This window comes from Gossypium arboreum, chromosome 1 (assembly GCF_025698485.1).
Source record: "Gossypium arboreum isolate Shixiya-1 chromosome 1, ASM2569848v2, whole genome shotgun sequence".
In the NCBI taxonomy this organism is placed as follows: domain Eukaryota; kingdom Viridiplantae; phylum Streptophyta; class Magnoliopsida; order Malvales; family Malvaceae; genus Gossypium; species Gossypium arboreum.
This window is the reverse complement of record NC_069070.1, coordinates 782,946-924,041: the sequence shown is the minus strand read 5'-3', so window position 1 is coordinate 924,041 and position 141,096 is coordinate 782,946. Positions and strand designations below refer to the sequence as shown.

General features: G+C 32.4%; 11 protein-coding genes across 14 annotated transcripts; 5 read left to right on the top strand and 6 right to left on the bottom strand.

Moving 5' to 3' along the window:
• Positions 1 to 3,265: 3,265 nt before the first annotated feature.
• LOC108481501 (ankyrin repeat-containing protein BDA1-like) lies at positions 3,266 to 3,994 on the top strand. The gene is made up of 2 exons (XM_053028260.1): positions 3,266 to 3,865; positions 3,989 to 3,994. The coding sequence occupies exons 1-2, from the start codon at positions 3,266 to 3,268 to the stop codon at positions 3,992 to 3,994; spliced, it is 606 nt and encodes a 201-aa protein (XP_052884220.1).
• Positions 3,995 to 11,015: 7,021 nt separating this feature from the next.
• LOC108482791 (expansin-like B1) lies at positions 11,016 to 13,422 on the bottom strand. Its single transcript, XM_017785899.2, has 4 exons — positions 13,198 to 13,422; positions 12,936 to 13,045; positions 11,930 to 12,241; positions 11,016 to 11,441 (listed from the first exon to the last, which is right to left on the bottom strand). The coding sequence occupies exons 1-4, from the start codon at positions 13,328 to 13,330 to the stop codon at positions 11,244 to 11,246; spliced, it is 753 nt and encodes a 250-aa protein (XP_017641388.1). The 5' UTR covers positions 13,331 to 13,422; the 3' UTR covers positions 11,016 to 11,243.
• A 4,721-nt stretch (positions 13,423 to 18,143) lies between these two features.
• Positions 18,144 to 19,595, bottom strand: LOC108481503 (ankyrin repeat-containing protein BDA1-like). Its single transcript, XM_053028250.1, has 2 exons — positions 19,020 to 19,595; positions 18,144 to 18,938 (listed from the first exon to the last, which is right to left on the bottom strand). Exons 1-2 carry the CDS (start codon positions 19,593 to 19,595, stop codon positions 18,144 to 18,146), a joined length of 1,371 nt encoding a protein of 456 aa, XP_052884210.1.
• Positions 19,596 to 20,796: 1,201 nt separating this feature from the next.
• On the bottom strand, positions 20,797 to 24,307 carry LOC108481504 (subtilisin-like protease SBT2.5). The gene is made up of 8 exons (XM_017784629.2): positions 24,024 to 24,307; positions 23,533 to 23,683; positions 23,068 to 23,465; positions 22,816 to 22,981; positions 22,456 to 22,738; positions 22,035 to 22,363; positions 21,684 to 21,951; positions 20,797 to 21,599 (listed from the first exon to the last, which is right to left on the bottom strand). The coding sequence occupies exons 1-8, from the start codon at positions 24,251 to 24,253 to the stop codon at positions 20,917 to 20,919; spliced, it is 2,508 nt and encodes an 835-aa protein (XP_017640118.2). The 5' UTR covers positions 24,254 to 24,307; the 3' UTR covers positions 20,797 to 20,916.
• Positions 24,308 to 33,929: 9,622 nt separating this feature from the next.
• LOC108480306 (calcineurin B-like protein 1) lies at positions 33,930 to 37,541 on the top strand. 4 transcript variants are annotated; one of them, XM_017783256.2, is made up of 9 exons: positions 33,930 to 34,210; positions 34,651 to 34,875; positions 35,065 to 35,147; positions 35,814 to 35,873; positions 36,011 to 36,119; positions 36,208 to 36,260; positions 36,372 to 36,452; positions 37,001 to 37,113; positions 37,204 to 37,541. In XM_017783256.2, exons 2-9 carry the CDS (start codon positions 34,797 to 34,799, stop codon positions 37,265 to 37,267), a joined length of 642 nt encoding a protein of 213 aa, XP_017638745.1. In that variant the 5' UTR covers positions 33,930 to 34,210; positions 34,651 to 34,796; the 3' UTR covers positions 37,268 to 37,541. The 4 variants fall into 4 exon arrangements, with proteins under 4 accessions (XP_017638745.1, XP_052881704.1, XP_052881702.1 ...); XM_053025744.1 differs by having other exon boundaries at positions 33,954 to 34,206; XM_053025742.1 differs by lacking the exon at positions 33,930 to 34,210 and adding an exon at positions 34,318 to 34,424.
• Positions 37,542 to 42,299: 4,758 nt separating this feature from the next.
• Positions 42,300 to 45,711, top strand: LOC108480221 (casein kinase II subunit beta-1-like). The gene is made up of 5 exons (XM_017783133.2): positions 42,300 to 42,923; positions 43,919 to 44,137; positions 44,327 to 44,436; positions 44,543 to 44,708; positions 45,237 to 45,711. Exons 1-5 carry the CDS (start codon positions 42,692 to 42,694, stop codon positions 45,365 to 45,367), a joined length of 858 nt encoding a protein of 285 aa, XP_017638622.1. The 5' UTR covers positions 42,300 to 42,691; the 3' UTR covers positions 45,368 to 45,711.
• A 1,390-nt stretch (positions 45,712 to 47,101) lies between these two features.
• Positions 47,102 to 52,366, top strand: LOC108482658 (novel plant SNARE 11-like). Its single transcript, XM_017785783.2, has 10 exons — positions 47,102 to 47,572; positions 47,713 to 47,805; positions 48,043 to 48,136; positions 48,256 to 48,293; positions 48,984 to 49,075; positions 50,223 to 50,302; positions 51,018 to 51,074; positions 51,218 to 51,310; positions 51,407 to 51,481; positions 52,277 to 52,366. The coding sequence occupies exons 1-10, from the start codon at positions 47,496 to 47,498 to the stop codon at positions 52,364 to 52,366; spliced, it is 789 nt and encodes a 262-aa protein (XP_017641272.1). The 5' UTR covers positions 47,102 to 47,495.
• Positions 52,367 to 55,426: 3,060 nt separating this feature from the next.
• LOC108480236 (uncharacterized) lies at positions 55,427 to 57,497 on the top strand. Its single transcript, XM_017783148.2, has one exon. The coding sequence runs from the start codon at positions 55,524 to 55,526 to the stop codon at positions 57,420 to 57,422; it is 1,899 nt and encodes a 632-aa protein (XP_017638637.1). The 5' UTR covers positions 55,427 to 55,523; the 3' UTR covers positions 57,423 to 57,497.
• A 642-nt stretch (positions 57,498 to 58,139) lies between these two features.
• On the bottom strand, positions 58,140 to 99,077 carry LOC108482794 (uncharacterized). The gene is made up of 64 exons (XM_053025730.1): positions 98,710 to 99,077; positions 97,999 to 98,102; positions 97,365 to 97,499; positions 97,214 to 97,264; positions 96,637 to 96,731; positions 96,433 to 96,550; positions 95,729 to 95,830; positions 95,442 to 95,630; positions 95,196 to 95,356; positions 94,661 to 94,831; positions 94,031 to 94,123; positions 93,626 to 93,950; positions 93,351 to 93,455; positions 93,176 to 93,271; positions 92,659 to 92,726; positions 91,917 to 92,037; positions 91,635 to 91,841; positions 91,352 to 91,555; positions 91,125 to 91,234; positions 86,406 to 86,505; positions 86,178 to 86,276; positions 85,594 to 85,749; positions 85,440 to 85,514; positions 84,871 to 85,359; positions 84,445 to 84,792; positions 84,158 to 84,289; positions 83,777 to 83,890; positions 83,515 to 83,699; positions 83,279 to 83,387; positions 82,659 to 82,802; positions 82,263 to 82,553; positions 81,410 to 82,048; positions 81,125 to 81,316; positions 78,355 to 78,458; positions 77,572 to 77,861; positions 77,388 to 77,472; positions 76,974 to 77,303; positions 76,451 to 76,801; positions 75,874 to 76,363; positions 75,304 to 75,467; positions 74,576 to 74,738; positions 73,742 to 74,011; positions 68,311 to 68,505; positions 68,148 to 68,190; positions 67,793 to 67,917; positions 67,141 to 67,656; positions 65,729 to 66,505; positions 65,557 to 65,630; positions 65,110 to 65,458; positions 64,927 to 65,025; positions 64,709 to 64,864; positions 64,248 to 64,429; positions 63,674 to 64,162; positions 63,011 to 63,188; positions 62,778 to 62,914; positions 61,557 to 61,683; positions 61,196 to 61,417; positions 60,764 to 61,123; positions 60,428 to 60,586; positions 60,029 to 60,310; positions 59,747 to 59,962; positions 59,605 to 59,657; positions 58,772 to 58,880; positions 58,140 to 58,653 (listed from the first exon to the last, which is right to left on the bottom strand). Exons 1-64 carry the CDS (start codon positions 98,804 to 98,806, stop codon positions 58,306 to 58,308), a joined length of 13,068 nt encoding a protein of 4,355 aa, XP_052881690.1. The 5' UTR covers positions 98,807 to 99,077; the 3' UTR covers positions 58,140 to 58,305.
• Positions 99,078 to 102,412: 3,335 nt separating this feature from the next.
• Positions 102,413 to 103,745, bottom strand: LOC108481962 (FCS-Like Zinc finger 2-like). Its single transcript, XM_017785066.2, has 2 exons — positions 103,191 to 103,745; positions 102,413 to 102,932 (listed from the first exon to the last, which is right to left on the bottom strand). The coding sequence occupies exons 1-2, from the start codon at positions 103,535 to 103,537 to the stop codon at positions 102,740 to 102,742; spliced, it is 540 nt and encodes a 179-aa protein (XP_017640555.1). The 5' UTR covers positions 103,538 to 103,745; the 3' UTR covers positions 102,413 to 102,739.
• A 29,247-nt stretch (positions 103,746 to 132,992) lies between these two features.
• On the bottom strand, positions 132,993 to 134,930 carry LOC108481980 (E3 ubiquitin-protein ligase BOI-like). Its single transcript, XM_017785085.2, has 3 exons — positions 134,281 to 134,930; positions 133,762 to 134,191; positions 132,993 to 133,674 (listed from the first exon to the last, which is right to left on the bottom strand). Exons 1-3 carry the CDS (start codon positions 134,328 to 134,330, stop codon positions 133,138 to 133,140), a joined length of 1,017 nt encoding a protein of 338 aa, XP_017640574.1. The 5' UTR covers positions 134,331 to 134,930; the 3' UTR covers positions 132,993 to 133,137.
• Positions 134,931 to 141,096: the final 6,166 nt, after the last annotated feature.

Below are 141,096 nucleotides of genomic sequence, written 5' to 3'. Positions count from 1 at the left end.
TGCCTCTACATGTATTCAAACACTTAAATTCGTTTTTGTTTTGTGTTCACTTACATCCATTAAGCTATTTTTAGTTGTAATTAATAAATACATTAAATTTTTATTAGATTAAGCTAAAAATAGTGTAATTATTTAGATTAGAATTAGATTACTCTATCATTTAAAATTTAATTCAAAAGTCAATTGCTTATCCCTATCTCCTACCACTAATATTGTTTGGATAAACTTACGAATGATGATAATTTCCAGTATAATGTTTACCTTTGAATTATGAAGATGCCATGGAGATGTTATTAATAAAATTGGGTTTCAAAGGAGGATTGAGGCACTCAATTTGATTTTACTTTATAGGTTAATTGTCATTTTAGTCTTTAATAGTTTATTGTTGATGTGATCAAGTCCTTGTTTGTAGTTCTATTAGGTCAAATTGACAATATTATTGCTATTTATTTTTTTATTTATTATCGATTGATAATGATGTTTTTGGCGTGATTAATTGATGAATTTATGGTCCTCGTTTGTTCGTAAGTATGGTTATATTTTATTAAATAAGTAATTTTTGTTTGCTAATGAAATCGTAACAACAACCCGATAATCGGTTTAGTATTAATGTATAATTCGCATAGAGCACTTTAAATATTTGTTGTTGCGGGTTTGCTTGAGAACATTCAAGAATATTGTATTGTTACGCTTTGCACATTTAGTGTGTTGATTGATTAAGTCATATTATTCATGTACTGAAATATTATATTATGTTGTATCGTAATACTTTGCACATTTAATATGATGGTTGGTTAAATCATGATATGCTCACACTAGAGTATCATGCCGTAGTGCTTTGCGCTTTGATGTGATGACTTGAATGATTTTTCCCCATTGGGCCTCAAAAAACTAATGACACTAGTTACTCATGAATTTGTAAAGTGAGAGATTAAAGTCAACTGAAAATATTAATATTGCAATTGATGTAAGTGGGTAAACGTTTTTATTTGTTGTTAAATTGATGTATCAGATTGTTAATCGATTATATATTGTTTGTGATATAGGCGGTCAATAGAATGAACATACTATGGTTTAAATTAAGTTAAGCGAAATAGTGTATATTCTTTTTGTGTTTTGATATTGAGCATTTACGTAGTACTTAATAGCATATTTTTAATTTAATTATTTGCATATTGTTTGTTGGAAATTGTTAGATCACCGTTGAGTTGTAAAGTTAAGTGTTTGAGTTTTTAATTTCTATGTAGGTAATGGATAATTTATGAATTTATGATCGAATAGCATCGTCAAAGAATCTCTATAATCCTTATTTCGTAAGTACCTCTTGAAATAGTACCGTTTGATATATATTTAGTATTTGTTATTTAGTCAATTTAGTTTCTTCAATTTTATTTTAGAACTTATTAATTATTTGGTAGAGATTTGTTAAATGATTTACTATGTATATGTTTACTTTTTATTTTTTAATGTGATTAAATGAACAATTGAGAGAATGGATTGTTGTAGCAACTACGGTGACGCTCCAGATCCAAATAGACTTTTGAGCCGGATTTTGGAGAGTTACAATTTGATATTAGAGCTACAAATTTAATTGGTTCTAGGTCTAAACCAAGTTAGTATTGATAGAGAGTGTAGTCTACATGCCAATTAGGAACTTTGAACCATGATTTTCTGAACTGTGCAAGACTCAGATGCTGCTTTTCCTTACTTCCTAATGGATTTGAGATGCCGTCTATTTCTGATTGCGAATGTGGGAAGTTTGATGACTGATTATTTGAAAATTTTAGTATCTTCTTAAAGCTTTTCAAGATATTTTTAATCTCAAATCTTTACGGATATTTTTAACAAATCATTAAATGTTTTAAAAACTTATTTTTATTTTTAGTTTTACTTTTATTAATGGTTTTAGACGTGGATAATTTAGATAATTAAAGTTTAAGAACTAATTTGTAAAAGAGCTAGAATTAGAGGCTTTTATGAAGATGTTTTCCCAAAAGGGTTAATAGTTTGCTTTTGCTTAAGTTTCATGCGTGGAAAAAAGAAAGGTTATTATAAACAAACTATCTACCTAAATCCTAATTTCTTTTTAAAGAAAATAAAAGTCCTTGTACAAGGTCATGTGATTTGGTTTGAATTATAATTTAATAATTAAAATACAAAATATGTAATATGTAATATTATTATAAAAATAATTGTAATATTTAATTAAGAGTAGTTAAAATGTATGAATTAAGTAGGGCCAAATAAATAACTAGATTATGTAAAAATAATAATTAAAGCTTGTTGAGAGAAATCAATTCTTTTCAATAAGTTTTTAAGTGTTATCTGTTGAGTATTAATGAATATTGTTCTTAAGTCAAGCTAAATTTTATCTCTCAACTATATCAAGTTCAAACTTAAAATAGAATTAATAGAATGAGAACACTTCATAAAATTAAGTTGTAAATTATACACGATCAATTACCATGGAACATGCACGTCACTCACTTGATAGCATATAAACCCCAACTTTTAGTATATAGATCATATGTACCACTTGATCTATAGCTAAGATGACATTTATTTATTTATTTATTTATTTCTAGAAAATAAAGGGTTGAGAGGAATGTATAAAATCCTTGCTAGTTCTAATAAAATGGTAAAATTGTTTTAATCGATGGTTAGGTATTCATTTTTAATTTTTTTAAGAAAATGATATATATATATATATATATATATATATATATATGAAAGTCTAAGCTTTGGTTGGATTGTTGACTTTGTTTTCACATATATTAAGTAGAAGTCCAAAATCAGAAGCAAGTGAATGTATTAAATATTTATCTATAATATATTATATAAAAGCAAATCTTATTTTTATTATTAATTTTTGAAATTTTGAGTTACACTTTTTATTAATACAACAGTAAGACTTACCACTATAAAATGTATGTATTGTTAATTAGTAGTTAAAATTCACATAAAAATTCAAATTTCATTATCATTTACACATTCAAATCTCCATCAAGATTTGAAGTTTTTGTTTACATTAAATAAAAATATATTATTTAATAAATTATAAAAATAATTAGGTAAAATCACAAAACTCCAACCCCTAACTTCGTCTTTATTTCGAGAGCCACTTTCCATCTTTCAATTTCACTTAAATTTGTTTATCTATTGGGAGATTTCTTCAACCTTTTCTCTCATTGGTTTTTATTATATATAAAGGATACTAAATCATCATGTGTGATCTTGTGGTTAATCTAGCTATTTTTATTTCAAAATGAATCCTCTTATTCTATTGAAGAATGCTGCTCAAAATGGAGATGTTAACAAGTTATATCAAGCGATAGCTAAAGATTCTAATGTTTTGGAGCATTATGATAAAACACCTTTCGCTGAAACTCCATTACATATAGCTGCAACTCGAGGGCATATCAATTTTGCTTTAGAGATAATGAGGCTTAAACCATCTCTTTCCAAGAAGCTAGATGAACAAGGGTGGAGTCCCATGCACGTTGCGTTGCAACATAACCAGACCGCGATGGTGTATCGGCTCATAGAGACGGAGCCAACCCTTGTTGGTGTCAAAGGAAGGGAGGGTTTCACTCCACTGCACTACGTAGCTCAAAACGACGAAGTTAAACTCTTGCGTGAGTTTCTAGCGGTAAGCCCTCATTCCGTCATGGATACCACGAATAAAGGCGAAACGGCTCTGCATATCGCTGTGGAGAAGGGAAATACCAGAGCTTTAGAGGCTTTGTTGTCGTTTCTTCGAAGGTCATGGTATAGGGAGGCACTATATTGGGAAGAGAAAGTAAACTGGAAGGATGAAAATGGTTTCACTGTACTGCATGTAGCAGTGAAGATGAACGATATCCAGGTGATTTTTGATGAACTCATTTCAGCTATGCATGACAAGATTATATTGCATTGCATTACAATTAGATTATATAACCGGCCAAATTTTATAGGAAGTCCCTATACTTTACATTCTTCTTTGTAGCTTTAGTAAATTTACTACATTTGATCAATTCTAGTTTTGGTTTAGACCGGGTTGTTTTCGGTTTGTGATGATGATTTTGGGTTTTAATTTTAGGTTTAATTAAGTTTTCATTTTTTAAAATAAAAATTTTGTGCCGATGGGGCAAGAAAATTTGCCATGCCTGTCGGGTTAACGATTTGATTTTGAATTTTTCCAGTCAATTTATTATTTGGTATTTAAATTTAGTTTTAATGTTAAATTTGATAATTAAATTTTTTTGTTTCAATTTAGTACTTAAGTTTGATTTCAATTTTTGAAATCAAATGGCATCATGTAACCTAACAAATGTTTGACATGTGCTATTTAATAAAAAAATTATATTTAATTGAAAAAAAAAAAGAAGCTCAAGTACCAAATTAAAAATTGAAGCCAAACTCAAATTTTTAATTTTTTTTACTATTGTCTAAGAACAAAAATCAACAAATTTTAAGTCATTTTTCTGAACTATCCAACTATTTTCTTTTGAGTCAAGTTTAAAATTTTAATAATCAAAATGTCCGATGAAATTAAAATTGATAAAGTTGGAATGCAGGACCAAATCCACTAGAACCACATAGAACATGAACTATTAGGATAATTTAACCATGATAATCCTTTCTTCAATAGTAATAAGTGTTGTTCCAATAGGGTCGGAAGCGTGTAAATTATTGTACTAAAAAATCGCACAAAGTTCAATTCCCAGGGAAGAGAGGTGGATCACAAGGATCTCTTAAATACCAAGTCTTTCCTTAGTCAGAATATTCCTTCTAACGTAATTTAATAGCACAATTAAATACTACTATTATACCCTCAAATATTGAAAGAAAAATAGGACAAAAAGAACACAAGAGTTTTAACGAGGTTCGGTAAATTATACCTACGTCCTCGGGCACTAACACCAGATGATAACTTTACTATCTTCAAAATATTACAAACAAATAGAATTCCTTAAGAATTCTCAAATGGGAGAAGAGAGAAAACTAAGAGAGAAAGATTGGTTGGGATGATGAAATGAGAAATGAGAAGGCCTATTTATAGTTGAGGTTCAAGGACCAAACTATAAATAGCCCATTATCTCAAGGACCAAAAATAATTATCCCATGCCACTTTTCCAAAGTTGGTGGTTGTCATTTTTGATTGTCTCCCATTAATGTTAATGGCAACCATTATTAATTGTCTTCCATTAATGTTAACAATCTCCACCTTGAAGATTTGATTAGGATAATCACATCTTCACACACTTCCTTCAACTCCCCAAATTCGATAAAGCTATCTTTTGTAGTGCCTACAAATGCGCTCTCGGCGCCATACACTGAAGGTGCTCAAATTTCAGGATGTTAATCAAGTTCAAACAATGATTAAACTTGATTGTTGTTACCACCTTGGTCATCATATCTGCAGGATTATCTGCGTCGGAATCTTCAAGTAGAATTTTTCCTTTTCAAAGACTTCCGCACAAAGTGATATCTTACGTCGATATGCTTGGTTCTTGAATGATAGACTTGATTTTTCGCTAAATGAATAGCGCCTCGATTGTCACAATATAGACTAATGTGACTTTGATCAACTCCCAAGTCTTTCAACAATCCATTAAGCCAAATAGCCTCCTTAATGACTTACAGAATCGCCATATATTCGCCTCAGTAGTAGACACGACTCATGAGACGTAAGGTAGACTTCCAACTCACTTTGGGGCTTTCGCAAGAGTAAACAGATACCCGTAGTTGAACGACGTTTATCTAAATCAACAAAGAAAGTCGGAATCAACATATCCAACTACAAACCGACCAAGTGCTTCATCCTGTTCAAAATTAAACCAACATCTACGGTTTTTCAAGATACCGTAGAATCCATTTCTGACTTGCCAATGTCCTTTTCAGATCATGCATATACCTGCTCACAACTCCAACGACTTGTGAAATGTCGGGCCAGTACACACCATCGATACATCAAACTCCCAACTGCATTTGCATATGGGACTTTTGCCATATATTCTCTTTCTTCTTCAGTTTTCGGAGATAATTGAGCACTAAGTTTCAAATGAGAAGCAAGTGGGGTACTTACATGTTTTGTGTTTTCATTTACACCAAAACATTGTAATACCTTTTTCAGATATTGCTTCTGATTCAAGCAAAGCTTGCCTCTCTGTCTATCTCTACTTATCTCCATGCCGAGAATCTTCTTGGCCTCACCTAGATCTTTCATCTCGAACTCTTGATTCAACTGAGCCTTCAGCTTATCTATCTCTTTTTGGCTCTTCGAAGCGATTAACATATCATCAACATACAAGAGTAGATAAATGAAAGATCCGTCATGTAGCTTTTGCAAATACACACAATTGTCATATTTGCTTCTTGTGTACTTCTGCCTTTTCATAAAGCTATCAAATCGCTTGTACCACTGCCTCGGGGATTGCTTCAATCCATATAGCGATTTGTTCAGCTTACAAACCCAATTTCTACCACCAGCATCTTTGTATCCTTCGGGCTGAGTCATATAGATCTCCTCTTCTAACTCACCATGCAAGAAAGCCGTCTTAACATCAAGTTGAGCTAGCTCCAAATTCAACTATGCTACCAAGGCCAACAAAATTCTAATGGAGGAATACTTCACAACAGGGGAAAATACATCATTGTAGTCAATTCCCTCCTTCTGAGCGTAGCCTTTAGCTACCAACCTTGCCTTGTAGCGAACATCTTTCTTGCTAGGAGATCTATCTTTCTTTGCGAATACCCACTTGCATCCGATTGCCCTTTTACCTTTCGGTAATTGCGCCAACTCCCAAGTATTGTTCTTCAGGAGAGATTGCATTTCTTCATCCATGACGCTTTTCCATTTATCACTTTCTAAGCTTTGCATTGCTTCTTGATAAGTGATAGGAATATCATCATCAACAACGGGAAGGGCGTAGGCCACCATATCAGTAAATCGAGTAGGTTTACGAATTTCTCTCCTTGGCCTTGCAACTGCAACTGGTTCTGGTGTACTTAATGGTTCTTAGGTCAGAACCTCTTCAACCTCTAATTCCTCCATTGTGGCTGGAGAATTAGACTTATTAACTGGGAAAATCCCCATCTGCTCAAACTCCACCTGTTTTGGAGTACACTCCACCTGCTGTGGAGTATCGCTCGTCTGAATATCTTTATCTCGCTACCTTTTCAATGTGGCGATTCATCAAAGGTAACATCTCGCTATGATCATTTTCTTTGTATCTAAGCACCAAAGACGAAATCCCTTCACTCCGTAAGTGATTCCCATAAAGAGAGCTTTCTTTGCCCTCGGATCTAACTTTGACTCCTTCACATAGTAATATGCGGTGGACCCAAACACATGTAAGGAATCATAATCAGAGCCGCTTTTCCGCACCATACCTCCATAGGAGTTTTTCTTTCTAATGCAGATGATGGCAAGCGATTAACAAGATGGCGGCAGATGTCACCTCACCAAAATTGCTTGCCCAACCCAAAGATTGGACAACATACATCGAACTTTCTCCAAGAATGTTCGATTCATACGCCTCTGCCACTCCATTCTGCTGCGGTGTATCCCTAATCGTGAAGTGTCGAACAATACCATACTCTTGGCACACATCGAAGAACGGATCACTTCTATATTCGCCTCCATTGTGCATTCTAAGCCGCTTGATTTTCTTGCGGTCGGTTTTCGATCATAGTTTTCCATTTAAGAAAAACTCCAAGCACTTCATCCTTAGTTTTCATGGTATACACCCAAACTCTTCGGAAAAGTCATCAACAAAGGTAACAAAGTAGTGTTTTCCTCCCAACGAAGGTGTTTTGGAAGGCCCCACACATCTGAGTGAATATATTCCAAAATACCTTTTGTATTATGGATAGCGATCTCGAACTTCACTCTCTTTTGCTTTCCCGAACACAATGCTCGCAAAATTTTAATTTGCAAGCCTTTGCACCTTTCAACAATCCTTGCTTTGCCGAATTTGCAAGGATTTTTCACCGGCATGTCCCAACTTCATATGCCACAACCGCATTGAGTCCAAGTCTTTGTTCTTGGAAGTCTGCAATGATCGCTCCAATAACTGTACTACCTTGGTAGTAATACAAGTTATTTTCCCGATGCCCTTCAATATCACAAGTGCGCCAGATGTCACTTTCAAAACCCCATCTCTCATAGTAACAACTAAACCATTGGATTCCAAGGCTCCCAATGAGATGAGATTTTCTTCAAACGGGCACGCATCAACATCGCTTAGAACTCGGTTGATCCATCTTGATTCTTTAATTGGATTGAACCTATCCCAACAGCTTTTGTGCATTGTCATTGCCCATATAAACAACTCCTCCATTTAGTTCTACTAAATCAGAGAACCACTCCCGGTTAGGGGACATATGATAGGTACAACCCAAATCCAATATCCACTCATCTGAATGGAACGACGATGATGATGCAACCAGTGATAGTTCAGAATCACTGGTATCATGCTTTACAACACAAGCATCTACAACAGTTTTTCCCTTATTCTTCAACTTTGGACAATTTTTCTTCCAGTGGCCTTTCTCATGACAAAAGGCACATTCATCTTTCCCGAGTCTGGACTTTGACTTTGATCTCCCCTTTTGAGTTTTCTTCCGACTGTATGAACGACCTCGGACTACTAAAGCTTCTGTATCTCTGATTGAGTTTTTCTATTTGTCCTTCTTTCTCTGTTCATAACTGTATAAGGCCGCACAGACTTCACTCAGAGATATATCACTCCTGCCATGAAGTAGAGTAGTTTCTAGGAACTCAAACTCCTCGTGAAGTGACCCCAACAAAGATCAAAGCCAAATCTTCATCTTTGAATGTCTCATCCATATTCAGCAAATCGGTGACTAACCGATTAAATTTGGTGATATGATCATTCATTGTGGTACTTGGGACGTATGTGAAGCGAAAGCATCTTTTCTTCAAGTGGAGCTTATTTTGACTATTTTTCTTCAAAAATTTTCTTCAAGTGCCACCCACAACTTATTTGCGAAGTCTCCTTTGAAAAAGCATACCTCTGCTCTCGAGAAAGGCATGATCGAATTGTGCCACATGCCAACCGATTGATCGCCTTCCAATCTTTCTCCTGTACATCATCCGGTTTCTCTTCATCAATGGCAATGTCTAGACCTCGCTGAAAAAGGGCATCTAGAACCTCACTTTGCCACATACCAAAATGGCTGTGCCATCAAAGATCTCCACCGCCAATCTTGCATTTGCAATTGTCGGTCTTGTCCATATGGACGATGTTGAAGCTCCTACACCGACCGTTTTCTCCATAATCTTTCAATATACCTAAGGAAATCTTTTCTGATGTGGAAGATCAGTTTAAACTGCAACCACAGAGCATACTACGATTAACCTTCGCTCTTGATACCACTTGTTGTTCCAATAGGGTCGGAAGCGTGTAAATTATTGTACTAAAAATCACACAAAGTTCAATTCCTGTGGAAGAGAGGTGGATCACAAGGATCTCTTAAATACCAAGTCTTTCCTTAGTCAGAATATTCCTTCTAACGTAATTTAATAGCACAATTAAATACTACTATTATACCCTCAAATATTGAAAGAAAAATAGGACAAAAAGAACACAAGAGTTTTAATGAGGTTCGGTAAATTATACCTACGCCCCTGCACTAACACCGATGATAACTTTACTATCTTCAAAATATTACAAACAAATAGAATTCCTTAAGAATTCTCAAATGGGAGAAGAGCGAAAACTAAGAGAGAAAGATTGGTTGGGATGATGAAATGAGAAATGAGAAGGCCTATTTATAGTTGAGGTTCAAGGACCAAACTATAAATAGCCCATTATCTCAAGGACCAAAAAAAATTATCCCATGCCACTTTTCCAAAGTTGGTGGTTGTCATTTTTTATTGTCTCCCATTAATGTTAATGGCAACCATTATTAATTGTTTTCCATTAATGTTAACAATAAGATGATCATTGCAAAATCCTACTATACAGGTTGTGAAATCGTTACTAAAGTTTAAAATCAACGTGAATGCAAAAAGCCTAGAAGATTTAACAGTTCTGGATATTGTTGATCGTGGTAACAATAATCCAGACATGAAAGATGTTTTAATCCAAGCAGGAGCTGAACATAGTCATGTAATGAAGACCAACGACATTAATGTTATTCCTTCCATGAAGCAAGTAAGTTTTGAACCAAAGCCTACACTTCTTGATAATGTCATACGGTTCCTAAAAGGCCAGAAAACAAATATCTCGACCGAAACACGTGATGCTTTACTAGTGGTGGCTGCACTGGTTGCAACAGCCACTTTTCAAGCGGTTCTCAGCCCACCGGGAGGGCTTCGACAGGCTGACAGTAGCGACAGTGATTCACTTCCGTTCAGCAAGGTGGGAAAGGTGGTGATGAAATAATGGTTATACATAACTTTCTTGATTCTTAATAGTATTTCATTTTGGGTGACAATCATAACCATTTATCTTTTACTCCCAAACGGGTTTTATGGTCAGCTATTGACTCTACCCTTAATTCTCTTCTCGATTACCTACTTGTTCTGCTCAACAATCATATCACCAAGCCTCATTTGTGCCATTGTTAATTTCAGCTTTTTCATATTTTGTGTGGTGTTACTAAGTTTAGGTCTTGTGCTTATATCCAATCATTCATCGTTGTCCTACATCAAGAAATTATGGTCCCGTTGCAGATAGGATGGTTTCCTTGCGGATTTGGAGTTTGTTGAATGGAACCTCCTCATCACTTGTTTGTGTTGTGTTACTCTGTTTATGACATAACGTTGAAACTCTATTGCTAATTGTTGAATAATGTGTTATAATTAAAGTTTGTATTCAATCAGCGAGATGGGAATTTACTTAATACCAACTCTAGGTAGCTCTATTATTGGTTAATAAATGAATAGGGGCCAAATTATGAAATTTGCCAACTCATTTACTTGTAACTCTTTAACACATAAAAATATGGCAGATAATGTGTGCTACTATTATTATTAGTTATAAAGAACTATAAGGCAAATATCTCTCAATAGTGTAACTTTATTGGTTGATACACATACATCAAGCAAAAGTACACATACCCAAGTTTTTTGTTTATTAAGCACAAGGCAAAGTTTTGAGCACTTTGCTGACTTATAAACACCTACTTAATAACATAATAATAAAGAAGCAACTATAATTGAGGAAATTAATTATCTTTTAAAAGGTTCCTACTTTCTTTTTTCTCAAGAAGTACAATTGCGATGCATTTCATTCAAGCTCAATATCTGATTCATAAGCAACTCCAGCCTTCCAATCACTAGGAATAACATTTGATGCCTGCACCCAATACACACCCGCGCTACCTTGAACTTGAAATCTCAAAGTGACCGCTCCCGATGGTGGATACGTTGTGTCGAAAACCGCCCCGTATGCCCTCCTCATCCCTATCCATTCCTTACAATCCGCCTGCATAATTCATATCACCAACTTAATTATTGATTACTATGCTTTTAAAATTAAGTTAAATCACTATTTGAGGTTTGAACTTCACAATTATATTCATATAACTGGGATCTAAAATATGGAACGTAAAATTTTTTTATTCTTAGTTTTTGAACTTGACAATTGATCCCACATTGAAAACTTGAACTAGAAAATTATTCTCATATTGGAACATGAACTTTTTTTAGTCTAGGTTAATCTTACAACTTCGCAATTGTTTTTATATTGGGTTCTTAGCTTTAGGGTTTTCAAAATAAAATTAAATTTCAATAATATGAAAACAATCGTCTTTTTTTGTCCTAATGTGAAAAAATTATCAAGTTCAGAAATTAACTTCGAAAAAAAAAATTCAAGCCCCAAAATAAGAACAATTGCTAAGTCTAGATGTAAAAAAAATAATTTAAACCTTTAAAATTCCTTGAGCTCATCAACAATGTAACACTTCAATTTACCTGCCAAATATCTGCAGCTAGAATTTCAGTTTGGCCAGCTTGGTATAATATTACAATGGCCAAGTAATTTGGGTACTTGCTACGTTCATGAACCTTGAATTGCATCTTGTAACCACTGTAGCGGCAGGGGATTCGCTTGTGTTCTACTTCGACTACTCCGTAAGCGAACAGCTCGGCCGCTTTGTCCGATTGTGCCATCCTAGAGTAAGCGCGGGGGCTGAGGATGAAATCAGTGTTGTCACCTTCGCCGTAGTCGGTCACCACTATGTTCACTCCATTATCAGTACAAAGTTGAGGGTTTGTGCACCTAACCTGAGAGTTAAAATTAAAACAAATTCAAGTGTCATTAGTTAGCAATAACATTTAGTGGAGTCGAGTTTGAATAGTGGTAAATTTCAGCTTGAAATGAATTTAAAACTTGAATTCGATCGAGTACCATTCTTAAGTTCAAGATATAATTCAACTTATTTGATTATTTAAGTTTTATATTTGAGTTCGAGCTTGAATTATGTTTTACGCAACAAATCTAAATTTTTATTGTTTTTAGAATAAGACTAGATCAGTTGGAAGGATGGATTAGTTGGACCAAGAATCGATCAAGGTACTAATCCGAAAAAATGTGTTAGATTAGTTGACCTGCAAATCGGTTGAATAAGTTTTTTTACTATTTTTTAATATAATTTTTAATAATTTATTTAATTAGACCTACAAATCAATCAAATTGATTAAATTGGTCGACTGAGAGTCAACCGGTTTGACTATTAATCTAATTTTAAAAACCTTACTAATACAAAAAATGAAGGGATTTAAATATTTACTATATTTAAATATATATATAAAGGGTAAAAAGTAAATAAGATTAGCTTAAGCTGACAATACTTAATATATCTTAAAAATGAAAAATTAGATTAAGCTGACAATACTCAAATTTGACTTTCTTAATAATTCAATATGCTCAAACTCAACTCCATGATTATCAAATAAGATTCGGTTTTGAAGCTTATACCTGATAGCAAGTACCACAGCCAGTTCCATTTTTGTAGAGCCTGTAAGAAGCCCCAGCCACATTCGCATCATTCACAGTCCTTCCAAATTCTCCATATCCACAAGCTCCCCCTAAAATTCATCACATAATTGTTAGCTAAAACATGATAAACATTGAATAACCATACATAATTTCTTCACGTATTCATGTTCGAATATGTGTCAAAGAGCGAAGAGTCCAAGCAATACGATAATGCTAATTAAATAAGGAGCAATGTTCATACTTGGAGTCCCTAAACAATCAGGGCTGCCATAGTAAGTTGCTCTGGACTTCACATAGTCCTGAGCGTAACACAGTGTAGGCAATAACACCATGACAGACATAAGGCAACAATGAAACTTCAATGAGAACCCCATGTTTTCTGCAACAAAAAATTTATAGTAATAATGGAAAAAAATGTAAAAGAGAAATGTAGTTAATGAGATGAGAAGCTAAGAGACCAGAGTTCCCATATTTATAGGAGAAATGAAGAGTTATGCGTATGCAATATCTGCAGGTTGAATTTGAAAAGGTTATGTGTCAACTATTACTATGCTTTTGGGATTAAATTATTAAGTTTATCCTACAATTGGTTTCCAAGCATTAAAGTATAATAGTGGAGACTCTATGTTTTCTCCATTTCTTCTCTTTCTCTATCAATGGATAGATGAAATTAGAGAATCCCACATTTTCGGATTTAGAATTTGTGTTTATTAGACTATCGTGTTGATAATGTGAAACTATTTTTTTTTTTTACAGCTTCAAATATTTAATGCATCTTCAAAATTTTGTTTTTCGACTTTAAAGAGAATCTAGGAATACATGCCGCTGAACAGCAATGCTCATATAGAACAAAAATCCTTTAGGGTGTGTTGATTCTTTAGTGGTATCCAAAAACAGGGACGACACCAAAGGCAGGAGCTTAAGGTATGAAATATCAGTTTAGACCCTCCAAAGTATACATGTTTTCCATTTTAGTATTAACTTTTTTTGTCCCTTGGAATCTAAGCCATTACTCCAGTATAGATTTGAGTGGAAAAAGTAAAAAGAGCTAAAAAGATTAATTGGCAAACCAACCAATAAGAAGATACCACATGAAAGTTCTTTATACATGACAATTAATGACATCACATTCATTAAAAAATTCAAAATACAAATATATGTATATATAATATCTAAAAATATATAAATATATTAAATTTAAAAAATCAATTTATATAAACTATATAAAATAAAAATTATAAAAACATCGTATAAAAATTCCAAATTATATGTATAAATTCAATTTTTACTAAATTTATTAAATTCAAAAATTCAAAAATTATAATATATAATTTTTATATACAAACATCATATAAAATATAAAACAAGTGGGAAATATATATATATATATATAAATTCAAATTTTATTAAATTTAAATTTAAATTTTATAATATACCAATTATATAAAATAAAATAATATATAACATTATATAAAATATAAGCAATTTGAGAAAAGGAAAATAATAATTCTAAAATTTTAAAATCTATATTAAATGGTCAAAAGTCAAACATTAGCGTCAATCAACGATTGGTCAATGCCAGACAACAATATACAGATTTTAGTAAGTGATCAAGATAGGAGCGAAAACAAGAGGTAGGCGTAAGTCCGGCCTCAAATTTTAAAAATGGTAATTATAATCCCTTATAATTGATTAAATTATAAATTAATATAAGAAAAATTTATGCTTTAGCCCTCAAAAAAATAAAAAAATTTATTTAATCCTTTTAAAAATCATAAAATCATATCAAAATTTATAATTTAATTTTGACCTCCTAGAAAAAATTTCTTGATCTATCTATGGTCAACAGCAGGGATCGATACAATGAGGCAAGCAGGGGCCCTAGCACCCAAAATTGAAAAGTTACAATTATAGCCCCCTTATAATTAATCAATTATAAATTAATGTAAGGAAAAATATGCTTTAGCCCCCCTTTAAAAAATGAAAAAAATCTATTTAGTCCTTTCAAAAATCATAAAATCATAAATCAATGTATGATAAAATCTGTATTTGACATATAAAAAATTTATAATTTAATTTTCATCTCAATAAAATAATTTCGAGATTTGTCTATGGTCAACAGGCACATCATTGCCTACTTATCGGTGACAAGGAAAAATAGGTAGACAAATGATGTTCGCACTATTAAGTTTTTGGACCAAAAACTATAAAGGATGAATACTTTAGGTATTACTATGAGAAAAAAAAAATTAGATACCAAAAGAAAAAAACGAGAATAATTTAAATATCAAATCATGACATAAAAGTTCCAACCAACACCAAGTTTGCTCTATTGATGTATATCACTTTTAATAACCTGATAATTATGGTTGACTACTTCAGTAGACATCAAATGAGAAGAGCCAAGTACAATAAAACCCACCAAAAACCTATCACTTTGGTGAGCTTTAACGCACTACCACGACCGTTAAACCAATAACCAAGCAGCTAAATCTCTTAAATTACTGTTAGTCATGGTGGAAAGCACCCTTTTCGTTTTATGTTTTTTTTTGCAGGTTTTATATTACATAAGTGATCTTAAAACCTATATTTTTTTCTAAGTATTGACACGTTTAAATTTATGTCGGCATGTATAGGAACCAAGAATACATTACAAGTTTGAATTTTGTATACGATTTAGGTATATGCATATAGGTCCCTACGGGTACTATTTTATTTGTGAAGTGGGTTGGTGGCTTTTCTTACTGGTATTCCATTTGGCTATCTCAAGGTCGTTAATAACTAGTGAAAAAGAGAAAAAAAAATAGGTATTATAGCTCTAGTTGTACTTGATTAACACCTGGTTAGAAAGATTGAGAAGAGGGTTCTTTTTGAGATAGTGACCAGCACCAATTTATTTTGCTTAAATAATAAAATCACTCTCTCCATTAACAAGTTCTTGCCACTATGAAGAAATAATGGAGTGGACATGGTTGAGAATTGGGACCAATGATACGTCCATGTGTCTATAAAAACACCATCCCCTGGCCATCTCTCGACGCTTGGTAATGTTGGGAGTGAAAGAGAGGAACATAACTACAAAAGGTAGTGTTACGACGGAGCTACACCAGCGATATATATATTTTCCTTATACTCTTCACAAATTTAGAAATTAATCTTTATAGTTTTTAGATTTCAAAATCTAGATCCAATTGTTTGGTAACATTTTGAAAAAAAAAATACATACTTAGTAGCTATGTAAAAAAAAATGACATTGTTATGACTTATATTTTGAAATCTGAAAAGTAGAGAATTAAATTCCTAAAAATAAAGGTATAGGGACTAAATTCCGTATTTATGAAAAGTGCAGGGACTTATAACTTATTTCTTAAATGAAGCACAGCACTACCCAAAATTCATCTTTAGTCTTTCGCAATGCAAAAAGCTTAAAAGAGAAACTAAAAAGGCTAATGCAAGGTGTAAAGTAGATGAACATATAAGTCAAAAGAAGCAACAATGGATGGATGATGGGATTTTCCAAGTGTCCTTTGCTGCAGATTTTGGGGGTGGACAATGGAGAGGAAGAACAATAATGGCATAGCTGATTATAGCAAAAGGTGGTGAAACAATGAAACAAACAAGTGAATGCTTTTTATGTTCCAGAACACACTTGTAGGAGAAATGTATTAGTCAGGACTGTCCGATCGATGATCGACATTTTGTTCGTGCTAAGCTCGAGTTAGAATTGACAGGTCTAGATGTTTTTCATGCCATGGATAAACGAGTGGGTGCAACTAGCAATGAGAGGTGAAGAAGGCAACATTTGACATCTAAACATTTTTTAAGTACACAACTGCAATGTCCAAACTATAGTATATTTTAGATAAATCCTAAATTGATATCAGATTCAGTTAAACTCTAAAACTAAAAACATAAGAACATGTTACATGTACATAGTTTCCTCTTATTTTCATGTTTTAGGACAGGCAACTATCCTATATGGTATTGGTGTTGTTGGCACTGCTGCTGCTAATATCTGGTCAGCTTGCCTGTACCCAACTGGAGGATTGAGGCAAGCCTGGTAGATGGTTGTCTCAATCACGGTAGGCACCACAAGAAACACAGAACGAATATCACTAGGATTATTATGAAAATTGATCAACTTTACAATCTGTCATTATTTTTCTTGGCGCCCTATCTCATCACCTTCACACTATGCAGCAGCAGAGGGCCAGGGTTCCAAAACCCTGGCTGCTAACTTGTTAACAAAAAATGGGCCTAAGGGCCAGAATCAAATTTGGGCTCGAAATATAAATTAGGCTGCTTTAAAAAATAGGTTCAGCATAATCAGATTTTCAAATTTTGGAAAAAAAAGCTGAATCTCATTTTCAATTCAAATTAAAAAGATTTAAAAGTTTGATTTACCTTCACAATTTGAGAAAAATTCAATTTTTTTTTTCTTATTTTAAAACTTTACTTTTTAATCTTAATTCTAAAATCAAATTAAACTTTTAACTCGATTCTAGAATTAATTTAAAAGTCAATTCTATAAAGAAAAGTTCACACAACCTACTAATTCAATAATATCAATGCCCAATAAACTCAAAAATAACTGCTCGGACAAATTTAGGTGTCCACAAACATATGTATATTTTCTTAGAAACATGAATGAATTGAGAGAAATTTCTCAATATTTTCGTAGCCTTTAATTAGTAGTAACAATGTATCACCTTAAGCTTGTGCATACAATTCATTTATTCATCTGTACCTTATACGAATAGCTATTTCTCTTTGTTGAACAAGAAAGTGAATGATGATGGTGATGAATTAATGAACAAACTCGTAGAAATAAAGGGTTGATTGCTTGAAGAGCAAGTAACACATTTTCTTCATTTGCTTGGTTGAAAAGGGAGAGAAATATCAACTTGATGTCGAACCTACATTAACAGCTAAAGTAACTCTTACAGTGTGCTCTTTACCCATTTCCCCAAATGAGTAAGCATTTATTGTCTCAATTGCTTCAAATACAAGCCTTAGGCGCCTTGAACCTCTTTTTTTGATCCTGAATGATTTTGGAAAGATGGTAACATTTATGCCTAAAGGTAATTACCCTGTTTCCTCTGATTTTGGATTAAACCTAAACCAACACCAGATTCAAATACACTCTAAAATCTATAACATAAAAACAAACATAGTTTCCTCATCTCTTCATATTTCTGGAATGGTGCCTACCCTGTTTCCTCTCATTAAGACCACCCGGTTTTTAACCCATTCATGTTTAACAAGCGCTATCACAGGAAATACATATGTCGCTGCTGCGGACACATAAAGTAAGTTTTTGTATGAAGTACTGGCAGCTGTGAAAATCGAAGAGTTTGGGTGTGATGGAAAGATACTAACTAGCGAAGCATAATATGAAAGAAGGAGAAAACATGTACATATGTAAAGGATCATGGAATATGGAAGGCCTGTTATAACAACCAGAATCGTCCAAACTGATAAATAGAAAGCCAAACTATTGAGCGTGAAGAAATAGAATAGATTAAAAGGTTTCATGATTATCTGTCCTGCATAATGTGGCCTTTGATCTTGGCCCAAGCTGGTATTGGTGTTGTTGGCACTGCTACTACCATTATTTGTTGTTGCTGGTTTATAGTTATCTTGCCAGTATCCCCCTGGAGGGTTGAGGCCGGCCTGATAGGTGGCTGTCACAATCAGGATAGCCACCACAAGAACCATAGCACGAATATCACTACGATTATTACGAGAATAAATTCCCAAATATTTGTCTCGTATATCGATCAGAGTTAACTTCCTGCTCAGGTAATCTCTGAGAGTCATGTTTGAGGTAAGATTGGATGCCGTTTTTGCTCTAGCACGACTTAGAATCTTACCGATCTCTAAGTTCTGCATTGTTGCTTGAAGGTGAAATGTGTCCATAGCTGTCATACCATTGGAGTTCTTGACATTCACATTGACATGCTTAACCAACAACTTCACAACCTACATCATCATATACAAAGTTTAAATTAATTAACTATAATTGTGTAGCAAATAATGTTAATGAGCATATTTAAAGCTTGCCTGAGGCTGATTAGTAGATACAGCAATATGCAAGGCTGTGTTACCGTCTTCATCTTTCCAATTCAGAATATCTTCTTTGTTAACTCGATTTAGCCATCCCAGAAGGACTTTGAGAGCTCTAATTGAACGGTTTTTCACGGCTATGTGCACTGCGGTCTCAAACTTAACTGTGGTGTCTTCAATAGATGATGGACAAGCAAATAAAAATTCAGCTAAAACATCAGCATCATCGATCTCAGCTAAATAGTGTAACGGTGTAATCATCCCCTTTCCTTTGACACGGATCAGCTTACTATTGATCGTGATTAGTCCTCTAACCATATGACTGCAGTTATTCAGCAGAGCAAGATGGAGAGGACTAAGTCCCATATGGTTTAGCTTCGAAGAAAGTGATGGCTTCAAATTTGCAACTTCCATTGCAAAATGGGGTTTACCTGACCTGGCAGCCTGGTGCAAGGGTGTATCGGCAATCGGTAGCCGATCAATACGATCCAGGATATATGGATCCTCGGCAACCCTTCTATACAATGCATCAATGTCTCCATTCTGTGCCACGGTCCGCAACTGATCATCCATAATGCTGTGATTTTTGGGGGGGTGATCTTTCACAACAATGAATTTGCTGAGTTTATTTGCAGTGTTGTCTTATAAAGAGGAGGTTGCTTGTAGGCTAATGCATGCAATGTCAGCAGAATTTGAACAGAAGTATATATTTGAACGAATATATAGATGTGCAAAAGAAGTGAGCACACATTGACATAACAGTCTTAATTTGTTAGTATTATCCTTATATTTGACTGAAATTTTTCCAAGGGATATTATTTTTAAAACCCTTGAGTGAAACTGAGAAGGAAGTTTACTGAGGATTAAAAAAATAGGTTAAGAGTCCACAAGAAGATGAACAAACTCAATTAACTTGACAAACTTAGTCCTTAACATTTACATTTTTTAAAAAGATTATAATTTATCATTTTATAAATATTGAGGCTAAATTTATTGAAGTTTTAGAATTTGAACTAGAATAATAAATTTTACAAATATTGAGTGCTAAATTTGTTGAATTTTTATATTTAAGATAAAAGTAATAGAATATGTAAACATTAGAGGACTAAATTTGTTACTAGACTGACATGAGCTTTTTATTAGTTTAATATGCAAACATTAAGGCTAATTATTTTTTACCAACTTTTAATGAATCTAAAACTCCATTTTATTATTTTACCTAGGGCTCCAAAAATATCAAGCTCAATAAATAACTATGGCTAATTCGTTCGTCAAACTATGCATATTTACAATGGAACTGTTAGGAAGATATCTAAGTAATATTCGATAGATAATTGGAAAGCAACAAAAAAAAGTGATGTAATATACGCAACAAAAAAAAGTGATGTAATATACTTACATAATTACATACTTACATTCGAATAGATTACTTGACCAGGAAGTTAACTTTGATTGATCAACGTGACAAATATTTGGGAATTGGTTCTCATAATAATCCTAGTAATATTCCTGTCACGGTTCTTGTGGTGGCTATGCTAATAGAAGCAATCACTTACCAGGCTGGTTCAGGTTTGGGCAAGGATGCAACAGTAACCCCTAAGCCCAGCCCATTGATGCTGCCAGCTCTCCATTACTAGTGGACTCATGATTCTTAACGTAACAGTAATAGTCGTGATGCAATTCCTCCGTCGTGTTACTTTTGCAATAATATTTTTTATGCTGTCAAATATATATACATACATTTATTTGTAGCTGCTAGGAATGGTGATTTCCCTTTGTTGAACAAGAAAGTGATGATTATTTAATGAACAAGCTCTTACAAATAAAGAGGTCGGTTTCTTGAAGAGCAAGTAATACATTTCTCCATTTGCTTGTTTGAGAAGATAGATAAATATCAAGAACTTGAAGTAGAACCTACATAAACAGCTAAAGGAACTCTCACAATGTGTTTCTTACCCTTTAACACCATTTCCCCAAATGTGTAAGCATTTGTTGCCTCAATTGCTTCAAATATGAGCCTTAGGCGCCTTGAACCTCTTCTTTTGATCCTAAATGACTCCGGAATTACGGTAATATTTACGCCTAATGGCTCCTTTATATGTACGATATATTTTTCCTTATGACTCACATTTTTTACATATCGAATCACCTTTCTTTTTCCAACTAAATTTGAGATCGTTACACTTGCTAGATTCAAATCCGAGCACTTGAACTTATTTTTGGTAGGACAAGCAACTCCTACAGCTTTTTTCACGGACTTGACATCGATACCTGGAACAGCACAAAGGAATTGAACATAGTGTTTGAAAGTGACATTGAATATGAGTCCTGGTTTCATGGCTTGAGAGACATTGATGGAACCTGCCCCAAAATCGAATGGAGTAGCATGAATAAGTTCGTTTGATGATTCAGCTAGAATAGGGGCACCTGAATGACCAGTTCTATCGGCAGTTGTCATCATTGCGGATGTGATAGCATCAGGACCCCATTTAGGATGTCTTTGCTTGATCAAAGCAGCAATGCCAGCAATGTGTGGGGTAGCCATGCTTGTACCGGATATAAGTGCAAAACTTTGCCCTGCATCAAAAAATAGATAATCTTCGGTTAAGTTCTATGGAATCACCCCCAACGTATAAATCGAGAGCCATTCATAGTTCATACCTTTGACGTATTTATCTCCTTCACTATCAGGACTCCATGCAGCCCAAATAGAGGTTCCAGGGGCCATGACATTTGGTTTAAGTACATCAACAGTTTGCATAAGTGCGTTTTTCACATCAGGACCTCGAGAAGAGTAGGATGCCACAACCGGAGCCTGCCCCGTATAAATTGCTTGCCTTCCATCTAATATCCTTGCTTTTGCAGCAAATACCACTGCTTGTCCTCTTTTGTCCCTAATAGTATTGGCATTGTAATACTCCCATAAAGCCTAATAGGATGTGAACAAGGAACGATAAATACGTATTAACAATTAAACCCGAAGAAGGTCTATCGGTAGAGAAAGTAACGTACCGATGAAGCTTGCATGTCGTTAAGGACAATGGCAGGGATCTGCAGGGTCAGCATAGTTCCTTTCACTACCTCAGGACCAATATTAGGATCCAATGTGATTATAAAACCAGCTGCCCCTATTTCCATCATAGTGTCCGCAACGGTTGCAATGCTCGCAGCTTCGTACTCATATTCGAATGTGTACGTGCAAATAATAAGCCTTCTATAGACCAAGGGTCGGATGAAAGATTCAGGATTTTGACAACTATCAACTGTGATGATTGTAGCATTCCTCACACATACATCAGCTGCTGCAGCTATATTGTAATCTATTTCAGCATCTGTGGGAGCTGCAATGTTGAAGATCAAGTTGTATGTTAACATCAGAAGATTCAGAACCGCTGAGAAGAATTAGAAATACGGAATTTCGAATATAAATTACGTGAAAGGCCAGTTCCGGTGAAGCTTTGTCCATTTCCGAGCACGATGGTAGTGTTATATTTACGATCGGTAATAGATGCAGCAACACTAGTGATCCAAGGACTAAATGAAATGACTGAACTAGAAGAAGGTCCACCATTTCCAGCAGCTTGAACAACTAAAACACCAGCTTTGGTAGCAAACAAGAGCTGCAATTCGAGCACATCTAGGAAAGCAGAATCCCCGGAAGGAACACTCGATGGACCGGCCGAGAGGCTAAGTATATCAACACCATCTTCAACTGCCTAAATAAATAAGAAAACATGTTAATCACCTTATAGAGATTGTATGGCAATTATCTCATAAAGCAATATTCTCGAACCTGATCAACTGCGGCCACAACATCCGACATATACCCTCCGAAAGTATAAAGAGCTTTATACACAGCAATCCTAGCTCCTGGAGCCATTCCACTCGCAGCACCATAATCGAAACCATCGACGATCACTCGAATATCATGGTTCCCTGCAGCTATAGATGCTGTATGGCTAGAACATGTATATATTGTGTTTGTCAGCTAGAACTAAAATAACAGTTACAGATATAAATTTATCATTGTATGGGCATAACCTGCCTTCCATGTCCATCTGCATCGTAAGGAGACGACACATCACGAGTAGCGTTAAACTCACCGTTAGCTATTGCTCCATGCGCGAAATATTGAGCACCTACTATCTTTCCATTACATGCTGTTGAAGGGAATAGCTCACCAGTGTCGCATTTCCCTTTAAACTTTGTACTATTTAAAAACCCTGATGAAGAATTTATCATAAAACTAGGATGGTTAGGATTTATCCCAGTATCAATGAAACCTATCACAATCCCTTCACCAGCTCCTTCTACACCACCTAATCTTGGCCATACATGTGCTGGTATTCCGAGAAAATCGGGTGTATGCGTAGTAAGTTTCTCGATTTTGACGTCCTCATGGACCGACCGTACCCCGGTCGTGTTTCGAAGGATACTAAGAACCTGCAAAAAAGTTCAAGCACCTCATATACATTTCAAGACCATCAAAAGATCTTATATAATTGTGTACCTCTTTTGAAGTAACATGGATTGCAAAGCCATTGAGCAAATGTGTATAGCTATAAAGTTTTGTATATGATCCTTTTTGTAAATGAGATTCCAAGAAAATAGTGTGGCTGCTACTGATTTGCTCTTTGTAAACAGTATAATCTTTGTCACTCCTACACGTTGAAAGATAGGGAGGTTAATACATACATACATACATACATACATACATATCCATTGCTTCCTTCCCAATCAAAACCTGACATTCAACACAACCAATCCTTTGCACCCATATTTTTTTACTTCTAGTTCATCACATAACCATAGCATTGAATCATGAGCTTTCATATGCATACATGCATACATACATACATACATACCCATTGCTTCCTTCCCAATCAAAACCTGAAACTCAACACAAAACCAATCCTTTGCACCTATATTTTTTTACTTCTCCTAGTGCAATGCTAGCATTGAATCAGGAACTTTCATATACATACATGCATGCATACATACATGTATTTTTGTTTGGTTGTGAGAGAGAAAGTAGGCTTATCCTCCATTAAAACCATGTAGACCTTAGCTTCTGCAAATACAAGGTTAATAACAGTAAAGCATATAAGAAATGTAGAGAACAATGCCATTAATGTAGTGTTTATGCAGAAATTGTACATTTGTTTTGAGACACAATGAATAAATATCCCTTGACTATGTCTATAAGGAAAAGATAGACTATTACAAGACATGTATTTTTCATTTCCAAACTACTTTTTGATCATGCATGTGGACATTCACTTTGAAACCCCATGTCTAAACTGCATCTAGAAATCATGTACCTAAAAGTTGAAGAGAATTGGGGAAGAAAATGACAATGGAGGACCAATAAAAAAAGGTTAAGTTAATGGAGGAAGATATATTGGACCACATTGAAATGAAAAGAAAAATGCCTTCCATGAAAGTGAAGTTGATGCATGCAAATCCAAGTTCATAAAGAACAGAATATTTACCTAAAAAACCATTTTCTTTTTTTAACTTTTATATTCATATGAACTCATTCTTAGCTAACTACTTTTTGACTTCATAAATTGACAACCATTACCAAAAATATGAGCAAATATTGGTGAATATTTTTTTATATAATAATAACAATTATTTTCTTTTTTTCTAACAAGTCGGGCCATAGGCATATATGCGTGTGATAAATGCATGTAATAAAAAATATGTTTTAGAATTATAATAAAAATAATTAAATTATAATTTAAAATCATTAATAATTAAATATATAACAATAATTTCATATTCAAAATTTATTTTTATTTAAAAATATCCAGAGTGAATTATGAAATTACTGAAAATTCTTTTTTATTAAATAACAAGTATTACTATAAGGGTATTTTTGTCATTTTATATTTTATGCAAGATCTAAAAAAATGCATATGATATTATTTAATCTCAAAATTGGGTCTCAACTCAATTGTGAAATTATAAAAATCTATTACTTTTATTAAATAATAAGTATTACTACGAAGGTATTTTTATCCTTTTATATTTTTTTATAATTATAATTTTGTTACATGAATGTTTTCAGCTAGATACGAATATGTTATAATTTCATAGATAATTATCTTACAAAATATTTTTAAGATAGGAATGTTAGTAAATTTAAAGAGGAAAATCTTTAATCAATAAGTGTTGAATATAACAGTAAAACATATTACACTTTTATGGAGAGAACGTAAATTTAAAACTTGAAAATATTATTATTAATAAGGACAACCATAAACTCGAACCGTAAAATGTAGATGAATATTATATGGAATCTTTATATAACTTTTGGTTAGATATTTTGTAATTGTGGAATATGGTTAAAGGGGACCATTAGAAACCCAATTAACCTTTGAATCTCTATTCAAACTTTGGGTCCATATCTCAATCAGTGATGTGAGTTATTCAACAGCTGCATGCAATTAACCCAATTAAGTCTCAAAACATGGCTGTCCCTTTGCCATTGATTTGCCCAAGTAGTTTTCTTTCCTTCTCCAAATTCTATATATATTTTGACTTGCATTCAGAACTTTTCTATCTCCTACCAAATTTTTCAATACCTAAACCTGTGATTAGACTATTATCTAATTTGATATTATGAATCACTCAAATACCAAATCAGTAGGTGAAAACATTAAAATAAAATGTATATTAATAAACATCGATAATAATGGTAGAATGATCGTTTAGGAAAAAAATCACAGGTAGAGGAAGAGAAATTTACTAATGTTGAAAAACGAATGATACAAGAGAAATTTCGACTACATCTATTTAAGGATTGAGAAACTTTGTTCTAGTCAAAGTCAAATAGAAGAAGTATAGTTCTATACAGACTTAACTTGTGCAATACGGCTCTTAGCCTTTCACCCCCACAGATCCCCTTATTTTGTCGCTGTATTTATTTCTTTAACAAATGTCAGGATTCGAGTCACACAATTACTAACAAAAACATTTATGGTTTTTTTAATACCTATATGTTTATTTAACTTTATTTCCTTTCCCCTATAATTAATTTTATTCGGTTAAATTGTGCTACTAGTCTCTCTATTTTTTGAAAATTATGAATTTAATTCTTGTACTTTAATTTGATCATTTTTAGTCTCTATACTTTTTAAATTTTAAAATTTCAGTCCTCAACAAACCATAATTGTTAAATTCATTAAGTTAAGTTCTATTAGTTCTAAAATCAACGCGATAAACATATTATCATATATGTAATACCATGTTAACTTGTTATTTTCATATATTACTCACTAAGAACCCAATTTATGGATTAACGGCTATCATTTCTGTCAAGATTGAAATTTCAAACTTCGAAAAGTATATGGACTTAAAATAATTCAATTGGAAAATATAGACTAAATTTGCAACTGTATGCGTAATATATGACTACTAATTGAATTTAACCTAATAGATTTAACTTCTACTATTTGAGTCGGGATCAAATTTTCAAATTTTAAAAAATACAAGGACTAAAATTAATTAATTCGAAAAGTACATGTACTAAATAGTTTTACATTGGTGTTAATGGATTCCTCTCCTATATGCTATATTTGATTCTCTTAAAGAAATTGGGTTTAACTAATATATTAATGGTTAAAATATGTTATAGGCCTCTATACTATTCACAAATTTAGAATTTAGTCCCTACACTTTTGATATTTCAAAATTAAAGTTCAATTGTTAACACTGTTGAATTTTTTTATTCAATTTGTTGGAATGACATTTTGAAATAAAAATACTCACTTGGTAGTAATTAAAATAAAAAAATGGCATTATAATAAACTTAATTTTAATAAAATAATTTTAATAATATTAATAGTTGAACCTAAATTTTAACATTTAAAAAGTAATGAAATTAAATTACTAAAATAAAAATATAAAAATTAAATTTTAAATTTACGAAGAATACAAATAATTATCGCATATTTTAATCTATATTTATCAATGAAATTATAAACATTATGTGACGCTGCAAGTTAGAAAAATATGGATTTTAAATTATTTATTTTGAAAAAGGGTAACCATTTAACAAATCAACCCATTGCCAACAACAATATTTCAATACAACATTTATTTTTAATTTTTAAATAAAATTCAAAGAAACAAGCTACCCATACCTTTTTCAAAGTCAAAAGTATGGCAAATCTCAAATCTATACAACAAGTTGACTTTAATAACTATAAAAGTAAGTTTAAAGAAAAGAAAAAGAACCTATAAAAAATATGGTTGAAAGGCGTGATCAGGTTTTCTAAATTTCGAAATTGAAAAATTAATTTTTTAAAATAAAATAAATTATTTTTGTTAATTTTAAAATTAAGTAATTAAAGACAATTAATTATTGCGTTAATATCTTCTATCAAGTGTACATAATTTTGATTGAAAGAATAACAAATTCAATCATCGATATTTACATATTTTATTATTTTGACCTTAATTCTAAAAAGTTAAATAAATTCAGTCTCAACATTTACATATTTACACAAATATTGCATGGTAAATTTATTAAATTAAGACTAAATTGACGAGAATATGTAAACTTTAAGCTAAATTTATTATTATACCAATCAAAATCATGTCCAATTGATGAAAAACGTTAATATCATAATCTTTAATTGATCACTTTCAAAATTAATAAAAACTAAATTACTCTAATTTTCTTTAAAAACTAATTTATATATTTTTAAAATTACTATAAAATATATACAACAAGAACCACATCTTTATTAGACAACATAACATGGACCGACATAAGTGTAATAAAAGTAATAGGTTAAATGTCTTATATAACAAAATATAATGAATGTTTTGTCTGTAAATTAACCATCAATGTGTCAACATCTCAGCGTGGGGTGTCTTTTAGTAATTCAACATCTTAATTATTTCAGTATTTCTTTTCATGATGAAGTCAATGGATAACATTTTTAGTTCATGAAAACATGCATACCAAATTAGAATTTGTTTAAAATATTAGGCTTCGTTTTGATTATAGATTTTAATTATGAAATTAATTTGTTGACAACTTTTAAATTTCTTAATTTCTCTTTTTAGATTTCTACTTTGAAGGTGGAATTTGTGAAATTTCTTCATTGTTTAGTTAGATATTAGCATGTATTATATTGGTTAAAATATGGTATAGGTCCTTGTACTATTCATAAATTTGGAAGTTAATCCATTTACTTTTATTTTTAAAATTTATTCTCTCTACTTTTCATATTACAAAATTTAGGTTCAATTGTTAACACTGTTAACTTTTTTGGTTAAATTTTATGGTGTGATATTTTGAAATTAAAAATAATCACTTGGTAGCCATGTAACTGAAAAAATGATGTTGTAATGAACCTAAATTTAACAAAATATTTTTAACAGTATTAATAGTTGGACTTAAGTTTTGAAATCTAAAAAATAGATGAACTAAATTCCTAGAAATAAAGTACATGAACTAAATTCTAAATTTGTGAAGAGTATAAGGACCTATGGCATATTTTAACCTATTATATTTTATTCTTTATGCGGGGTTTTTGCCTTAATTTTAATTATATTAGAGGCATTCATCAGTCAACCCGAGTTAGGTTTCGAATGGGTTTATATATGGTTTCAGTATACTTCATGCTTGCTCAAACTTGAACCAAGTTAGCTCGAACTCATCATAAGACCGACAATATTATTTTTATATTTGTATTTTACAAAAGTTTATGGTATTTTAAATTTTTTATTAAAATTTTAAATGTACATATTATTAATATTTTTAATGTTAAAATTTTAGTATATTATTATAAATTTAATTTTTATGTAATACAAATTACATGATATATATAAATAAAACAATATATTATATAACTAAAAAATAAGCCAACATGATTCAAGCTCGGGCTTTAAATATTGAAGCTCAAACACGTTCCATATTTTAAATGGGCATAATTTTTTTCCTAAATTTAATTTTTAGGCCTAATATTTTTGTTAGGCTCTTCCAGATTTTGGTGTGGGATTTTGAGTTGGAACAAGCAATCACCTTTTAACAAATAAGCTTATATGTAAAAAAAGCTCTTAAGGAAATGCAAAATAATCGATTAAGCTCATGTATTAAATTCGTACCCAATTAAGCTCCCGTTGTTAACTAATAAATTAATTAAGCCCCTTTGTTAGTAGCTTCTATCATTGAGCATGTTAACCATTAAAATAAATTGATAGACCAATTAGATAGTGACACGTGACAACTTTAAGTTTAATCTAATATTTTCTCATAACAATGATTAAAAATTATAGAACAATAAAAAAATTAAATATTAAAAATATTAAAATTGATATAAACTTATTAAAATTATAAAATTAAAAATTATTTAAAAATTGTAAAATTAATAAACTTATTTAAAATAGTTAAAATTTTTAAAAATTCATTAAAATTCTTTTAAAAAATAAAATTTGTAAAAATTATAAAAATATTAAAATTGATATAAACTTAAAATTTATAAAAAAATCATAAAATTTGAAATCAAGTAAAGGTATCAGATGAGAAAAATCATTAGAAAGCTTGACCTAAGAATCAGGCGATTGAATCGATTTTATTTGTAAATTGTAATAATATTATTTCTTTACTATAACTAGTCTATCAAATTTCTGAACTTTGGATTAAAAGAGTCATATAATTGGCATATATCTCCAAGTTTGATATCTACACAACAAATAATATGCTCTTCTAACTTTACAATAAAATCTTTTGGAAAAAACGATAATATTATATAAATTATTAGAATTAGAATCTTGTTTTGAAGTAATACAAAATTATTGATCTTAGTTTCTATCGCCATTCATCATTTCACTAAAAAGGTATGTGTTTAGATGGGTAGAAGTAGTATCCTATGGTTTTTGGTATTTATATTACGAGTTAAATTGTATATTTGTGGTTTTTTATTTTTTAAAAAAATAAGTAAATTAGTTCTTATACATTAAATCAAAGAGCAAACAAATCATTTCTGTTAAAAATTTCCTTCATTTTTATTGTTAAAAACTGCCGTAGATGACAAAATAATCAGACAGTTACACATGACATGTCATGGATACCCCAAGCTGGCATTTAGGGATAAGCTTTTAACAATAGAGACAAAAGAACTAGTTTGCTCTTTGATTTAATGTAAATGGACCAATTTGTCTATTTTTTTAGTAGAAGGGGTAAAATGCAATCCTACTCCTTGTACAATGGCCTTCATGGTTCTTTTACCGTTTAGATGAGAAAATTCAAAATTTTAGAAAATTTTAAAATATAAGTATTTTAAATTACATCATTTCAAATTTTTTTAATCTCATTTTGTGTATGAATCTTTTTTATATTTATCAAAATATAAATATCCTCAAAATAATATTTGTTGCTTTGTAAAAGACACGAGAGCTTCTGATACATTTACAATTAAATTGGAACGATAAATGATATTAACTTAATCAAACTATTAATTATAAAGGTATACTACACCCAATGTCACTAAACCATTAGTAAGTTTATATTTTGGTTTTTCAATTTTAAAAACTTACAAAATAGTCATCAAACCATTCGAAAGTTTTCATTTAAGTCACTGGGTTGTTAAGTTTTTTTTTTTTTAAGTCCAACTAACTAGCTCCAAGTGATAATTCGATGATCAATACGATGGATTAGTATCTATCAGCAAGTAGAATAACATACCTTAGATCCAAGTTGATCTAACGGCCAGCGCTGGATATTGGAGAGGAAAGTTATTTAGATTTTGATTCGTAATTTCGTTACATTAAATTTGTTTCATGAAAAAAACTGAACAGTAGAAGAGATGTTGAATGAAAGCTTTCGTAAGAGTGTGAACAAAGAAAGCCATATAACTGCAGTTTTAACAACTAATGACTTAGGTGGAAACTTTCGAATAATTCAATGACTATTTTGTAACTTTTCGAAATTAAGTGACTAAAACATAAACTTATTGACAGTTTAGTAACCTTAGTTATAAATTATCACGTAATTAGTGGTTGAGATGAAAATCTCTTTTATCTTAACCAATCAAACTAATTGCCTAACTTTGTTGCAATAATTATAAACATGAGGGGACAAAATTGATAAGTGGTCATAAATGCTTGTACTAATTAATATAATTTTACTATTATTGTCGGTTTCTTTTTCATAGAAAAGTTTAAATTTGGAATAAAACTTTTATTTTTCCTATGCCACTTCCATTCCTTCTTTATTACATTTCATAAAAGTTGAACAAAAAAATAAAAGCGAAAGATGCCAACTTCTTGTTGGGTTTATCCTCAATAAGCAATTTTTTTTTAACAATTAACTAACACTTTTTTATTGGGTTATTAGCTTTAACAATTTTTATAGGGTTAATTCACAAACACTCTCAAATCATTGTCTAAATTTTAAATTAGTCCTTAAAATTCAAAATATTATAGTTCAGTTAAAATATCAGTATTGTATCAATTAGAAGTACTAAATGTCGATTTGAATTTGACATTAACATATTTAAAACGTATTAATTAAATGGAGATTTTGAATCTAAAGTATTGAAAAAAAAGGGTAAACTACAAAAATAGTCAATTTTATTTATCTTAAATTACATTTTAGCCACTTATGTTTGAAATATTATTTTGTTACGAAGTAGTCACTATGCCGTTAAGTTCTGTTACCCCCCTAACGACAATCATATGTGGCAGTCGAAATGAGTTTTAAATGCCAACTTGAATGTCCAACTAGGATAAGAAGAATTTTTTCAGTCAAAATGGAAAAGAAAACTAAAAGAAAAAGGAGACGAACGGTTTTCTTCTCCAGCTCAAGATGTAATTAATTTAAATTTTTTAATTAATTAAATTTATTTAATTAAAATTTTTGTCCCAGTTCGACATCCAAGTCAGCATTTAAAACTCATTTTGACTGCCACGTAGGATTGCCGTTAGGGAGGTATCAGAGCTTAAAGGCAGAGTGACCACTTTGTAACAAAACGATAACGTAAATTGCTAAAACGTAATATGAGGCAAATGAAATTGATTATTTTTTAGCATGTTAAATTAAAATTATCTATGCAATAGGTACACAATTATTCATGATTTGATCCACATCATATTGGAGTTGACGTTTCATACCTAAGCTAATTGCTAGGCTGACAGAAAAATCTCATTAATATGATATAATACTTTAAGGACTTGATTAATTTTTTTTTAAAATTCGGAGACCAATATAAGATCCAAGTCATAGTTTGAGTATGTTTAGTATAATTAACTTTGTTTTAATTAGCGTTAATACACTATTTTTTATCCGAATTAATTACTTATGTTTAGTTTCAATGTTTAATTTGGAACTTGAGTTTTCTTGTTCCAACTAAGTACCTATTTTGTTTACTTAAGTTAAGTGTTAAATATTTTTCGGGCCACAAGATGTCATTTGATTTAAGTATCAATTTAAATATTGAAACTAAACTCAAGTACTAAATTAAACAAGTACCAAATAGTAATTTAACCTTTTTAATTATAATAATTAATTTTTGAAGAAATTGACACATACTTGGAAAAAAATTAAAACTGAATTAGCAGAAATGTGTAATAAACTGAAAATTACTGTCCAGAAAAGGTAATTGATTACTTTCTTTGTTTAGACGAAGGGAATAAGGAATATTCCAAAGAATGAATTCAACCACTCGCGTTCAAATGCACGTGCAGTTAAACGCGTCTCAATCCGATTTGTTGGCTTCACCAACTACACAAAGTCCCAAACACACCTAAAGCTAATTCTACGATCCTTTCCGTTAGTTTCTAACTTCACTGGTTTGCTTTTTTTACTTTGGGTTAATTTCACCTAACGTCCCTAAATTATCGTTCAGATCTTGAATTAGACTATAAAGTTTAAAATATTTTAATTGAGTCCTCAAATTATCAATATTGTAAGGTTGTCTCATTAGCTCATACTAATTTTATTTAGGCTAAATTCATGGTTTAGTCCCTGAATTATATCCATTTTTGTACTTTGGTACTTAAACTTTTTTTTTGTCTCAAATTATATTCATAATTTAGGCATACTTTATGTAACAAATTAGGAAGCAATTGATACTTTAGGTGCTAAATTGGGACAACAAAAATTTTAGATACCAAAATGGATAAATTTAGGGGTCAAACCATGAATTAAGCCTTTTATTTAAAACACATGAATCAAATTGTAAACATATATACGCCTATTTGTAAATGGGAGGTCAGCTTCTTTTGGAGAAGTCTTCCATTCGGAGCCAACAGACCTAAGTCAATTTTGAGCTGGAGGCAAGGCTTACAGAACATGATTGCCTTGTCAGATTGGACTGTGTGGACACATGATCACCTACTAAGGGACGTGTGTGTTGTGCACTTGATCGATACCATAGAAGGGGCAAAGGTTCAAAGCTAGTCAAGTTCACGATGTGCAAATCCCATTGGTAAGTGGTCATATGCATCACGCATGGCTTGATCCAATAAGGTGCTCTCACTCTATAAACCCCAACTTCAACTCACGCTCTCAACACGGTCAGGAGACAAACTTTCATCTCAAATTCGAGGACAATATTAACCGTTTAAGGGTTTTTCGATTCCAAACAAATGATACTTTGAAGATTTATCCAAAAAGAGTCAACCTCTTCTCAACATTATCAAATAAACAACATAAATCTAACATATTAAAAAAGACCATTAAAATATAGCAAGTATATATTTATTTATAATTTGATATTTGATTTGGCATTTATCCCCCGTCTATGTTAATAGAAGAACCTGATTGATTTTTTGGACTAAATTAAAACAATTTTAAATATTTAAACTAATATAAAATTTAAGTAATAATTTAAGGATGTCTAGCAGAATCCTTTTATTTTCGACCAACTAAAAAGAAAAACTGAAATTCATTGATTATATAAAAGAACAAAGAACAAAAAAGAAACAGAGAAGCATAAAAATAGGCTTTTTTGCTCTTGTGATCAAATCTCGACCGTCGGATTAAGCCGTCAATAATTTGTTTCTTTTCCTATATAATCCCCCCTCTCACATTCTCTTTCAAATTAGTTCATTTCTCCTGTAAAGTGTTAAGAGATTGTAAAGCTCCGCCTTTTTTTTTTTTTTTCCCTTTTTTTTCTGTCGTTCATTTTAAGCGACGGATTTAAATTTTCCGGCCAAATTTCCGGTCGGTAAGTTTCTCAATTCTTGCTTTTTTTAAAAAAATATATATTTTTGAGTTGTTTTCGTTAATTTTTTAAAGAAAAATTACAAAGATTGAAATGATATATGCGTGGTGGACACTTTGCAGAGATTTAATAATAATAAAAGGTGAATTGTTTTTAATGATGTATGTGTGTGGTGGACACTTCGCAGAAATTTATTTACTTTTTTAAAAAAAAGTGGGTAAGGTTTTCTCTTTTGATCAATTGGATTGGTTCTTAGGTTAAAAAGAAAATTAATTTATTAGTTATCGAATTGGATTTCAATGTAAGAATAAGATTTATGATTCAATTGTATATTTCTTTTTTATTTTTTATTCTTTGCGATGAAATTTTTTGACTGAGATCTGTATTTTTTTTGAAAGCTAATTATTTTGATTTCTAATAAATGTTGTGAATGAAATTTGCAGGTTTAAAATGGTTTTTTCAGGCAGAAGAATATAGTGAAGCCTAGGCGCTTTAAGTCTAGGAACTTCTTCTTCTTCTTTTTTTTTTTTGTTTAAGTTTTCTTTCTTTCCTTAAAAAAGAAAAAAAAAAGAAAAAGGTTTCCCAGTAAATGGGTTGCTTTCATTCTAAAGTAACAAGGCAACATCCTGGGTATGAAGATCCTGTTACTCTTGCTTCACAAACTGCTTGTAAGTTTGTTGACTATTTGAACTTTTCTTTAATTCATTGAATGCACCCAATTGTTTGATTGTTCTTATGGGGGTTGAAACAATGATGTTCCATTGCTTTTGCTTCCAATTATGAAGGGAAATTTGCTTACCTTGTGTTGCTTTTATGCTGCAAAATTGATTACTTGGTTTGTTCTTGTGTATATGCAGTTAGTGTTAGTGAGGTTGAAGCACTTTTTGAGCTATTCAAGAGCATCAGCAGTTCTGTGGTTGATGATGGTTTGATTAGCAAGGTACAGTTCTATGATTCCTTTGTAATACCATGGATCTTTTACTTTTTCTTTAATGTGGTTATAAGGATCATTACATCTTATGCATGTGCCTATCAACTTTCATATGAGCTGTGTACTTGAATTGGTCTTGGATAAAACCATTAGGTCCAATGAGCCGAAGCAAACAAACTTTGTAGCTTATTGTCGGACGTGGCATTTGGTATTAAAGTTGGCTATTAGAAATGTGCCATTGAGGATGTTGGTCCTTGTTAGAGTGGGGGAGGATTCATAGTCCTAGAGAGGGACCGTGAATCTCATATTTCTCGTGTACTAGAGTTGGTTTTGAGATATAAGTGCTCACAATACCTATAACTTTAACTTATGAAGTGCCTTTTGTGGATAAAACTATGTGGCCTAATCGGTAATGCCTTGCAAGGTGGTGTGGATCATGGCAGCCTGTGTGATTTTGAGTTGTTTTGCATTTTCTCATTGACTTTGCTATTTAAAGATCTCTCCATTTTGAAAAGAATTGGAGTTGCATCTCGTTTATATTTCCGTTATTTGTCCTCGTCCCTCCCACTTTCTAACTACGAGGGGATTTGTTTATTTTTTTCTCATTATTCCTTCTCTGTCAAAATGGAACATTTGTGTGTCCAATTTAACGCTCATCTATTGTTGTATATACAGGAAGAATTTCAATTAGCGCTGTTTAAGAATAGGAAGAAGGAAAACATTTTTGCAAATCGGGTAAAGTAGTTTCTTCTTTTTATTGTTATGTAAGAAATTCAATATCACTTAAAGGTTGAAGTTTCACTTGTTTTGTCTAAAATTTCTTTGATGGGAATGTTCCTTTTATATTCATCCATCCTTCTAATACAATGTAGATTTTCGATTTATTTGACGCCAAGAAGAAGGGAATCATTGATTTTGGTGACTTTGTTCGAGCACTCAATGTCTTCCATCCAAATGCCTCACAAGAGGATAAAATAGATTGTAAGTAAACAGTTGATATAATTATCTCGAATTACACAAGTTGTTTAATCTTCCTTCTCTTTTTAAACTTAATGGTTTTAAATTGCAGTTACATTTAAACTTTATGACATGGATGGAACTGGTTTTATAGAGCGTCATGAGGTATGTTGGGATTGATATGTTGGTTGTTTACATATGATGCTATTACATGGATTTACTTTTTCATTCAGTTATATTTTTCATACAAACATGGTTTATGTGATTTTGGCACAGGTCAAGCAAATGCTGATTGCTCTTTTATGCGAATCTGAAATGAAGTTAGCTGATGAAACCATCGAGGCAATACTTGATAAGGTGAGAGCTTGTTGTGTAAAATAAGTGTTTATGAAACTATTGAGAAGAAAATTGATCGTGCCGGCAAATCTTATTGAATTAGTAGTTGGCTAACCTATTGATTGCCCGGAATTATTACACTATCGACAATATCTTTATATGAACACCATCAGTTAGATGGTTTCATGGGATTATTTACATTTTGTGTTACTGAACTTAACACCACTTTCATGTAAACCATAAATATTCCATTTCATTAAATTATATTGTTGAACTTTTACTATTAGCTAATTAGGTTACTTGTGCTCACTACGTAAGGCATGCGTGCGTGACTTATTTTCTAAATAGAATCGATTTTGGGATTTCATAGTGTCATGTGTAATGGGAATAAACTTTTCCATTAGAATTACTTAACGAAGTGCTCGTAAGTGACTTCAGTTCAGTGATGTAGTTTGATGAAATTAAGATTTTATGACAGTTAATGCCACCAAGATTGTAAATTACCTGGTTTCATGTGACTGTTGATTTGAGGCATTGTTTCTTAACTCTTTCTTGGGAATTGTGAACAGACATTCTTGGAAGCCGATATTAATCAGGATGGGAAGATAGACATATCAGAATGGCAAAACTTCGTCTCTCGTAATCCATCCTTGTTGAAAATCATGACCCTCCCATACCTCAGGTACGCGTTACCAGTCTCGTAATCACCTTTACTTGGAAAAAAAAAAAAAAAAAACCTTTACTCACCCATGGTGTAACATCAACTATGCAGGGACATAACAACAACATTCCCAAGCTTTGTTTTCAATTCTGAAGTAGATGAAGTTGCCACTTGATTTGTATGTGGTGGTTCATGCATTTGGTTGAATTTGAAACACACTTTTTTTTTTATTTTGGTGGCATGATTTGTTGAAATTGAGCTGTCATTATGTGAAGATATTGCCTAGTTTTTGGTACAAGGCTTAAAGCTTATAATGTTTGTAAAGGGTAGTAGCTTAAAAAATAGTTGATTGTATAGGCCATTCTCATTTAACCTTTTTTCTTAGTTTAAGGTTTTCTCCATTTTTAATCATATTGATCTGTGGTAATGCAGTGTCAGTTTCAGAATTAGATTTTGTGTTTATTTGGGGGTGGATTGCTAGAATACTAACTAATACTGCTTGTAATTCTAAGAAAGGACTAAATAGCAAATATATTAAAGAAAAAAAACGCCCTTAAACTAGTATATGATCGTTCAATTACGTACTTGTCTTTATATGGTTTTTAATAATGTTTGAACTCCATCGGAGAAGAATAGTGACAACGAACATATACGGATAGATTGAATTGGATTTTTTTTATTCAATCATAAATCCGATTTTGGAAACACTAGATTGATGCATTGTTTTTGTGTATTAAATATAAATCTAAAATAAAAATAAAAAAAATTTTGAAGTTATAAAATAATTGTGTAATTAAAACTGTTCTAAATTTAAGAAAGAAAATGATACTGAACTTCTGTTGACAATTTAATCTCTAAGAGCAATTTTATTTTTAGTTATAACATAAAACTTTAACAAATAAAAATATTGAAGTACTTAAATACAATTTACGTTTTTAATATATTATCCTATCACCGACAAGTTAATACAAAGTTAGACATGTCCCACGATTCTCGCTCATTGACTCCCAAACTCAGCTACGCGAACTGAAATAGTTATGGTCGTGTTTGACTTTGTATGTTCTGTTGTTAAAATAGATTTGACTAAATAAATTAACCTTTTAGCCAATCACTCAAAACCATTCATCTCCAAGTCCAAAGGTTTCTGCCAATGTCTAGCAATGAACTTTTTGAATTGTGCATTAACCTTGGTGGGCAAAGAAGTGTTATATGCAAAATGGACAATCGAATAGAGTAGATATGTTAAAAGGAAGGCACTTGAGAGTGTTATAGTGTGACTTATCACATTTGTTTGTTGTAGGTTACACACAACTAACAGCTAATAGGTAAGGTAGTCTGCAAACCAGAGTTGTAAACAATACTTAAAAGTCCACCTAGTGTTCAACGTAAGTGTGCTCAAGTCTTTTCGTGAGAATCAGGGGATCTCAATCGGGACAAGTTGTAATGAGGTATTGAGATGTATAGCGTGGAGAGACAAATCAAATTATTCAACAGAAAAATTATAAGCTGAGGGAACTATCCAATAGCAAGATCAGTTGGGAATTAGCCGAGGTATTGTGGCAGTTCCGAGATGAGATGGATTGATATTATTTTAAGAAAGCAATGGAAATGTTGCTAGAACAGTTGGGGGAAAATGTCGTAGGCCGAGCACAAAAACTTGTGACCAAGGTGTGAACTAATGGACTAAGTCGCTCTTATGATTTGGGGTCACTTTGACCCATCTTGCTTAGTATTTAGAATTTTCAAAGCTCCTCTATATGAAGTTTGGTGAAAATGTAGATACTCTAGTAAGTTGTTTTTTTATCAGAGTAACTTTATAAGATAAGATTATTGAAAGTTTAAATTTCTTAGTACTCTATCGTGTAAATAACTTGAATGTAATTCACTAATATAATGAATTATTATAGAAAACTATTTAAGAATTATAAGAAATTATATTATAATGGCTACTATTATATATAAGGTAAACTATTAAAATACTCATTTTGTTTCCTTCGGATTAAATTTTAGTCATTTATGTTTGAAATGTTACGTTTTAGTCACTTACGTTAACATGTTTTAACATTTTAGTTATTGAGCCGTTAATTTTCGTTAACGGTGTAATGGTAAAATGACATGGCATGTTAAATCACCATTTCAAACAAAAATTTTAAGTTAAATTATACAATTAGTCCTCATATTTTTTCATTTACCTATAGATAGTAATTTATACCTCTTAATTTATATTTTGTTACACAAATTCCTAATTTAATTAATTTTTCAATATATAAAACAAGAATCGGATACATGCACTGATGGGTGGGTAACACTAAATTGAGTTCAATGCAGAAAAAAAGGATTCAGCGATTGAAACAATGCAGCGTTGTTCGGTTTATGAACATTATTTTCTATTTCTTTAACTTTAGCTATACATTTTCCATTCCAGTGTTCCATACCAGTTCTTCCTCCTTTTGACTTTCACTGTTGTATATAAGTGTCCCTAGCCCCCTGCTCAATTCCCAGAATTCCTTAAAAGCCACAAAGAAAAAGAAAAAAAAAAATGCAGATCCTGATTGATTTGAGGTATGCAATCCCTCCATTGGTGAATGTAATCCGGTTTCTATTGGTAGCATCCGAAAACGACTCTGCATTTGATTTACTTTCTGATTCCCTACCAGTTTCCACCTCTATACTTGTCTTCTTTGCCTTGTTTGTTGCCATTATGTTAATGGGAATCTTCCTCTACTTCTCTGTTGAAATCCCTCTCACTCCCCATCCTATCAGCTTGACAGCTCCAGGGTTTTCCATTGCCTTTTTCATTTCTCTCCTTGCCTCAATCTTTCTTCCCTCTTCACTCTTCTTGGTTACCTATTTATTCATCGTAGTCACAGTTCCTTGGCACAATAAACTATTCCATCAATTTATAGGCTTTCTTCGATTGTTTGCTATAACAATTCAAGCCATTGCGCAGCATAACCATAATATCCCAGCACAAGCTCCTCCTCCTCCTCCTCAGGTCCTTGAGCTTCAAGTTTGAACAGTGGCAAATATTGAAGGAGAATGATAGCCCTTGCGGAGTTCTGAACTGGACTGCATGTAGTTAATAAAAGAACGCATCTATACTAAAGAAAGGAATAACTCTAGTATGACAATACAAGCACAGAGACCCAGGCCTATGGTTTAAAAAACTTGATACAGAAGTCCACGTATCGCAAGAGACCAACAAGCACGACCCAACTTTACTAGAGGTGCTTATGAACTAAGCTAGATAAAGTATTTAGATTAATTTTTTAAGTTTAAGTTCGACTTGAGCTGTAAAATTAGTTTATTTTTTATCCAAGCCCAAACTAATTTAAAAAAGTAAATTTGAACTTGTCCATATTTAATTTTTTAGATTAATTTTATTTAAAAATAAAATTTTAAAAATATAATACACTAAAAAGTATTAAATAAAAGTTTTCTAATACATTAAAATACATTAAAAGTATTTATATAAAAAACACTATTATAAATATAATACATGTTTTATTGTATTAAATATAATTTTAAAATTTTATATTTTGGGTTGGATTATTTAGTAAAATTTTTTTAAAGTTTTGAGTAATGGACTTAATTGTTATTGGGTTAGTAATTTAATATAAGTATAAATATATAAATATATATATAATTATTATTTAACTTATGTAATTATTTTACTTAAACTCATTTTTCAGGCATCGTATTTTTGTCCAAACTCTTCTATTTTTCAAGTGATGACCTGACCCATGAATAAGTATAAATTAAATAAAAAAAACAAAAGTACCTCAACATGAAATGTTATGATTTTGAAGCATTAGAAGCATCTATTGAAGTAGCCAAAATAGAATGCTCAAATTGCAAGGTGAACAAAAGGCTTTTGCATCATGTGGTGTTTTTTCTATGAATACACAAGACAAAGTTTATCTTCAAGACTAGCTTAGCTCACATGGGAGAACTTGAAACTCTTTAGTGGACATTATTGCTTGTGGGTCAATGGATTCAAACATTGGCTTCTAAAAAGGTGGGAACACAAAATGATAAATCTTAGCTTTGGATTTGACACTTCAAATTGAATGAACATGTTCTCTATGAGACAATTTAACTAAATAATGCCAACGCCAATCCTTCTTGCATTTTTTGAAAGATACTAAACCAACACACGAAAGTGAGTTACTCAAACCTTTGTTTGCGTCTTGGGAGAATCATTGATTTCAAGAAACAAGAATCAAAATATGAAAGTAAAGCATTAAGGATTATTGTAGGGTTGAATTCTTCGAGAGAAGCTTTTGGTCAAACTCTAATAATGATTAATATCGTCCTCGGGTCATATTGAGATTTTGTCTTTTGTTTTCGTCGAGACTTAACGAAGAGCGAAAGCACTCACTTCTCTTTGGTGGGTGTTTGTGTGCCCACGAATAATCTATTACCTCGATACGCTTCCCCTTTGTGAACTATACATAGCATGACCCAAGGACAATACCAATCACTATTGGATGTTAGGCCAAATGTTCGGAGAAAGACACTTCAAATACTTCTCTCAAAAGAATCACCCCTTACTTATACTTTTTTTTTTATCTAATTTGGTCATTGAACTTGACAACTAAATTCATTTTTGTCCCTGAACTTAGATTTTATCAAGATTTAATGATCTGACCAGTGCTACTAAAGCAAAACCGAATCGGACAAACCGAGAACTAATAGATATAATGGTCATAATAAAGGGATTGAATTGATTAACTCATAAGCTGCTTAAAATTGATAAAAATAGAAAATTGAGACAAAAATAAAAAATTGAATAGGTTGAATTAGTTTAAAATTTTTTTATTATGATTTTTAATTAATTATTTAATTATTGTTAGTTCGACGGTCAAACTGATTGAACTAGTTAAATTAAGAACCGATTGTCTGACATGTTTAACTATTGCTTAATTATTAAAACATTAAATGTCATACTCACCTATAAATTTATCTAAATTTTTATTTTTAAGTAATAATGTGGCACTATCTCAGAATGAAACATCATCATATTTTTATTTTTTCTAAATTAAGTGATCAAAATAAATCTAATTCTTAAGTTCAAATATCAAAGTTAACCTAATTGCCGGAAAAAAATCAGTAACATGCGAGTTGCTGATCAAGCGCCACGTGTAGATCAGTAATATAAAGAATGTAGGATGAATCATACACAATAAATGCCCCCCGCCCCTTAAATACAAAACCAAAGCTATAACCCGCCGATTTATCGGCCAAATCGCCGGAACCTAAGAATTCTCTACCGAGTTTAACCCTCTATACTCTCTCTAAGAATTCCCCTCCTTTCTCTCTCTATCTCCTCTGTTTCTTCCTCCATAAAAATCCAGCAAAAAAATCAACTGTTCCAATAAAATCCAAATATAAAATAAATAAATATAAATAAATAATAATGGGTTAACTTAAAGCAAATAGCTCCATTAAAATTAAAGCAGAAACAAAAAGAAAGGAAAAAAAAAAGGAGAGAAAACCCTAGATTTAGGGGAGATAGGGTCATTATCGTCATTCCACGCTATGAATCGGCGATAACGGGAGCGGTTCATTTCAACGGAAAAATAAGAGAAGAAAAGATATGTACCGAGGAGAGAGAGCAGCATGTGGTTCCAAAGGGGAGGTAGGTTCGGTGGATCGGAAACGGATCAACGAAGCGCTTGATAAGCAACTGGAACGATCGTCGCCGTCAACATCGAGAGCAATCAACGGAAAGGATAAGTCATCGCAGTCCCTTCAAATGGGGAAGCATCCACCTGATCATTACCGTGACTCTTGTTCTGCTTCTCTACCTAAAGCGAACGCCTCCGGTGGTATAAACTATAAACATAACCACATATCCATGTTTTGATGATTTTAGGATTTTTAGTTTATAAAAATTTTGGATTGTTTTGAAGAACTTACGAGAAATTTAGGGGTTTTTTTTTTGTTATCATTATTTGATTTTATGTCTAGCTTTAGTAAATTTTGAATTTACGTAATTGAAACTGGATATTGATGAAATTATGAAATTTTATTGTTATTAATATGAATTTTGTTAACAAATTATAATGCTTATGTTTTGATGCTTGCATTTGAGAAAAGAGTGAGAAAAATAGATAAGAAAGCTTAAAGATTTATGTTTACATTGCTCACAATAGCAATTAACTTTCAACTAGGTGTTCTTTCCCTATCTGTAATTGAGGGAAAAATAACCGATTGAAGCATAAGTAGAGTGGCAAATGACTTGTACTCGAGTCTTCAGTTAACACCGGTCTGGCTTTTGGGGAGATGTGTTTGTGTGTGGAGGGGTTTGGGGGTAGTTTATAAGGGTATTGGCCAACTACGTTACTGGGACTCGGGTGTGAGTGTCGGATACATAACTGTATCTGACACGGGTATGGTTAATTTTTTTAAGTTTTTCCATGTATTTGAAGGATCTTGGAGTTCATATCCTTACATCTGTTTGTTGGACACATGAAAAATGAAGAGTTTGAGCAACATGATTGGCCAAACCTTGTATTTGTATGAATAAGTTTTGCTCAATGTCTAGGTTTACGGCCTCGAACAATCTGTCAGCTTCGAAACTAAGTTTGTCTTAGCCTTTTGTATTTTCCCACATTTTTCAGTATCAAATGAAGTCAAAAGGCATATATGTTTTGTAAACCTCTATATATTCATCTTTGTACGATTTAAATTCACTATTGTTCGTCCAATGATTACTCGTCTATGAACCATGTTTTCAAAGTGACGGTTGTTACCTTTTGGTGTGTGGTGGTGATGCTTTAGTGACATATGCTGATACGAATTTGGATTTCATTTACTGCAGATGAATCTGAAACTGACAGTGAAGAGTCGGATGTTAGTGGTTCCGACGGGGATGACACATCTTGGATCTCATGGTTTTGCAATCTACGTGGAAATGAATTCTTTTGCGAAGTTGATGATGACTACATACAAGATGATTTTAACCTTTGTGGGCTAAGTAGCCAAGTTCCTTACTATGATTATGCTCTTGATTTGATTTTGGATGTTGAATCTTCTCACGGTAAGCTTATGGTTTGTTTCTTCTCATATCAAGTTCTCCGGATGTGTGAAAATCTGTCCCTTCCTTCTAATACTTGCTTTTGAATCTTGATGATGGCGAACTCATTATTTATGTCATTTAGCAACATGGCTAGTTTCTATCTTTTAGTTTCTTGCAATGAGAAAATTCACGTTAAACTGAAATTGGTAGGAGATATGTTTACGGAGGAGCAAAATGAATTAGTTGAATCTGCGGCAGAGATGCTTTATGGTCTGATTCATTCTCGATACATTTTGACAGGCAAAGGGATTGCCGCTATGGTGAGATACTCGCTGTGAACTATGATTTCATACATTTATACATGTGTGTGTAATTTGAGCAACTGATTACAACAATGTATATATATATGTTTTTTAACTTTTTCAGCTGGACAAGTATAAGAACTACGATTTTGGAAGATGCCCTAGAGTTTACTGCTGCGGACAACCATGTCTTCCAGTCGGTCAATCAGATATTCCTCGATCAAGCACCGTAAAAATATACTGCCCTCGATGCGAAGATATCTTCTACCCTCGCTCCAAGTACCAAGGCAGTATCCTTTTAGCCATTGAACTTATTTGCTATTACTTGTTGCATGCATTTTGTGGGGGAAAACAAATAATATGCAGGCCATGTTATCAATCTATTGTTTTTGTATAATCACATATGTTCTCATATTCTCATCCTTTTTTACAATCTGAGAATATTTCTTTTCGTTCTGGTTGGTATTCAGGCAAAGCCATTTTAATAGTAATGACTCTAGGATTTGAACTCAGTCCAAATGCTTGAGGAAGAAGTCAAGGGGGGACAAATAACAAGCATGCCATGTTATCCAACTATTGTTTATCACAACTTTTCTAATCCGTTTTACAGCTTGAGAACAATTTTGTTCGGGTTGAGTGGTATTTAGGTAAAGCCCTTCTAATTGTAATGACTTTAGGATTTGAACTTAGTCCAAATGCTTAGGGAAAATTCAACTACCACTTACTTCCAACCACGAATTGTTACGAATCGTTTATCCATCTATAGTTTTCAACATTCCTTATAGTTCCTGCATTTTAGTTACCTTAATTCTAACTAGACACTGACGGTGCCTATTTCGGGACAACATTTCCAAACCTGTTCTTGATGACATACCAACATCTGAAGCCACAAAAGGCAACTCAAAGCTACGTACCAAGAGTATTCGGGTTCAAGATCCACAAACCGTGATATAATGTCGGAATTAAAGCTCTCTTTTGGGGCAAAAATAGTTCTTCATCAGTTGTATTGCCATTTGCCCTAATCATCTATTTTGGAAGCAATGCTTTTGAATGAGATCAGGTATAGTTCTGCAGTCTTTCAGGTAATCATATCATGTTTTTAGGTCCTTTTTATTTGATGTTTTTTTTTTTAAACGAATTACTATATATTTCAATTGTTAAATTTTCAATTTCTTCATCAGAATTCTTTCTTGGTAGAGTAACTATCAATTTTCCTTTTGGTTCAGCTCACCGTTGCATTTTTTTATCATGTTCAAATATATTTTAGTCCCTGTACATTTCAGATTTTTGAAATTTAGTTCTGCTTTTATTTCCATTAGTTTTCGGATTTTTTTAAATACATTTCCTCTACTTTTATTTTACAGTAATTTAGTTCATCTACTTGTTTCATTTGAAAATTGAAGTTCAATGGATAACTATGAGGGGATTTCCCTGTACATTTCCTCTACTTGTTTCACATTTTAGATTAAAATATGTTATGAGAATTTAGAATTTAGTCCCAATTTGAGTCTCTTTATTTTTTAGATTTCGAAGATTTCAAAATTTAATTTTAACTGTTAACACTGTCAAATTTAGGTTTATTATAACATTAATTTTTAAGTTGGTGGGTATTTTTTATTTCAAAATGTTACATTAAAAATTTAACAAAAAGAATTAACAGTATTAATAATTTTGAAAATTTCAAAGTAAAGAGATTAATTTTTGGAAATAAAAATATAGGGATTAAATTTTAAATTTGTGAAGTTTAAAGATTCAATTAGAACATGTACCATTAATCTTTAAAAAAAAACAAAATCATAATTCATACTTTTATCCAACGGACAATATTATCCGATCGTATTTTTCAAAATACACCTAACGGATTCAAATGTATCATTTGTTTTAATGCGTTGTTATTTTGATTATAATTTTTTAATTTTTAAGATTATGATTAAATTGATAAAATATGTAAATATTTTATATGTTAAGAGTTAAGTTTATTGAAAAATTTAGAATCTTGATTAAGTTGATGACTAAATTGATAAGGTGTGTAAAATGTTGAATGCTAAATTTATCAATAAAAAGATAAGCACGTTAGTATTTTGTTTAATGATTAAATATATTTTTATGGTAGGTATTTTGTTTAATGATTAGATGTATTTTTATGGTAGAGTGATTATAAGTTGTAATTTGCAAGTGATCTAACGGGAGTGATTAAATCAAAAGAAATAGTAATCAAAATAGTAACATGTTAAAATTTGAGTAATTATTTTTGTAGTTTATTATTCTTTTAAAGAAAGTTAAATTATATCTCTCTATTCAACCATCAAGGATGAAGGAAAAAAATTAGAGATAAAATTAAGTTGTATATTTTTATAATAGTAAAAATGTAATTTTATCATTTTAGAACATGTTTAAATTGGACCGTATCAGCTAATCAAACCATAACTATAGTATTAATATAATAAAAAATATAAAATCAATTGACCCGTAAATTGATAAAATTAACTAAAGTAGACAAATCGACGGAATTAAAAATTGATAATCCGATCTGTCCACCAGTTCCAGAAACATGACTATCCAACGGACAATATTATCGGGTCATACGCTATGACCGTTTAAATAAACAACAATTGCGCGCATTCATGGTGGGCCCCCACTTCAGTGTTCCTTATTTCCGTTTTAAACGTCCCAAATTACCGGGAGGTTTTATACCTTCCCACCCTAAAACCCCTCTCCCCTCCAAAACGACCAACTAAATCCTAAATTTAAAAGAAAAAAAAAAACATAACGTAATTTCAAAAAAAAAAAAATCCAAAATGATCTTTAAATTCTTTTGAAAACTTTAGACGCTCAAGATCAATGTTGTTTGCTTTTCGATCGGTGAATTGAAGCTTCGCCACTAAATGAAGTTTTGTTAGTAGAATTTACGATTCCATTGGCGCTGAAATGAACAGATCTGCTTTAGAAATTTTAATTTATTTCCTGTTTCTGGTTTGGCGCGATCGTGTGTTTTTGAAATCGTCAGCTAAAAAATTATTTAAATTTGTACTCATTTATTTAGACTGAATTGAAGTTGAGAGACAAAAGGTTGAGAGATGGATTCATTATCCGCGGTTAGCGAAGAGCTAGCGGAGATCGACGGACAAATCGCCGATATTTTTCGAGCATTATCGTAAGAATTTAATTTCTGATCTTCTTTTAGTTATGTAATGACAATGTAGGTTCTAATCAGATTGTTCAATGTAAATTTTATCATCATTTACGATTGAATGTTTATAAACTTGCATTTCTGGTTTCTACATTGTTTAACAGGAATGGGTTCCAGAAACTGGATAAGATTAAGGATGTTAATCGACAGAGCAGGCAATTGGAAGAGCTTACCGGCAAGATGCGAGAGTGTAAGAGGTAATTTCAGATCCATACTTCTTTTGAGTATTATCTATTACTTTTGATTCTTTGAAAGTATAATGTACTTTTGTTTAAATAAGCTGCTGGAATTATAATGCTTTGGTTATTCACTTTATAAAGAACAAAAATCTAACTTAAAACCAGCGTTGTATGTCATTAAATTGTTTCCGCAAGAGTAAGTATTCGCATTACCTTTAAATATATTCTGCTGTGGTGATCTACTTATTCTTTCAGGCTAATCAAAGAGTTTGATAGAGAAGTAAAGGCAATGGAGAGAAGAACTAATGCAAACACCCATAGAATGCTGAGCGAAAAGAAGCAATCAATGGTGCTTTATAACTTTTTAAGTTCTATTTATTTTTGTTGTTCTTATATTTAAATCCTACGGTTTATTGGCTGAGTATCTTGTGTTCTAAGTTTTCTCAAACTTACGGGGTTTTTATGCAGGTCAAGGAGTTGAATTCATATGTTGCCCTTAAGAAACGGTAAGTCTGTAATCCGTATCGACAAGATTAATTCATGCATGTTCATGTTCTAACTAGTTATATAATTTATAATATTATGGACAGAGCTATCTATTTTTCAGAGTTAAGAACCCCTCATCCCATCTCCTATTCTCTGTTCGTTTTCCTTTAACCATTTCCTTTGATCAGTCTTGGTAAAAATACTATGGAGGTCTCTGCACTAGGAATCAGATTGCATTTTACCCCTTTACATAAAAAGGGACAAATTAGTTATTGTATGTTAGATTTAAGCCCAAATTGGTGCTTTCTGTTAAAAAATTCATCAATTTCTACAGGTTAAAAAGTGGCATTACTGATAAAATAACCAAATAGTTACACGTGGTATGCCACGTGTACCTCATTTTAGCATACAAAGACTATTTTTTAACAATAGAAATTAATGAAATTTTTAACAGAAAGATCAGTTTACATGTATAGGGACTAATTAGCCTATTTTTTTTAATAGAGAAAACAAAATGCAATTCGACTACTAATAAAAGGGCCCATGATACTTTTACTGATCAAACCTTATGATCAGGCGCCATTGAACTAAATTTTATTGATTGAAAATCTGTAATTTGTAAAGAAAAGACATTTATTATGAAATAATAACTTTGTTGGTATTTGATATATTACTTGACTTTATTTGATGTTGTTGTTCTTGTGTTACAGATATCAAGGCAACCTTGAGAGTAATAAACGAGTTGATCTCTTTGATGGGCCTAATGAAGGCTTTAGTGAAGATAATGACATGCTAGCTTCCAGTAAGTCTATCAGCTTCTTTTAATATTATTATTTCAGCTGATTTTTTGTATTTTTTTTATTTCGAAGCACAAGTTGAAATTTTCTGTTCAAATAGTAATATAGGTAGATGTAGTTCTTTCCTAATCAGTGTTTGCTTGTGGTGTCAACAATCTATGAAGATGCAGAACTCACTTGCACAAAATAGTCTCTTTTGCTTTTTCTTTTGAAGCGTAGACATAACAATTCTCAGTAATTGTTTGTAGTAATTTTGAGGGTAAAAAACATCTCCAGTCCCTCTCAATTTTGAAATTGAGCAAATTGGTCTCTCTAAAAATCAGAGCAATTTAATCCCTATCAATTTTGAAAGTAAACAACTAAGGACAATTAATCATGGTGTTAATGTCTTTTGTCAATTGTACATAATTTTGATTGGTATAACAACAAATTTAGTGCTTAATGTTACATGTTTTTTCAATTTGGTATTGCTTCTAAAAAATTCAACAAATTTAGCCTCAACATTTACACATTTACACAAATATTGCAAGCTAAATTTGTTAAATTGGGACCACATTGATAGAATGTTTAAACTTTGAAAGCTAAATTTGTTATTATACCAATCAAAATTATTTACAATTGACGGAAAACATTAACCTTGAGACTAATTGTCCTTAATTGCTAACTTTTGAAATTAACAGGGATTAAATTGCTTTGATTTTTTTGAGAGGGGCCAATTTGCTCAATATCAAAATTGAGAGGGACTGGAGAGGTTTTTTTTACCTAATTTTATGCTATAGCTAGAATATGAGTTGTCTAACACACTCAATATCACAAGGGATGAAAAGGTTGATAAAAAAAACTCTGATCATTTGGTTCAACATTTTTTTGCACCTTAAAGAAAACGGTCAACCTGTTTATAATTGTACTTTTTATGTTACTTAATGGAAGTGTACACTATGCTATATTTATAACTATAAGAGTGTTGATCAGAGTTTATCTAACTGCTAAAACATGTTTTATAATCTTTGTTTTACTGTTGATGCACTCTCCATATTCGTTCTCACCCCTTTGATATTGATTTTTGGGATGATGATGAAATGTTGACTGGAAATAATGTGTAAGTACTTCAATTTTAAACTGTTAATGAGACAGGGCCTGTATGTTTTGCAGATATGACAAACCAGCAGCTAATGGATAAAGGATACCAAATGATGGATGAGACTGATCAAGCCATTAACAGGGCTAAGAAGGTTAGTATCAGTACTTTCCGTGCATAAGATTTTGTTAACATATACTTCATCTACTTCAAAATAATTGGTTGTCTTTGGATTAGAGTTGTACATGGATAGAAAATTCTAATAATTCTTCATCAACATTTAGATGTTTGTTCATTTAACAAGTTGAATAAACAAATTTTAATAATATTTTAAGATTCATTTATTAAACGAATCCAACATGAAATGAATAGAAAATTTAATTTTAGTTCATCAACCTTTAGGTATTTGTTTGTTTATCAAGTTGAATAAACATATTTGAACAAAATTTTACAATTCATTTATTAAACGAATCTAACATGAACAAAGCTTGTTCAGTACATTTATGTTCACAAAGAAATTTATTTAAAACTCATTTAATAAATCATTTGAAGTTTATTTAAAGTTCATTCATTGTTCAGTTATTATATAATTAATAATATTATTATTGTTTGTGTAAATTTTTTATTTATAACATAATTATCAATATCTATATTTTATTATTTCATATCTAAAAATAAGTTATATGTTCATTTATTAATGTTTATAAACATATTCATTTAACTTAAATAAAAGAATATGAACACATTATTCTAAATAAACGAATACGAATAATATTAAAATAAACAAACAAACATAAATATAAATTAATTCATTTAAGTTTGATTCATTTTCAGTCTTATATTTTTGTTTGACCCGGTTTATAAGATAGGTTGTTCAAGAAACTGTTGATGTTGGAACAGAGACTGGTGCAACTCTCAAGGCTCAGGTAAATTAACTTCAATTCAAAGCATTAAGAATCATCAAAAAAAAGTTCATGGGCATTTTTGGTCTCAGGTTGAATTTATTGTTTTACTCTTTGGTATTACCACAGTGATTACTAATATATATTACCTCTTTCATATTTTTTAGACTGAAGAAATGAGCAGGATAGTTAATGATCTCGATTCTATCCATTTTTCGATCCAAAAAGCATCTAAATTAGTCAAAGAAATTGGTAGGCAGGTCAATCTCTCAAACATTCACTTCCTTTTTTTCATTCATTTAAGCTGTCTCTACCATTAAAATGCATTTTCTAATGTATTTACTTTTTGTATGCAGGTTGCTACTGATAAGTGCATTATGGCACTATTATTTCTCATTGTGACCGGTGTCATAGCCATCATAATTGTCAAGGTACTCTATTTCTCCACCTCAAATTAAAATAATCGATTTAGTTAATCGAAAATTTAAAATATCAAATCAAAATTTTTAAAAATTATTAACCAATCGAAATAATTTTAGTTAGTTGGAATGGTTAATCTAAGTTAACCGAAATTTTTACTAGTTTTTTTTATTTTTATTTTTTGTTTATTTTTAGTTTTATATTTTTAAATAATTTTAGTTTTTATAATCTATACTATTATTTAAGTCCATGAAAATTTTTTAATTTTGTAAGTGGTTAGATTTAAACCTGTGTTGTTTACATCAATAAAATATTAACTTTACAACTAAATCAAAATTTTATTTTAAAATAATATTTACATTTTAATTATATTATTCATAATTTATAAACCTCAACAATTGTGTATATGACTAATTTGGTGTCACAATTTATATTTATGTTCTATATGCATAGTTTTCAAACGCATAAGTATGATGAAATTTTAGCACTTTTTAAGCTCATTAAAAGAATATACATATATAAATTCGTTAATTTTTATATTTTGGGCTTATATAATGTATTGGGCTATGTAATATATTATTAATAATTTCGGTTAATTATTTTATTTCTAATTGAATTAATCAATAATCATAATTAAAAAAAAACCTTTAATCGACGGACTGAATTAGATAAGGTGACGGTCTTGTTAACCAAACTAATTCGATTAAATTATAAAACTAAAAGTACACGCCCCTTCCCCATTGAACCACTGAACTTCGACATGGTTTATATACTTTGTGATCGATTATTGGTGTTCTGTTTCTCAGTTTGTGAATCCAAACAACAAGGAAATCCGGGATATTCCAGGACTAGCACCGCCTGCAATGAACCGTCGATTACTTTGGACTCCTCATTGAAAGAGTTATGAACAAAAGTACCTGATGATATGCTATCAGGATTATTCGCAGCCGAACTGAAACAACGAATTGACCGGCCATTATCCATGGCTGATGCCCCTGTTGAAGAACTGATACATGTGGTTGCGTTTGGTGTGAACCGGCAGTATTTATTATACGTTGAATAGCATTAGCAAATAGCATGGTGAGTTTCGTCGAACCATTTCGCTTCTTAGAGCTAAGAAATTTGACCTGATGGACGAGAGGAATGGCTGCTGCTTGTTAGTTCATTTGCCTTTGTGTAATTTAAAACCTCCTATATTTTCTTTTGCTCTATGCATTGTTATGTTCTTTAGTTCTATTTTGATGCTATTCTTAAGTATAGAAGCATTAGTATCAAGTCACCTAGCAGAGGTCTAATTATGATTTCAGTCCCTATTCTGAACTTTGTTATTATTTTAATTTGAATAAATTGGTGTTATCATTAGTAGGTTTAAATTGATACCATAATTAGTTGATGTTTTTAAAGTAATAATGTGAATTTTATTTTATTGGTATCTGATTATATAGTTAAAGTCGCATGAAAATCCTATCAACCATATTTTGCATGGTAGAGGTACTAAAACCATAATTAAATATTTTTAAAATGAAATGACTTAGATAAAAGATCATCAAAATGCTAAATGAAATTTGTTCGTACAAAGAAGCGGTTTGAGAGGTTGGAGATGATTCACATGATGGATGTGCGAAGTCATAAGGTTAATCGTAAAAAAAGGGATTGAGCTATGCTTATGAAGGGAATTTATAAGTTTTTCATGTGGATCCCATGAAGTCACGTACCTTATTGAGTGACTTGTTGAGTTGTTGGTGAGCCTTTAACATATGCATTTGGAAATTATAGTGAATTTTGTCTTTATAAATTATCTTAAGTGGATATTGATATGATAGGATAAGATCCACGTACAGAATATGTATACAAAGCATTGGTACCAATAACCATGCAATGACAAATACACTTTTTTGATAAAATATTTTCAATAGATAAATTTCTCTGATCAAAGTGGTTGACTTAACGAGATTCTTCAAATAAAATGAAGATATGTAATAATTGTTTCCCAAGGATGGTAATAAAGTGACTTTCCTTGAAACTAAAGTTGGCATGGTTGAGTCTTACAATCATGTATAGCAGTTTGGAAGAATTTCACTTAAAAAATTACAATTTATCTATAGTGTATATTCAAAATTACATAACTTTTAACAAATAAAAACCCACGTGTCACTAGTTTATTGGAAGTTGAAATAACGTATTAGTAATGTGCTGGCCTCCTAAAAATTGATTGAAAGAAATATTTTCATATATTTGAGTTCTCTATAAAAGGTCTAAAGTTTGATGAGAAAATGCAAAAGGAAAGGAAAGTTTCTACCAAGAAAGTTCTTCAGAGAAAAGTAAACTTTAAAGTTTCAACATGGTAAAACGATGCGTTTTATGATAGTCACTTTCAATGCCCCAAATCCTCGGCAAAAAATCAAGGAAGATAGGTGATAATCATCTATTATCAAATGGGATTCACCTTAGATAATGGACGACAAAATCGAAATCCCTTAAAATTTTAAATGTCAATATATCATTTCAAACTTGAATTTACTTTTAATGTTTAATTTAGTACTAATATTTTTTTTATCTCAATTTGGTACTTGAATTTAGCTTTAATGTTCAATTTAGTACCCAGATAAAATGGTATCAGGTGACTTAATGAATATTTGACATGTGTACCATAGTAAAAAAACATAGGTACTTAATTGAGACAAAATAAAAAGCTTAAGTATCAAATTGGACATTAAGCCAAAGTTAAATAATTGATTGCAACAAAAAAAAAAACTCAAGTATCAAATTAAACATTATAATTAAATTTAAGTACCAAATTGAAAAAAACTAAGGTTCAAAATTAAATATTAAAGCCAAACTTAAGTACCAAATAATATATTAACTAAAATGTAATTAGTACAAAAATATTATAATAGTAATTTTAATATAATAAATTTATTATATACTAGATTATAACAACGTAAAAAAGTTACGGAAACAATATACTTATGAAAAAGTATATAAAAATCAAAAAGTTTTAATTGAAATAGTTAAATTGAAACTTTCAACAATACCTTATATTAATATTTGTTACTTCGTAAAAATAATTATTTTTAGTCATTTTCAATTGAGTTAATTTGACTCATGGCGTCAGTTGAGTTAAAAAGTTTAAATAATAATATAGTTATTATAATGTACTTATTTATACTATATTTAAATACTTAATTAAATCTGTGTCCTTTGGTCGATTGAGCACTAATTTAATTAGAAAATAACTAAAATTATTATTTCTACCAAATAAGTTATCTTAATATGAGAGGTCTTTAGTCATTTTATTTATATAAAGTCATTAAAATCTACGTAGTGAGATATTTGAATCTAAGACACTATGATTTTTAACTTTCAACTTTATCATTTTTATTTTTTTACATAATTATAATTTTAAAGAAATATTTTATAATTTCAAAAATAAATAATGAATTTTCTGATATTTTTAAAGATTTTTCATTTCTTTATAATTTTTAATAATTTTTTGGGATTATTGTTAAAATGTTGTAAAAGTACCAAATTGAATGTTTTAAATATAGTTCAAGGATCAAATTGGATATATATCCTTGAAGTAAAATGCCACTTCACTTTTCGGTTAAGATTGTAACGACCATCAACGGATGAATGACCAAAACGTTATAAACGATAACTTTAATGACTAAAATGTAACTTTTTATAGTTCTGTGACAAAAGAAAGAAATTTCACCAAAATTTAGTGATTATTTTTGTAGTTTGCAAACAAATCCTTTAAAGGGCCAATTTATGAAAAAAAATAAAGCCTTTTGAAATTATGTAACGTACATGTAATTATTCCAAAAATAATTTTTTTTCCCTGACAATAAATTAATTTATTGCTTAATTATTAAGATAATACAAAAATAAAATTTCAAAGAAGAGAAATTTCCTATTAGATAAAAGGGTAAAAATAGAAAAATAATCATATTCTTGGGGACCAAGGTAAGGCGTCCGTTATAAATAAACCATATTCAAGCACGTCGCTCTACATTCGAAACAAAATCCCTTCTTCTTTAGCCCTCATCAACAATGTCGCCACCGTCTCTTCTCGGCCCACCGGAGCTCCGCCACCCCACTCCTCCAAAGCCTGAAACCACTGTCGCCACCACCACCACTAAAGTTCCAAGCGATCCATTCATGGATCTAATGTTGGCTAATTTCAATAAAGCCAAAAACACACCTTCGATGGGATTCACCGAAAATAATTCAGCCACTTATTTAGCCACCGGCAATCCTTGCCTTGACTTTTTTTTCCATGTGGTACCTAATTCCCCACCCGATTCCATTAGAGAAATGTTGGGTCGAGCTTGGAATTTTGATCCATTGATGACTCTGAAGCTAATTTGTAACTTACGTGGTGTTCGTGGTACAGGGAAATCCGACAAGGAAGGGTTTTATACGGCGGCGTTTTGGTTACACGATCATCATCCTAAAACCCTTGCTTGTAATTTGGATTCCTTTGTTAATTTTGGGTATTTCAAGGATTTACCCGAAATTCTGTATCGTTTGCTTGAAGGATCTACGGTTAGACAGGTTCAAAAACAAGATTGGTTGATGAGAAAGATGGGGATATTCAGAGAGGGAAGCCGTTGTTATTCAAAGAAGCAAAAAGTGGAAAAATCAAAACCCAAAGGAGCTACAAACCCGAATTTGGAGAAAGCAAAAGCAAGGGATTTAAGAAAGGAAAAGAAGATTTCAATGGCTAAAAAGGTGATCGGGCGATATTCAAGAGACCCAGATTTCAGGTTCCTTTATGAACGTGTCTCTGATCTTTTTGCTGCTTGTCTTAAATCAGATATGGAGTTTTTGAAATCTAATGAAACTAGAAAGATTGGTCTTGCTGCAAAATGGTGTCCTTCAATTGATTCTTCATTTGATAAATCAACATTGTTATGTGAAAGCATTTCCAAGAAAATATTTTCTCGAGAAAATTATCCTGAATATGAAGGAATCGATGAAGAACATTATGCTTACCGTGTTCGTGATCGGCTTAGGAAAGATGTGTTAGTGCCACTGCGTAAAGTTTTAGAATTACCAGAAGTATACATTGGTGCAAATAAATGGGATTCAATCCCTTACAACAGAGTAGCTTCTATAGCAATGAAGTTTTACAAGGAGAAGTTTTTAAAACACGATAAAGATCGGTTTTCGAAGTATTTAGAAGACGTAAAAGCCGGTAAGTCGACTATCGCATCCGGTGCATTACTCCCACACGAAATAATCGCTGAATTAAACAAAGCCGACGACGAACAAGTTGAGCAAGTAGCAGAGCTTCAATGGCAGCGGATGGTGAATGACTTATTACAAAGAGGTAAACTTCGTAATTGTATGGCGGTTTCCGATGTTTCCGGTAGTATGCACGGGACACCAATGGAAGTTTCAGTCGCATTAGGCGTATTGGTATCGGATTTAAGTGAAAAACCATGGAAAGGAAAGCTTATAACTTTTAGTGAAAGCCCTAAACTTAAATTAGTAGAAGGTGGAAACTTGAAGGAAAAAACACAGTTTGTGAGAGATATGGAATGGGGTGGCAACACTGATTTTCAAAAAGTATTTGATCTTATATTGAAAGTTGCTGTTGATGGGAATTTAAAACCAGAACAAATGATTAAAAGGTTGTTTGTGTTTAGTGATATGGAATTTGATCAAGCTTCAATGTCACCATGGGAGACTGATTATGATGTTATTGTAAAGAAATTTACAGAGAAAGGGTATGGAGATGTGATCCCACAAATTGTGTTTTGGAATTTGAGACATTCAAGGGCTACACCATTGCCTGCAACTCAAAAAGGGGTTGCTTTGGTTAGTGGATTTTCGAAGAATTTATTAAAGATGTTTTTGGATGAAGATGGTGATATAAACCCTGTTGCTGTTATGGAAGCTGCTATTTCTGGTGAAGAGTATCAGAAATTGGTTGTACTTGATTGATAGAAGGATGATGTTTCTTTGTCTATTTCAAATTTTTGTTAAAAAGGAATAAAAGTTTTGCTATTTCATTTCTCATTTTGTTTTCGGATCTATGTATATTATTCATTTTGTTGTTAGAGATAATACAATATCTACACTGGACTTAATCATGAAGGAGTACTCGCTCAAAAGTTTGGTAAAATGACTTATTTGGCTCCCAACTTAATAGAAAACGTCATTTTAGCCCCATATTTAATTTTTATCTTTATTGATGTGATATAAATATGGTTAGTATTTAATTAATTTTTAAATTTAAAAATATGATGTGTTATTTATATAACAATTCACATCTATTAAATGGATGACTAAAATAATTTTTTATAAAATTAAAAAGTTTAAAATGTTATTATGGCCCTTGAATTTTGTAAGTTTAGGATTAAAATATTAAACTCAAAATGAATTGTCAAAAGATTAAATTCGTTTAAAATATAGATAATAGCTCAAATCATTTTAAATTCATGATATATTATATTATAAAGTAATATTATATAATTCATTATATATAAAAATAATATATAGTGATATATAGCACTATAACCTAAACTTAGTCATATATAAATGGACAAAATTTTACATGTTAATATTATTCTTAAACTCGTCTTAAATCCAACCTGCCAGTGTACCAACTATTCAAATTTATCTTGACTGCTAATTAGTAAACTAAAAAAACAGTCAAACTTCTGTTGAAATATACTTCTTTACTTTATCAAAAAAATGCTTATTGGGATTCATTTACATCTTTGATTTTTGGTATTAACAATACTTAAAGGTCAAACCAATTTGTACATACATACATACATCTCACATTCAATCTAAAAAAATGGCACAAGAAAAAAAAAAAGATTCAGTGAGCTTCTTCTAATGATTGCTGAGGCTGGAAATGATCAGGAATTTTCCTGGGTTTCCAATCCTTGTATTCTTTACTTTCCCTTAAAGCAACAAAATGAAGAGCTTCACTTTTGACTTGGTAAACATGACAACCCCATGGATATGATTCTGGTGCAGACCATATTTTTTGCTCTTCAAATGTAGTTTCCTCCAATATTACTTCGGCCACACATTGTACTAAATCGGGTTCTGGCTCCTCAAAACCTGGTACAGCAACACAACCGAGACTGATGAATCCTTCGGGAGCTCTTGGATACCAAATAGACACTGGAGTTGTGTAGTCATCCATACAATTCCTCCACACCTGCAAAAAACTCTCAAATATGACGATTTGAATTCATGCAACTAAAACAGGATGTCATTAAGTAGCTCCTAAAAGTCCTCAAGATGGCTATTTGAAAGATCGAATCCGATATTCCTACCAAGTCATAACCCACGGGAAGTGCAAATAGCTTGTCGATGCTTTGATAAACAGCTGCAACATTAGGAGGATGGTTCCCAACACGAGCTATGTCACCGACAGAGACATACCTGAAGGAAATAAAATTATTCTGCTTGATATTTAAAAACAAATAGGGGGGAAAAGAAGCAACAAGTACTAACATGGTTCACTAGATAGCAATGTACATCAAGAAATGACTAAAGTCAGTAAAAGTATCATGGAGGCCTGTACTAGGAATCTGATTGCATTTTTCCCCCTTTACTCAAAATATGGAAAAACTAGTTTTTGTACTTTAGATCAAAGAGCAAACTGATCCTATTAAAAATTACATCCATTTCTGCTGTTAAAAACTAGTCCATGTCGGTCAACTTGAGGTACACATGACACGCCAAGTGTCAATGTTTGGTTATTCCATCAACCATGCCAGTTTTTAACAGTACAAATGGATAATTTTTTTAACAGAAAGGGCCAATTTGGTCTTTGATCTAATGTATAAAGAATAATTTTCCCTTTTTCAGTAGAGGGACAAAACGTAATCTTACTCCTATACAGGGACCTCCATGGTACTTTTACCACTAAATGTAATAGGTGCTACCATTTATCATAAAATAAGTATTTTTCAAGGTTTACAACACTTCCGTAATTTCGGGTCACAAGTGATTAGCACCAGCAGAACATTCTGAACGTAAAGGCTACATATTTCATGTAAACACAGGAAGCTACAGCAATCAGATTCAGAAATAAGACTTTTGAGTAAATACAAACTCTAATCTATATAAGACAAAAAAGTGCTACGAAGAATTTAATAGTTACCCGTCTGGACAAGTGGGCCTCCAAATGCTACACAATCCACCATCATCTGATGCCTGATAGACAAAATAAACTTTTTATGTTGAGAATGTGCCATTAAATTATCTTGACTGCAACAAGTATAGTATGGTAAATCATAAAGCACCTTTTTTCTGCATAACGAACATCGACCTTTCAATTCTCTCTCGCTGCTCCAGATCTTCATAAAGTTTACACTGTGTCTAACAAATTTAGTTTCTTCAAGTGCAGAACTTGATGAAGAGAGCTCTCTTGACTTGATGATGGATTTCTTGAGGGCATGTACTGATTTCCTATCATTCTCACTCCCGGAAAAATATACGTACCTCTGGCTTGAAGGAACCTGCACGTGGAGAATCTTATAAGTATTGTTTATGTAAAAGGATAAAGATGTATGGAAAGTACGAACCTTTAACATAATGCTGTTTACGTCAGCTTGATACATTCTCCACATCTTACGCGCTACTGAACATATCTTAACAGCTTGTGGTTCTATTCCCTCAACCTCTTCAACATTGCACTTTATGACTCTAACAAAAGATTCTGATCTCTTAAAATTCTTAAGATGTAGGAGCAAGTGAGAAGGCAATTGATTGCCTTGGTTTGCCAACTCCAGTGCCAGGAGCTCTTTCCATGGAACATCCCACATGATCTTGCAAGGTTTTTTGTCCATTTTGTCGAGCGATGAACACTGTGGACAATGGAGAAAGAATGCATCAGAAAATCAGCCAAAATTTATTTATATATGCAGTGTCATAGCTCAATTCCCCTAAAGTCCTTGAGCAAAAAAAGGATTCCCTTGAGTCACCTGCAAGAGCATAACTCGCTTATCGGTCACCAAAACTATTTTGTGGTTTGTTAGTAGAAAATGCTCTTCGTAATGATCAGACCAAGCAAATTTTGAGGGCACTTTGAATATTTCTGTACAGCCAAAATGTTGACTTGCTTGTGCCAGATAGAGTACCATCTGGAAACAAAGGACAAACAATCAAATTCACAAATATTTTCCAAACAGATAGATAAAGAATACATATTTCTATTTCTTTCAATGTGTGAACAGATTCATGGGGCTTAATAAGCACACTTTTCCATTGTCAATCTCGTGACAAACAATTTCCATATATCAAAAAGGCCAATTTGGTACCTGACCAGTAGCTTCTTTCTCAGAGTACTCTCTAAGTATACCATCAGCACGAATAGCTCGGGGATTTCTAATTCTCTGAAAGGTGCTTTTGTTATTCAAAACCTCCAAACATTTGGAACAACTAGCACCAATTCCATCAACTGTCAATGAGAAGAAATCTAATACCCCGCTGACAGGTTGAACAAAGATTCCTAGGAAAGCACGTCCTATTCCCTGTGCAAGTCCTAGGAGACCATACTGTCTGGCATTTTCCACCGGTTTTCTCACAACCCCAACCACACCAAAAGCAACACCCTGGGCAAGAGCTTCTGCTCCTTGAATAATTCCGTCACCTACCCCAGTGATTCTCCTTGATGATACCTGATCTTAGGTTAATCTACTTCTCAAATTTTTAAACTGAAGTTATTAACAGAAACAAAAGGAAAAGCTTACCTGCTTTGAGCGCATTTGCAGAAACTGCCCATCAGTTGAAAGCTCTGCAAATCCCTTACTCAGAGAAGCCAAGGTCGAACTAGTCATACCAAGTACATCTACTGAAAATAACAAGTGAAGAGGGTTATGAATCAAATCTTGCCAAATACGGTTTACAACTGCACGAGCTATGGAACTTCTCCGCATGAATCTGTCTTTGCGCATCACCCTTCTAAGATGCACCTATAATTAAAGGCTCAAAAGTCAGTAGCCTTATTCATGTAAAAGAACTCTTCCTATAGAATGTCTGCTGCCTCAATATCCTAAATGCTACTTTATTAGGCAGGAGTGCTGTCATGTTAAGTAAAAAATGTTCCCAGACCTGAATTCTAAATGCGTTTCCAACAGCAGAAAGTATAGGACTCCACACACCCAGAACTCCATGAGGTCTTTGAGCTGGTGCTGTCTCCAATGACACTTTCAACCTTACCTCTGAAATATCTATCAGGCTGAAAAGATCAGAAGAGGGAAACATAATTATTTCCTTTCAGCTTCAAAACCCTAAATGATACTTTCAAATAAGTTAAGTACTGATAATGAAGATGAAACCTCCAGACTTACAACAAAGAAGAAATCAAAGTCATCTTAAAACTTCTCGTTAAGGAAACAATCCAGTAACAATAAAACTAGCATTGAATAAAATAGTCCTTCTAGCACAACCATATTTGTGAATACAATTCTAGTGGATCAAGTTAAACTAAGATGCTCTGACTCTTCAATTTTCTCGAAGTACTGTGTCAAGAATCCATATCTAATATGAGTATGGGGATATGACCCTCCACGGATCCTCCAAATATATGAGAAAGCTAAGAAAAACTAAACATACCTCCATTGGACATATATCTATATCAGACACTCGCATCGTAGTAATATAAAAGTTTAATGGCATTAAATGCTGCTTGGCTTGGATGTCTTATTAGTCAAAATGAATTTGTTTTACACCTTAGTAATGATGAGCGCATTATTATATCTCCAGCTATTTTGTTGATAAAGATGTCAAGGGAATCTTCTCAAAATTCATTTAGAAAATTAAAAGGGAAAGGAGAAACAAAACAACATTCACATAGTGTAGTCAAAGCCACATACTGATCCATAATAGTTTCTTTGGTGCAATGCTAGAGGCTTACACGTGAGAAAAGATCACCAATATATTAAAAAAAAAAAATTTCATTGGATTCTCTTCCAAAACAAAGCATGGACCAAACTGAAAACAAGAAAATATAAACTCTTAAAAATAAACTTAATAGCAAACAAAGTCAACTCATGTTGGATATACATAACTACTTTTATGCTTTAAAGTGGATAGATGCGTAGTAGCATTTATGTGATGTGCAGATGCTTTTGCACTTGGTTGCACAATCCAAGAACACAAAAACAGATTGAAACTGAATCATGAAAATATTAAAAAACTAGAAATAAAATTTTACTATTTTCCTGGTAATGAACAGGGAATACCTATATAAGTAAATTCTACCAAGACATCACCTAGCCAACATCAATATTACAAGTTTCTAGCTGTAAAGAGGTGGAAAACTAGTCTTACTCAACACGTATCTCTGGGTCAACTTGAGTGACATTGGAACTTTGAGGAATTTGCTCTAGATGAAGATTGTTATAGAAATCAACCAATGCCCAAATGATTGGTTCATGAATATTAAGCCTCCAACACTTGTCGGTCACCTATCATGTGAACAGAGATCTTAGAGATCAATTATACTATTGTCTAAAAAAGCACAGTAAAGCCAACTGCTATGCATAAAGTAGACAGAACATTACCCGTATATACACATACGGATACACCTGGATGCCATCAGTGGTAGCATTTTGCATTGTAATGGTCATCTTAAATACAGGATGACGAATATCGCTCATCTTCTCAGGTGCCAATAGCACTGGCATTAGTGTTAGAGGAAGCTGGTTGTCCATCTGCAAATATCCCAGTATGAGCTTGAACCTGGCAGAAACAATAGAATCAGCTTATACATCAGAAAAACCAACAAAGATAAATGATAGAAAATGGATGTTCAATTCCCAAGAACTAGCAGCCATTTGAAAATTATTATTTTGAATGAAGTCGGAAATGGAAAAAGCCAAGTCTAAGGAAGGGGTTTTAGTTCAAGTCATGTCATCTTGTTTGCAGGCCACTACTATTCATAAAACGAAGTAAATGTACATAAATAGACACTTGAAGGAAGAAAACAATGGGTCCAACTAAAATATCAGACAAAAATTAACTTGTGTTATTAGTGTAGAAAAAAGCACAATAAATGTGTTTTACTCAAAACTTTTATCTTCCAATAGGTAGCAGGATATACTGTAAAACATGTGTGTCATCAAGCATTATACAATGGCCAAGAGCAAGAAACTGCTAATCAGCTGAAAACGAGGACATCATGCCAATTCTTTAAAAAGTTATATCTATGAAATAGAAGCTCTTACCTGCTGGTGGTTCCACCATCATAGCCAGTAGAATATGATACAAAAACTCTGTCCAGGTATAGATAAAAGAGTTCTTTTGGCATGTGGTCCACAACAGACACCCCAACAACTCCCAATTCAATGATGATTTCTACAGGCGCGATGTCCATCTGTGGCTTTCCAGCAGCCAATAGAGACATATCTTCATGCGAGCTTTTCCAAGTCCAATCATCAGTGAACCTAACAATTTTGATATTTCCTATTTTGGAAACATGCAAGTGCATTCCAAGTTCTCCTTCGTCTGCAGAAAATTGCCCAGCCCTTTCCAAATTGACTTTCCAAACTCGGTTGTTGCCATCTCCATCAATTTTAGCATCAATGGACTTTTGTCCATAGGGATTTTCCCAAGAAAATATTGTAGTTGAAAGAGCTTCTAAAGTAGTCCATGCATACTCACCAAATCCAGATTGGCGAATGCATATTGTTTTGTCGAAGGTTCTATTCTCAATTCTGTTCATTCATGCTTTGATAGGTCAATCAAAACCATCGTGTCACACACTATTATTTAATATCTAGAAAGCAATGACTAACTTACCTAACTGGACCTTTGGTTGATCCAACGCGGAATACTACTATAAATCGCGATCCTTCTTCATAGCCACGAATTTCTACTTGCAAAAAGGTCCTTAAAGAATCATGCCGCCTCAAAACCAATGAGATGGTATCCTCTTTCACTATTTGAACAGGAAATGACCATTCTGTATCTTCTAGTCGTACCTAGAAATTTCAAATAGATCAACTTAATAAGAGAAGAAATGAATTTGATGCTCATGGCATTTTTTGTATTAAAAATACATAGTTTGCATACAAGAATAGAAGTGCAAAACAGTAGACCTTTTTTGAAAATCAGAATGCAAAACAAAAATACAATTCAATCTAGAAATCCAGTACAAGCAAAGATGAAATGAGAAGGGTATAAGTTATGCCATAATCTCACTGCAAGATTTAAGGATTAGTGTAAAAACAAGGATAAAAGGTTCTATTAAATTGACTGACCTGAAGTTTATCTATCCCATCATTCTCACAATGTAAGAAGGAGATTCTTGAATCAGAAGTACGAAGAACTTTAGGCTCATCTTCACTGCTTAACTTAATGTATATCTCCCGACCGAGTCTGTTTGTAAAGGTCATGTATGGCCGGACGGTAACCACCTACAAAGATTTTAATAAATCAAGTGTTTGCATTACAAACAACATAATCATTTCAACACTACCTTTGTAGGAACAGATTGATAGGGGCAGGGCTTTGCAGAAACAAAAAGGCGGATACATTTGCCATCAGCATTATAAGCATAAGTATCCAAAGATCCATCCTGTTGGCCAGGAAAAAAGAAAGTACTTCACAAACAAAGTTATTGTACGAGATGGCTTCTAATTACAATTGACATTTGATTTACCATGTCACCAAGGGGATAAAGATCTTTAATAGGTCCGAAGTGCTCCTTGATAGACTCAGTAATTGCTACAGAAAGGCCAAGCAAATTAAAGTTCATAGCTGAGGCAATTGTATGACCAGCGTACATTTCCTCATCAGTTATTTCCTCAATGATTTCTTCAGTTTTCTTTTTAGAATAACGAGGAAATCTGATCTTGCTTGTGCGTTTTTTCTCTCCCACATTAACAAGCCTGTACGTAAGTGGTGGACATCTGGAAACTGAAAACCAATAAGGAGCATACACTTTGATTTTTTTTGACGTCATTTTTTGTTCTTTGTCATAATCTTGTTCAATAATGAGTTGAACAATCCTGCAATACCAGAAATATCAAAGGTATCAGAACAGAGAGGACTTTTTAACATATTAAAGAGACTTGAATATTTTAAGGCAATGCAATCTGCAATAAACCTTCCAGAGATTGAACTTCTTAGGCTTATTGTTTTGGATGGAATGCCATGTGGATGTGAGATCAGAACAGCTTCCTGTAAATCAGTGAAAGTAAAAACAAATAGACTATTAAATATGACAGAAAAGACAGATTTGACGTTAAAAAGAAATATAATTTGCCTTAAAATCTCACATGTAATGGCAACCATCCCCTCTGAGGAAGTAGTGAGAAGAATAAACGATTACATATATTGGCATTGTATATATTTACAGTTCTTCCAGGGCGAGATATTCCTCGGGAGCAGGGAATGAAATGACCACTTGCTGGCATCTCAAGGATAGAATATTCAGCTGTAAGAGGAAGATAGTTGGTGATAGATAATGGGGATTTGACCAGAATACTCCAATCCAGGATAGGATCGGAGTGAATGTCTTTTGAAATCTCAGTTGCTTGTATGTCTAAACAAAACCAAATTTTACGTGAAGAATTATTTGAAGATGTCTCACTTAGCAGGGTGCAACAAAGCAATTCCTCAGACTCAGTGAGAGCTGATACATATATCTCAGAAGTTTCAGTAGATTTTCCAGAAACTTCTGGTTGACCAGGCTTTCTAACTACAGAACTCCAGGAATACTTATCAGGACCATCAAAATGTGAAGGTCGCAACTGAAACACAAATGGTGCAGACTGAGTTAAGGCTGATAAGGGAAGGGGCACTGCATCACCAGGTTTCAACTGGCCGACAAATATATCCTTCTTTGCATTAGGTGATGGTTGTTTCATATTCCTAATCCATTTTCTTCGCCTCACAGAATTCGAAGATATTAGGGAATCATCTGACTCAGGCCATTTTAGGCTTTCTACATTCGAAGCATAAACCCATCCACCATTGGTATTAGCAGAAGAAGTATCCAAATGCCAATCATCTACCCACTCCCAACCTGAAGGTAACTCAAGTCCAGAAGTAGCCTGCATTTTTTGGGAGGAATTAAAAACCAATTTAGAGTTTAGACATCCCAACTGAGATTTTAAATCTCTAACAAATATCTGTCCTTTTTATCTTCTCCAACAATACCAAAACCAATTGGTTCCTGATCTTAGAGTATTTCAACTAGGTTTTGAAGTTCCAAAACACATTTTCAAGGTCATAAATGGGATCAGGCTTAAAAACATGTAAATTTGGCAACTTGCAAGCACATTATACAGGATGAATGCACAACCTACATAAGTAGAAGAGGTTCAGAAAGAAAAATGTTTTGCATGTTCAAGGAATTAAAAAGACAACAAAAATAACTAAAACATAGATGGAGAAAAAAAACTCATCATTTCCTGAAAGATGAATGCCTGGAGTGACACAAAGAGACAATGTGTTCCAAGGTATTAGCAGTGTAACTGTGGAAGAAGTTGAGGCAACAGATGAAGAAGACATAATGCCTATTATTCAAAATACTACCATATGATTGGATGTTTCATAAACAAAATCTTCATGTTGGAACAATGAGCACTTTAATGTGCGAATTAGAGAAGGCAGAAGAGAACTAGTTATGCTGCAAAATGTCTTACAGCTACTTAGAGCTAATAAATGGTTTAATATTAATGCTTACCTGCTGGAAGCCTCCAGCATAAGTTTGATCTTGATTCAATTGAGCATTGGAACCAATCCATCCAGTATCTGGATCATATATTTCAGTTTCAAAGAACTCATCTGTCTGAATTCTGTTACCATCATGTTGCATACCTTCAGGCATGCTTAAATCAGTAGGCCTTTCCATCATTTCACTCGAAGCCTTGGATACAAGATATAAATCAAGTACAAAATCTGTGTTGTTATGTACAGAGACGAGAGACCTAATATTTACATATCTGTTGCCATCCTTTACAGTAACTTGACTAGCCACAACATAATTGCCTAAACGCCAACAAGCAGCTGGTGCCGCATAGTTCAGCCGCACTGTAGTCCAAGGGCCCTCCATGCTAGGACTTATCTGAATGAATCTCGATTTTCTACCACCAACAAAGGATTCATTTGTTTCATCAGTATTAGATTTTGGTGACAAAATTACAGCACATTTTAGTTTCCCACTTGACTTCTTCCCCCTCCTATCTGCTTGAGCGGTATTCTGCAAGAAACAATCCGCTTAAGTTCCACAGCTCTGAAGAATGCTTTAAAATAATTCCACTTGAAGCCTTGTATTATGTCCAAACCCTATGAAAAATATCATTTCCATGAGTTATAAATAAAATTATCACATTTACCATAGATGCTGACAAGGATAAGTCCATCCACATTGAGCTATTGGTCTGATTGTACTGAGGGGAATCATCTGGGATGTACATGGCTATATGATTCAAGGGTGCAGAAAAGAATCCGATAGCCTCACCTGTTAAAGATACAGTGGATTCAGTAAAGCAGGCATAAACTAGAAGATCATCTTCTCTCTAGAGTTAATGCCATTGTGAATAGATGTGGTAATTAAGGTATAATAATATCACAGAAATCCTAAATGGCAATGTCAAGGTTCTTGATTAATGAATTGGAATATAATATTTAATATGCATAAGGTACGTTTTTTATTAGCACAACAACTATGCTGGCACGTATATCTATTACCTTTTCCTACATCAGAAACAATTAGCTCCACAATGTAGGTGTCCTGGGAGAATTAAGCATCATAAGAATATTAGGAATATGCCAAAAAAAAAAAAAAAGAAGAGAAAAAAATTATAGAGTAACACAGGGTTCATTGAAGAATACTAATATCATTCTTACGTACTGGAGAGTCAACTTTGAAGAAAAATATTTCACTCCAGTCAACAAATTCAGTATCAGAAGACAAGTAACTTGAGATGTGCCCGCAAGTACGTGCACTTTGTTGACGAATCAGTGATTCACTTGGAAGGCTTTGATCAGGAGAAAGGCGAACAGCCACGGTATAATGATGAGAAGTCAACCCTTCAACTCTGGGTAACTAAATTACAAAAGCATGCCAGACCATGCAAATGAACAAATTATTTGTCACAATATAACTAATAAGAGTAGAAAATTGTAAGATAAATGAGTGAACTTAAAACCGTTTCACACACTAGCTCCATTTCCTTTCCCGCTGTCCTTCCAAAAAAACTAGGACAGACATCAAGTTTGATAACTGATTTCAAAGAGAATTTACACAGCATACATTTTAGCTGTCTGTGTATGTGTGTGCATGTGTGTTTCCAGCATTTCTAAATCAGACAATCCTAAAAGTAAAAAAAAAAATATTGGACCACAAAAAGATGTCAAGAGTTAGAATTAAATGCAAAAAATACACTGATGACCATAACAAAACATTTTCTCACCAAATTTACAGACAGCAATGAAACCCCAAAACCTAGAACTTAAGTAAAACAAATTTAAAAGGGAAAAGTCTTTATCCTGTATAGCTTTAAAATCAGTTCCAAAACAACTATGTCTGTCTATTTTCTTGATGTATTATTTTAATATTGTTTATCTATGTCAAAAGAAGCCGTGAGATTGGAAAAGCTCTCAACAAGGGTAACTACAACAATAGGAAAAGGAAAATTTTGCTTAAAAGACACATTTATCTATGTCTAAACATTTTTCCTTATTTACGACTAAACTCAAAAAGCAATCACAGAGCTTGGAATAAAGGATGAAGAAAGTGATGTTCTCCATCAATAGAGTGAGAGAGAAGATCAAAAGACTGTACCGTTGCATCAGCTATAATGATTGTCACCATTGTTCTAATTTTCCTGCACAGCTTTCCATTCAAGTGAGAGTCCAACATATTTTTGAAACAGGAACTTTTATAGGCTTCATATCCCCAGATGGCATTCTAATAACATCTGCAAGCCGTCTCATCTCAGTGGCTCGAATAAAATGTCCTGCCCAAGTTTGTTTTGTGGGATGATGTAGTAACTTCTCTTGCGGTGGACATCAATGACAGATCTTGTAGCAGAGGTCGGAAAAAATGCTTCCTAAGTAATGTAAAGATGAAGTTCAGATATTTTCAACACTAAATTCAATATGTTAAGCATTGAATCTAAAACCATTTAGCAACAAGTGGAGAGATTCAATTTTGATAATACACCACAAAACCCTATAATTAACAGATGTGTGGTAAGACCATTTAACATTCCCCACCCCCACCCCAACCCCTCATGTGTAGTTCACAACATTTGGACAACCTTTCATGGGGTTAGGCAGGACAAACAACATAACAAAACCTGGGTTCTGATGCCATGTTAAGCATATACCAGAAAATTGTTTGGCACTAAGTGGAGAGCCCCAACTAAGTGGAGAACCCCAACTTTAATATAAGAGCATTAAAAACCCAATACTCAACAAATGTGGCATAATACCACCAATATAATTTTAAAGGAACTTTTTCAAAAAAGAAAAGTGAGGTGAAGTGAAGTGAAGTGAAGTGAAGAAGATGAAAACATAAGAAAAAAGATCGTTCAGATCAAGACCATGAACATATCATTCACTGATAAATAGAGTATTACCAAACTTTATCAAGCAATTGCAAACAATTACCGGTCTTTTATGATATTGATGAATATCACTAAGATTATTCCAGCTTGCATAAGCTTGAATAATCATATTAGCATTAGACACTGAGATATTCAAGTTGAGATCCTTTGTGGAGGTGAAACGTAACTGAGATGCTGCACCAGGGCATTGGGATCATACTGATACCTGAAAGTTACCGTAGATTAGGCCAGAGGAGTTAATGCAAAACACTAAGAAGAGGTTCACAAGAAATAGTAAACAACAGATGAAAGTTAAGATAAAGCCAAAAGAAACTAAGGATCATTTATCAGGTAACTACACAGCTTGATAAAGATATAATTTCCCCAAAAACAAAAAACTTCAACAAGCTCATTTCTATTTTCTAGCAGCTATTAGTTGAATTTCATACGTTCGACCTTCAAACTTAGTTTACTCCAAAATGAGATATCAATTTCCAAGTATTAGTTCTTTTCCATCTACAACATAGAAGTTCTATGCAGTGGAATATATTATCACTAATCAATTAGCATCAAGAAACCAGCATTCAAAACCAAGCTTAAGCAAACATTAAAATGAAAAAATTAATCAAAATAAATTATTTAAGAATCAGTTTTTCTTAACTTGAATCAAAGTAATATTAGTTGTGTGTTATTCACGACTACTCTTTTTTGTCAAATGAATAAACATACAGAACAGAGGAGTCCATCCAAATATTTACATCTAATAGATGGATCAGAAGATAATTACCTTAAAACCGCATCCACCGGCTCAACAATCGGCTCCCAGGATTCATATTTATCATTATATGATCTGGCAGCCAAAGAGAAGTTAACAGTAGAATTTGAATAGTCCCGTCTTCCATGTAAATTGAATGCTATTCCACTCAATGATATATTAAACAATGGAACCATCTGCAACATGGTAAGCATAAAACCATTGAATCAACCAAAAGCATGTTTAGCACAGTATTAGTGTGGTTAGTTGTAAACGTAAGTCTAATTAATCCTGAGATTATTTTTCAAATTGAAAACTGGAACATTAGGCTAGAGTATTTCAGAACTAAAAATAGAAAGAACAACCATAAATCATTGCAATCAATGATAGCTTTTAAATCTTAAAAGCAGAGCATGCAGTTTTATCTTTCAATAATGACCGAACCATAACTGGTAATGGCTAGACAAAAAGACTCTCTGAACTAGACACATTTCTAATCATCCATAATAAGAACACACTGTAATTCTTCATATACTTTCAATAGAAAAATATAACAATGATATGCCCAAGGACCATAAAGGAACTGCAGAATAAAATACACACCAGGCCACCATAGTCATCAAAAAGGGCTACAGAAAAGGTCCCTATTTCTGCATCAATGACAGTATCATCTGAAGCACTGTGTAAATATGGATCTACCAGCTTTAAAGCAAACCTTCTTGGAGGTTTTCTGAACCCACCACGGACGACAAAAGTCCCCAAATCATTAGCAACAACCCAAATGCTAAATGGTTTCTCTACAAATCCATAAATTGTCATGATAACCCAAAATGTAGAGCTTAACCAAAAAAAAAAAAAAACAAGTTTTGTCCTTTATAGCTTTTAAAATCTGTTGGAATTCCTTAACTTAAGCAAATTTTCTACATTAGTGCTAGGAATTTCCTTGTACTATTAGCCATAATCAAATTACTAATTTTTAGGGATAGGCTAATTTCTAGAGATTATTTCCTTTTTATTTTTCCCGCCATTCTTTAAAAGGCGTATTCGATTAGAAGTAATAAGAGAGAATCATTCTTCTTCCTAAAACTTGTTCATGGTATCGAGCATCGAGAATCCATTTGATCCTGCTCTTTCTTCTCTTCTCTTGTTCTGTTTTTCTCGTTAGAAACCCTACTCCCATGGGTGACACGAAAATTTCTCGAGACGAGATCTCACAAATAACTCAAAATCACAGTCAAGGAATCCCACAAGGTGACCTTAACTCTTCTCTTATAATCACAAATCATCGATTAGATGGAAAAATTTCTGCAATGGTCACAATCGTCCTTATGGTTCTTCGTGGCGAGGAAAAATTGGGTACATTAATGGACAAATTCCTCGACCAGCATCAACAGACTCGGTTATGCAACTTGGGAGCTTAACAACTCAATGGTTATGGCTTGGCTTATAAATTCGATGGAAGGTCATATAGTTTAACGTATCTTTTTTCAAAGCGCCAAAGAAATGTGGGATGCAATCAAGGAGAATTACTCGGATCTTGGAAATACTTCCCAAATATTCGAGATCAAATTAAAGTTGAAAGATATTCGACAAGGAACACTTGAAGTCACTCAATATTACAACAACCTAAAGATCTTATGGCGGGAGTTAGACATGTATTATGAAGTTGATTGGGGCGAGGGCTTGGAACACACCAAGTTCATGGATCATCTTAACAAAGAACGTTTCTATGAGTTCCTAGCGGACTAAATCGTGATCTTGATGAGGTCCGAGGACGAATACTAGCGAACCACACGCCAACCATAGGAGAAGCATTTGTCTGAAGTAAGGAGGGAAGAGAAACGCGTCTTATCATGTTGGGAGACGCAAGAGAATTAAAACCATTGACCGTAGCTGGTCATTATCCTTCCGAGAACTCGCTCTTATTTCAAGAGACCCTCAATCTCAAAGGTTCAAAGATGGAGTTGGTTACGGTTCAAAAGGCCATGGTGTAGCCATGAATCGGGTTGGGCATACAAAGGAGAAATGCTTCAAACTCCATGGCTATCCTGAAGAAAAAAACAGAAAGAAAACAAGGCAGCAATGATATCTACTATCAAGAAGATGCTCGAATGTTAGGCTAACCAAAACTCAACTTGAGGCTCTTCATAAACTACTGGACTCCTACACCAGTGGGTCACTAGCTATTCAAGGTACTGCTTTAAATACTACAAACGAACCTATCACAACTTCCGGATACTAGACTCAGGTGCATCCGACCACATGACGTAATCTAAGTTTGTTTCACACTATTTACCTTATCATGATCACTCTCGGATTCGATAGTGATGGATCTTACTCACCGGGATCGGAATGGGGACAGTGAGACTTACTGAAAATTTTTCCTTGATAAAGTTTTACATGTTCCAAATCTTTCCTGTAATTTACTCTCAATTAGCAAGCTTACCAAGGATGAAAAAGTACTTGCTGAATTTTACGCTTTCGGTTGTGTGGTTCAGAACAAGAATCGGGGAAGATGATTGGCACTTGCTAAAGTTAATGATGGCTTATATTTTTGGGACAAAACAGTTCACAAGAAGGGATGGCCTTATCTACATCAAAAGACGATTCTATCATGCTATGGCATCGTAGACTAGGACACCAATTTCATGTACTTGAAGAAACTGTTTCCTCTACTATTTCTAAATAAGAAAATTAGTTCATTGAACGTGAAGTTTGCCAACTGTCTAAACACACTCGTGTTCCTTATCCTTTGAAACCTTATGTTCAATCTCAACCTTTCTCTTTAATCCACTCAACAAGGGTAACTACAACAATAGGAAAAGGAAAATTTTGCTTAAAAGACACATTTATCTATGTCTAAACATTTTTCCTTATTTACGACTAAACTCAAAAAGCAATCACAGAGCTTGGAATAAAGGATGAAGAAAGTGATGTTCTCCATCAATAGAGTGAGAGAGAAGATCAAAAGACTGTACCGTTGCATCAGCTATAATGATTGTCACCATTGTTCTAATTTTCCTGCACAGCTTTCCATTCAAGTGAGAGTCCAACATATTTTTTGAAACAGGAACTTTTATAGGCTTCATATCCCCAGATGGCATTCTAATAACATCTGCAAGCCGTCTCATCTCAGTGGCTCGAATAAAAATGTCCTGCCCAAGTTTGTTTTGTGGGATGATGTAGTAACTTCTCTTGCGGTGGACATCAATGACAGATCTTGTAGCAGAGGTCGGAAAAAATGCTTCCTAAGTAATGTAAAGATGAAGTTCAGATATTTTCAACACTAAATTCAATATGTTAAGCATTGAATCTAAAACCATTTAGCAACAAGTGGAGAGATTCAATTTTGATAATACACCACAAAAACCCTATAATTAACAGATGTGTGGTAAGACCATTTAACATTCCCCACCCCCCACCCCAACCCCTCATGTGTAGTTCACAACATTTGGACAACCTTTCATGGGGTTAGGCAGGACAAACAACATAACAAAACCTGGGTTCTGATGCCATGTTAAGCATATACCAGAAAATTGTTTGGCACTAAGTGGAGAGCCCCAACTAAGTGGAGAACCCCAACTTTAATATAAGAGCATTAAAAACCCAATACTCAACAAATGTGGCATAATACCACCAATATAATTTTAAAGGAACTTTTTCAAAAAAGAAAAGTGAGGTGAAGTGAAGTGAAGTGAAGTGAAGAAGATGAAAACATAAGAAAAAAGATCGTTCAGATCAAGACCATGAACATATCATTCACTGATAAATAGAGTATTACCAAACTTTATCAAGCAATTGCAAACAATTACCGGTCTTTTATGATATTGATGAATATCACTAAGATTATTCCAGCTTGCATAAGCTTGAATAATCATATTAGCATTAGACACTGAGATATTCAAGTTGAGATCCTTTGTGGAGGTGAAACGTAACTGAGATGCTGCACCAGGGGCATTGGGATCATACTGATACCTGAAAGTTACCGTAGATTAGGCCAGAGGAGTTAATGCAAAACACTAAGAAGAGGTTCACAAGAAATAGTAAACAACAGATGAAAGTTAAGATAAAGCCAAAAGAAACTAAGGATCATTTATCAGGTAACTACACAGCTTGATAAAGATATAATTTCCCCAAAAACAAAAAACTTCAACAAGCTCATTTCTATTTTCTAGCAGCTATTAGTTGAATTTCATACGTTCGACCTTCAAACTTAGTTTACTCCAAAATGAGATATCAATTTCCAAGTATTAGTTCTTTTCCATCTACAACATAGAAGTTCTATGCAGTGGAATATATTATCACTAATCAATTAGCATCAAGAAACCAGCATTCAAAACCAAGCTTAAGCAAACATTAAAATGAAAAAAAATTAATCAAAATAAATTATTTAAGAATCAGTTTTTCTTAACTTGAATCAAAGTAATATTAGTTGTGTGTTATTCACGACTACTCTTTTTTTGTCAAATGAATAAACATACAGAACAGAGGGAGTCCATCCAAATATTTACATCTAATAGATGGATCAGAAGATAATTACCTTAAAACCGCATCCACCGGCTCAACAATCGGCTCCCAGGATTCATATTTATCATTATATGATCTGGCAGCCAAAGAGAAGTTAACAGTAGAATTTGAATAGTCCCGTCTTCCATGTAAATTGAATGCTATTCCACTCAATGATATATTAAACAATGGAACCATCTGCAACATGGTAAGCATAAAACCATTGAATCAACCAAAAGCATGTTTAGCACAGTATTAGTGTGGTTAGTTGTAAACGTAAGTCTAATTAATCCTGAGATTATTTTTCAAATTGAAAACTGGAACATTAGGCTAGAGTATTTCAGAACTAAAAATAGAAAGAACAACCATAAATCATTGCAATCAATGATAGCTTTTAAATCTTAAAAGCAGAGCATGCAGTTTTATCTTTCAATAATGACCGAACCATAACTGGTAATGGCTAGACAAAAAGACTCTCTGAACTAGACACATTTCTAATCATCCATAATAAGAACACACTGTAATTCTTCATATACTTTCAATAGAAAAATATAACAATGATATGCCCAAGGACCATAAAGGAACTGCAGAATAAAATACACACCAGGCCACCATAGTCATCAAAAAGGGCTACAGAAAAGGTCCCTATTTCTGCATCAATGACAGTATCATCTGAAGCACTGTGTAAATATGGATCTACCAGCTTTAAAGCAAACCTTCTTGGAGGTTTTCTGAACCCACCACGGACGACAAAAGTCCCCAAATCATTAGCAACAACCCAAATGCTAAATGGTTCTGTACAAAACTTCGCATCTGATGTGTCCCAAACACTTTCTTCCAAAAACTGATCTCCACTTACCATATCACTCCGCATGCATCTTAATCTGCAAAAATCTTGTTGCTTTGGTGGGCCCTTACATGCAATACAACCCACAGAAACATAACCTGGAGGAGCTTGAGGCAACCAAAAAGAAATATTCTCCATTCCTCTCTGTTTCTTAATCTGTCCAACACGCTGGAATCCTACAGGAGCTTTGAAAAGCTCATCATCTCCAGTATCATGAAGAACAGTGCATGTATTTGGAGGCTCATACCTGACACTCAGAAAATTAACAATATCAACTTTTACTGAATTAAATCAAGATATATCAAAAAGAAATCCATTCTTAAGTGTCACGTACCCTTGAACAGCAATATCACCAAAATACACCATTCCTAGGGGGACCACTGGACGCCATATGGATAGTTGCTTCCTAGGGCTCGAACCTCTGTTCCACCAAACCAACCTAAAACTAGCAACAGCTTCAAAACGCCGACCAGAATTTACAACCGTCGAACTTTCTGACTGTTGATTGTTGACACGACCATTTGGAAAAGTTTGGGTGTCTGAAACTCTAGATGTTTTTGGATAGACTTCAGGAGACCTAATAATTACATGACGTAATTCGTATGCCGTCGCTAACAACCTCAGAGTGGTTGGTTCTGCTGGCAAGAAGGTCCCAAGAGAATTATCCACACGCCAAAATGCTAGACTAGATGGATATCCGCAATTTGCACAGAGTATTTAAGAAATAAAGAATGTCATTAGAAAACTTAGTTACCACAAAAGCATTAACAATCCATGAAGCAAACAGAATATGTGCCAACAAATATACACAGACAACTGAAATCACAATAAAGATGGAGCATTATAATTAAACATACTGATTGGTGTCACTGATGGTAATGCAGTCCCTGAGTGAACAAGGAGAAACAAAAGAAGCCAAGATGCAGAAAGTAGAAGATAATGATGGTTGCAATTTCCCAGGGGATACCACACAACCTAATGCGACGTAGCCTTCAGGAGCTTCAGGGAACCAAACAGAACAGCTAGTTTCTTCCTCGTCTTTTGACAATGTATTGGATGTAATTTCACCTTCATTGGAGATGCCTCCAGAATCTAAAGGTGGCCAAATTCGTTTAAAAGATACAGGTCTCTTGACTCGCAAATAGTTGATGTTCACAGCAAGAACACCTTTTGTAGGTGGTTTGTCCCTGCCAAGTGAAGACCACCAACATCAAAGTACAGAAAGAAGTAGAATAACTTTCAAACAAAGACAAAGGAAAGAGTCCACTGACAATGGTGTCAGATAGTCACCAAGAACTGCAAAACCCACCGGAGCACGAGCTCTCCAAAAGGCATATATCTGGTCAGTCTTGGGATCTGTCAAGCATGCTAAGGCTATAAGTAAACCATGTAAAACTTCTAACAAATCAATTTCCTCCAACACTGGATTAAAAGAGAAAAAGAGTTAAAGCATACATTTAATTGTTCCAACTTTGTCAAACTGAGAACAATGAACTGTCATTTCCTTTGATGTTGTACTTAGAAAGGCCAAAATATCTTCTTCAACTGCTAAAAACAGTCTCAGGATGCTAAATGAAAAATTCATGAATATGTTTGAAACCGATAAATGCATATTTTTCTTTCCAGAAGCATTCGAATACTTAATGGAGGTGTCAAAAGGCTCCAAAATTCTGATCCCATTACTCTCCATTGTCAAGCCAAGGGCATTTGCAGTCATCTCCATGGTATCACCTTTCATAACTAGCCTGCAGAAACATGCCAGTATCAGAACATCAATTGTCATATTGTCAAGTGTTCATTTAACACATTGCCTCCTTCCTGTACAAAGGTTGCATGGCTGTTTATGGCTCCAGCTTTACTTTCTGATATTCAAGGAAACAACAAATTCTAAGTATAAATCTGACGACTTAAAAGTGCTTAGAGGCTAACAATAATGATTTTGCTCATGAAAGTATATAACCAAATACAGAATATATGATGTTATTAGTTTGGATTATCTTCTGAGAATCAAGGTGTTCAATATAACTTAGTTGAAAATGGTATTTAACATGAACCACTTGAAAGCAGTGTCAAATAAGAACACTGGATATACATGGAATTTCATAAGTATAAACAAATCTATGAATAGTATGGAAAAATAGCCCCTACTGAGAAGAAAGAAATGCAACCAAGATGATATCATATCCGGAATTGTAATTGATGGAAATAAAAAAAAAAAAAACTAAAAAAGGAACCAACCTTCCAAATGCATCCAATTGACCATGCAAAAGTTTGTTCGATAAGACTGGAGATTCCCCTACATCTTTTGATGCATTATAAAAGGTCAGTTCAGGACCAATTGCCTGCAAAAAGACAATGGAAATGCCAACACAAGTAACGGATATAGGACATTGTTTAAATCAATGACTGCAGATAATATTTACACCATATTTAAAAGACATGTCAATGCAAGTACAATGCCATAGTATCACTTCAATGGAAGTCTTGACATCACTACCTAGAGAATACAGACATCAAATTTACATCTGGTGCACTACAAAGATTCATACCAATAACATAATCAGTCAGAATAAAATAAGCATGAAGAAAGTACATTATCAAAGGTACATACATATGTATAGGTGCACTACAAAGATTCATACCAATAACATAATCAGTCAGAATAAAATAAGCATGAAGAAAGTACATTATCAAAGGTACATACATATGTATAGGTTTTCTCCATTCCATTTTTCAATTTCAGAAACTCAAAAGAAAAAGAGTTAATGAGGAAAAAAATAGTAAGTTGATGTGCATCAACAACTTTAAATTCTAAAATAAAAAGATTACCTTAGACATTGACTTAGGATTATAATAGGCTGAAATTTAGGAGATTAAAAGATTACCTTTCCTTTTTATGTATAGTTTCACTTGTATATATTTTCTTAAGAGGTTTGAGGGTAATGTATGCAATACATTCTGATATTCTTTCTTTTCTCTCCTCTTTTCCTCTCTTTCTCTATCACGGAAGCAGCCACTGTTTTTCTTCTCTTTCTTTCTTCTCAAAATTAACATTGTATTAGAGCCATTTAATTCTCACCACCCACACCACTAAAATACCCAGCCTAAGTCGATCCTCCAACCAAGACCCTGCCACTGGAAACCGCACATGTGAGCCACACGCGCTGCTGTGCAATTTCTACAACTCTCCCACAAGCTAGCACGTAAGAACACATGGGGACTCCTCTGATCTCCGTTTTCTGCCGTGAATCTTCATAGAGTGTCACCCAACCTCGCTGACACCAGTAGTGCTGTCATTGTCCATCTTCGTTACTGTTTGATTTTTCTCTCTTCTTTTTTCTTCTATAGATCCTTCAGGTTCTACGAAATCCATTTTTCTTCAATTTCTAGTTATCCAGCCATTACTACTGTCAAACTTCAAGGCAGTGATAATTATATTTCTTGGTCTGCATCGGTTGAACTATGGCTGTATAAAGACCATCTAGAGACTAAACTTCTTCAAGTCTACTCTCAACGCTCTGCTAATAATCATTCTTCTACATTACCGCCTTCTAATACGGGTCAGGTAGATGCTCCAAGTGACTCATCTTCTACACTACCGTCTTCTCCATCTCCAATCACGTCACCAGAACTCACTCCACCTATAGCTCTTCGAAAAGGTACTCATTCTTCTGGTAATCCTCATCCTATTTACAATTTTTTGAGTTATCACCTTCCTATTATGCCTTCACCTCGTCATTATCCAATGTATCTATTCCTAATACTGTTAGTGCAGCAAAGGCTGATAGAAGATCTAGCTCAAGATACTGTGTTTTCTTCGGAGGGAATCTAATATCATGGAAAAGTAAAAAACAGGAAGTTGTAGCAAGGCCAGGTGCAGAAGCAGAGTATCAAGCCATGGCCTTAGTCAGTTGCGAACTTATCTGGTTAAAACAACTTCTTCAGGAATTAAGGTGTGAGATTGACAGTCCAATGCGGCTGATATGTGATAATCAAGCCTTACATATTGCAACAAATTTGGTGTTCCATGAGAGGACGAAACACATAGAGATTGATTGTCACTTTGTTAGACAGAAGATTGAGGCGAAGTGTATTGCAACTAGATTCGTTAATTTCTAACGATCAGCTAGCAGATATCCTCACTAAAGCTCTTAGGAAACCTCGGATTGGATATATATGTAACAAGCTAGGAGCATATGATTTATACGCTCCAGCTTGAGGGAGAATGTTAAGATTTGTATAAACCTTAGACGTTGATTTAGGATTATAATAGGCTAAAATTTAGGTAATTAGAAGATTACCTTTCCTTTTTATGTATAGTCTCACTTGTATATATTTCCTTGAGGTTTGAGGGCAATGTATGCAATCCATTCTGATATTCATTCTCTTCTCTCCTCCTTTTCTTCCTCTCTTTCTCTCCACGGCAGCAGCCACTCTTTCTCTTCTCTTTCTTTCTTCTCAAAATTAACAATTAGTGTAGCAAATTATACTGTACCAAATACATATTACTTACCAATTTTATAATAATAAAAAAGTTATACTGAACCATTACTAATCTACACATATTTAAAGCACAAGGGCTCAAGCAAGAAAACTTGTAGTTTTGGCACATTTTGAAACTTTGGAAGACAAACATCCAGATTTATATCAAGACTTGTATCTCATATTATATCTACCCCCCACATCTTTTTGGTAAAAAGGGAGAACATTTTCGCTCAAACCTAGGATCTCTATCCAAACCCCAATCGATCCTTGCTCCTTGAGAAAAACACAAGTGGCTTTTTTACCACCCGACCTTTCTATCTGGAATGTCCTTTATATTGCTGTCCTACTTGTAATAATCCTTTCTAGTACATATCTTCTCAGTTTCCCAGCAAACTACTGACTAGTGCATGCCTCAAAAACTTAATAACTTATAGGACAAACAATAATAAACCCTGAGGAGAGTAGAAAAAAGTATATAAATATATGGATAAATTAGAAAATAAAAACAAAGAAACCAACAAACCTGAAACTCGACGATAAACTCTGCAGATCTATCAACCATAGCATTTTGAGGTGCCATATCATCAGCAATTTCCCTTGAAGCATCCGCTTGCTGACTTTCCCGTCCCCCCTCCAAGTAGACCAGATCATCCTTTGAAGCAGAGTAGCAACTGTTGGTTCCCAGTGAAATACATGAATCTATATATTGCCCATTCTGCACCAAAATAATAGCAGCTATGAATGGTGCCCATTCTTGGTAAAGATGTTGGTTTATTAGATCAAGAAAAAATTTGGGTAAAAATCATACCTTTATAATAACATTCTTGAACTGCAACTTTTTCCCATTCCCAACATATATCATAGCCTCGTTACTAGGTGCAGAAAGATCAAATCCTTCTCTATCTTTCAAATGCAATATTCCACCATTACCATCATAAATAAAATTATCATACTTTTCATCGTCAGCAATTAAAGGTTTCAGAGGTGACAGTGAGAACTGAGCAGATGGTTGAGTGAATGTTGACTTATCCAGAATAATTGCATCTACCATATGTAAGGACTTCTTATCTTCTTCATTTGACAGCATACTGCCAACTGTGGGAACAAAGAACTCAACAACTGCCAGCAAAAAATCAAGTGCTACAAGCAATTGTGGCCTCTGGACACAAACAGATAAGGATGTTGAGAATTGACCAAATTTTGCATCAAGAAGAAGCATCGTTGGAAATGGTTTGATATTATTCTCTTTCGTAACATTTGCATTAGATATGACCTGGCCCATGGTATCATCAACAAAAACCAGAGGATTCTTTGGCATCCCTATTGCCAACCTGAACTCTTCTTCAGTTCCAATGCGATCATCAATCACAGAAAATCTCTTAAGACTTGCTGAGAGAAAACCTTCACCTAATGTATTAGACTTGTAAAGAAGCCATGCACCACTTGCCTGCATAGCAAAGATCAAAAACTAAATATAGACATGGACAAGGACATGGACATGCAAACAATTTATTATACCATCAACAATTAACTTAAAAAGCATGCAGTATGGGTTCCTTTTTGAAGGATGCAATATGCTACCTCAAACCAATCAGAAACAACAAATTGATAGAATAGAACTACACACTCTAACTAACTTAAAGTGCAAAATGGAAATATACCTGCACAGTGGCCAGAGGTGAACCCCATTCTTCCCCAGCATATAAGCCCAATTCAACGAGATTGATGATGACAGAAACTTTCAAAACAGTCCAAGTTTCACCATTTGAAGTTCTAGGCCCAATGCTAATTGTATTTTGAGGACTAACATGTTCTACAACATCTACAGATGAGGACAAAAAATCACTGTTTAATGGCGGAACATTGTGTGGGGTCTCAGATATATTAGAAAGTGCACATTCAGTCACAATCTGGTAATCCCTGTTTGACAAGTCTGCTTTCAATTCCTCTATCTGCAGAAACATTCAAAGACAAGTATACCTCAACATTCCTCTTCTTAAAAAGAGCAAGAAGACTTCTTGTTTGATGTACCCCTATCAATAAATACACAGCAATACCTTGATTACAGCTTCAATACTTGGTACTTGATGCGTTAAGTCTCGAAGGGACCTCTGGATGACAATAGAAACCCCCTTGACATCCTTAATAATGCTTTCGCTTAATTTTGATTTAGTACCAACATTTAAATTGATGTCCTGAACCTGCATCCCATTAGAGAAAAGAGGGAAGAAAATCCATGCAAGAGATTACGTTAGCCAGATTAACAATTGAAATATGCCATTCATCACACGATTTTTTCCTACTATTTATCCAACCCATGTGGTAATAATTTATTGGTCCAACTAAAAACATTTCTATGAATTTATTAACCCATCAATACCCACCTTGAATTTCTTTGATAAAATTATTTCCATGTTACGATGAAATACTAGGACAAAAAATGGTGGTTTGTGATAAAAACTACTCTAGGTTCCAAGAAAATGTTGAACACTGTTGGTATAAGAAAGTCAAAATAAAATTCCAACAAAAACCTCAAAACAGATGAAACTTAATGGAGAGTTCATTATATCTACGTTATAACAGGGAAAGACCATCAATGAGTTCCTGCCATTTCTATTCCAATTTCTTAGAATTTACTTAGCAGGCCTAGCAAGAGACAATCTAGTTAGATCCTCACCAGAATTGTCATTATTTCAAGGTGGACAGCATTCAAGTCACTTTTACAGCCAGAGAACCATTGGAAGGTATTTTTCACCGTAATATGAACAACATCAAGCTTCAGATAACTGTCACAGAAATTTTAAAAACAGTTACTGTAACAAGTCAAGATCACTGATGACATAAAATAGCTACATAGGCAGAAAATAATGAAAAATTGAAACTCGGTAAATCTATATTCCAATATTAACGTACTCGAGGCTGTCTGTTCTGCGAGGCATCAGGATTATAGGTTTCCTAAGTGAAAGGTCCAACCTTATGGCAGGTGATCCTTCAATTTCACTAGTTGTGAACCACTTCTCTGAGTCTGTAACTTGATCTTTCAATTTCACAACATCTTTTGAATCATTGGGAACAAGACCCATAAAATAACTAGTAACCTACATTATCAAATTTCAGACATGAGAAATAAACAAAAACTGCATTAAGTAATTATAATAATTGAAATTTTTATTACCTCCTGCACAAAGCGATTTAAGTAAACAATGCGCACTTCTGAAAGTTGGCCAAAGAGGCTATACTCGTAACCTTCATAATCCTCATCATCAATGCTGAATGAAGTAAAAACCAGCTATAAACCAGCCAAAAGAATGATGATAAGTTTTTGTAACATTATAAACTAAATTCAGACAAATAGACAAAAAAGAAAGAAAGAAAGAGGAAAAATGAATAGTATTCTGTACACATAAAGCAGAGAGGCTGTCATCTAGGAGAACTACAGAAAAACTAGTTACATTTGAAAAGACAAAGCGAACTTGAGCAACACATCCACAGATTTAAACAAAATGAAGAACTTTTGTTGCAGGGTCAAAAATAAAATCATAGATAAAGTAAATACCTCAACAAATGAAGTGCCTCCAGGATCTCTCATGTCACAGATCCAGAAATACATATGGCTGCTTGGGAGACTATCATCACTTATTCTCAAATTTCCCAATGATGCTTTTATACTAAAAGAGGATGGGAACACCTTCAAATAGAAGAAAACTTTTGAGATCAAATTCAAGATACAGTAATTTTGTTTCAAAAAAATGCAGAGGATGAGATGAGATGAAAAAAGAGAAGGAATTAATAGAAACTTCCTGAAGAGAGACACGAAAAATTTGTAAAACAGGTAAACCAGACCTTTATATCAGTAAGCAGGTTTTCTTGTGATAATGTAGCGAGCTTCGTTTCATTTTCATTCATCAACAAGATCTGAGCATGAGCCATATTTAATGTTAAATTGAATATAATTCGAGATTTTCCTTTTCCTAGCAGACCTTTGACCACAGGCTCATCAAAATTGGTTGCTTGTTGATTGTCAACAGGATCTTCACTAGAAATATCATGTTTCACCCCAACTGCAGAAGAACCATCACTAAAAGATTCACAGGTTTCATCCTCAATAGTAACAGCATTAGCAAAGTCCATAATGGCAAGGATTGTCGGTCTACGACAGAAAAATGACAATGTAGACAGAGTCACTGTGACCTGAGAACAACATTTTATTACTTTAAAATAGAAAAAGATAATGACATAAGTCTATTTCAAACCCAGAGAAGAACCCACCTTCATGTCAATATTGTTGTATAGAGGAGAGTTCTGGTCATAAATAACTATTTGTGCTTTAACAAAACTGTCTAATGTATCACTTGGTTCAATAGCCTCACTCCTCGGAAGAAGGTTGTCATCAGGGAGTAAACCAGTGACACGACTAAAACTGTGAGTCATGAACAATGTTTTTTCTGATGAAAGAAAACTTTCCAAACTAGCTAATTCAGATGCTTTCTGAGATGTGGGTGTTGCAAATTCAAAAGAATCAACTAAATCTTCAGGTGCTTCATAAAATTTATCATCTCCTTCAATTGGGGACATATCATTTCTTTCAAAACACTGATTCGCAGCATCATCTAATGATTGTGCATCTGCACTTCGTACAACAGATATTGCTAAGTAGCAAGGCTGAGACACAGGATTGCAGCAAATCAAATCTTCAATTTCCAAGGATTTCAGAACGGTACCAATAAACATATCATTCCCTTTTATTGAAAGTTCAACCTGTTTGACAAAAATAAAATTTATAAGATCATAACAAATAGAAATACAAACTAAAATAAACATGACAATGTTAAACTTACCAGACCGCCTAATGCTCGGAATTCAAATAGTGGATGCTCTTCAGCAAGAAGCACCTTAATGAAACTTCGCTCATGCTAGAAAAGATGCGCAAATCAGTTAAATTCTACGTGGATCAACTTCAGCTGAAGTTCATGAGAAAACAATCAGGCATACCTGATGATTATAACTAAAGTCGACCTTTAGCTCATCAAGAACCCCAGTTATGAAAACACTCTCTTTCTTTGATAGATCAGTTGTATCATTCTTGTCATTGCGTTCTGTTTCCGAGTCTGATGAAGTTTCAGATAGACCAGTAATAGCAGCAGAATCCTGCAGATAGATTATAACTTTTGCATTACAAAGATTGTGACCCACACAAACTGCTTCCCTTATTAATGACTACATAATGCGAATTCATTTTACAGAGCCAACTGCATTAGAATTAGCAGAAAGAATGTGATACATGTGTGCTAGAGGAACACTTATACAAGTCAGGCTATTTTCATGTATAATGGTAATTTTAGTTAGTTGGGTATTAGACTTCTCCTAATTCTAATGATTTTCGGATCCTTAGTTTGCCTATGTATATTGCACTGTACAGTTAGACACGGTATAGTCAATATCAATTAAAGACTAAAATTACTGAGGTGTAACAGCTCTTTGAGAATTTTCCACTTGAGTCTCCAATCCATTCCTCTTCTTCTACCTTTTTCTTGCTACGCATTTTTAACAGATTACACCAGGAACAAACGGCCTACCGATGTATGATATATAACTCCCTGCAGGCGGCTATGCCATGCCTTCCTTGAATCATCATTATCGCACCGTAATATAAGAGCATTTGCATCTTCCACCACCTAATAAGAAATATAATGTAAATAAAGCAAATATGCAGAGGGAAAATCACATTTGAACACTAGGAATTTAAGTTGCAATCTCACTTGACTCCGCAATAGTCAGTATTTAAATAACTAAAATGCTCTTACAGCTTTGCTATTTGTCCGTGCAGCATCACCAACAGCTAATACAGATTCCACGCCACCAACCAACTCTGCTGGAACGAAATGCACATGTTTTCCTCTCAAGCTACAAAGCAAATAAATTAGGACATAAACTTGATTGCCTCTAGTACAAATAAGAAGATTGTACATGAATCAGTAATGCTATAGCACATGGTAAACTAGATGGGTGACTCTGAAAACACAAGTCTTCTAAGTCCTTAGCCACAACAACGAGAACTTAGTGTATCTTGAAAGTTTTCAAGAGAGCTTTTAATAAAACTGTTCTATATTATTAATTGAAGAATTGAACTTAAATAGAGAAAAGAGTTCTAATCCTAATTGGGAAAATAGTTCCCTTATTCTAATAAACTACTAAAATATAAAAGGAAATAGTTCCCTTGTCCTAATAAACTACTAAAAGATAAAATAAAAATATTCCTAGAATATGAATAAAACTTATCTACCTAAATAAGATTTATCTACCTAAATAAATTTAAAATATATACATATTTCAACACCCTCCCTCAAGTTGGTGCATATATATCAATCATGCCCAACTTGCTTACAAGAAAATCAAAGTTTGTCTTAGAGAGTCCTTTGGTGAGTATGTCAGCAATCTGTTGTTTTGAAGGAACAAACGGCATGCGCACTTGGCCTTCTTCAATCTTCTCCTTGATAAAGTGTCTATCAATCTCAACATGTTTAGTTCTGTCATGTTGGACTGGGTTGTGAGCAATACTAATGGCAGCTTTACTATCACAGTACAACTTCATTAGTGAAATTATTGGTTTCCTCAGCTCTTCCATAATTCTTTTTAACCACATCATTTCACAAATTCCTTGAGCCATTGATCTAAACTCAGCCTCTGCACTATTTCTTGCTACAACACTTTGTTTTTTGCTTCGCCAAGTCACAAGGTTTCCCCAAACAAATGTACAGTATCCTGATGTAGATCTTCTATCTGTTATTGAGCCTGCCCAATCTGTATCTATATAAGCTTCAATTCCTCTTTGTTCGGATTTCTTGAAGAATAAGCCCTTTCCCGGTGAACTCTTTAAGTATCTTAGAATTCGAAACACTGCTTCTTCATGTTCCTCCATTGGGGAGTGCATAAATTGACTCACTAAACTCACTGCAAAAGCAATGTCTGGCCTTGTATATGATAAGTAAATTAACTTACCAACTAATCTCTGGTACTACCCTTTATCAACTAATCGACCTTCTTTATTTCCGAATTTTACATTTGGATCAATTGATGTGTCAGCTGGGCGGCAACCACTCATCCCAGCCTTTTTTAAAAGATCAATCACATATTTTTTCTGAGAGACCACAAAACCCTTCTTTGATCAAGCAACTTCCATTCCAAGAAAGTATTTCAAAGGACCCAAGTCTTTAATCTCAAACTGCAATGCTAGATGCTCCTTGAGACCCCTTATTTCATCCACATCATCTCCTGTAAGAATGATATCATCAACATAAACTATAATAACTGCTATTCTACCTTTTTGTGAATGTCGATAGAACATTGTGTGATCAGCTTGCCCTTGTGAGTAACCTTGTTTTTTAACAACTTGAGTGAATCGTTCAAACCAAGCTCGAGGAGACTGCTTCAGACCATACAAAGATTTCTTGAGTTTACATACTCGAGTTCCAAATTTTTTTTCAAAACCTGGAAGAGGATCCATGTAAACTTCTTCTTCAAGTTTTCCATTTAGGAAAGCATTCTTCACATCTAACTGCTGTAAAGACCAATCAAGATTAACAGCAATTGATAAAAGAACTCTAACGGAATTTAATTTGGCCACTGGAGCAAACGTTTCAAGATAATTTATCCCGTATGTTTGAGTGTACCCTTTAGCCACCAACCGGGCTTTATATCTATCTAAAGATCCATCTGGTTTAAATTTGGTTGTGAACACCCATTTACAACCCACTGTTTTTTTCCCTACAGGTAATTCCATTGTTTCCCATGTACCTGTTTTTTCAAGAGCGCGCATCTCTTCTAAAATAGCCTCCTTCCACTCAGGAACCTGTAAAGCATCTTTCACATTTTTTGGTATTTGTATAGTATCGAGACACGAAACAAAGGTTGAGAATGTCAAAGACAAAGCTTTATAGGATACAAAGTTAGACATGGGATATTTGACAATATTTCTAACACCTTTTCTTTTGGCAATTAGAATATCTATGAGTTTTACCTGGACTTTTGACAGGATCTTGCGGGTCGGATTCTTGGTGATGAATCTGGTGGATTTCACTTTCTTGATTTCGATTTCTTCTTGAATAAACAATTAACTCCTTTGTTTGTTTTTTATTCTCATGATTAGACTCTACACCTTCATCCTCCTTTTCATTAACATTAACATCATTAATTTCTGTGTTAATTATAAATTCGCCTTCCCCATTATTAGAATCCCTATGTTGTATATTCCTAATCTTTTCTTGATCAATTATAGAATCTTCCTTAGTATAATTCCCTCCCTGAAGATTAGAATCAAAATAAGATTGTGTTTCAACAAATGTGACATCTATGGTAATAATAATCTTCCTATCAATTGGATCATAACATTTGTAACCCTTTTTAGTAGAAGCATAACCAACAAAGACACATTTTTTGCTCTAGGATCTAGTTTACCTTGGTTGTGAAGATGAACAAAACACTACACCCAAAAACTCGGAGGATAAATGTGATCAATTTAGAGTTAGGAAAATTATCTTTAAAGAGACTAAAAGGAGTTCTATAGTTTAGAGTTTTACTGGGCATTCTATTAATAAGATATGTAACTGTTAACAAGACTTCGCCCCAAAGATAACGTGGTACCTGACTAGTGAACATCAAGGCTCTGGTTACTTCCAAAAGATGTCGATTTTTTCTTTCTGCAATCCCATTTTGTTGTGGTGTATTTGTACAAGAACTTTGGTGGACTATTCCATGTTTGGTTAAGAAAACACCTAATTGGTCGCTAAAAAATTCCCCACCATTGTCAGTCCGAAATACTTCTATTTTCACACCAAATTGTGTTTGCACCATAGCATAAAAAGATTGAAACACATTTTTAACTTCATACTTATCTTTTAATAAAAACACCCAATAAAGTGGAGTATGATCATCAATAGAAGTGACAAACCAACATTTTCCTGAAAAGGTCGAGACTCTTGAAGGTCCCCAAACATCACTATGAATTAACGAAAAAGGTTTGGAGGCTTTATATTTTTTAGGTGGAAAGAATGACCAATGATGTTTAGCCAATTCACAAAATTCACAATGATATGAAGAAGGACTTTTATTTTTAAAAAGATTAGGTAACAAATATCTTAAATAGTAAAAATTAGAATGTCCAAGCCTATAATGCCAAATCATAACCTTATCAGAAACAGAATTTAAACATAAAGTAGTTGTTGGTTGACTTAGATGGTCATTTTCAAGAAAGTAAATTCCACCAAATTCTTTAGCATTGCCAATCATTCTCCCCGAGACCATGTCCTGAAACTTACACATAGAGGAGTCAAATATAACATGACAATTTGAGGACTGGGATAATTTACTGACCGATATGAGATTACAAGCTAGATTTGGCACGTGTAAAACATCATGTAAAACCAAGGAAGATGAAATTTTGACAGTGCCTTTCCCGGCTATTGCCGAGAAGGACCCATCTGCTACTTTGATCTTTTTGTTTCCTGCGCAAGGTGTGTAAGTTGAAGAAAGAAAATGACTACTAGTCATATGATCACTAGCTCCAGAATCAACGATCCATGTGTTTGTTTTACAAGGCTTGACACTGAAAAAAACAGAAAAATCAGTACCTAATTGGGCAACAGAGGAAGAAGGATTATTGGATGAGTTAGGAATTGAAGAATTCATCTGAAATTGTGGTGATTGAAAAAACTTGTGTAGATGCTCTAATTGTTCCTTAGTGAATGGAGACTCTTCCAGAGAACTTTGGCCCTTATAATTTCCATTAGTTGTTTGGAAAGCTCTGCTATCCCCTAATTGTGAACCACGACCATTGCCACTCTTTTTTCTTCCATTTGTCGATTTCCCATGGAGCTTCCAACACGTTTCTCGAGTGTGCCAATATTTTTTGCAGTGATCGCACCAAGGTTTTTTCTTATCTCTAGTGAAGGCTGTTTTAACCATGATGTTACTAGAGATTTTAACCTAGCTCAGATGCCATGAAAGCTTTCAAGAGAGCTTTTAATAAAACTGCTCTATATTATTAATTGAAGAATTGAACTTAAATAGAGAAAAGAGTTCTAATCCTAATTGGGAAAATAGTTCCTTATTCTAATAAACTACTAAAATATAAAAGGAAATAGTTCCTTGTCCTAATAAACTACTAAAAGATAAAATAAAAATATTCCTAGAATATGAATAAAACTTATATACCTAAATAAGATTTATCTACCTAAATAAATTTAAAATATATACATATTTCAACATATCTAACCACATCTGAATGTAATTCATCCTTATCAAATCCATATCTTCCCAACATGGATACAAAGGGTGGAGTTTTGTATTCTTGTAGTAGATTTTTAATTTAATCTATTAAGAAGAGATTTCACTGAGAATGTAACACTCTTATTCAAGCATTGTGTGTTCAAACCTCCTAAATCTTCAAAATATCATATCCAGTATTCCACTTATATAAGATGATCAATGCCATTGGAAAACAAATATGGACAAGTTGGTAAGTGAACCTGATATACTGCTTGTATGACTTGGAGCCAGGACTTTCAAGTACATATAGAAAAGGCCCTACTAAGCACAAGTATCGTCGCTGCCATACAGCTTCCCTATTTCCCACACCCTATCACATAAATATTGCAGAAGGGGGTTAAAGAATTGTCAAGAAAATAAAACCAGATAAAAAACAAACATGCATGTGCACACACACACAATGTATATGGAAGAGAGAGAGAGAGACCTTCCTACTAAGAACAGACAACCAACCCTCAAAGTCAGCTTGATTCCAAGCATAAAGCAGATCTGGGCTGTCGTTTTCCTCCTCTTGGAATATTTTAGTTACTTGCATTAATCTATGGTACCGAGCAGGAGAAAAGTGAAATCCTAAAGATGGTAATTGTATAGCAAGCCTTGTTGTCGGGTATGACGGGTTCTCTAAGCGAATCTGTATGTGATATAAAAATAATGACCTAAAAGCACTCAACATTATAAAAACATTTAAGGGAAATTGTCTACAACTTTACCTGCTGAAGCTTTAAGATTACCCCGCATTTGTCAATAACGGGCAAGAAACTAAGACCATCAGTGTTGGTAGAAGCCGCAGACTTCTTTAGAGATGTTTGGCTCCAATGGTAATCACCATCAACCAAAAAAGCAGACACATCACTTAAAACCAAATCAAACTGCGAATACAAATCCAGCTCCTCAGGAGATGTGAGTGCATTGTCATCCTGAAGATGTCAGCAAAAATCCTTATAAATTATACATTCCAGATTATGCAATTAAGATTCTCTTCATCTTCAAACCTGTGAACGAATGATCAAATTTCCCAAATCAAGAAGAAGCTTTGTGGAATGCTTGTTATCAGGTTGAAATTCAGTTGGAATTGTAATCTTAGGAGCTGCAATATCCAAATCTAGCAGAAACCTACAAACAGGTAAAAATAAATACTTTGCATATAAATTGCATACTAATAACTAAAATATGTCTTCTCAAAGTCAATGGGATAAATATATCAATCAAACGAACATAGAAGAGTACACAAAACATGATATGTAAGACCCCAAAATGGACAACCCATATCACCCAACAAGCCACATCCAAATATTACAGCTTACATACCTAGAAAACTGCCTTACAATGAAAATTGAAAGATAAATAATCAATACCAGTACGGTGAATCTAAGCTTTCAATTTTCAGTTACAAATTCAATACAAGGATTAATTAATCCTGGAAAAATATACTGATTAAATCAAAATGGGACAATATCATATGAAACTTCCTAGTTTGTGTTTTAGCCCCTCATGAAAGGCTCATGAAGCAATAACAGTTATCACATCGATAAACATAATTTCAGCAGCTATATAGGACTCTAAGACATTATATCCCCTCCCCCCCAATGGAGGGAGAAGAGAGACAAGACAGCAGCAGCGGTAAGAAACATTAAAGGACTTCAAAAGAAGAAGAAAGCAGACACGGAGTAGCCTAGCAATCCTTGGAGATACCAATATGGTCACTGTCGCAATTTTCAATGTAAAGTAACATACCTGGTATGGTCCTTCAAAGCCCTGTTCACTTGTTGCTGAGCAGACCGTTTTACTTCATCAATTGTCATCTGATGATCATTTAAACATGCCATTAGGGAACCAGACCAATCATCACTTGAATATGCTAGTGCTAAAAAGAACTTTTCTGAAAGAATAAATTATATGAAACCATGATAAATTTTATTCTTACTGGTGATACAGGAAAAATCTATGTTAACAAATTTTATTTTTTAACTCTGATTTTAGTAGAGTTGTTTAAAGAATGTGCCCTTACAACTTACAACAACTTAAAACAGGAGCATCTAGTTGCTTTCATTAATTTCAATATTATTTACCTTCCCATCAGAAACCAGAATTAAATATTCTACAATATTTAGTAGTCATAAACTCGAAATGATATACTATTCTACAATATTTTAAAGTCATAAACTCATAATGATAAAAGTCTTTTCTAGTGACCTGGCTACAGAAAGCTCTCTTCAATAGAAGAGAAAAGGATATATAAGCATAGTAAAACCTGTACAGCAGTTGCAGTTTCCAGTGCAATTGTGTGGCCCACAGCTGTATTGCTTTCAAAAAATTTGGCAATTTCATCGAGGGAATCCTTGAGATACTGACCAAAGACATGGCATTAACAAATCAGTATACAGTCCAAAGAAATTACAATTCAAGAGTTAGGAGTGATTCCATACAGTCACATAACAAGGAGAAGCTTTAGCAACCATGCTCCAGTCTACTTTAGCATCAAAAGGCTTATAGCAGAAGACACCAACTAAAGAGTCAGCTGTAGTCGCACTCTGCATGAACAAAGGCAGAATTAAGCTGCCGCTACTGTTGGGGAATTATGTAACCAATCAAAAAGCAATTGTGAAGAATGAAAAAGGGAAATTGGACTTTAGCAAGAAACCTATGTAACAAATAAAATAAAATAAAAAACAAGTCTGAAAATGCAAGAGGAAAATTAGACCTGAGCAAGAAGACCATTAGGAGATGATAATTGATATGACCCCAGCTTCACACCAAACACTTTCGTCTCTGGATAAAGCTTAATGGAGCAATCAAGTCCTTCACATGATAAATCAGCAAGACATGTATGGGCCCCATCCAGAAGCTTTGAAGCATTATGTTTCATGTGAATCTCCAAAACAGTCTGAAGAATGTCAGGTTTTTCATCAATCATAAGCGACTGCCCATCTTCATCTTCCTTATATCCTATAATTTTATTTAATTGCTGCCACTCCTCTTCACTGAAATGTAATGATTCAGTTTCATCTTTAAAAGATTGACTGCCCCTGTAATTGTAAGAACAGGTTATTTGTAAATTCTACAGCATCATAGGAGTTTATTAATTAAATTGTAAGAACATTTGTACCATCCAAATGACCACCATGATTGTTTAGCTTTCTGCTTCTTCAAATAGTTTTCTGATTCTATTGACTGCTCAAGAAACTTGTGCGCCAACATTCTGCATAATACCAGGATATAGTCCTCATCTAGATCGAAAAGTCACTTCATTGAACCAAAAATATAGTGAAGTGTTCAGAGTTTAGAGTTGTTATGCACATCCATATGACAAGCCCAGAATACTTATGCCTGTGTCTACAGACATCAACAAACTTCTCACTTTCTGTTCAGTCTCCTGATGTCTCTCTAACGTTAATAACATCATAATTAAGTGGCAGTTAGCCTTAGCTATATTGAGCAACTTCATCTATCGCCATCCAGTATAGATTGAAGTTAGATACCTATAAGAATTTGAAAATGAGAACGCTAGAGCAAGTTTTGACATGAAGCTAAGCAGATTAAGATTGGAGTGGTAGGATTAAGTTCATTATGCAGTTAGAATGCACATGCTGTTGTTCAATGTGATGCACGAAACCCTTGGTTCTTGTCAATGGGTAGCAGTCTACTTCGGCGTAAATAGTTAAATCCAAGAGAAGCAGTATCAAGGGAATAAAAGGTACACTTATTAAGGAAGAAACCAGCCAAAGGAATACATTACCTCCACTGCAGTATAAGTTCAATATCAAGTTCACGATCAAGTTCCTCAATTTCTTTATTGTCATCAACTACTGACCGATTCACGTCAGATTTAAGCAGTGATGCATAGAGGGATATATATTTCTTCCGCAACCTTGTATATTTCAAAACCTGTTCCCATGACAGTTTTCCACTGCCAAAACAACTAGTTTCTTAGAAAATGCATAACCAAAAGAAAATCCTGTGAAAATCCAATCATGGTAAAAAAAAAAAAAAAAGAAAGAAAGAAAGAAAGGCGAAAGCTCCCCATTTGCACAAACTTTATGCCCGAGCTTCAAAAAAAAAAAAGAGAAATAAAAAACCAAAGCAGAAAATCTAAGACATGGACCATCCTCTGTCGAATAGTACTGACTTTCAAGACTTAACACACATAGCAATTTCCAGGATGATGCAGATTAAAGGTTTTATCTTTGTGCAGGTTAATCATATGAGGAGATGTTGTGCAATAAACAATAAAATCCAGGACAGAAAGAAACAGAGTTATCTTGTTTAAGCACCTAGCCTTCTTCATCTGATCAGAAACAGCTTTGTAAGCATACTTCCACCAAGACCTTGGATCTGACTTCAAAGTGAAAGACGGACGATAATGGGCATATTTCAACCTCTGATTGAAGGCCGTGAAGTTGTCAGCCAATTTTAAAATATCCCTGTATCCATCCTACATATACAAGGATAATAAAACCATTAAAAACCTACCTTCAATATAAATAAAGCACTTCCGGGATAGAAACACTAGAAATAACCTTTGACAAACAAAGTGTGACATTCTCCAGGCTCACTGCTGCTTTTTGGAGAGGCTCATCACTATTAGATGATTGATTTTGCCGCAGCTTCATGTACTTTGCATCTCCAGTCACTGGCTGCAGGATATAGCTGTGCTCTTCTGTAGGATGATCAGCTGGCCTTCCATCTTTTGTACCGAATCTGAAAACCTGCAGTTCATGGGAAACAAGGACACTCTTGGTCTAGAACTGAGAAAAGCAACAGAAATCAGTATACATGTTAAATTCAAAAAGTGATAGGGGAATACCTGAACCCACTCAGCAGGAAGTAAATCCTCCCACGGCTCTTTGATATGCCATGGTGATATATCAGAATCCAAGTAAAGAGCAAGTCGATCCAGTTCAACAGACTATAAGAAGAGGGAATAAAAACAAAAATCAGTCATCATAAATAATAGTTAATAAATAGAATTCTCCGAAGGAAGTATGAACTTGAGGGGGCAGGGAATCAAAAGGATCAGAGTCTCGAAAAAGCAGTAGTCAGCAGAAAAAGAGCTCCGGTGGTCACAGTGGTGTGATGTATACCTTCTGTGATGACTAACGATGACCTGCCAGAGGCAGTTAACAGCCCTGAAAGTTAGGATGGTTGCATCAAACAGCTTCACAGGGGGCCGGACCAACAGCCATTTTAAGTGGCAATGACTCATTAAAGTAAGCAAAGTTGATAAACCACAGTTTTGGAATGAAATAGTTTATAGGTCTGGGCTTAGTATAGAAATTTAAACCCAATGAAGAAGAAAAGGAACTATAGTTTTTGCTAAAACTGTGCAGCATCAAGAAGCAACCCAACAACGAATGAATCTCTTTTTCTATAATCATAGAGAATAATTTTATGATAAAATAATATGACAAAGTCTTTTTACGATAAGTCATGCCTCAGTGAACTTCTGTCCGTCAAAAGTGATTGAAACATTGAAAAATCAAATTTTGTTATTTACTAAAAGAGGTTTACCTTCTGTATACGATCCAATGCACCGCCAGTAACAAAAGTCTCCTTCCCATTATCATCAACAGTTACAGCTGAGAGTTTCTCCAATGTAAGGCCAGCTGCAAAAGGGTGGCCAGGATTGCTAAAATGAAAAGGGAGAAAAAAAAGCACTTAGTTCCACACAAATTGCTAAGAAAACAGGACATCAACCTTTAGGTTTTTTTGTACCTCTCAAGATCCTCATATCTGATGTGAATATTAGAGATTGAGAGCTTCAAGTTACCAATTATTGTGCTGATAAGGGATCCCAACCATGATTTATTCTTCAAAGACAAAAATGTAATTTTAAATCATAATCAGAAACCAAATATAAAGTTCAGTAAAGGAATGAATCAAAAGTCAAAAGACTAAAATTTTTTGGCTCATGCAGAACAAACATTGGCAAATATCAGAAATAAAATGCAGAATCAAGGAAAAAGAAGTGGAATGCAGGTATGCTCCGAACACAGAACATAAAACAGACCTATTGGTCTAACATAAGCTACCTCATATCACCAGCGGTTATAATGATTCAAGATATTTGAGAACAAAGAAACTTCTTAAAACCTAGATGCTCAAGGGTCATAAAGGGAAAATTCGTAGAAAACACAGACAAGGATCATAAAGGGCAAAGCTTATGTATGGTAAAAGAAAGTCTAAAATGTAGAAACCTAATTGTTCAAATATATAACCATGAAAAGGGTTTTGACCAACTAATGACAATCGTATGTTCAATAACAACGTATTGACAGTCTCACTAAAATACCATTTCAGGCTTTAACTGGTGCAGTCTCTCTAACAGCTTCGTTTCCATTTCCTATTAACAAAAAGATTTAAATTAGTATAACAAATTAAATATAAAAACAAATTTATATGGTTAATAGCATCAACATACACACTGCTCATCAAGGTCTTACCCGTACTCGGCTTTTCTTAGCTTCTTGGATAGCATCCTCACTATAGCCTTCAACTGAGGTTGCAGGTTCAGCTAACAAGAAAATGCGATCTAAGTAAACCAAAACTGGATCCTGACCAAGCCTACTCCATGGAACCTGAAGTTGGCATATGAAACGTCCATGCTTATAAGAATGAAATGAAGTTTACAAGAATTAAATAATGCATTTTAGACAAAAGCTGCATAAACAACTCAAGATTTGCCTGATGTTTGTTGCCTCTCTTTAGGAGGACCAACATCCAAGGTTCAGGTCTTGTTTTCCTCACTCAGACTTCTCATATTTACCGAAGTTAATAGTGGCATGCAAAACAGCAGTCTTATTAAATTTGCAGTTCAACATTATCATGCACGTCTCAGGCATAATATACTACCAGCCAGTCACCACTGCCATACAGTCACCATAATAATAACTTCACCTCAACCATCTTCAAGACCAGCTTCATCACTTTATAGATTTCACACTCATGAAATTTATGATTATAATTTGTTTTTAAATTCAATCAACCAGCCACAAGCAAATGAAAAAACATCCAGAACATAGAGCAGACCCCATATGTTAATAAAATTTTATGACAACAACAGTTTACACCACAAACCTTGAGTTTAACTGATCCAAGAAACCCTGCTTTAACCTTCACCGGCAACTTCAATGCATTAAGTGCCTCTGGCTTCAGTTGCATATTTGTTAGTTCCACATCACCTGGTTTTTTTTTTTTTCACAATTCAAAAAATAAAAGAAATTAATGCATATTAGTCTAAGACACCCTCTATACTTAATGGTCACTTAAAACCAATATTATATCATTAAAATTTGACTAACACTTCCATCCACATTCAAAAATTAAGCAAGTAACACTATACCGATCAAAAAAATGACATTTGATTCAAACAAGAAATTAATGCATACTAGTCTAAGACACCTTCTATACTTAATGGTCACTAAAAACCAATACCATATGATTAAAATTTAACCAACACTTCCATCCAGACTCAAAAATTAAGCAAGTAACACAATACCAATATAAAAAGAAATTAAATTTAATTCAAACCAAACCAACACTCACCTTGACTACATCTCTGCTGTTTAACCTCATCGGATCAAAACACTTACATACCCTCAATTATAGTCGAAAACCCAAACTACCCAAGTATCCAAATGACTCAATGAAGCAAATAAACGTTCAAAACCAATACATGAAGCATAAATATGAAAATTAACCATAACGAATGAACTCCATCAGCAGTTTCATACACTTAAAAACCAAAAAAATAAAAACAGAGAACCCCAGAAACAAATATCAACAAACCTTGCCAAACACTGATATTAAGAGCTTCTTTATTGAGACCTATCACGTAATTCCCCAAATACCTCTGCAAGAGGTAAGCCACTTGATCCTTCAACATTTCTGGGAATTTTTTTTTTTTTTGGTTGGATTCTTGAATTTGATTGTCCAAAAGATACTAAAGATCAGAACAATATAATAAGGATGTTAGAAAGACTGTAAATATTTAGGCAAATAGCAAGGAAGAAATGAACAAATCATCGGTTGTTGTCGGCCTTTTTTTTTCCTTGAAGATTACATAATAATAATAAAATTAATACTATGATAAAAATTATGACTTTTTCCTCCAAAAATGCACTGCGCGCGTATCCGCAGGCTGCTACGATTGGTCTTACGATATAAAGTATTTTTTTTTGGGTAGTTAGGATATAAAATTTTTTAATTTGGTTAAAATATGTTATAAGTAATTTTTATTTTTTATTTTACGTTTAAAATTTATTAGTAAAAATATCATAGAGATTCTTGCGTAAAGAGTGAATTTTATTTGGTCTATTTACTCAAAAATAAATAAATTAGCTCTTATACGTTAGAATAAATAGTAAATTACTCATTCATTCTGTTAAAAATTTTACCTATTTCTGTTGTTAAAAACTAGTTCATGTACAACAAAATGAACTGCACATTTTGTCACTCACGCCAATTTTTAAAAGTAGAAATTGATGAATTTTTTAATAGAAATAATTATTTTACTCTTTGATGTAAGGTACGATGACTAATTAGCCTATTTTGCTCAAAATTGAGGTAAAATGCAACCTAACTCCAACTACAGGGCCCCTATGGTACTTTTATTAAATTTAATCTCCTATTTTTATTTTAAGAAATGTAGTCCTCTACTTTTCGAGTTTGAAAATGCAAATTCAATTACTAACATGTTTAAATTCTTTTACTAAATTCAGGTTTATTTACGGTTTTTTATTATATGACTACCAATTAAGATTTTTTTAATGATGCATTATTAAATTTAATAGAAAAATTTATCATAATTAACAATTAACTTGAATTTTAAATTTTAAAAAATAAAAATTTAAATTTAAAATATACTAATACAATTATTTAAATCATATTTTAACCTTTTGATTTATATAAGTGAACTTTTCATTTTTGAGTCATATATATATATATATATATATATATATATATATATATATATTATAACCATGAAGGTCGAGGGAGATACATTGAACAATCAGAATTAATACGCGGCTGACGATGATTGGCCTGATGAATATGATAAAATGATGGTGGTTACAGCTGATTATTACACTGTAAATTCAATTATTTTGAAAGAAGACCCTGAATATCAAATAAATTAACTACCATACCAATCAAACTAAAGCAAGTGGCAAATTCATCAAGTACCTATACCAACAACAAGATGACACGTACACAAACTTTGTTGACTGATGACGTGTGCAAGTTCATTGTGAGGGAAAAATTTTCGAGTAACCACCACGGCTTTGTCTTTAAAGTGCCACGTGGAGTCACTGCCAAACAGATGTTACTTTCGTCACTTACTCACGTGTTCATTTCAATGGTTGCTTGTTTGACTTACAAAACTCTTTTTTTAATGAAAAAAATATAAATTTAATCTTCAATAGTTATATTTTTATTTTTTAATTAAATTTCATTATTAACCTTTTAAAAGTATTGAATCATTTTTCTTTAATAAAAATACGGACTAAAACATTATTTTTTTAAAATGAAGTTGGCATGACAATTCAATAGTAGTCCTTTCACACTTTATTTCAACATGATACTATTTATTACAAATCAGTAAATGTCAACCTGAATCTAGGTAGAGTCCAGGTCGCCTACTTGTGACGCGGATAAGTTCTATCAGACGATTGAGTACGAGGCCAGCCATGAGAGGAGAGCAATGGGTGTTCACAAACCCAGCTCGCTAAACAAGTTCATAGGTTGAGCTCACACAAACCAGGGAAAAGTAACAATCTCAACTTGCACGCATCCAAGGAACTCGCAGAAGGGGGACTACATGTTCCATGAGCAACCCAAAGTGAAACACGTATGCAACAAACTTGGAGCCTGCACGGAATGTCAGTACCAATAGCAGAAAGGACCGCGTGCTCTGTAGGCAACCCAGAACGAAACATGTGTCCAACAGACCTAGAGTCCGCACGAAATGTCACTACTAGAAACAATGGAGTCAAGACAAAACTATGGGGTCATATAGTGAGCTGTAATAGCATGTATAAATACCCAAACACTATTTATTTTATATGTCACGTCAATAAATAATATAAAAATTATAAAAATTAAATAATTTTAAAATAATCATAAAAAAGTAACAATATTTGCATGCAATACACGTGGGTTGTCATACAAACTACTATATTTAAATTTTTGACATTTTAGTTAGTAATTGTATTAAAAGAAACACCAATTCGACTCTTTTTCAAAAGGTTGAATGTTAAATTTGACTTTTATTGAAAGTTTGAATGTCAAATTTAGTTCAAAAAAAGAACAAGAGTCAATTTGATAATTGATGTAAACATCAATGGCTAAATTTGATGTTGTGCCTAAAAAAGTTAAGATATATCATAAGTTTTTGTCCTCTTTGAAATTTGGTACCTGTACTTTTGTTTTCAAAAATTTAGTCTTATTTTTCAAATTACGAAATTTAAGTCAAACTGATAACATTGTTAAATTTATTGGTTCTGCATTTTAAAATAAAAAACACTCATTTGATAGCAATGTAACTAAAAAATGAATTTTGTAATAAACTTGAACTTAAACAAAAAAAAATTCAACTATTTCATATCAATCATATGCCAATTATCACGTCATGTAAAACACCGTAATCAAAAATTCAAGTTCAAAATACTTACAATTTTAACTACTATATTGAATTTTTAAATAAAAAAATAAAAAAAATTAATGTTTATGTTTTAAATATAGAGATTAAATTTTAAATTTTATCAAAATATAAGGACTAATAATATATTTTACCCTTTAGAGATTGTATAAAGAAAAAAAAGTGTACTTGGTATTATTGAATTCTAAAGACTTTGGACCTAACCTCAGAAATTGAAGCCCAAGCCTAGTGCTTTGTTCTAAGACTTCAACAAGAGTTCACTTTGAAGTAAATGCTATTATGGTCTCTACCAAATTGGACCACCCAAACCCAATTTATTTATTCTTCAATAATAATAGTCAAAAGTTAAGACTTACATACCTAATGCCATTTAGTCAAAAAGTTCACAAAAGCAAACAACAATTCTCAAATTTTGAAATTCCTTAACTAAGAAGCAAAGCCCACTTTTTCTTCCTTTCTTCCACTATTTTTCAACATGTTAAGCAATAGGAAAAATAGAACTTAAGCTTTCATATTGGTAAAGGTTTTATAAATATTTTATATTAAAAATTAGATTATATTTTTATTATTTATTTAAAATTAAATAAATTAATTTTATACATCAAATTAAAAATAAAATAACCATCCTATTAAAAATTTTATTTATTTTTATTTTTAAAAACTAACCCTTAAAATTAATATAAACTATATGTAACACACCCATGTCAATCTTTAATATTACAAAAGATAAAATTTTAAAAAAATAATAAATAAAAACTAATTTATTTATTTTAATAAAATATAAAATATAATCAAACTCTTAATAAAAACCTCCGAATAAAAAGAATAAAAAAATAAAGCAAAAGGGGAACATCTTTTATTAACTTCCACTTAATATCAATTTACATTTACTACACAAATATACCCAGAAGGGCCAATAAAAAAACCATACCCTTCTCACCATTCTTTTCATTTATGCATTAACGTTTGTCAAAAATTATCCCAAAAAGAAAACACAGCATGATAGGGTTAATACAAGCTTATATCACATTCTCATATAGTGTGTTATATAACATTCACAATTAAAAAAACAAAGAAACCCCTAAAAATAGGCTTCTTCATGGATCTTCATATATATATATATATATATTTTCAACTATTTATATGGTAGATATGTTGGTTTCAAGCAGCTGCAACAGTGCTTGTTCTAAAAGGATAATCTTCAGCTTTGGTTGGAGATTTGGATGATTTCCTTTGGTCTTTCTTCTTCCTCAATGCTTTCATTGATGAAGAAAAGCTCAAATTGTTTTCTTTAGCTTCATCCATGTCTATTTGTTCTTGCCTACACTCTTCACTACAAAAAGGTGTGTCCCCTCTGCAACATTTTTCAACATATAACTAAGCACCCATATATCACCGACGAAATGGTAAAACTATGGTGAAAATCTTGATTATATTTTATTATTTTTATGCAAAAATTAATGGATTAATCTCTATAAATATGATCAAATAGTAAACTGATATTTTTATTAAAAATATCATTTGAAAACTGAATTTTAATAGAAGAAATGAATGAATGAGAGAAAGGAATTTAAACCATATGTGCATGAAGATAGGGAAATAAGGACTAAACCTGTACATGAAGATGTCCTTATTACCCCCAAGAGGTTTCTTGCAAAGGAAACAAGCATCCAAGAAATGGGGTTGATGATGATCTTCAAATCTGCCATCATAAAACCTAGTAGACCTTGGAGAAGAAGAAATCAAACATGAAAAAGAAGAAGAAGAAGAAGAAGACATGTTCCTTAAACTATTATTCCTCCTTGAGAAACAAAAGGGTGTTGAGAAAAACCCATTTTGGCTATGGTTTTTGTAATAGCTTCCATCTGAATATCCAACACCCTCCATGCCTGCAAGTGAAGCTAAACCATCATCTTCTTCAACGAAACAAGGCTTCCTTGAAGGTACAAAACAGTCCATCTTGGTTCAAAAAAGGTGGAATCTTTGAAGGGAAAATGAGAGAAACAAGGAAAATGGGGCGGAAAAACAAATGATGGGTGTGATTTTTTATAAGGGAAAAGAACAATGTTGAGAAAAAGATTTACAAACAATGGCAGGTTTTCAGGGATATCAGTCCAAATGAATCCATTGGCTTAAATGTACACTTATTAACTTGAATAAGCTTTGAAATGATTCTAGTGTTTTGTATTCACTTTTGACGTATTTGCCATTGGTTTGTATTTGAAACTACCAAAGAGCCATTTGGTTGAGAATGATAAATCTAGGGTGAATTTAATAGTAACTTGGGGTAGAATTACCATTGAGAACCCTGTATTAGGAGTAAGATTGATTTTGTTCCTTTACTTAAAAAATAACAAACTAGTTTCTGTACGTTAGATCAAAGAGTAAATTGGTCCTTTTTGTTGAAATTTTTATTCATTTCTATTGTTAAAAAATGATATGGGTGACGAAAAATGTATCTAGGGTTGACGTATAGGGACCAGTGTTTAATAAAAATAAATGAAATTTTTAATAAAATGATCAGGTATTAATTTTCCCATTTTTCAGCAGAACGCCCAAAATACAATCCGACTCCTTATACAATAACTTTCATGATACTTTTACCAGAAACATGATGATTTTGAAACCTAAAAAGTTGAAGGATTAAATTTTATATGTGTGAATAGTATAAGGTTTAAATCATATTTAACCTAAATCAAAATATGGTTGGTGAAATACTTTATTTTAAAATAAAACTTAGGTGCATAGATTGTTTTTATCGTATCTGTTATTTTTGATACAATGTCTGAAATTATTTATAATCTCTCCTCAACCTTTGTTTTTATCGTATCTGTTATTTTTGATATAATGTCTGAAATTATTTATAATCTCTCCTCAACCTTTAAATTGAAAGATAATACGTTTTAACACAATCAAACACATATCCTTGAACTAAAACTCAATCGGCTAGATGAAACACTTCTCTATAATACTAATTTAATGATATTTTTTTTTTCAACTAATAAAATTTATTTTGTCATTAAAACTTGTTAGTATCAACTAATTATTCAATGTCCTTTTCAAGTTCTTTTAAAAACACGCGTTTCGAAGATGAAATCAATTTCTTTTTGGGTGATTTACACTATAAGCTATTGAATTTAACATCAATTCATATAAGTCCCAAATCTTCAATTTCATCATCTCAGATCAAGGAATTGCTACCATTAATATATTATATCACTAATTGCGCTAACTTCATTAATTAATTTTAGAGATAATTCTTAAATTTATACATGAATTCTGGTCCAATGTGCAATTTGATACATAAACTTTAATTTGGTACCATTGTACACATAAAACTTAAATCGAGGTTCATATGTATATATAAAACTTTGATTTTTATTTAACTACACTCATCTAAATAAATGAATACGTACATTTATTTTTATATTTGATTAATATAATTATTTGTGTTTTGCTAGAATGTCAATATGTATTAATCTGAGTAAACCAATAGGTATGAGAATCGTGATTGAGAATGTTACCGTTTGGTCAAGACTATTCAAAATTTAAAAAATATAAAAATTAGAATTGAGCAAATTAAAATACAGATACTAAATTTACAATCTACGCAAAGTATAGAGTCTAATAACAAAATTTGACCAAAAAAATAAGATGGCGATTTCGTGGTTTGAGGAAGATGAGAAAGGGTAAAAAGGGAAAATGAAAATTAGTAATCCTCTCAAGTAAGTTTTCCAAAAGGGTAAAATAAAATAAAAATCCAATGGCCCACACAGACCATATTTCTAACGTCAAAATTTGAATCAGGGCCCACGCTCGGTGCACTGCGCGTTAGGGTAACGACCACACCGCCATATAGTCTAGTCTTAGGCTCCTAAAAAAGAATTTCAATAATATTATTAATAATATTATTATTTTTAATCAATTTTGGTGAGTCTCTCTCTAAAGAATTTAGGACACTCTACCAACTCATATATATATATATATACATACATATATTGTATTAAGACTTTTCTTTGTCTTCATATTAACTACTAAGACTTTTTGAAATTGATTGATGTTGAAATTCAACATTTACTTCACATTTTTCCTTTTTTTGAAAAAATAATAATTGGTAAAAATATGATACTGATTTTTATATTAAGAGTTGAATTACATTTTTACTTCATGTACTAAAAATAGTAAATTAGTCATTGTATATTAAATCAAAGAGCAATTTAATCTTTCTATTAAATTTTTCATATATTTCTACTGCTAATATGCTGTCCTTATACATCAGCATGCCATGTGTAATTTGTTTGGTTATTTCGTTAGCTGTGCCAAATTTTTAATAGAATGAATCAATTTGCTATTTGATCTAACGCACAATAATTAATTTACCTATTTTTCAATAAATGAGATAAAATACAATCTGACTCATAATATAGAAGCTTCCATGATATTTTTACCTTTAATAATTTGATATTCATGTTTTTTTTCCTTTGTAGGTAATTAAATATCCTTAAAATTAAATGAAATCATACTGTATAATAAATGATTATTTGATATAATTGTATGTTTTAACTCTACAAGCGATTATCCTTGAAAAATAAAGCAATGAGATATATAATTATTTTTAATTCGCTTGAAGAATTAAAAATTGTTATTAATATCTATAAAAATATTAAAACTTTAATTATCTTAATACACGAATTAATCGGATAACGACTTGAAAATTTAAAATAATAGCATATTCATATAACTCAAAAAGAAGATACAAAATTATTTGATAAATTTAAATTATAATAAAATAAATTAAAAAGATAGCTAAGATTTTTTTTAAACAACACTGTATACTCTTTATGCTACCTACTATTTTTTTTAAATGTAATATAGATGAATTATAAATCAAAAATATTACAAATAAGTGTTGGGTGCAAAAGTAAGGTACATTATATTTTTAATGAGAAATACTGATTAGAATTTTAGAGCGATATTATTGAGAAGAAAAGTCATAATAAAAAGAACATGAATGATACTAGAATATTATATAAATTTTTAAATAAAATAAATATTATTTAATTTTCACCCTAGAGTAAATGTCACATATAATTAAAATCATTTAAAATTAAAGCTACTTTTGATATTTTTAATCACCTCAAATTTTATGATAATTTCTATGGAACCAAATTTATGAGATTTTTTTTTTTAAAAGTACAAATTTCCTAATTTTTATTTATGTAATTAATTAGATTGACCCAAAACAAAAGGTGAAGAAACAAAATATCTTGGGGATGTAGGCCATTTCTTGGATTACAAGCAATTGCTATTTAATTGTATTGTGTTAATTTTTTGAAAAATTAATTTTATTATAAGTTCTAATTATATCTTTATTTTTTTAACATAATAGTTAGAACTATTCGTAATCTCTCCTCAGCCCATATATGCACTCAAACTCACGTCTGGCATTGATAATAATATCCATATTAATCGAGCTAATATTTAATCGATGTATTGTGTTAATGGTTAATTGCATATTAACTCAATAATTATCTATTTTACACGATGATTTGTTAAGTAAATTTAATTGTATGCCAAGTTAGATGCCTTTACTTGTATGTCACATTCTATAATAAAATTATTTAATTTTGTTTTAATTGGTAAAACTATAAAGTTGTTAAATTAAAAACAAGTAAATGGATAAGTAATACTTAGTTACTCTTAAGAGTGAAAAAATGGATTCATAACATACTTGAATTTATTTTTTATTTAATAAAATAATATATTTTTATATATAGTAGGTGGAGTTTTACCTTCTTTGTTTTTTATGAATGGTCATTTTGGATGGACGTTTATTTCTATTGCAATGTCTTTAGTTTTTTTTTTCTTTACGTTACAGTATCACTATAGTATATAATCTTACTATCACCGTTGTTTTTACACTAACAACAGGTAAATGCACCACTCACTATAGCATCTAAAAGCAAGCATGTCTTATTAATATTTTTTACAGTAATGTCAAAATCTGTGAACCGGTCTTGAATATTACAAATTTGTGAACCAAAATTCTAATAACTTTTTTCTCCAATTTTCAACACTGATTGTCAAATTAAGTTGGATCTAAGGTATATTATTCTACTCGCTGATGGATACTGATCCACCATACCAATTGTTGAATCATTACTTAGAGCTCGCTAATCAAACTTTAAAAAAAATCAGCAGCCAAGTAACTTAATAAAAACTTTTAAATAATTCAGTGACTTAAATGAGACTTTTTAATAGTTTAATAATTATTTTATAACTTTTAAAATTAAGTAATTAAAATATAAATTTAATAATAATTTAGTTACATTACGCGAAATTTACCCTTAATTATAAAATAATTTTAAAATCTAGAAAAAATTTTAAATGCCCCACTTTCAACGAAGTTGATTGAAGTCTATGCTTGAGACATTGGGAGTGTACAAACCTAAAATCATTAAAGAAAAACAGAAGAAAAAATAAATGCATAATAGTGGCGGTAGACCCACGCGCCACTAATGCAAGTAAGACTTAAATTCCCAAATCATATTTAAAAACTAACATTTTCTTTTTAATTTTTTAATTTCTTAAAAAAAAAGGGATCGACAGTTACGATTTCATCTTAACGTCTCTCTTCACTCAACAACCTGTTACGTCACTCACTTTTGCTATTTTGTCTCAAATGCTTGTCGTTTTCAATTTCATCCCTGTCTCGGGACCCACTTCCCGAAATAACCCGAAATTAGGGACCATTTTCACATTACCCTTTTTCGAAACAAAATTCAATTATTTTTCTAATTTTAAATAGATATTGAAAAATAAAATATAGTAATTAATGACCAATAAAAGTACAATAAATTCACTTTAGCCAGTGTAATAGGATTTTTTTCTTTAATTTTTAATGATTTAAGGTGAAAGTAGTTTTTTTTTAAAAAACGAAAATTAATTTAGATACATAATTTCGTAAGTTGTTTTTAATAATATAATAAACATCCTTAATCAAGTTTAATTTAGTACTTATTATTTTGTTATTAAAATTTTAGCTTTTAAATAAAAATTAAAAATGTCTAATTCTACTACCGGTTTTGTATTTTTAAAATTTCAAATTTAATCTCTTTATTTATTTAATTTAAAACCTTTGAATATTAAAACATCGTGTATTTAAATTTAACAGAAGTACATTAACAGTGTTATTAAGTTAGTTATAATTTTTTTAGAAAAATCAGATAAGTAAAGTGATTAAATTCTTGAAACTAAAGGAGAGGACTAAAATTCAAAAATTCAAAGAGTACAGGGGCTAAAAGAAGAATTAAGCCTTGATAAAAACTGAGCAAGGCCCATTTTACGAGGTTCTTTTTCTTTGTCACCTGCCGGTGACAATGCACTGTACACGTCTGCCTTAGTGCCTGTCACGGCCGCAGCACTTCCTTAATCATTACACGTGGCAACTCAGAAACATTACAAAACACTTTAGATAATTACGCTGTATTCAATTTTGACGGTGCTAAGAGCAGGGATCTCCTACGGAGAGATTTCGTATTGTCGGTTTTGCTTATTCCAAGAATTAACGGTTGAGATTGCAACGAGGATATTTGCCTTTTATGATCTGAAAATTAACATGACCAATGGTCAAATATAAACGGTTGAGATTGCATCAAGGATATTTGCCTTTTATGATCTGAAAATTAACATGACAAATGGTGAAATATAAACGGTTGAGATTGCAACAAGGATATTTGCCTTTAATGATCTGAAAATTAACATGATCGATGGTCAAATATAACGGTTGAGATTACATCATGGGCAAAAATTATATTAGTAACATTCAATTATGATTTTTTTTTGTTAATTAATTATAAAAAGTTACAAAATAATCATTTAATTAAGTTTTTTTATTAATTTTTGTACTTAAGTTTGATCTCGAGCTCAAGTTCGGCTTAATAATTAAGCTTAAGGTTAATAATATTAAGGACAATCACTAATAGCTCGAGCATGAGTTCAACTCGATAATTACCGAATTGAGTCCAAAATTTTCTTTTTCAATTGAACTTAAGTAGCTTGTGAGCACTTATGCCTCATTTACATGTTTGAGGTGGAATCAAATCTTTAACTAGCTTGTGAGCACTTTTTTCTGGCAAATCACACAACCTTAGGCGATTTATTTGCTTCAAATCTGTCTAAGTTAACTTAACTCTCGAAAGATGAGGATTCTCATGAAAATTCTTAAAGGCATCAAAATATAATGGAAGTAACTCAAAGCGAATGAGCAATGAAATAATTGAAAAGCCATAAGAAAGCAATGCACACAAGTTATTTAATTAAATGCTCTCAAATATATTATTTAACTCAAGAAAAAAAATACAATGTAATGATTACAAATGAGGGAGAATACCCCCTATTTATAGTTGAGTTCTTCTGAATCTAATAGTATAGATTAATTAGAGTCCAAAGAGATGTAAATTCTATATAATCTTATCCCTTAGGAATTACATTAACCATGATAACTCTAGTTTTACTGGGCCACCAATGCTTCAAGTAGATGGGCTTCTTCACGAGTTCCACGAATTGGGCCAATTCAAGTAAGCCCTATTTAATTAGTTAACCTCCATGAAATGTTCTGTATGCATTCGTCATGAACTTTGATCCCCAACCCGTGACACTAGGGTGTGCCATAAATTAGGGTGTTGGTTGATAACCTGAAAATTAAGTACTAAAAAAAACAAGTGTTGAAAAATTAAGTATTGAAATTTTAAATGCTAAATTTAAGTTCTAAAATTATTTGATATATTACTTAAAATTAATTTATGGATATAATTAATTTTTTTGATAAATATAGTTTTAAAATTATAAAATATATATTCTACATTTTATCTTTTAATTTTAAAATATTTCACATTATTCTAAACAAAATTAAAATTTTAATATAAAGTTTTTATACTATTAAAATAAATAAAATAAATTAAAATAAATTAAAAATATTTCACATTAAGTGATAAGTAACTCTTATCTATATTTTTATAGAAAAATCTATCAAATTATTTTATTTTAAATTATGTATAAAAGGTTAATCATTAAAATAATAATAATTAAAAAAAAGAGAGGTGCGGTTGACACGTGAGTTATGTTAACACGTAGCAGAAAGTGTGAGCATTAAATAATTACACGTGGACAATTGCATTAACTTGGGTGACACTTAAAGATTTGATTCCACCTCAAACGACAATACATTCAAACAATAAAAAAAGATTCCGCCGCGTGTAATAATCATTTTGTACCACGTCTGTCTCCCAAGACCGGGCATGTTCTGGTCTTATTAAATTCACGTCCTCAGGGGATAAGTGGAAGGCCTTTGTTCATTGGAGAAAATGAGAAGCCCATGGTCTAAAACGCACAACTTGGGGTTGATGGGGAAAGCCCAATGTGGGCTATTCAAGGGTGTATCGGCAAAGGTGAAAAGCAACACCACAACGACCACCTTTCCTGTGGAGTGTTGAAGCTTTGTTAGGTTTGTAAATCTAAGATGGCTTGTTATTTCACACACACAAACATCATTAGCCATATGTGAAAATGCCCCTGAGTTTATAAAAATATATATTGTGGAACCTACATTTGTAAATAGGATAATTTTTCAAAGAGAGAGATTTGGTAATGTTTTTCATTTTGGTCCCTGATTTTTTTTTCTACATTAGTTTCAAAAGTTGATTTTTTTTTTCAATGTGATTCCTAAATTTGAAATCTGTTTATGTATGATGGTGTGAGACATTGGGATTTCACTACATCATTTATTGGATTTAAAAAAAAAAAATCTTTATATTTTTCTGTATTTTTAGATGATGATGTGGCACAATCTCATAGTGCTATGTTATCACATTTTAATGAAGTCTTAAGTTTGGGGATCAAATTGAAAAAAGCTATCAAGTTCTAAGACTAATATGGATAGAAAAAAAGTTCAAGGACCAATTATTTTTAAGACAATTATCAAAATTATACATTAACTTTGGTTTAATGTTCAATTTGGTACATGAACTTTGACTTGTTGCAATTATACACGTGAAACTTAAATTGTTTGTGTATGTAATATATCAATGTAAAAATTTAACTAAATTAAAATTTTATGTATAAAAATCACACAAAATCAAAGTTTATGTATGACAATACAATTCTTGTATAGTTTAGATATTTATAACTTTTTATAGTAAAAAAATTCACAATCTCTCAAAGTGTCATGTCATTACACCTTAATGAAGTTCAAGTTCATAAATTAAGTTGAAAAAAGTTGTTAAACTCTGAAACTAATATGATCGCAGAAAAAGTTTAAAGACAAAATTGAAAAGAGTTATTAAATTCAGGAACTAAATGTTATTTTATCTAATTAGTCCCCACCTTTTGGTCCATAGGATGGATGCCCCCTTTGGGGCTTGAGAAAACATGGGAGGAGTGTGCCATGGTCCATAGGGTGGATGGCCAACTTTCAGTCTTTGATGTTGGTTGTTGAACTTTATTTCCAACTTTTAATGGTAGAAAGCAACTTGCTTCTTCCTAACAAAATCAATAGTGAATAGGTTTAATTCTGCTTATAGTCCCTATACTGTTCACACATTTTAAATCTAGTTTTCCTATTTTTAGTTTTAGGAATTTAATCCTTATGGAGTTCAATGGATAAAACCGTAAAAGGACTTCATGCCATTTGGCCTATGTGGTGGTTTTAAGCTAAAATAATTGCTTGTGTGGCCAAATTTAAAATTGCTTGTAAGCCATGTATAGAAAATAAGTATCGACTTTTAATCTATTTTCACGAAAGAATGCTAAAGAACCTTACAACCCTAAATTTAAAATCGAAAATTTTACAATCCCAGATTTAATATTTTTATTTGTTCTTAGCCTCCCAAAAATGTAATTTTAGCCATATAAGTAATTTGTTATTTAATCCAATTTAATGAAAAATTTTATGATAGTATTATCAATTAGATTGTAATTACTAAACAAAAGAAATAGAAAAGCTAAATTAGTTCCAACAAGAAAAAGTTAAAATATGCCGTTAGTCTCTGTACTTTGAAAAAAAATTGATATTTAGACCGTGTACTTGAAAATTCAAAATGAAGTCTTCCTATTTTTTTAATTCTAAAACATCAGTCCAATCATTAAAGTTATAAGCATTTTCCATTGAAATTTATCAATTTGACATGTTGATTAAGCTATCATTATGTGAAAAGGGCATATGATTTACAAGAAATAAACATATAAAGTTGACAAATTTTAATGAAAACCACCAACGATGAAAAGTTAGAAATCAAAATTTTAAAACACGTGAATTAAATTTAAAATATTTTCTAAGGACAACAAAAAATCTCAACTAAAATCAAAATATAGGGACTAATTGCATATTTTAACCAAAAAAAAAAAACACCAACAAACAACAAACATTTGTACTATGCACTTTGCTTTACATGCAATCTTACATAAAAAAAGAAAAAAAATAGCACAACCATTGATTCATTTCACTCTAAATTATTTTATTTTTCAATGAATTTTTGTGTTTGGAAGTACTTTTATCACAATATTTTATATCATTTCATAACCTATCAACATCTTTTGCAATTGATTGAAAATTGAAAGGCAAATGAACTTTATAGAACAAGTCTTGGCAAAAAAAATAGTCATTTTGAATAATTGCCTTAATTTTGTCCTCTCTATTTTCCTTTTCACAAATTTCTAGCCCTAGCTATCAAAGGAATGGTTCTCCTTTATTGACTTCTTTTCTTTTTTCCTACAAAATTTCATTGATGTTTTTTTAATTTTGTTGTTGAAGTGGGTAAATGAATAGGAAATAGAAACTTCCCGATGTATTACATTTTGTGTTTTGGTACAATTTAATTAGATTAAGTATCATCGATTAAGTCTTAACTCGATTGGTATGGATATTATTGTCAATGCAAAAGGATATGGGTTCGAGTGTATTGAAGCGCATTATCCTATTATTTATAGGTTGGGGAGGGGTTATAGATAGTTCTAGGTATTGTCTTAAAAAAGAGTAGATATGATCAGCCCCGACCCCTCAGAATTCGGGTTTAATTTTTGGACAATTTGCCCCTTTATCCCTTATTAAAAAATCTTTACTAAATAGAAGGGAAAAAGAAAAAAAAATTCAATTGAACTTTTGCTTAGTTAGCATCATTGTTATTGCAACGATTAAAAGGACGTAAATTTTGAGCAATGTTTTAATAATTAGATCGATGGTTGAACCAATCAAACCATCAATTCTCATTTCAATTAGTTCTATTTTTAATCTTAATTTTTTTATTTAATTTCATTCATATGCCACCCTTATTCTAGATTGATATATTGATTGGTTTTCGATCTAACCGATTGATTCAATAACACTGAATTTTATGGAGTTATGGATAATAATAAAAATGGTATAGAAAATGAAAGTTTTTCATTGGTCTAGTGTTTCCTAAACTTGACCTAAACTTGACCCAAACTACAATTTCCAGTTTTGGGCTTCAATCAAATAGCTAAAGTGATTGATGATGCAAAAACCCAAGGGCTAAAGGCAAGGGAAATCATGAAAACACAATAAAATACCCTACTAGAAAACCTAAGAATAGGAAGAAAAAGAAAAAGCAACCATGAAAATCAATTCACCCATACCTTATTGTCACCAATATATGGGATGAAATGTGTGAAGCACTCAAATAGGTTTTTGAACTTTGATATTTACATTTCAAATTTTCTTTAAGATTCACCCCAAAAAAGAGAGATTTTTTCCTTTTTGATTTGAGTGAAGCATATGTACATGACCCACTTAAAGCCCTAAAGTTGGAGTTGGTAATTAATGAAATGAATCATCTCGTGAATTTCTTTATTACCAAACATCAAAAACTCCATGGTTTAGTTTCTTAGACATGATTATAGTCATATGCTTTTTCATGGATACCCCCCTATCTTGTGATTCAAGATAGGTTTTTTCTTTATTTTTTTCAATATTTGTAAGTAATGTTAATATGGCTTTTAACCCCAATCTTCTTTTGAAATGTTGTTCTTGTAAGAGAAAAAATTAGAATGATGGGTCGATTGAGTTTTAACTTGATTAGCATATTGTCAATACAGGAGGACATTAGTTCGAGTACGCTAAAGTGCATTATCCTCTTATTTATGGGATATCTCATTTAATATATAGTAAAATTGTAATTTGACCCCTAAAAATAATAAAATTTTATTTAATCCTTTAAAAAATTATAAACTATTAAAATAATAAATTTATATTTTAACTCTCATGAAAATATACAAATTAATTTTGACTCTCTAAATTTTTTTCCTTATCACACACAAAATGAAAAACACTTGCAGAGTACCAAAAAAAAAAAAGCACCAGGATAGATCTTTCAAGTCCTTGTTTTGTCAAACTGCCCATCATATTCAAAGGGACCCCCTCACAAAGCCATTATCTCTACCTCTACTTGCCTTCACTTTGTACTGGTTTTTCAAACCTTAGCACACCTTTAGTACCATATGATCAAACATAGAGACATTTGCGAACATGGTCAGCTCACTTGATTGAATCTTAACGTTAAGATTTGAGAGAGTTTTAGCTAAAAATTTCAAAAGAAGATGGAGGATTTAGTTAGAATATTTAAAAATTTTGGTAGTTCTAATTAAAACATTAAAAATTTCTAAAGACTTAATGAGAATTGATAAAATTTCTGGAGGGATCTAATTAAAATTTTTGAAAGGTTAATGAAAAATTCTAATTTTTTGGTGGCCTAACTAATTTTTTTTAAAAAATTAATGGTCTAGAAAATTTCAAAATTTTGGTGGGGCAAGCAGGGCGAAGCCATGAAACTTTTAAGGAGGCCAAGATTAAATTATATATCTTTATGAGATCTAAAATACAATTTCATCTTTGTATTGGCTTATATCTTTATAGTTTTCAAAAGGATAAAATTGAAATACTAACCTTTTTAGAGAGAGCCAAACTATAATTTTACCATATATTAATTTAAGATTTTATAAATTTAAAAAATTAAAATAGTAATTTCTATTTTAAGGAGTCAAAGCCCATACTTGTCCCCCTCCATTCATCCATGACCAAAACCCCATGATTTTAGTCTCATCATCGAACTCATTTAATAATTAATTTGTAAATACTAATCGATCGATGACATATTTTAACCTTAAACAATAACTTGTCATAAATCCGAAACCCGAAACCTAACATTTCATTGTTATCCGAAATCAGATGAATATGGCTTTATGACAAGAAGTTTTCATAAGGGATGATTTGGTGATAACAATAATAACAATGGAGAAGTAAAGGACAACATTGCCTGTCTTCCACTTCAAAGAAACAAAATTGATTGAAAAGAATGCTATATATATTGCTCTCATGGACCTGCAATTTTCCTCCAAATGGAAACAGTACAGTCAAATGGGTTCTATCAAGTCTTTATCAATTAGCAGACCTCTGTTTCATTTTCCTTTTTGGTCCCCAAAAAAGTATTTGGTCAAATTTTGATTTTAGTCCTTTTACTATGTGAAAATTTGGATTTAATGTTTATACTTTAAATATAATTTAGTGTCTTTTAGTATGTTCAAAATTTGGATTTAGTCTCTGTACTTAAGATATAAATTGGCTCTCTCAACTTTTATAACGTGGTTAGTTAATCCAAAAAGTTAACATTAGGGGCAGTCAAGTGCCTTGGCAATGGTGAAATACTAGTTTAGTCCCTTCAGAATACAAAAGCAAAATTGCATCTTAGACCCAAAAGTTTATATTCAATTTTGGTCCCTCCAAGAAAGAGTGAAATATTAGTTCCATAAATAATAAAGTTGTAAGTTAATATAATGTTAAAATTATATTTTGACTCCTTTTAAAATTTCTAATATAAGTATTCCCTCAAGAAAAGGTTTCTAGCTTTGCCTTTGGTTAATACCGTTAACTATTTTGGTTAAATAATGATATTATAAAAGTAAAGATATGAAATTATATCAAATTAAAATATATAAACTAAACCCTTAAATTTGCCCATTATCGAGGGACCAAAATCATAATTTTACCAACATATTTATATGACCATCTGTCGGTACACCTACATTGTCCATTTGTCCTCATACTTGGTTTTCAATTGATGAGAACATGGTGGCACACACACACACACACTCATATAAATCATGTTTATGTATACATGTTATCCCATTTTGACAGCCATGAGATTCATATGTTGTCTGCTTCATTTCGTTACCATGAAAACAACCATTGATTTTCATGGTCTAAACTTCGATGCCATTCACAAAAATGTTCACATAAGTTACTAGATATTTTCAAGCCTAATAATCTCCAAAGAAATTAATAAAACAAACCTGTTTAACTCTTATTAAAGACATAAGAAATAATAAAAGAATTATAGATGTTTTATATAAGGAGTCGGATTGTATTTCATTCATTTTACAAAAAAAAAAAAGATAATTGAATCCCTGTACTGTAAGTTAGCCTGAAGCAAACGTAACACATCATGTGTAATTATTTAGTTATTCCATCAGTTACGCTAATTTTTAATAATATAAATTAATGAAATTTTTAACAGAAATAATTTATTCACCATATAAACTAACGAATTATTTTACTCATTATTTTAAATAAAAATAATTTAATTCCTAATATTTAAAACCCATCAATAATTTATATTATAATGTTGGGAATCATGTTGGTATATGTGTGTTTTAATGACTGAGTTTGACAATGTGGGAGAGCTAAGAAATAAAAGGCAATTTTCATTGGAACAATGCAATGTGATGGGCATGTGACCACTATCAGATTCCAGCTTATCTGCAAGTTCGAAACACAGTTAAAGTTGAATAATAAGATAATATATACATATATACACTTATAGGTTTGTGATCTAATCTACACTACAAAAAGAAGCTTATTATATTCAAAGAATAAAGTTTATTTTTCTTCCATAATTACATTATATCTCAATTAAATTTGTAATTAAAATTGAATCAAATTAAATTTTTAAACGAAAAAAGAGGTAAAGATTAAAAATAATGAATTTTTTACCATTCAACCCAACAGATATCGAATTAACTTTGATTCCTTCATGTTTTCTTCTATTTGTGTGTCAGGATTTGGAGGGAGTATAGAGGCATGTTGAAAGCTAAAGCCATGAAGGAATAATGATTCACTTTTTTTGCTGCCTCGTTTTTGGAGTTTCTTGGTTATCAAGGAAGCTTTTTTTAAGCTGAATTCAAAGATTCAATTGTATGGTAAAGTGATCCATTAATTCAAATTCAAATTCAATCTAATTTGACTGTAAAAGTGTTGATAATTTAAATTTAAAATATATAAAATAAAAATTATTTAAACTTGAAATGATCTAAACTCAGAATAATTGAAAGTCGGAAAGATATGAACCCAAAATGATTTCTAAATCGAGTTCCAATCCTTAATAGCAAATCTGAAATGAAATGAATCCCAGAAAACTTGATTTGCAAACTCGAATAAATGACTTTGGCCGGAAATGAGTCAACCCTAAAATGACTAAAACATTTAAAACTCAAATTAACACGAGGCAAATTGATTTGATGAGATCTGATTAATTTGAATCCAAATTCAACTAATTCTAATTCGATGATAAAAAGTCAACAACTTAAACCCGATCAATCGAAATTTGAAATAATTTAGACCCCAAAACAATTGAAACAATCTGATCTGAACTTGAAATGATATGAAAATTTATAAAATTCAAATCGAATCTATTCGTATCAATAATAATCCAAATCAATCCAATCTATCTAATTCACAAAGTAAAAATTGCTTTTGTTATAAGTTTAGGCAGATTACAAGAAAGCAGCCGGCAAGAATTTCAAAGGAGAAAAAGAGAAAAAAAGATAGAGAATTCCTCAATTCATGAACTTGGAAAACTATACCCGGATTTAAAGGGCTTAAAAAGGATGATAATAATATAGCCCTAATTACAAGTTAAAAAAGATCAAACAAAAATTATGGAACAAATCAAATATTGATTCCCTCCCCAAATCCTAACCTACTTTTTTTCAAAGCTAACAACTTTGAAACTCAACTAATGTGCATGACTGGCCTTTACCACATTCAAACCTCTCTACTTTGTTTTAAATTATTGGTTTTCTTCTTCAATAATTGAATTGAGTTGTAGAAAAAAGAGGGAAAGCAGTCTCCAATTTCTTTACCTGTTCAATCCATCATAAAGTAAATATCATCATCATTAAGGCTTTGGATTATCAGCTAGATTTAGATTTGAAAAGGTTTTGAGTTCCATATGTATGGGTTTTGTTTCAGATTTATTTCAATTATAGTTAATTTTTCTTAAAGAAAGCTTACATACAAAATTAGTCCTAAACCATATCACCTTTTCTACTTAGGTACTTCAAATTTTTTTCATCGAAAGTGATATTTAAGCTATCAATTTTGTCTTAGTTTTATCCCAAATCATGATAATCACCAATAAGAATGTGACTTTTTATTGGATGGCATACACTTTGAGGGGGGTTAAATGAGACGAAATTGATAGTTTAAGTACCACTTTTGACCAAAATTTCTTTTAGGTACTTAAGTGAAAAAACATGTGGCATCTATTTAAAGGTCCCATTATAGTGGGATCTCGTAGGATCCTTTTAAATCAATGATTGAAATAAAAAAGGATATAAAGAAATACCAATCCACTGTTGATCATGCCACTTAAGATTTGCATTGAGAATGTAATACTTCTCACCCGTTTCAGATGCCCAATATGGATGGAAGATGCCACTGAAGTATGTGTGAGTACGAAATCTTAGGTTTATTTAAGGATTAGAAGTTTAAAATATGTTTATAAAATAATTAAAATATTTTTTAGACAATATTCAAAGTTAAAAAAATAATTTAAAATTATTTAGGATATGTTCAGGATTAGTCGAAGGTGATCGAAACCTAAAACGAGATTTGGAAGTCAAAACAACTTAAAATAGTGTAGTGCTGAAAAGAGGCGCGGCGTCGTGATGTGAGGACTTTTAATGTCGTGACGTCGAGACTTTTGACGTTGTGATGTCGGATGGACAGGTTGAGGTGTCACAATTATGTGGCCACGAGTCGAGTGGTGAGGTTGTGACATAGAAATTTCGTGGTCGCGACATGATTTACTGAGTATGCCCAAAACATTTCAAAATGTTTTCCCAAATCCCTTTGTTCATGATATATCTAACACATGCTTAAAAATCTCTCAAATATGTATGAAAGCCACTACAAAACATTTTAAATTTATAATTTATAATCTTTAAATGTAAGTAACCATGCATATAACCAATTTACCAAAAGAAGGATATGATGATGAAATAACAAGTGTAACTTGCAAGCTCAAATTTATACAACATTAAACACAAAGAACAAATAATATGAAATTAACATATTTACTTATGTAGACACCTAGTACATGCAACAACAAAAAATACGTCACTTTCATACTCTTGTAGGTCTCGTTGATACTGTGGTGTCTCAGATTGAGCTAGGCTTCAAGTCTCCTCAAATCAACAATCTATGTGCATAAACAATAACGCGTAAACAAATTATGTTTAGTAAGTTCAAATGAAATTCATTATATTACCTTGTTGGAGGTGAGCATACCTAATGTCATAAGAACATAAATACTTACTACAACATTCTCGACTGCATCACATAAGGCAAATTAAGCTTAAGAATTTATAATCATGTCAACCAACAATTAGGATAGCACATATAACATGATTAACATATATATTCTTATCATCTCATGGAACACAATTATATATATTGGCAACACATGTAAAGACTATTACTTGTTCATATATTATAATCATTTCATATTCATTTGCCATAATCAAGTATCTATCTGTATAAAGATTTCTGCCCAATGTAACCTTATTAAAATGGACTCGGACACACGGGAATCCACCGCACTACACTAAGGCACATAAGTGCAAACCCTAAGGCATCATGCACATTCTTCCACCACACCAAGATAGTCTCTGAAGATATAGTGTACATTCGATGATCCACAACAAATGCTAAACCATTGAGTGACACAATATAATTCCAAATCTATAATAACTCGTACATAAATGCGCATATGACCTTAATTGGTATGTGTAGCACCCCAAACCCGACCCAGACGTTAAGGCCGGATTTGGCATGCCACATCAAAAACGTTAAAAAAAATTCCATTCTAAGTCCAGAAAATCGTACTTGATGTTCAAAAGATTAATTCATTAAGGGTTAAAGTGAATGGAAGCGTGCACCGGTAGGAAACCGAAAAGAGGTGGTGAGTCCATCGGACCGCTAAATACCAAGCTCCTTCGGATCCAATCCTGACATGCATACTACCATTGCCACACCTTAACGTCATGGATATTTCTAGGAAAACCGATTTGATTAAGTCATTTTAGGAAAAGTGATTAATTTTGGAAAATACTTTTATTGCGGAAGCTTTGCTTGTTGTCGTGTTATTTTGAAATCAATTGTTGTTTTTGAAAACGCGCCCTAAAGCTATCCAATTTCAACAGTTAAAATAAGTATTACCTATCTTAGTAATACATATTAAAACCATCAAAAATAACTAAGTGGCCTTATTACATTTAAAAGCCCAAAAACTTCAAACGTAAATAAAAGGATGTCCAGTTCACGGAAGAAAATCAAACTTTCGAGCGGGTGGCCACTCCGAATTCCCTCACGACTCCAAGCCCACTATGGTTGGGGATTTCTGCGTGGATGAAAATAAAAGGGGTGAGTTTGGGAAACTCGGTGTGTAAGGAAAACCCATTCAAAGCCCAAGTCACTCAAGCCTATTGGCCTAAGCCCATTCAATGCAGTGGTACTTGGGCGAGCCCTTTTCAGATCACAATAAACCGGGCCTTAGCCCTTATTCAGATAATGAGATGGCCCATAGGCCCATTTCAAAATACATGCAACATCGGTAAACATATGCAAGCCCATTTGGGTAATGATGGTCTGGGCGAGCCCTTTTCAGATTATAATAAACCGGGCCTTAGCCCTTATTCAGATAATGATGATGGCCCATAGGCCCATTTCAAAATACATGCAACATCAAGAAACATATGCAAGCCCATTTGGGAGACTACTCAACCCACCAACCACTACACTCCACCCGTACCAGCCATACACTCCATGTGGGAATAGCTCAACCCACCCAAATTTCAACACTCCACATTGCGGCCTTTTGCTCGATTATCGATAGAATTGAGGCAAAGCCTCCAAGACGTGGACAAGCCACTTTCAGTACTTCCTCCGTCAATATCCCAATCTCATGCATCAGATGATAACAACATGGCATGCAGTAAATAACAACAGTCAAACATGCATTTAAGTCAATTTAACCCTAGGGGTATTTCGGTAATTTATCTCCTAAGGGTAAAACTGTAAATTTTCCACTTTTAAAGGTATTTCAATAATTATCTATTTTAGAGTTTTTCATGCATATTCCTACCTTTCACGTACTGCAGAATCACGTACCGAGGGTTCTTACCGAATTGGGCCCGTTGGCCCATCATTTCAAATTTTGGCCCATTAAGCCCAAAAATATCGAGGGCACAGAAATCATACACTTTGCAGTCCAAATTTTCCAGCTTACCAAAAACATTAATCGATTTACCTCACGAGCATTCGACACTCAAATCTACAAAATACCGATTTTCGGATTGTGGCTTTTCGCTTTTGCCGATCTAGACTAAGAAAGAGGGTGTTAGTTACACACTTTTATGACGATATGTTGACGAGATCCACACACGAACAGCCTACAATTGGATTACTAACACGTTAATCTAACTATTCAAATACAAACTACATATTAACCCCTTACAATATTCGGCCAACCACACCTACAGATCATAGTAAGCTTATAAGAAATCAATAAGCAACTCATTAACAAATTTTTGTTATTGTTTACCACATAATCATAATTTCACTGCAAGCTGTCTTCCTGAGTAACAGTCACTAAATCATTTATAACTGGAGCTACGAAACTCCAAATTAAGTTCCGTTAATTTTCCTGAAAATAGACTCATATATCTTCTATCCATAAAATTTTCAGAATTTTGGTTTAGCCAATCAATACCAGAATTTTCTCAAAGTTTCCCATGTTTCACTGTTTGACTAATCTGACCACCCTTCATTACGAATCAAATTTCTCATTGTACAGAATTCGAAATATGTTCTTGTTTATTTCATTAGAAACTAGACTCAATAAGCTTTAATTACATAATTTATTCAGCTTCTAATTCTTCTCCCACAATTTATGGTGATTTTCCAAAGTCACGTTACTGCTGTTGTTCCAAGTAGATTTATTACCAAATCACTCTTTCACACATACCTTGCATGCATGTTATTTGAACATGTATATCACCAATCAATCATCACATATCTATGATTTTACTTAAGTATAATCTCCATTTCATCATTTTAAAGCACAACATGTTAGCTGATTTTTCCTTTAACATCTAAGGCACATGCATGCTCATTTGTTTGGCTCAACTTCACTTATCTTCCATTTTTCATCAAAAGAACATGAAACAACAACCATTTCCTTCATTTTAATTCATGACTAAATGCTCACAACACAACTAAAAATCAAAATATACTTCAAGAGTTAAGGTAGAATCAAGAAGAACTCATGAACCTCAAAATAGAAGCAATGTACCAAGAACTTACCTTCAATTTTCCTCCTCCTAATGACCGAATACTCAAGAGCTTTCTCCTCTCCTTTCTCTTCTCTAACTTTCAGCTATGATGAACAAAGATGGACAAAACTTTGTTCTTTTCACCCCTTTTTCTTTTAATAAAACTTCATATTTCATCCATTTAATTCTTTAATACAAAAGACATGAAATTCTTATCATGAAACATTTACCTAACCCATTATCATGAAACATTTACCTAACCTATTATCATGGAACATTTACCTAACCTATTATCATGAAACATTTACCTAACCTATTATCAATTTGTATCAATTTGTACCATAAATTATGGATATCAAGTGTACATTTTGTCTACAACAACATGATGGCTAACCACTTCATGTAAAATGGGAGGTTTGTCATGCAAATCCTCCTATTTTTGCACTCCTATTTATTTGGTCACTTCAATTTAGCCTATAGCATTTTCAAACATTTTCACATAGGTCCTATTTCATAATTTCACTCACAAATGACAAAATTAAAGCATGAAATTTTGCCAACATTCACAGAATTCCCGAAAATTGAGGCGTTACAACTCTACCCTCCTTAAAGAAATTTCGTCCTCAAAATTTACCTAATCCAAACAGATGAGGGTATAGCTGTCGCAACGTCTCTTCTGGCTCCCAAACTCAGAAGTTTCCCCTTCCTTAACTTGTTGAAAACGAGCGACCAAAGACTCATCGTTCAACTATTTTTCCTTAATCTGATCCACCAAAGTTGGCCTCACTTGCAACTCACCAGCAGACTTCCATCATCATCTGAGACTCAGACGAGCAAACATTGCTCTCAGATCAGATATAGCTCTACGACTTAGAGCATCGGCTACCACATTAGCCTTACCTAGGTGATACTCGATCGAATAGTCATAATCCTTAAGTAACTCAATCCATATCCTTTGCCTAAGGTTCAGCTCTTTCTGAGTCAACAAATACTTAAGACTCTTATGGTTAGTGTATATAATACAGCTTTCTCCGTACAAGTAATGTCTCCAAATCTTAAGTGCAAATATCATTGCTGCCAACTCTAAATCATGAGTCAAATAGTTTCCCTCGTGAGGCTTAAGCTATCGTGATGCATATGCAACCACCTTACCCTCTTGCATTAACACGCAGCCCAAACCCACGTGTGATGCATCACTGTACACACTAAAATCCTTCCCAGACTCCGGCTGAATTAACACAGGTGCTTCAGTCAGAACTTTATTAAACTTCTCAAAAGCTTCCTGCTGCTTCTTAGTCTATACAAATGGTACTCCTTTCCTTATGAGTTTTATCAGAGGTGCTGCCATCACAGAAAAACCTTTCCACAAACCTTTTGTAGTATCCCTGCCAGCCCTAGGAAACTCCATATTTTCTACACTGACCTAGGTGGCTTCCATTCCAAAATCGCTTCAATTTTCCGAGGGTCCACTTTAATCCCTCGCAGAGACCACATGTCCTAAGAAAGTTACCTCCTCAACCAAAATTCACACTTCTGAACTTCACAAAGAGTTCCTTCTCCTTAATACTTACAAAGACTATACGGAGATGCTCATCATGTTTCGTTTAGTTTGAGAATATACCAGGATATCGTCAATAAAGACGACTACGAATTGATCTAAAAATGGTTGGAACACATGATTCATTAGATCCATAAACGCTGTAGGAGCGTTCGTTAGTCCAAATGGCATAACCAGAAACTCGTAATGACCACACCGAGTCCTGAATGTCGTCTTTTGGATATCGCCTCCTTGACCCTTAATCGATGATATCCGGATCGAAGGTCGATCTTGGAAAATCTGAAGCTCCTAAGTTGGTCGAATAGATCGTCAATCCTTGGCGGTGGATACTTATTCTTAATCGCCGTTTGTTCAATGGCGATAATCAATGCACATCCGCATCGTACCATCCTTCTTTTTCACGAATAGCACGGTGCTCCCCATGAAGACACGCTTGGCCTAATAAAGCCCCTATCCAACAACTCTTGAATTTGAGCATTTAACACTACTAACTCCTTCGGTGCCATCCTATACGGTGTGATAGACACAAGCACCATTCCAGGCAACAAGTCTATTCCAAACTCAACTTCTCGATTCGGAGGCAATCCTGAAAGCTCCTCCGGAAAAACATCTTGGAACTCCTTTACGGTCCTAACCTTATCCACTGTCAGTTCCTCCTCTTCTGACTGACTTACAAATGCCAAATAGACCTCACAACCTTTCCGAATCCACTTTTCGGCTCTTAATGCCGACACCACATTGGACAAATAATCCCTTCGCTCACCTATCACCATAACCTCCTCATCCTTTATGGTCCTCAACACCATTCATTTAGCAGCACAATCCGGAGTCGCCTTATGCTTAACAAGCCAGTCCATTCCCAAAATGAGATCAAACTCTCCGAATGGTAACTCCATCAGATCTCTAGGGAAAATCTTACCTTGAGTTTCTAAGGGTACATCCCTATACAATTTGTCTACCCTAACCGAGTGACCCAAGGGACTTAGTACAGATACCTCACTCACAATCTCCTCAGAGCAGTCCAAGTCGTCCATAATCCGTTCTGTGGCCTCCAACCAATATTCTGCCACATTCGGGCTATACCAGACACGCCTTAAAGATCTCCGTTCGTTAGTCTCAAGTCATTCGAAATAGATCCACAATTTCGTTCGAACTTGCTCGGCAACCCTTTCCGAACACAAAGCATTGACTGTGATAGGGATCATCCTCGACATGATCATGAGACTCTACCTTTGTTGCGGTGGTATGGTGCATCTGCCGCAAGATATGTCCCAAGACGAAGATACCACTCTAGCCCTTCCTCGCCACGTCCACGGCCTCTTCCACGGGTAGCTCTTGTACTCATATCGTATTATCTTGATTACGAATTTTAGGCATCAATTAATATTCCGGTGTTTATTACGATGTTTTATGAATCGATAAGAATTCAAAGTTTGTTTTCGCAGAATCAAGTCTAGCTACGATTTGATCTCTTACCGATTTTCCTATGGTTTCAAGATCACCTATCTAGAGTATCCTAGCAGGATTTGATGCTGACAGATAATTGAGAAAAATATTCGTAAGAGTTGAGTAATACTTAGACTTGAGTGGAGATTGAATGCCACCTTCTAAATATCTAAATTTTGAAAATCGAGTTTTCGCATTCTTTATAAAATTTTCGTTTTCGAAAATCTTTATTTTTGTAAACCCATTCCACAGCCGAGTTGTTGCAACCTAGGCTCTGATACCACTAAATGTAGCACCCCAAACCCGACCCAGACGTTAAGGCCGGATCTGGCATGCCACATCAAAAACGTTAAAAAAAATTCCATTCTAAGTCCAGAAAATCGTACTTGATGTTCAAAAGATTAATTCATTAAGGGTTAAAGTGAATGGAAGCTGTGCATCAGGTAGGAAACCGAAAAAGAGGTGGTGAGTCCATCGGATTGCTTAAGTACCAAGCTCCCTTCAGATCCAATCCTAGACATGCATACTACCATTGCCACACCTTAACGTCATGGATATTTCTAGGAAAACCGATTTGATTAAGTCATTTTTAGGAAAAGTGATTAATTTTGGAAAATATTTTATTATGAAGCTTTGCTTGTTGTCGTGTTATTTTGAAATCAATTGTTGTTTTTGAAAACGCCTAAAGCTATCCAATTTCAACAGTTAAAATAAGTATTACCTATCTTAGTAATACATATTAAAACCATCAAAATAACTAAGTGGCCTTATTACATTTAAAAGCCCAAAAACTTCAAACGTAAATAAAAGGATGTCCAGTTCACGGAAGAAAATCAAACTTTCGAGCGGTGGCCATCTCAATTCCCTCACGACTCCAAGCCCACTATGGTTGGGGATTTCTGCGTGGATGAAAATAAAAGGGTGAGTTTGGGAAACTCGGTGTAAGGAAAACCCATTCAAAGCCCAAGTCACTCAAGCCTATTGGCCTAAGCCCATTCAGTGCAGCATGGTGCTTGGGCGAGCCCTTTCGAGATCACAATAAACCGGGCCTTAGCCCTTATTCAGATAATGATATGGCCCATAGGCCCATTTCAAAATACATGCAACATCAAGAAACATATGCAAGCCCATTTGGGTAAACAGTGGTCTGGGCGAGCCCTTTTCAGATTACAATAAAGCGGGCCTTAGCCCTTATTCAGATAATGATATGGCCCATAGGCCCATTTCAAAATACATGCAACATCGGTAAACATATGCAAGCCCATTTGGGAGACTACTCAACCCACCAACCACTACACTCCACCCGTACCAGCCATACACTCCATGTGGGAATAGCTCAACCCACCCACCCAACACTAACACTCCACAGCTTTACTTTGCTTTCGATTATCGATAGAATTGAGGCAAAGCCTCCAAGACGTGGACAAGCCACTTTCAGTACTTCCTCCGTCAATATCCCAATCTCATGCATCAGATGATAACAACATGGCATGCAATAAATAACAAATCAAACATGCATTTAAGTCAATTTAACCCAGGGGTATTTGGTAATTTATCTCCTAAGGGTAAAGCGTAAATTTTCCACTTTTAAAGGTATTTCAATAATTATCTATTTTAGAGTTTTCATGCATATTCCTACCTTTCACGCATCTGCAGAATCACGCATCGAGGGTTCTTATCAATTGGGCCGTTGGCCCATCATTTCAAATTTTGGCCCATTAAGCCCAAAAATATCGAGGGCACAGAAATCATACACTTTGCAGTCCAAATTTTCCAGCTTACCAAAAACATTAATCGATTTACCTCACGAGCATTCGCACACTCGCAAATCTACAAAATACCGATTTTCGGCATTGTGGCTTTTCGGCTTTTGCCGATCTAGACTAAGAAAGAGGGTGTTAGTTACACACCTGTTTGCGACGATATGTTGACGAGATCCACACACGAACAGCCTACAATTGGATTACTAACACGTTAATCTAACTATTCAAATACAAACTACATATTAACCCCTTACAATATTCGGCCAACCACACCTACAGATCATAGTAAGCTTATAAGAAATCAATAAGCAACTCATTAACAAATTTTTGTTATTGTTTACCACATAATCATAATTTCACTGCAAGCTGTCTTCCTGAGTAACAGTCACTAAATCATTTATAACTGGAGCTACGAAACTCCAAATTAAGTTCCGTTAATTTTCCTGAAAATAGACTCATATATCTTCTATCCATAAAATTTTCAGAATTTTGGTTTAGCCAATCAATACCAGAATTTTCTCAAAGTTTCCCATGTTTCACTGTTTGACTAATCTGACCACCCTTCATTACGAATCAAATTTCTCATTGTACAGAATTCGAAATATGTTCTTGTTTATTTCATTAGAAACTAGACTCAATAAGCTTTAATTACATAATTTATTCAGCTTCTAATTCTTCTCCCACAATTTATGGTGATTTTCCAAAGTCACGTTACTGCTGCTGTTCCAAGTAGATTTATTACCAAATCACTCTTTCACACATACCTTGCATGCATGTTATTTGAACATGTATATCACCAATCAATCATCACATATCTATGATTTTACTTAAGTATAATCTCCATTTCATCATTTTAAAGCACAACATGTTAGCTGATTTTTCCTTTAACATCTAAGGCACATGCATGCTCATTTGTTTGGCTCAACTTCACTTATCTTCCATTTTTCATCAAAAGAACATGAAACAACAACCATTTCCTTCATTTTAATTCATGACTAAATGCTCACAACACAACTAAAAATCAAAATATACTTCAAGAGTTAAGGTAGAATCAAGAAGAACTCATGAACCTCAAAATAGAAGCAAGGTACCAAGAACTTACCTTCAATTTTCCTCCTCCTAATGACCGAATACTCAAGAGCTTTCTCCTCTCCTTTCTCTTCTCTAACTTTCAGCTATGATGAACAAAGATGGACAAAACTTTGTTCTTTTCACCCTTTTCTTTTAATAAAACTTCATATTTCATCCATTTAATTCTTTAATACAAAAGACATGAAATTCTTATCATGAAACATTTACCTAACCCATTATCATGAAACATTTACCTAACCTATTATCATGGAACATTTACCTAACCTATTATCATGAAACATTTACCTAACCTATTATCAATTTGTATCAATTTGTACCATAAATTATGGATATCAAGTGTACATTTTGTCTACAACAACATGATGGCTAGCCACTTCATGTAAAATGGGAGGTTTGTCATGCAAATCCTCCTATTTTTGCACTCCTATTTATTTGGTCACTTCAATTTAGCCTATAGCATTTTCAAACATTTTCACATAGGTCCTATTTCATAATTTCACTCACAAATGACAAAATTAAAGCATGAAATTTTGCCAACATTCACAGAATTCCCGAAAATTGGGGCGTTACAGTATGCTAATCGTATCCTAGCTTTTCTACCAACTTTACATGGGCATCCCATTGTGCATAATTATACATTCATAAATACCCATGGTTTCCACTTTACAAAACTCATTTGAATGCCTTATACTTACGATACATAGCATCATAAATCTAACATACATTCATGTTTTCATGATAACTTACCAATCATATTAACATTATTGATTTTATACTATATTTCTTCGTTCAAATAACACATTTAGCAAGTTAAATAACTAGCGCACACAACAAAATGAAAATATAGTAAGTTTCATGAGAACTTACCTTTCCCAAAAGTAACAAAAATGGATGAAGGCTTTTCTAAGTCCATCAATCCGTTGATCTTTTCTTTCCCTTTGCTAGAACCACATCTAGCAACTTCGTTCTTTGCAATTTCATACAAAACAATAATTTTCCTCAGTTGTCAAAATGTTATAATAACATTAAATAGCCATATTAATGGCTCAACAACTCATTTTAAAGCTTCTAAACATGCAATGAGATGATAAAGTGCTAAGAAACCATGAATCCTTACCAAAGCTCTTCCTTCTCTCTTAAGCTCAACCTTCACATGCTAAAACCCAAACCCTAAATGTGAGGGTAATGAGTTTGGTGGAGAATCTTGACTCTATTATGGTTTTTAAAGGATAAATTTGCAAGAAAAAATGTGAATAATGGTGGAAGATTGAAGTAAAAATGAGTGGAGAGTGAGAAATTTTAAAGAAGAAAGTCACTTCTTCTTCTTTGTTATGGCCGAATGTAGTGTGCTGGTTTGCGAGGTTTATTTTCCTCTTTTTCGTATTTTTACTCGATTGAGCTCGAAATGCAGAAAGGTCTCAATATGCATTCTAATGACCTCCCAAAACCTAAAAATAATTAAATCTATTAAAATAAATAAATTTCTTTCATTGGATATATGGATAAAATTATTGGAATAGTTCCATACAGAACACCGAAAAACAATTGGCGAGTTACAAAGAAATGTGAGTTTACCTTTTAACTAATTCAACCGGTTTAAACACTAAAAGAGAAACTAGTTTCTAGAGAAAAGAGACATTCGGTAACCAATTTAACATGTTCGAATTCACCAACACAATTTCCTAGTTTCTGATGTGGCTTGATCGAACAACTACAGTCTCCTCATTTCTATTTTTTAACCACACTCGTTGATTTTAAAAAAAATCTCATGATATCCCACTATAATAAGATCTCACCTTTGGCGTTATTGAAAAAAAAAACAATAGTTTGGTGGGGCTAATTTTGTAATTAAAAAAAAACCACTAAAAGATTTTGCTTAGTCAAGTTAGCCCCAATAGTGCATATGCAATGGCTTCAATTTGAAGTAGCAAAACGCTCTGATTTAAGTTAGAAAATTGGGGGTGTTGATATGTATATTTGTAAAAAGTTAGATTGTAGATATATTTCCTCTTAGTAAATTTGGCAATGTTTGTATTGCATAAGAGTCACCTTCTTATAGTGACAAATAATTTCATCTCATTATCATTTTTGAAATTTGCCTCCAAAAGGCAATAATGAAACCATTATAGTGGTGGTTGATGGCATTCTACATCCCATCAGCCTCACATGGACTGTTTATAGCTTTGGATGATATGACTTGGTTTCAATTTTCAACCGTATAACCTCATTTTGATTTCACTAATGAATCCTTTGAATTATTATTAGATATTTGATATGATTAATTTTTCTTTTGTTTTAAGGACCACGAGCTTATAAGAAGAGGAAAAAAGAAAGTAACAACAAAAATGATAAACTGTTAAAATTCGCTACATTGGAATTTCCATAATCTTGGGATCAAACCATGTTCTCTATTTAATATTTCAACCATCAATGCGTTGGTAGTGATATGACAAGGTTGCTCGGTGTAACCCCAAATTTTGAGCATTGATTGATTCTTATTTTGGCATAAAACAATTTAGGAAGTTTCATTCCACAAACAAAAGATGAAAAAAAACAAGTGCTAAATTGACACAAGAAATGAACGGGTAAAAGTACTATTGAAGCTTTTATATTACGAGTCGGATTGCATTTTACCCCTCTACTAAAAAAAGAGTAAATTAACCCTTATATGTTAGATCAAAGAGCAAATTAATCATTTTGTTAAAAATTTCATCAGTTTTTACTATTAAAAATTTGTGGTTATTCTGTTACCTATTCCAATTTTTAGCAGTAGAATTGAGTGAAAATTTTAACTGAAAAGATTGGTTTTTTCTTTAAATTAATGTATATGGATTAATTTACTCATTTTTTAAGATATAATTTTTAATACAAGAATCTCTACGATACTTTTATTGAAATGAATTGTGTGATTAAAACATGCATTCAAATAAACCAAAGTAACGAAAAAATTTGAAAGTTTAGGTTTCCAACACGAAAACTAATGCTAATCTTTTAGGAATCTTGAAGACATTGTGAAATCATGTTTTTGGTATTTAAGCAAATGGCATGTTCTTGATTTTGTCCTATATTTCATGAAGTAAGTACAACAACAATAATGTTCAATTCATGGAATTCAAAGAATGCTATATTATCAATCACTAAATTTAAAGAGTGATAAGCTAAGGAATCACTTAAAAAGCAAGTTATATATATATATATATATATATATATATATATATATATATATAAGAAACAATAATTTTATTTACGCTTTTGAGTGTAAGAAACAAGTCAACAACATTTCTTTCACTTAAAGTGCCTTCGAGACTTGGAAATTGATCCACAAGTTTAACCAATGATAATGTACTTATTTATGAGTGTAGGTGTGTTAAAGAATAGGTGAAGCTAAAAAATATTATAGGGTGAAAATTGAATTAAAAGTTTCTAAGTGAATAAAAGTAATTTTGTTATATTAATTTAAATATTATAATTTTTAAAAATTAAATTATAAATTTACCATTTTGAGTAACCAAAATACAGACTTCACTGAATGTCACTCTTAATTAGAAGTTTGATTTCTCAAACTCCAGACTCTAATGAAAGAAACATGAAATTCCAAGAGACTTCGACTGCACCACTTTCTCTAAACGGATAAACTATATTTGATAAACTGAAAGTGTATGATTTACCGACCAATAATAGATGAATTTATGGGACAAAGCTTATCAGTAGAGTAAATTGTATTAATAGTAATTTTGTTGATTAAGTCTTGATTCAATTCATATATAATATAAGAAGTAAATTTAAGCGCATTTAAACACATATTATTTTTGAACTAAAGATTCGAAGATATTCATGAATAGAAATAAGTATTATCTATAAAAAAATTAAGTAATTAGCTAAGAGCAAAATATATATATATATCAAATAAAAGAATTTATATATGAATTAATTTTCAAAAAATAAAAGGTAAAATATTATTATAGTCAAAGGTTATTTTAATTTTAAATTTTTTTACCTTTGAAAAAAAAAAAAGCCTTTCAAGAAAGCAAAACCTCAACGCTAGAATTTCTGGCGGTGAGGCAAAGCGGACAGGCTTGCGCCACTCTATCACACTCTGTACATAAGCAAAGATGCTGGCAAGGCAACAACACCACCACCGCGGCGCGTTTCCTACACGCTCTGCAAACCGGTCCCGAAGCGACTACTCTGTCCGGGTCCACGTAAGCCGATTCGGCGTCCTCCGGTTGCCGTTCCACTCCACCACCAGCGCAGTTTAGTCCCTCATCCCCTCTCCTATTATCGCGCGCCGTCGCTCCGCTCATTATAGCTTGTTGGAGCTGCGCTTGCAATGACACCGCCGTCGCTTCTTGCGCCCTCGCTTTCGCTTGCCAAACCTGCACCTCCACGCTAACTTGCGCCGCCCGTGCTTCCAACTCGGCGTTCCGACGCTTCGCTTTTTCCACCTCCGCTTCTTTCTCCCTTAACCTCCTCGCCACGGTCTCTTCCGCTGCCCCCAACAGAGCATGGTAGTGCCTTTGCCTTTTCTCGGCTAACGTACGCCGTAATTCCTCCCCCTATAAAAAAATCCGTCACATTTCCCCCACCGGAAAGAAAAAAAAAAAGAACAAAAACCCAATATGTGAAAGAATCAAACTTGGTACCTGAGCTTGAAGAAATTGATCTAATTCTTCTCTTTGACGTTTAATTTGAATACCCAAATTTTCAGATATTATAGACAAAAAGGCCGATGATGGTTGTTGTTGTTGTTGAAGATAACCATGATTTTGACTTTGCTGTTGGTCGCCGGACGATAACCGGAGACCGGTGGAGACAACTACATTTGGCTGGTTGTGGTGATGAAGTTGAGAAAGGTCTATCATCTGCGGCGGTGGTGTTTGCAAAGTGAATGAATTCATCGGCGTCGTTATCGCCGCCGTTCCTGTAACTAATTCCCTCCCTCTCTTCCTCTGATTAATATTGTTACTGATATTGATATTAGTATTATTGTTGGTTCCATTGCTTCCATTGTTGAAGAACATATGAGGTTGATCAACAAAAGCCCCTCCTCCTTGTTGTCCATCTTGTCCATTTCTATATATAAAAAAACAAACAAACTCAAAATCAAAAACAAAAAGAAATCCAAGAATAAGAAAAAAATTGGCAAAAAGAACTGAACAAACCTGTTTAAGAGGAAGACATTGGAAGGGTATTGAGCTGCTTGAACAGCCATTAACAAACAAAAAGAAAAAGAAAAAAAGCTTTAACAAAATTTCACAACTTTGAAGAAGATAAATGAAAAATCAAAGTGAAGAACAAGGTGGTATGGCATAAACATAAACATAAACCCAAATCATTTTTATTATCTTGTTCTTGATATATATATATATAAGAGTAGAACAAAATGTGGGAAAGGATAAAGAGAAAGGATATATATAGAGAGATGTAGAAAGAAAGAGATGCTATTGGAAAGAATCAGTCCAAGAGAGAGAGGCCTTATAATGCTCATTCAATTCATATTTACTTAATATTTGGATTTTTATTTTTTGGTGCCATTGTTTTTCTCTTCTTCTACTTAGCGTGGGGGTTGGCTTTTCTTAAGGAAGGAGTTAATTCTTAATCCTATAATTTACATTAATCCTTAATTAATGAGAAATTAGTTTTCTTTTTTAATTGAAGAATCTAATTTCCTTCAATAAAATATATAAATTTGTTGTTGGTAAAAGGGAAATATAATATAATAGTAAGTTGAAAGTTGGTGATGTAGGGCGTGCAGTGCAGGTCTCTCTCTGCCCGCTACCGCTGCCGCTGGGATTGTTTTACATGGCCCATGCATCTTTGCTCACCTTCTTCTTTTTATAAATGAATATAAAATAATTTCTTGTTTTCTATTATGGAAAATTCCACATTCTCTCTAATTTCCCATAATTATGTTCCCACAAAATTTTTCACATTTTAATTGGTGAAAATATTCGTCAAATCCCTCTGTTAAATGGTTGTATCAAATTAATCCTTTTACTATCAATTTTATCATTATACTATTTAAGAGAATGGGTAAACTACATTAGTAGTCATTCAACTATTAGTAAATCTCTTTTCTGTCACTCAGTTATTTAATTATATCTTTTTTGGTCACTGACTGGCAAACGATGTCAACTTTTAAAATTAACATAATAGTAATTTTAACCCTTAACATTAATATATTATGCAATTTGGTCTCTTTTGCAGTTTTACTTTTCTTTATGACCCTTTCACCTAAAAGCTAAAAAAAAATTGATAGCTAAATTCTGATTGAATATATAAAAAAAATGCAAACACCAAAAAGATCCAAGAAAATAATTTTAATCTTTTCTCATTCTTTTAACCCTCAATGTCGCAAAGAAAAGTAAAAATACAAAAAGGACCAAATTACACTATTAAAAAGCTGACATTAGAATTGTCATTTTCTATTTATTATCAATTTCAAATGCTAACTTTTTTAACCGTAAATGACATTTTTTTTAAACTATTAAACATTAAATCTATTGAAATTTGGGTTTGTTTTTATTATTTTTAATAGTATATAGGCTAAATTGATCCATTTAATAATCGATGGATTAATTTGATCCAATCCTTATCACAATGAGAGTTATCGATGAGTTCACCCATTTTAATTCCATAACTAGAAAATATAATTTTAAATTAAATTATGGTTTTTATTTTTTATTATGTTTAAATTTAAAATTTAATCTTATTTTTACCATATCATTAATTATTGGGATTAAAATGATAAGGTGGACTTGAAGCTCAACCTTAGTGTTTTTTTTAATAATCAAAGAGGGTTTCTACTTTCTTCTAAATTATCTAAATTCAGATAATATTTTTAATACAATTTTGCTCCTTTCTTTGAATAAACTTCTCCTAATACGATTATGTCAAATTACTAAATCCTTAGTTTAGGATATTAATCATTTTAATAAATAATTCCATTATTAGTCCTTGTACTTTACAATAATTGTGGATTCAATTCAGTATATTTTAATTTAATCATTTTTAATTTTTGTACTTTTCAAATTTCAAAATTTCAATCATCAATAAATAAAGATAACTATTAAATTAATTAAGCTAAGCTCCGGTATTTTCAAAACCCGATACGCCAAACTTATTATCATATATGTAATGCCATGTTACCTTGTTATTTTCACATATTACTCACTAAAAATTTAGTTAATGGATTAATGACTACCATTTGAATCAAGACCGAAACTTCAAAATTCGAAAATTATATAAAGTTAAAATAATTCAATTGGAAAATATAAATAAAATCTATAACTATCGCATAGTACAAAACCGATAATTAAAATCATATAACTCCTTTATTGATTTTCTTTCGTAGATTAATCCCATATAATTTCACTAAATTAATTATTATAGCCTGTAAAAAGTTAAGCCTAACTAGACCATCTATTGTATGTTTTATATATAATTGGTTTCATATGACCAATGGCCTCGACATAGGTTTTGGTAAAGTTTTTATATATAAATAGATGCCAATAAGCATTTATTATAAATCATATTGGAGAAACACAATTATTTTTAATTAAATTTCTTGATAACAAAAGTTATAAAGTTATTGGTGATCTTCCCCCATAACAAAAACTTTAATTAGGGTTTTGGTCCCACTGTCTAGGAAGAAGGGCTGGTTATCTTTTTCTGCGTTGTCATTGATTAATTTGGGCTAATTATGCTTCCAGTCCCTATACTCTTTTAACTTTTGAAATTTGATCTCATTTAACTCTAGAAATTTAGTCACTCTACTTGTTAAATTTAAAATTTACAAGTTTAATTTTTAATACTATTAACCGACTTTTATTTAAAATTTGACGCGTGTTATAGGTTAGATTTTAATTTTTTAAATCGACTTTGAATATTAAAATGCCACATGTTCAAATTTAACAAAATCCATTAACAATGTTATCATTTGGACTTTAACTTTGAATCCGACATGCAAGGGTAAGCCAAAATATTTTTTTAGGGGGCAAAATTGAATTATAAAATTTTTGAAAGGTTAAAATGTAATTTTAACATGTATTGATTTCTAATTTCAATATTTTTGAAGGGACTAAATATAATTTTTTTTTCATATTTGAAGGATCAAATACAATTTTACCATAGATGAATTTATAATTTTATTATCTCTTTAGGGACTAGAATCTGATTTTTTATTTTAAAAAAAACCAAGGCCCTGCTAAACTCCTATGCGTCGCCATTTTAGACATCAGTGGAAGAGCTAAGTGGGGCCTGGCAGGGGCACTGGCCCCTAAAATGAAAAAAATTTATTTATATATTTTATAATTTATAAAACTTTAAATTAGTAATAATAAAATTACACTTTGTCTCCCAAATTAATAAAAATTTGATTTAATTTTTAAAAATTATAAAGATATAAACTATTAAAATTATAAAATTATATTTTTACTATCGTAAAAATATACAATTTAATTCTGCTTCCAACAAATTTTCTTACTCCATCATTAGTAAACATGTGTAGAAATTAAAATTCTAGAAATAAGCAAACAACCCCTTGATGCAATGGCCGAGGGTCCTCTGCTGGCACCCAAAAGGCGTGGTTCAAATCTTGATATTGTCATCCCTTCTCTCGTTTTTGTACTTGTACCTAAAACATAAACAACGAGAAATAAAAGCCTGACTAAATTTTAAAAGTTTGAAGAGTACTTAGATTAATAGCATAATTAAACCATTAAAATCATACTAATAACCCAAGCCCTCCCTCTCAAATCTCTCTCATTAGGATTAAGCCATTAGCCATGGTCATAGTCATAGTAATACAAAGCTGCACGGCAGCATATTTGCATATTATAATAATAATAATAATTTTTTTTCTCTTTATTTTCTTCTTTGTTTGTTTATAAATATATTAGATGAAATGGGTATTTGGAGATTATTGAAATTTTAATGAAGTTGACCAGTTTGATTTTGATTGGATTGCAATGTTTCCATATTAACTACAACAGCAGGCCAAATCTGTTGACATTAAACCTAGTTGTATTGTTTTTAGTAGTAGGTTGAATTTTAATAAAAAAATAAAACTTAAATTACGGGAGTTAAGTAAGATGATAAAAATTTCTATTATCTTAACAAGTGGTCGAGGGTTTAATCTTCGCATTGGATATGGGACACCTTTAAAATTCGTGACTAACATTTCCCTCTTAATAAACCTACAAAATTAGAGGATTAATTACTGAATTCGCTCTAATAAATATGTTGAGGAAAAGAAAAAAAGCCCCCAAGTTTTCTCTTCTTTTCTTTGAAAAAAGAGAGCAAATAATCAACAACTTTGATAACTACTTTGTAATAATCTAGATATTTTGAAACAAATCCAGAAAAAAAAAATTATGTAGAATCATCCAGCAAAATGATGTTATAATTATGTGGAAAAACATATACCAATTGATTATTCTCTTTCTATCTGGAAATTTAAAATTTAGTTAATTTGCTATTATTTTTAAAAATTAATTTTTTATTTATATAATTTAAAGATTCGATTCCGTTTAATGAATTTTAGTTAAATTTAAATAAGTGGCATTTTAATATTTAAGGTATAAATTTAAAATAACCAAATGATTAGAAGGAGCGACAACAGATTTTTTCCCTATGGTTTGGACTTTGGACGAAGTCCTAGAGTTGTTATTATTAGAAAGGTTTTACCTGAATATCACTTTCAGTTCAAACATGATTAGTCTTAGATCATAAAAAGGACGAAAACAACCTGTAATTATAGAAAAAAAAATACACATATAAATTTAACAAAAGTTTTTTTTTTTGAAGAAACAAAAGTGAGCTAACATTGTTATCAATTAAACTTTAATTTTTAAGTCAGACAAGTAAAGAGGCTAAATTCTTGAAATTCAAAGTAGAGGGACTATATTTTAAAAGTTCGAAGAGTATAGAGATTGGGGGCAAATTAGACTTTAATTTTTAAAAATTTAATCTTTCTACTTTTCTGATTTAAAAATTAAAATCCAATCGATAACAAATATTCATATTTTATAAAATCCAATTAACAATATTATCGTTAGGCTTTAATTTTTAAATTAAACAAGTAGAGGATAAAATTTTAAAATTTTGAAGAGTACAGAGGATCGGAGACAAATTAGACTTTTAATTTTAAGAATTTAACCATTCTACTTGTCTAATTTAAAACTAAAACCAATATATAATATTGTTAATGGATTTTAGTTAAATTTAAATATGTGGTATTTTAATATTCAATATTTAGATTTAAAAATTAAAATCTAGATGATAACAAATATGAAAATTTAACAGAAGATAGTTAACAATGTTATTAATTGAATTTTAATTTTTAAAGCAAATAAGTCGAAGGACTAAAATCTTGAAATTAAAAGTAAAGGAACTAAAATTTTAAAGTCCGAAGAATACAGGGACTGGGGGCAAATTAGACTTGTTTTTCTAATTTCTAGTCTTTTCTTAACGTAGAATAATCAAAAAGTAACGTTTGAAACCAAAATGATATTTCTAGATTAACATAAACATTGAATATTAAAATTCCATACACATTATGCTTTCTCATTAATAATTAGTTTTATAGTTAAAATTAAGGTTTAATTTTAATTTTATCCTTATGCTTTATGAAAATTAAGGAGTTAATCCTCTACTTTAATTGTCAAAATTTGATCTTCGTACTTTATAAAAATTGAGAAATTAATCCATTTATCGGTAAATAAAAGAACTTGAACCACTTATTTTTGATAATTTGTTAGATTTTTATTAATTCCACACATAAATGACTGAATTGCTAATTTCCAAGCCCACAATTTAATGATAATATTTAACAATGTTACCCAATTGGAAATTCTTAATTAAATCTAAAATCCACCATAAAATACGTTTAGAGTTCATTAATACAAAAACAATCAAGGGGGAACCCAAAATAGCATGCAATGCCTTGGTCCTCCTTAAATACAATGTTGCAAACTTATTTTTAACTCTCTAAAAAAATATTAATTCAATTTAGACCCTTTTAATATAAAATTTTTAACTTTTAACCCAAATAATTTACATATTTTCCTTTAAACCCCTTAACAAAAAAATTATGTCTTGGCCTTAGGAACAAGTAGGCTAGCCAACACGGTTGGGGGATATATATCTATATGCATCAAATTGGTCTAAGAAAAAGAAAAAACACTAATCTATTTTTCTAACATGATTTTTTTCTTTAATTATCTTTTGGTATTTGTCTCCTAGTCTTAGGTGGCTAATAATAAACTTTATTTATTTATTTATTGCATGGGGTTAGGGCTTGAGGGCCATCAAGACCATGAAACAAGGTCACGAAATTCGGCATATTTTTTAAAAAGAAAGAAAGAAAAAAAAACAGTGATCAAAGAGGAAGCTTCATTAATCACCATCTCTTTATTGTTCTTACCCCAAAATCTTTTTTTGATTCCTTTTGTTTGATTTTCAATGATGGTTCAAAATTTATGCTTTTTTTTTCTTAAAAAAATTCGTATAATAAGGGTCCTAGTTTGAAATAGACAAATGGATGGTATGCTTAAGACTTGAATTCTAAGAATTTTAATTGAATGTGATTTCTTAAAATATTATCTGAATTAATTGTTGATTTTATTTTATATCGGGTTTTGAATTTCATCATTTTATTTTATGAAAAGATTTAATATATCATTTGATATATGAGTTTTACTTTCTTTTTTCTAATGTGATACTTGCGGTTTTTGTTCAATGCGATGTGTGATTTTGCTAATAGAAGATAATGTTAATTGTGAATTTATTATATACAAATTTATAGTTATGATTTTTTTTCAAATTTTAAGTTAATTGGACAAAAGTTAATTACTAATATTACTAGTTAATTTTGAATTTTATCAAAGTTAACCCTAAAACTGAATGAAACACAAAAATTAACATTGTTATTTTTAAATACTGAAATGTATAATTTTTGCTAAATGCAAGTATCATAT

Bases quoted from the DNA above. Each gene is read 5' to 3' on its own strand.
- LOC108481501 (XM_053028260.1), top strand. From the start codon at position 3,266: ATGAATCCTCTTATTCTATTGAAGAATGCTGCTCAAAATGGAGATGTT.
- LOC108482791 (XM_017785899.2), bottom strand. From the start codon at position 13,330: ATGGGGTTCTCATTGAAGTTTCATTGTTGCCTTATGTCTGTCATGGTG. The intron at 13,046-13,197 runs GTATGAACATTG...GATGAATTTTAG, and splicing joins TGATTGTTTAGGGACTCCAA to GGGGAGCTTGTGGATATGGA. The intron at 12,242-12,935 runs GTATAAGCTTCA...TTTAACTCTCAG, and splicing joins GCTGTGGTACTTGCTATCAG to GTTAGGTGCACAAACCCTCA.
- LOC108481503 (XM_053028250.1), bottom strand. From the start codon at position 19,595: ATGGATGATCAGTTGCGGACCGTGGCACAGAATGGAGACATTGATGCA. The intron at 18,939-19,019 runs GCAAGCTTTAAA...ATGATGATGTAG, and splicing joins TATCTACTAATCAGCCTCAG to GTTGTGAAGTTGTTGGTTAA.
- LOC108481504 (XM_017784629.2), bottom strand. From the start codon at position 24,253: ATGTCTTGTAATAGTCTATCTTTTCCTTATAGACATAGTCAAGGGATA. The intron at 21,952-22,034 runs GTACGTTACTTT...ACATCCTATTAG, and splicing joins ACGACATGCAAGCTTCATCG to GCTTTATGGGAGTATTACAA. The intron at 21,600-21,683 runs GTATGAACTATG...TTTTTGATGCAG, and splicing joins AGGAGATAAATACGTCAAAG to GGCAAAGTTTTGCACTTATA.
- LOC108480306 (XM_017783256.2), top strand. From the start codon at position 34,797: ATGGGTTGCTTTCATTCTAAAGTAACAAGGCAACATCCTGGGTATGAA. The intron at 35,874-36,010 runs GTAAAGTAGTTT...AATACAATGTAG, and splicing joins AAAACATTTTTGCAAATCGG to ATTTTCGATTTATTTGACGC. The intron at 37,114-37,203 runs GTACGCGTTACC...TCAACTATGCAG, and splicing joins ATGACCCTCCCATACCTCAG to GGACATAACAACAACATTCC.
- LOC108480221 (XM_017783133.2), top strand. From the start codon at position 42,692: ATGTACCGAGGAGAGAGAGCAGCATGTGGTTCCAAAGGGGAGGTAGGT. The intron at 42,924-43,918 runs GTATAAACTATA...CATTTACTGCAG, and splicing joins TAAAGCGAACGCCTCCGGTG to ATGAATCTGAAACTGACAGT. The intron at 44,709-45,236 runs GTATCCTTTTAG...AATTCTAACTAG, and splicing joins TCGCTCCAAGTACCAAGGCA to ACACTGACGGTGCCTATTTC.
- LOC108482658 (XM_017785783.2), top strand. From the start codon at position 47,496: ATGGATTCATTATCCGCGGTTAGCGAAGAGCTAGCGGAGATCGACGGA. The intron at 47,573-47,712 runs GTAAGAATTTAA...ATTGTTTAACAG, and splicing joins GATATTTTTCGAGCATTATC to GAATGGGTTCCAGAAACTGG. The intron at 48,137-48,255 runs GTGCTTTATAAC...GTTTTTATGCAG, and splicing joins GCGAAAAGAAGCAATCAATG to GTCAAGGAGTTGAATTCATA.
- LOC108480236 (XM_017783148.2), top strand. From the start codon at position 55,524: ATGTCGCCACCGTCTCTTCTCGGCCCACCGGAGCTCCGCCACCCCACT.
- LOC108482794 (XM_053025730.1), bottom strand. From the start codon at position 98,806: ATGTTGAAGGATCAAGTGGCTTACCTCTTGCAGAGGTATTTGGGGAAT. The intron at 60,587-60,763 runs GTACCAAATTGG...CTTTGTTTCCAG, and splicing joins AGAAAGAAGCTACTGGTCAG to ATGGTACTCTATCTGGCACA. The intron at 58,881-59,604 runs GTAACTATTAAA...TATTTCCTTCAG, and splicing joins AGGCCCACTTGTCCAGACGG to GTATGTCTCTGTCGGTGACA.
- LOC108481962 (XM_017785066.2), bottom strand. From the start codon at position 103,537: ATGGACTGTTTTGTACCTTCAAGGAAGCCTTGTTTCGTTGAAGAAGAT. The intron at 102,933-103,190 runs GTTTAGTCCTTA...AAAATGTTGCAG, and splicing joins AAGGACATCTTCATGTACAG to AGGGGACACACCTTTTTGTA.
- LOC108481980 (XM_017785085.2), bottom strand. From the start codon at position 134,330: ATGGCTGTTCAAGCAGCTCAATACCCTTCCAATGTCTTCCTCTTAAAC. The intron at 134,192-134,280 runs GTTTGTTCAGTT...TTTTATATATAG, and splicing joins AATGTCTTCCTCTTAAACAG to AAATGGACAAGATGGACAAC. The intron at 133,675-133,761 runs GTACCAAGTTTG...ATTTTTTTATAG, and splicing joins ATCAATTTCTTCAAGCTCAG to GGGGAGGAATTACGGCGTAC.